This window comes from Pinus tabuliformis, chromosome X (assembly GCF_031772625.1).
Source record: "Pinus tabuliformis cultivar Carrire ecotype Pingquan chromosome X, CPIR1, whole genome shotgun sequence".
Taxonomy (NCBI): domain Eukaryota; kingdom Viridiplantae; phylum Streptophyta; class Pinopsida; order Pinales; family Pinaceae; genus Pinus; species Pinus tabuliformis.
The window spans coordinates 989,383,635-989,527,813 of record NC_142308.1 but is presented as its reverse complement, the minus strand read 5'-3'; the positions used below and the strand labels follow the sequence as shown (position 1 = coordinate 989,527,813).

The following is a 144,179-nucleotide window of genomic DNA, read 5'->3' as shown; positions in this document are numbered from 1 at the left end:
ATAGTGGGCTTTGGGTTTAGATGGAAAATATTGATGGATTTTGCCTCTTCATGCAAAGTTTCATGCATTTCAATTAAAACGACTTGAAATAATGCCATAAGAGTACAAATTAACTAGCAAAATAATAAATAATACCATAACAAATGTAGATGGAAAGTATTGATTCATTTTTCCTCGTCACTCAAAGTTTCATGCATTTCCATTAAAATGGCTAGCAATAACGTTGTAAGAGTAAAAATTCACGACATAAATCAATGGATACCATAAGAAGCATAAGCAGTCGTCGTAGAAGCCACAATAACAGTACTTCCAAAAAATACTTCATAAACTTGGTCGCTTATCTCTCTTTATTCTAAAATCCACCACCATTGTCGTCACTTAGTTTCTATTCTCCTTCGTTGCTTACTTCTTGGTGAGGATTAGCTTTTGATAAGACAATGGAGAGTGTTCTCGGGTACAGTCCCATCTTTGAAGAGGATCATGGTGTGATGTATACGAAGCAGAAAGGTTGGCCACCAAAAACGTGTCTGCCATCCGCAATCAAGCAAGATGACTATAGAATTTCCTGCAAATTCTCTACAAATCTAACTCTGAGATCTATGTAGAAAATCTAATTGCGGATTAACTCGATAATGAAATATACCAAATTAAAATACTATAATCTACTGATACTGTCAAACTTGCGGAAGCTTAAAGATCGAGTTGAATCAGAGCTAAACACATATAACAATAAGAAGAAGAATCAATACGCATGAAACACAAAAAATACTCAGGGGAAAGCCTCAGCTAAAAACTCCACTATATGTATTATCATACAAGGTGGAAATACATCAGAATTATACAAAGCCTTAGCTCTCACAGCTAGCCAACTCTCAGTACAATCCTCCTGGATGCTCACAGGCAAACAAGGCTTCTCACAAACCTTCTCCTCTACCCTCCAAGCCTCCTATTTCCTTGCGCAGTTTATCTTGGGTGATCTAGTTGTTACCAAGTGTAACACTGATCACTCACACTAATATCACACCCTGTAAAACTGCGTAATCCTCAAAGAAACTTACCTTGACTACATGGATGAGTTTCTTTTATAGGAAAACACATGCAACTGATAGTACATTGTCCCTGTCTTTAATCTCAACTAGGTCTTTCTCTAAATAGACATGCATGAGTTATTTATGAGAGAATCTTCAGTTATCTGGAGTACACTAGTTTGATGCATGTATGCATTAACTCATTGAACTCACAATTAGTTCCTCAAACTGTTTGGAACTAATTTAACTAGACTTAACTCAGTTAATTGAGCTAACTAATTACAACTCAAATACAACTCATCCTTATCTCCTTAATTAAGGGATAATCTCCTTAATTTAAGGCATAACTGTTGCGTGACTTCACAAAGACTTCTAACTTGAATTTCTCCAAGTAATTAACTCAAGATGAATTAATTAATTATTTTTCAAGCAGCTAGTGAGACTAAATTCGAATTTTAATTCAAGGACAAATTAAAATTGGAATATTCTGAATGCTATTTTTAACATTTTTATTTTTAACATTTCTTGTTGCTATTCTCAACACTCCCTCTCAACAAGAAAGGAATTAAACTCGATCTCGATCCTGAACCTTTGGAATGTTCTGCATGCAACACTTCTCTCTAGTGTTGTTGCTCCAACAACTTAGAAACAAAAAATATCCAACCTGAATCAGTATGATTCATCTGTCATCAAAGTCTCTGACTAATATTGCTTTTGTCAACTAAAAAAATCTGTGCTTCTGTTGACTCAGCCTTTCTACACTGTTGTCAATCCTTCTCTGCGCTCTTTAGTATCTGACTGCTCCAGCCTTTGTCACTTTGATCTTTGACTACATCAATCCCACTAATTTCTCTAGCTGCATCTGTGTTGCCGCTGGTCCTTTCTCCCAACACCACATTTGCACTGCACCTCCTCTCATCATGTTGCATCGTGTTGCACACTGCTACATTGCAAGTCAGTTAGTGAGAAGTAAGTAACTGATTCCCAACTGACCTCCCTGTTGGGCTAGAAACACCCTCTGATGTTGAAGCTCCCTCTGTCGCTCCATCCGCATCCGTGTCTACCCACTCAACCATTCCTACTACTCCTTATCGGGGCTCCCATAGCAAGGTCTAATCAAGAGGCTGCGTACCTCAACGATCCTACCCCTATTTCAGCATTCTTAGGACTATCACTTCACATCTTCCCACCTCACACCTGGAGGTATGGATGCATGTGATCCCTCTGCTGACTTGGTTCAAAATGCCCCCTATTGGAGGTCTCTGCATGAGTGGATGCCTCCACTCGGTCTCCTCTCAGCATCTCCAATCGTGGCTCCTCCACATTGTTTGAGACTTCTTCTGAGGTTGTATGTTGAGCGGTAATTTACTCTCCCTCTCAACCACCAAGTATCTAACCTTAGCCTTTCTCCTTAAGGCTTTGCATGCATCTTGTACCTCAAGTGCATACAGGTTCTTGTCTAGCACACCAATCTATTTCATCTTTCCTGCCATCAAGCAATTTTCTGGAAAAAGAGTTGATTTTAAATGAGCGATATCTCCCTCATCCGAACTCCAATTCAGCCGTTTTTTTTTTTGAATTTGGGTATTTTTTCACAAGAAATCCAAATGTGCTATTTTTTATTTTTATTTATTTATTTATTTATTATTATTATTATTATTATTTTAATTTTTTTTTTCTCTGAAAATTTTGCACAATAAATTTGAGATCTGCTCTGCAAACTTGCGGCCCAATATATATATATATATATATATATATATATATATATACAGTTTGTTTGTTTGTTTTTGTTTTTTTGTTTTTTGTTTTTTGTTTTTTTTTGTTCGAATTCTCTTCTTCGTATACTGTTCATTGCTCCGATAAACTTGGCTCTAATACAATGTAGAATTTCCTGCAAATTCTCTACAAATCTACCTCTGAGATCTATGTAGAAAATGTGACAGTAGATTAACTCAATAATGCAATATATCAAAGCAAAATATTATAATATACTTCTACTATCAAACTTGTGGAAGCTTAAAGATCGAGTTGAATCAAAGCTAAACACATATAACCATAAGAAGAAGAATCAATACACATGAAACACAGAAAATACTCAAGGGAAAGCCTCAACTAAAAACCCCACTATCTGTATTATCATACAAGGTGAAAATACATCAGATATATACAAAGCCTTAGCTCTCACAGCTAGCCGGCCCTTAGTACAATCCTCCTGGATTCTCATAGGCAAACAAGGCTTCTCACAAATCTTCTCGTCTGCCCTCCAAGCCTCATATTTCCTTGCACAGTTTCTCCTGGGTGATCTAGTTGTTACCAAGTGTAACACTGATCACTCACACTGATCTCACACCCTGTAAAACTGAGCAATCCTCAAGGAACCTTACCTTGACTGCATGGATGAGTTTCCTTTATAGGAAAACACATGCAACTGATAGTACATTGTCCTTGTCTTTAATCTCAACTGGGTCTTTCTCTGAATAGACATGCATGAGTTATTTATGAAAGAATCTTTAGTTATCTGGAGTACACTAGTTTGATGCATGCATGCATTAACTGACTGAACTCATTATTAGTTCCTCAAACTGTTTGGAACTAATTTAACTAGACTTAACTCAGTTAACTTAGCTAACTAATTACAACTCAAATACAACTCATCCTTATCTCCTTAATTAAGGGATAATCTCCTTAATTTAAGGGATAATTGTTGCATGAATTCACAAAGACTTCTAACTTGAATTTCTCCAACTAATTAACCCAAGATGAATTAATTAATTATTTTTCAAGCAGCTGCTGAGACTAAATTTGAATTTTAATTCTCAATTTTAATTCAAGGACAAATTAAAATTGGAATATTCTGAATGCTATTTTTAGCATTTCTTGTTGCTATTCTCAACAACAACAAGCACAAAAAAATTTCCACACGTAAGTTTCTTACTCGACGAAGGAGGACAAAAATGCGGGATTCTTATTCTGATGAGGACACAAGATTCACAAGGCATAATTCCATAGTTAGAGCTCTAAATTCCCATGAACTTCTTTTTGGCATTGATATGTTGAGAAATTTTCTTATCATTTTCTTTGAGAGCCAAGCATCCAACTATATGAGAAGCAAAGACATTTAGTACCCTAGTTTGGTCCTTGAATTCAATAAATGGAAGCCAAACTCAACCATACTGTTTTATTAAAAGATAAGATATCTTTCCCCACTTGGATCTCTTATCTTTGAAAGCAAGAAAGAAATTTTTCATCCTTCTTAGAGGGCTTAGTTGGAAAATTTAGAGGTTTATAGCCTAATAAAAACTGTGTAGAAGCATGGGTGGTAGGGAATTGGTCCTCTAATATAAAAAGACATGTAAACCCATTTTCTTATGGTTGTGGTTATTCTGTTTTTCTTTTTTAAAATAGAAAGAGATGTGAGTTTCATGTATGGGTTCTTAAGGAATTTATCTTTCTATATAGACCCTTAGATGCCATAATTAATGGGTTCTTAAGGAATTTATCTCTCCCTATAGACCCTTGACTTTAAACATGAACTTGAGATTACAATATCCCTAGAGTGGGTTAGATTACCTCACCTTCCATTGGTTTTCTAGGATGATGACTCTCTAAACTTGGCCATTATTTAGACAAACCATAAAGCAAAGGGAATCAATATTCTTGTGCAAGAATATGCATTGTGGATGTGGAGAAGGGGCTCTCAGAAGCTTTTCAAATCAACCTAGATGGGAGGAGCCACCATCAAGTGCTAGACTATGAGTAGATTCCATCGGAGTACATAGTTTTCCATGCACAAAGGTATTTTGATAAAAGGTATCCAAAAAATCAAGAAGAGTAGCCTTCTTCCAAGTTGTAGTGAAGTGAGGAACCTAAGTTCAAGATAGTTCAAAGTAGGGGAAGTAATTTTCATCTATGGTTCTGCCTTCATCAAGCAACACAAGTTCAAGTTCTCGGGAATTTTGAGGAAACATAAATCCAAAAAATATGGAAAAGGGGTTGAAGAGGAATAGGTAGGATCAGGTCAAACTAGTAATAATGTAGACATGATCCTCAAAGATCCAATGACCAATGCCTAAGAAGAAGAGAAGGAAGTACATGTAGATGAAGAAGATGCAGAGGAGTCAAAGATAGAAAAGGAGGAAGTAGAGGAATTAGAGGGGGGACTAAATAATGCAACATAATACAAAAACAAACTAGAAATGCACGCTCACTTAAAGTATGCCAAATCCTTCTCTCTTTTTTAAGCCCTAAAAAAAATCCCCAAATCCCTCCCCTTCCATTACAAGGGGAAGGAAAATTAATTGGGGTCAAAATGCTAATGAAACATAACAATTGTTTGATTGGGACATCAAACAATTGTTGGCCTTCCCTAATTAAAAGAGGGATTATAGAAAACATGAGATAAAAATGTTTCTTTCTATATTTACCATTGTAATTAGTTTATTAGAATTTATTCTTGTACTCGGAAAATTATTGGAATAAGAAGCCCCTACAGGAAAAATCATCCTATCTACCCATTGATTTATGGAGAGAGGAAAGAAATTTCCAAAATATTCAAATTGTAGAAAGCTATAAACATTAGCACCATATAAAATATATTTTCGAATTTAATTTTTTTAACTAAATTAGATTTTTTAGAAAGTTCTTTTCATCACCAAATATATTTTAGAATTTTTTTAATTGTCATTTCTATTTAAAAAATAAATAAATTACACTGAAAAAAAATTGCCATGTCCACGTGGAAAACTCGGGGGTAGGGATGCATGGCATGCATGTAGCCACATGCCTTCGCTACTAATCCCTTAGCCGATAGTTGTAGCTGTTACTTCTCGTTTATTTTTGTACTTTAATGTGATTGGAGGACCTTTTATGCCTTTGCCTTTACTGCAACGATAGAGAAAGAAGCACCCAAGCAAGTAGTTTCCCTACCATCAACGTCCATCCCTGGTAGCTACTCACCATTTACATAACCATGGAGCACAACTGCTCTCCCATGCGAAGATGCAAACCATACCAAATCTGCACCTACAACTATCATTGCACCAGCTTATGGGATTGGTGATTATTTTCCTTGCATGCATTGCTACTTCAATGAGATGAACAGGCTCGTAGAAAATTGTGCCCTAGAAGAGAGTCTCGTATAGTTCTGAAGCTTAATGGTAATATATAGTTTTTTCAAGAAAATATATGGCTTGTTTACTGAGTCTGCCTGCTAATGAGAAACGTCGAGTCCTTTTTCTTACATGCCTGCTTAGATGCTGTGATAGTTGCAGATTAAGGTGGATGGATTACCTACACCCAAACCTAAACCTGAAACGAGGGAAACGAGGGATCTCCATTTCCAGCTCCGTAACGGGGGATTTTTATGGAGTTGTTTTTAGTATGATTTTTTGGAAGATTTTTCGATAGCTTTTTCTGGTTAAATTTTTCTAAAATTCGACAGCAATTTATTGGAATCATAAGTTTGATGGGTAATCCCTGAACAATCAAAGTGTCTTAAGGATTTTCCAGAGTGCTAAATCAAAGTGTCTTAGGGGTTTTCCAGGGTGCTAAATCCAAATATGCAGTTAAAAAACTAGTTTAAATAACACAAATCAAGATTTCACCTCAAATTTTTCTACCATATTTTCCACCAGAAAATCCAAAAAATCGAATCGCACTAAAGACAATTCCGATTTTTATTATTGAGTTGTTCTTGTTTCTTATTTTTTAATTGCGAATAGAAATGCTAGGTTGTTTTTGTTTCCTGTTTTTTTATTTATGAATACAAATTCTAGGCAATTCTTGCTTGTTAATTGTGAATGCAAATGCCAGGCAGTTGAGGGAGGAGAGGGGAAGAAACAAGTAATGGCGAAGGAGTTTCTAGTTGCATATAGAACCTTGCTGAGAGCCTGAAAGAAATCATTACGGACAATATTCCAATGTTAACTCAATCTGCAGAAGAAATCTGATCCAAGTTTGAAGAAAACCGAAGCAGTTTCTTCACCTCGGAGATCCAAAAACTCGAGCAAGATGCACAAGAAGCAACAGACTTCCTCATTAACATGGTGGTATAGGCCAAGGCAACTACGAAATAAGGCTTGATAAAGAACACGAGGGAGCTACATTGGATATTCCGTCTAAAGAGAATGTCTCAAATGCTACTTGAGTAACTTATTCAGGGTGATTTGAATTTTTAAATTTTGATGGGCAATTCTGCTAATGAAATCGAATCACTGTCGGAATGTATTCAAGCTTATGTTCTGAGGAGAGAAATATGTCGCGGTGTTGTTAGTGTAATTCTATTAATAATGTGTACAGATTAATAATGTGGCTACCCCAGGGCAGAGACACGTGGGAAACGGAAAACCCGATTTAGAATATTGATTCGACTTAAATTATTAGTTATAAAACAACTTATAAAACAAGAATTTTAATGTTTTCTAAGCCCCTTTATTAAACTCTAATTACAAATTTAGTGATAATTAAACTTAATTAATGTTAATCCAGGTCATAGAGCTTTTTCCAAGGTACAATTGTGTATCACTTTGAGAAAATGCCATGGCAAAACGATAAATATGCATGTTAATAAATGATAAATTTAAATTTTACTCCTCTAGTTTTGAACTTGTTACCTCTTAGTAAGAAACACATGCTCTTAACCATTAAGCCCGCTCATTACAAGTCTCAATCCCAAAAATTATTTAATAGTGTAAATAAATGGGATTGACAAAATTTGTAGCCTAACAGAAGACAAAAACTTTTCACATTATATTACGGGAAGGTTCATGTTTGGCCACGACATCATGTAAACTTTAAATTCTGTCAGTAACGTGCAAGGCGGGGTTGGTTCGGAACGGGTTGACATAAGTTTTTCTATGTGATTTTCGCCAAAAATTCTCCCAAAAAAACATTGATAAATAATCATAACATTTAACAAAGAATTGAACGACAGGCCGGGGTTTTTCAAACAATGTTCCATAGATTTGGAAAGTGAAAGACAAAGGCACGAAGATATAATTTACATTAGTTGTTGGGAAATTTTCATATGTTAAGCGTTATAGATGAAAGCTGCGGTGATAAAAAGCAATTTTCCTTTAGCAAAAATGTCTAAATTTAAATTTAAATATATTGATGAGCATATAATTTTTTTGGCAATGCTATGCATATTTTACTAAAAAGACAGGGATTATGCCGTAATGCAACTATCATCAATTTATTACATTATATATTAATTTAATATATAATCTTAAATTAATATGTAATTATATGTTATAGTTATTTTAATTTTATATATATTTTTTAATTTGATATTTAGTTTTTTTTTTTAAATTATAAAATTTGTCAAAAAATTTAAAAAGTAAATTCTAAAATTTTCAAGATGTAAAATTGTTTAATAATAAAGTTTGAAGTTATTATAACAATATATTTAAGAATTCAACACATCATTTTGTGTGAATTAAATTTATATGGGAGAAAATCATTCCTTCTAATCTCTCAAGATAAATTCAATTAATAATTTTATATAATTTATTTTTAATTAATTATAAAAAATATATATTATTAATAAATTATCCTTAAAGATAAACTCAATCGATTAATATCATTATTACCAAAATATTTTTTAAATCGCACATGCTATATATAAAATTCTACTTCAGTTCCGATAAAAATTTGTAATACCTTCTTTACATTGGGTGCCATCCTCATAGGGAGAAAAAGTACCCAGAAATTTATGAAGAAATTTTTTGAGGGACTAAAACATGTTGTCCCACGAAATGAATAAAATATAACTATAAATATTAAGCGATTATCAATTGGTCATTAATTTAATGAAGATCATAGAGATTGATATATAAGATTTTATATCATTGTATTAATGATGATTAACATAAAGGGTTGCAAATAGATAAGTATTTTTTTGTCTTCATTCCTATAATATTTTTAATCCTAAAAAATCCCCATATATAACTTGTTAGATGATGAAATATTCACTAATATGATGACATACCATTACAAATAATAATTGGAAAGTGGGAAGTAATTGATTTAAAGAAATTATTGGGGCGGTGGTTACTAAAAACATTATAAGGTGATAAGTTTCATATTTATGTTTCAATTCGATTATGGTATATATATATATATATATATATATTTTAATTATTTTATATTTGATTGTTTTTTTGTGTGGACAATTATAGATAATGTAGGGTACACTGATTTATTGTTGTAATGTAGGAGGATACAAGCAATATGAAAGCAAGTCCTATCACTAACTTTGGCCTTTGAAATTTTGGTGTTTGGAATCGATTTGTAGTAGTTTCACCCGTGTAATGAAATGTCAAGAGAGAAAAAACTATGTCTTCGTTAAACATTTGTTGTGAAAAGGTAATAGGAGTGGGAATGTGAGAAGTGAATTTAAATTTTCAAAGTATTTTTAATTTTTCATTTATGCAAAAAATAATTGTCACATTAAAGATTATAGTTCATGTATGGATTTGCCCTACCATATTACAAGAGGGTATTATTTTTTTTTTCTAAATTAAGACTACTGCTATATTAAGGAAAAGAAAATATGTACAGAGTTTTACTTTCTGCGAGGAGGCCGAAGCCAGTCCTCAAGCATAAGCAGCTTTAACCGTATCATGAGACAGAGTCCTTTATAGTTCTTGGACTTCATACAATCTAGACCCAAAATGACAAAGACTTCATATCCCCTGGCCAGACAGAGCTGGTTTACATTATGAACCATTAAACTGAAATAGCAAATTGCTGAAGCCTGCGGCTTGCAGCAAAGACCTGACCCAAAAACATGAAAAAGACCCCAAAAACACAGCATGAAATGCATTAACATGACGGTAAGAAAAACTAAAACAGAGCACCCGTGACTTAGACCGGCTGGTTGGATGTGGCCTCCTGCCTTCCAGTATCTGGGCTTGGCGGACCGAGCCAAATCACCGACTCGTCCTCGTTCTGGAGCGGGTGTCCCTGGGCTGGCGAAGCACGACCATTGAAGACCTCCACCTCCATATTTGAATTGGGCGGTGGCAGGACCTCGTATACAGAGGCGGCGTGAACGGTAATGCCCTGTCTCGGAGCACAGGAGCTGTAAACATTCTTCTCCACATTGGAAATGGGCAGCGGCTGGACCTCTTGCACAGAGGCTTCATGGCCCGAAGTTTCCTGAATTGCTTGCTGGGCAGCGTAACGACGAGTGCGATACACCAGACCTTCCATATCGGCCAGGAAGATGTCGCTGTCTTGGACAATTTCCACTGTAGGGGAGCTGGAAGTAGTCCGGCCAGGCTCCTCTTCAGAGATGAAGACTGTAAAGGTGACCACCACTTCAGGGCGAACAAGGCGGCTGGGAAAACGAAATCTGAAGGTCTGGTAGGTGCCCTGAGGAAGGAGACACTCCTGCTCCGAGCTAGAGGACGAAGGTGGCTCTACAGCAATTGGCGCAATTGGGTGTATATCGTCTATAATCACACGGGTGCCAGACCTTCCCCCACGCCTAGGAATCCCTCTACTGCGCGGCATGGCTTGAAGGAGAAGCACTACCAAACCCTCAGCGAGCCCTTGAGAAGTTGCAGACAGGATGCCTTCCCTCAGAGCCCTTAAAGTAACAATAGGATGGTTCTGCGTTGTAATTGGCATTTCCAGAGCCATATAATACTCAACCTGCAGTTTCAACACGGGGGAAAGGCTTTGGGCCTTTCTCCCCTTTCGCATCAGAGCTTGAATCGCCATGCTTGGCGTTAATGCTGCGTCCTCCCTTTTTTGCCGCAGACCAAGAACCATAAACCACTGCATTAACTCCCTGAGCCTTGTACAGGCTGCCTTGTACAGGCGCCGGCGTTCTCTTCCGCCTACAGGTGTCATGGCGCATGCCATGGTGAGGGGCTATTAAAGACACCCGCATCCGGGTATTACAAGAGGGTATTATTAATGTAAAATTAATTATTTTATTATTATTCTTTAACATATCTATATCTATATATATATATATATATATATATATATATATATATATAGATATATATACTATTACAAAAAAAAATGGATTACATAAATAGACATATGCACACGGAGGGAGTATCGAAACTCAGTTCTCAACCTATGTCACTTATACGATCTATTACTAATTACATACATACAAAAATCATTACATTTGGGTCTCTCTGGGCTTGGGATCCCTCCATACAAGAAATCATAAGGACCCAGATAGAAGCCTCACCCAATAATCTGAGGCAAACAACACCATAACTGCACCTTGGTCATCCACAAGATCTGACCTAAACGTGGCAGGAAAGATCCTTCATCGGCATCACTAAAGCCACCAATCCACTGAAAAGGTGACACCACCATCAATCCATGAACCAACAGACCACCATTACAAGACACCTCTGCCAAGTCAATGTTGACATTACGAGCCCCAAACATAATAAGATACACTAGAATTTGGAACAAAAATATACACACCTAACCCAAAAAACACGCAACCATGACTCTAATATGTCGTTGTAATCCAAGGAACGAAAGGCCATCCAAGGGCCTACTAGAACCAAAAAACAAGAGCTTAAGGAGAGAGTCATATGTTGTCACCCACCACCTTAGATCATTGATCATTGTTTGAAGATGATACGTTTGTCGGAACTTGAGTGCTTAATCCAGGAGAGTCTCTAGCGTCTCCGCCATCCGACTCAGAAGGAACGTGGCTCTCCACATGCATGAGGCGAACATCCATTCTATCCACATAGAACCTCAGATTTCTCAACATTCTTTTGACATCCTCCAAGGAGGCGAAGATGTTGTACTTATCTACTTGTTTATCCCTCAGTACCAAACCCAGCAATGCCTTCATTTTCTAATAAAGCACAATTGAGTTCATGAATTGCTTCTTTCTACCCCTGGTGTGCCTAGGGTTAGGAATTGAGCCTACCAGGTCCTCAAGCAATTCATAATCGGATATAGACTGCCTCTCCTCCCCAACTTTAATCTCCAAATCCCTTATCTCCTGGTGTGTTTTCGGCATAATTGCATTAAAATATGATGCCACAGAGTCATGGGAAAAGATCCCCGCCCCCCCATGACCAATCTGGGTTCTACCGCCACCACCCCTTCTACTCCTCCACCTTTGTCTTGGCAGCATCTCTGAGTCGCAAAGAAATAACTCCAGTTCCTTGTGGCTACAAATGGACACATAGACCGACCCAAACCCCCTCAACAAAGTCCAGACATCGGCACACAAACTCATTATAATAACAACAGATGAAGGACTGAAGCTTTGACGACAATCCACCAGAGAAGGTAGAAGGCAACGCTACTTCATCCACCAAATTAACTCCCTCAACCATTGGACAAAACAAACACCACCCCAAGACTACGGAAACACAACAAACCAATGAGTAGAGACCCAACTTCAAACCCCACCTATCAAACCAAACTCAATCTGCAAATAAAACCACCCAAGCCAATCCTTGCCACAAAGCCATCACCACCAATGGAAAACTGACACAAACCCAGACACCAAATCACCTTAGAATACTCGAGAAAAAATGAGACTTCAAAGGGCAATTGACGAGCTGCAACTTGGACACACGCCCCTTAGGACCCAGTGTACCCCAGAGGCACAACAAGATATCTACCAAGACCACACAGAGGACCAAAACAAACGAAATTGACTTACAAACTAAGCGTCTCAGCCCCTAATTAAAATGGTTCAAGCTCAATATGCTAATAGAGTATATACTAAATAAAATGATATTGACTATAATATATTTATGTTATTTGATACATATATTACATAAATATATTAATGTAAATATCATTTTATTTAGTATATTACTATGTCAAGATCTTAGATAATATGTTTATCACTATTTAAATTTTAATTTGCTAGAGATGATTCTTAAATATTAATTCTAGTGGCTACCTTTATAAATGTTTTATTAATATAATGAGTTTACAAAAAGACATTATACCTAAAAGTAAGGTTGGTGGTTGCAACAAAGTGGTTGCGCAATGTGCCTTTTATTTAGAAATTCATATCATTATTAGTAAAATGGATTACATACAAATTTGTAATAAGCACCAATGTTTTTTGAAATCGACACTAAAATTGATTAGACTTTAAAATGCATCTTCGTAATATTCACAGGTAGAAAAGGTAGAATCGTAATTCTGTTGAATGAATGACCTTGATCATTTTAGCATCAATACTGTGTTAGTGCACACTATGCAAGCACAACATTACGATGAGTGCAAGGAGTGTGGATAATTTGTCTGCAATAAAGGGTATGATGATTTAAGTGTTATAGTGAAAATGAAGAGGAAAAAAATGACATGTATATTGGTTACATGATGATTTAAGTGTTGTAGTGAAAATGAAGAGGAAAAAAATGACATGTATATTGGTTAAACGTGAATTATGAAATAGCGGGAGCCCTAAGAAGGTAGGTGTTAGGACTCCACTATGTATCATTTTTGCTATATATTTTGACACCACTCTACTCTTAAACCATGAACTTCAATGTCTTTTTCATCCACTTTATCCCAAGGTATATAGAAACCTCTTCTTTATTATATGTTTAATCTGTCTTACATTTAATTCCGCAATACTCTTATATTTTATCATTAATTGAAGTGCATTGTTGCTAACACAAGTCAAAGATCGCAGATAAGTTATATGCCTTGTTGGGAACGAGCGGCCGTTGCTGAGACAGCTGACTCCGTTGCTGAAACAGCTGACTCCATTGCTGAAACAGTTGACTCCGTTGCTGAAACAGCTGACTCAGTTGCTGAAACAGCCGTCAAGCACGCAAATCCCGTTATGCGTAATTTGCGATTCTGGAAGAACTTTTTGTGGAATAGTAGCAGCAGCACGAAGATACGGTTACCTGGATTATCCTGAAGATAGCACTTTTGTTGTCTCGGTTGTAACAATATCTCTTTTTGAAAGAACATAATAGTCCTGTTTTGGAAAAGAAAACAGAATCGAGATGATGAAGATTCGCTCTCATTGTAAAAGATGTCTCCTCTTTAAAAAGAGGGGACATCATCATTAGAGGGGGATTGAATTGTAAGTGACAGGAGAGTATTGTGGGAGAACTGGAGCTAGTCTCCTTCTGTAATGTATCAGTTACTTTGACAGATGAATAAAAACTTCTTTTGAGCGTTCTAATTTAATTCTTTCTCCTGGGGAATCTTGTGAGAAGGAAAGGGTCCGCCTTCCTCACAAGATTCACCCTTTTGGTTCCTGTAGGTTGTTTATTTCTTTATGTGTTTGCACTTCCCTTAATTGTGTTGTTGAAACACTAGTTACACGGTTTTCCAATACTCTGTTTCTTAGCGCTACACGTATCGAATGCACGAGTGAATGATGTTGAGAGCATGTGCTGAAGATTCCTGCATAAAGGAATAGGGTCTTGCTCCCATTGATTGCTTTCCTTTGCCTGCAGTGTGATTAGAAACAAGAGGACAAGTGCTGAAGGTTCCTGTTCCTGGAATAGGGTCTTGATCTCTTGAAGTTGCTTTTCTTACAGTGTGATTAAGTGCCAGGCAGCAGGTGCTGAAGTTCCTCACCAAGGAATAGGGTCCTGTTCCTGCTATGGTTGAATGATTTCTTTCCTTATAGATTGATTTTCTTTTGCTGTAACAGAGAAATCGTTTCTGCTATAATTTAATTGACTTCAGCTCTGATTAAGTAGAGTGTGAATTAGTAGATTGATGAATTTAACAAGTGTGTATTTCTCTTTTACTACAACATCGATTCCGCTTTTGAAATTGAGCATATCCAGTGCGTTATTATCTTTGAAATAAAAAGACCTTCTCGGGTTGACAATTTATGAGGAGCTCGAATTGTGAAAGCAATTAGAGCGACCAACATTTTGGCGCCGTTGCCGGGGAAGGTAATTATAGATTTCAAAAGCATTCATCTTTTTGTTTAATGTGCAGATTGTATGAGAGGACGAGGAAACCAGAAGAAAAATAACCGCACAGGTGGCAAGGGCTGGGGAGGACGAAAAACTTTTATTGACGAGATTGTATCGAAGGCTGAATCATCACAAAGATTAAGTTCTCGGAAATCAAAATTTCAGCGTTCCCCTCAATCAGATTACAGAACAGAGGAAGTTGTGGGTCCTGAAAATACAGAAGAACCAGCAGTCAGTGCTGAGGAGTCTGAGGAAAGTATTAGCAGATCAGTAGAACACATTGAGGAAATAGTAGAAAGTGTTGGACGACCGGTAGAAAACATTGAAGAACCAATAGAGGATTCTGACGATCGAGAAAGTGCAGTAGGAGGGCCAACAATGGAAGATAATAATGATGCATTCCTCTTTGGAGGAGGACGTGCAGGTCCTGAAGAAGAAATAAGGGATGAAAATTCCCTTTCTACCTTGGGATTTCCCATCAGTGATCTCCCTGCAGGAACAATGAAAAATATTCCATTGTCTGCTCTACCTAACTTTCATGGTTTATCCACTGAAGATCCTGACGAATTTCTTTTTGAATTTGATATATTATGCAGAAGTTATGATTATGTTACTAATGCTCAAAAGTTGAAGCTGTTTCCAGCCACCTTAAAAGGGAATGCTTTAAGGTGGTTCATGAGCCTTGGAAGTCAGGTAATCACAACATGGGAGCAGATGAAACAAAAATTTCTGCTTAAATATCAAGACTACTGCCGGACGAGAGAGAAGAAGGATAAACTATTCAATATGGCACAAAAGTCGGATGAAAGTATGGAGGACTACATAGAAAGGCTGCAGTACAACATACAGAGATCCGATCATCCGGATATAAGTAAGGAAATTCGTAAAACAATATTACTTAGAGGTTTAAGGGATGATTGTTTAAATATGTTAAATATGCTTGCTAAAGGAGATATATCTAAAGAAACATATGATGAGATTTGTGAACTTGCTAAAAGGTGCTCTAGGGGAGCTGCAAGAAACAGAATAAGAGATTCCACCTATTCAAGGGTGCAGAAATCAGCCAATGGAGGAGCAACAAGAGCGGAAATAGGTAATTTACTTGAAGAATTTAAAACCGAAATGTTAAGTTCTTTTGCTTCGCAGATTGACACTTTGCAGGTTAAGAAGAAGCAGGCCGAAGCAGAAGCAACTCTGGCTGTCTTTTGCCCGAAATGTAGAGACAAACATCCACTAAGGGAATGCCCAAGAGATAAAATACCAATTTGCACCCTTTGTGAGAAAGATCATGAGACAGAACAGTGTCCATCTCTACCAGGAATAAAAGCAGCGTTGCAGCCAACGGAAGAAGAAGCTGAAGCAGTTTACCTGCTAACTCAAAGAAGACAATGGCAACCTAAAGGACAAGGTACGAACTCTGGTATGCCATTTAATCGTTGGAACAATTATTCTGCTTTTGGCCAAACAAGTTACCCCCCCTTCAACCAAATGCAATACCCACTTTTCAATCAAATGAATTTCCCACCCATGCAAATGCAAAACCCTCCCTTTGTTGACCCTTCAATGTGGACTCCTTGGCCTCCACAGCAACCACCTCCTTTCAATCCTTGGAACCCAAATTGGAATAGTCAATCACTCCCGTACCCAAATCAATTGCCTCAATTCCAACAATCACTCCCTCTGCCATCAAATGCTCCGCCAAACAACCAAATGAGACCCCAACTACCTGTGCAACCAAATCCTAACCCTAATAATAAAGTTGTGCAAGTCATTGATATTCAGAATCAGTCTATATTTCCTACTATGCAATGTAATGATATTCATCTGAGATCTGGAAGAATAGTAGAGCCTATTATTGATGACATAACTGATGCAGATAAAAATGAAACCGAGAAACAAAAAGAAGCTCAAACACCTAACAAAAATGTTGAATTAACAGAACCACCATTCCCCGAGCGTTTGGTTTTAACCAAAACAGCTGAAACACCTGCTTTTAATTTTATGGGGGAATTGCAAAATTTGTATATTAAAATTCCATTTTTACAAGCATTAAGAGATGTACCAATTTATGCCAGAACATTAAGGGATATTTGTGTTAAGAAACCTGGTAGGAAAACCAAGGATCCCCTTACAGTACATGTGATGGGAGACTTGTCTGCATTAATGTCCGGAAAAGCCCCTCGTGTAAAATATGGTGATCCTGGCCATCCTACTGTCACAGTTCAGATTGGTAAAACAATGATTCCCCGAGTTCTGGTAGACTTAGGTGCAGCAATTAATATAATGACTCTGGAAACTTCACAATTGTTACAGCTGAATAACACAATCAGGGATACACCCACCATCTTAGAGTTAGCTGACCGTTCCACAATTAAACCAGAAGGGATTGTTGAAGACCTACTCATTTCAGTTGAATCCTAGAAATATCCAGCTGATTTTGTTGTATTGCAGACTAAAACAAAGCTGGGGGGACATCCCTTAATTCTAGGAAGGCCATGGTTGGCCACAGCTGATGCATTTATTAGTTGCAGATCTGGTTCAATGACAATTTCTAATGGTTATGAAACAAAACAATTAACTCTTTATCCTCACGCTACGCCAGTAGTCAATAATGAAGATTCTATATGGATGGATTATGATGATAGTGCTGTTCAGCCTATTCTAACTATAGGACAAGCTTTAACTCTTAAAGACAATACAGAGGATGAGATAATCAATAATTTTATTTGTGAACCTTCTTCTGTCATTGCTGAAACACACAATCAATTAACTGCAATTTTTGAAACTGATGCACAAGAAAAGATTGAACCTGAAGATTCATCTCAAACTTTAACCACGATCTCATCTAAAAGCATAACAGTTGAAATTGAACCCGGCAAGACATTAAACATAAATCCTGATCTAACAGATGCTGAAACACAACAACTAATGAAGTTATTACATGAATATAAGGAGGCATTTGCCTGGGATTACACGGACATGAAAGGTATTTCTTCTGAATTATGTACTCACCGAATTTACATTAAAGAGGGATGCCGACCTGTTTGTCAACCCCAAAGACGAATGAATCCTAATTTACGAGAAATTGTTAAAGAAGAACTTCAAAAATTGCTTAACGCGGGATTTATATACCCCATATCTGACAGTGAATGGGTTTCCCCGTTAGTAATTGTTCCTAAGAAAAACGGGAAATGGAGGGTATGTGTCGACTATAGAGCTTTAAACAAAGCTACTCAAAAGGATCACTTTCCCTTACCTTTCATTGATCAGGTGTTGGACAGTCTTGCAGGGAAGAAATTCTTTTCTTTTCTAGATGGATTCAGTGGGTATAATCAGATAAGAATTGCACCCCAAGATCAAGACAAGACCACTTTCACCAGCCCCTGGGGAACTTTCGCCTATAGAGTTCTTCCATTTGGGTTGTGCAATGCACCAGCAACTTTTCAAAGAGCTGTTATAGGAATTTTTTCCGATATGCTGAATGATTGTATGGAAATATTTATGGATGATTTTACCCCTTATGGTGTGTCTTTCGAAGAGGCATTACAAAACCTTGAGAAAGTACTTAAAAGATGTATACAAGCTCACCTCTCCTTAAGTACCGAAAAATGCCATATGATGATGAGTGAGGGAATAGTGCTTGGACATTTTATTTCATCTCAAGGTATTCAGGTAGATCCATCTAAAATATTGGTCATTCAGAATCTTTCCGTTCCTAAAACTCAAACTGATGTGAGAAGTTTTCTAGGACATGCTGGTTATTACAGGAGATTTATTAAAGATTTCTCTAAGATAGCTTCTCCATTATTTGTATTGCTTATGAAAAATGCTGAATTCAAGTGGACTAATTCTTGTCAGAAAGCTTTTGAAGAGCTGAAGCATCAGTTGTCTACTGCTCCTATTTTGAGGGGGCCTGACTGGAATCTCCCGTTTCACATATCTTCTGATGCTTCAGACATTGCTATTGGAGCGGTTTTGGGACAAGAGGAAAATCATCTTCCTTATGCTATATACTTTATCAGTAAGAATATGACCCATGCTGAGCTTAACTATACAGTTACCGAGAAAGAGTTCCTTGCAGTAATCTATGCCATTAATAAATTCCGACACTATATCACTGGTTATCCTACTTTTGTGCACACTGATCATTCAGCTATTAAATACTTAATGAACAAATCTGTCACAAATGCTAGAGTTACCAGATGGCTATTACTATTGCAGGAATTTGATATTACAATTGTAGATCGGCCTGGTAAAGAAAACGTGGTGGCTGATTTTCTTTCACGGTTAAAAACTGACAATGATATTCCAGTAGATGATAGTTTTCCTGACGAATATTTGTTTGCAGTTTCTGCTCATTCTCCATGGTATGCAGATATTGCTAATTATTTGGTTGCAGGAAAACTACCAGCACACCTGTCATATAGAGAAAAGAGAAGAATTGTTCAACAAAGTGCCAGGTACAGCTGGATAAGCGGGTGTCTCTTCTATACTGGGCTTGATCAGGAGATCCGAAGATGCATTAGAGAAGATGAAGTGTATGACATATTGAAAGCTTGTCATGATGGCCCTTGTGGAGGCCATTTTGCTGATAAAAGAACAACACATAAAATTCTGAGGATGGGTTACTATTGGCCCTCATTATTCAAGGATGCAAAGAAGTATGTAAGGGCTTGTGACAGCTGCCAGAGAATGGGTCAACCCAATCATAGAGACCAAATGCCATTAAACCCCCAGGTAGTTTCTGAACCATTTGAAAGATGGGCCTTGGACTTCATAGGACCCATTAACCCTCCATCCAATCAAAGAACCTATATATTAGTCTGCACAGACTATATGACTAAGTGGGTGGAGGCCAAAGCACTTATTAGAGCCAATGAAGAGGTTGTTCTAGCCTTTTTATTTGAAGATATTTTCACTAGATTTGGAATTCCCAGAGAGCTAGTTACTGATGGAGGACCTCCATTCAATTCTCATGGTTTTAAATCTACCCTTCACAAATATCATATTCAACATAGAATGACTACACCATACCACCCCCAGGCCAATGGGCAGGTGGAAAGCACAAACAAAGTTTTAGAGGCCATTCTAACTAAAACAGTGAAGGACAACCGAAAGGATTGGTCCCAAAGGCTCCCTGAGGCATTATGGGCTTACAGGACTACTTGGAGAAACACTACAGGTTTTTCTCCCTATGAATTGGTTTATGGTAAAAATGTTGTTTTTCCTGTGGAATTTGAAATTAAAACTTTAAGGACTGCTTTAGCTGTTAATCTTGATTTGAATGATGTGCAGACAGCTAGATTGCAGCAGCTTTTGGAGTTGGATGAAAAGAGATTAGATGCCATTCATCAAACAAACATGATTCAGCAACAAAGGATGAAGTGGCATGACAAAATTATCAAACACAAGCAGTTCCAAAAAGGTAATTGGGCCTTGTTGTATGACTCTCGGTTTGAAAATTTTCAGGGAAAGCTACGTACACGTTGGCTTGGACCATATGAAGTAGATGATGTTTTTCCAAACGGAACGGTAAGGCTTGTAACAATTGATGATGCTAAAACACCTCTACTAGTCAATGGCCATAGGCTCCGTCTATATAAGCGCCCTGTTTCTAAAGAGGATTTCAAGACTGCTTGCATGACTGATATTCATTATCTTTTTCTAGGGGAGTCTTCTGCTCCTCACAGCACTTAATTTTCTGCACTATATTTTTAGTATTAGATTAGATTTAGCACTAATAATCCCTGTCAAGGATTGGCATATTACAATTGAATTTTGCAGATTCTGGAAAAGCAATAAGGAGGACAGATTCATCATGAGAAGATCTGAAGCTTTAAATCAAGAAGCTTCTTCCCATCATTTTACCCTCTTTCCTAAAGCAATATCCCTCCATATCCACATTATTTCTATTATTCCCACTCCCACCACCCCTGAAATATCCTCCTTCAGTCAGTATTTCCCACCCCTTACTGCTGAAATAATCCCTTATCAAATATTTTCTCCATTCACAGACCTAAGTCATTTATCCCATTTCTCTGATTTTTCCCGTTGCTGAAACACCTGTTTCAGCAACGTATCATTGATTTTTCCCGTTGCTGAAACACCTGTTTCAGCAACGTATCATTGATTTTCCCCGTTGCTGAAACACCTGTTTCAGCAACGTATTATCGATTTCTCCCGTTGCTGAAACACCTGTTTCAGCAACGTATCGTTCATTCTTCAGATTGCTCAAACACCAGTTTCAGCAACTTGTTATCATCAAAACAGTATCCCTCTTTGCTGTCATATGAGCTTTCTGGTTCTCCACGATTATACTTCAGATCCTTTTGGTGAAAATTGTTCAGCACGTACCAGATTCAATTACACTCCCGTTCTAAAAATCTACAAATTCTTCCATGTACATTAAAGCTATTTTGAAGCAACCGACACTTCGAATTATTAAATCAAAGGTAAAATGTAAGGTATAAGGTTTTAATGTAATTCGGTTAAATCATATTAAAGAGAGGATTTCATTTCATAATGATTGCATACCTTTACACGTCTAATCATTATTACACCATACGTAGGGGGGGGAATTCCAAAAATAGAATAATCATTTCGCATGAACCAAGCTGCCGCCCGTTGTCATATCTATTTCTGCCGTCATTTAGACTATGCAGCCTCTGTTGCAACAACTAGCGCGATCAAGGTCTGTGTTTACTGTGTCGGTGCCTCTGCGGAAAACTCAAAAGCTACAGCCATGGGAGGGTCGGCCGTTAGACATGAGCCCGGCTCCATAAGTCTTCTTCAATTGTTTCCTGAAGTTTATCAGATCTTCCAACAAGCGGGATGGACAGTATATTTTGAAAGGTTGGGGGAATTTAACCAGGAACAAGTCTTAGAATTTGCACAAAACCTTGAAGACAATTTTTCAGTGGTCCAAGGGGTTCGCATTTCAGTGACAGAGGATGACATAGTTCAGGTATCAGGGTTGCCAGCTGAGGGTACTCGCTGGTTTAGCAGGAAGCAGGTTGTTCTTAACGCGCAGCAAGAATTTCTACACTTGGACGAGCAAGTGGAACCCAGAGGCCGCAGGGTTAGTCTGCACTCACTTCCTCAACCATGGCCATCAGTGGCAGAGTTCATCAAACACTACTTAACATGTGAGGGGCGTTATCAGGTAGTGTACAATCATGATTTTGTTTTGATGAATCACTTGAGGAATGGACGACTGATTAATATCCCCTATTATCTGCTTGGTTGTATTAAAAACATGTCATATTATTGTAAACGAGCTAAATCTCCAATGTCATCCCTTACCCATCACCGTTTATGCCAGTTGCTGATACAGAGGGGTTTTGCTCAGCAAAATCCCCCTCTGCACGCCCCACCTGAAATTCCCCAGCCGCCCGAAATTCTTCAACAAGCACCTGAAATTCCCCAGCCGCCCGGAATTCCTCAACAAACCCCAACATCCCAACCACCCGAAAATTCTCAGGATATTCCGGAAATTCCTCAGCAGGACCAAACGCCCCAACCATCTGAGAGTCCTCATGACATTCCAGAAATTCCTCATGAAGAACAACAGGAAGAAATTCGACATCCCCCAGTAGACCCAACCCCGAGCTCGCCTCATTTAGCAGAGCCAACTGCCTCCACTATTTCGGTCCCTAGTGACGACTCTCTAACACCCCCTTCCTCACCCGTTAAGAAAAAGAAGAAAACCTCAACAGTCGCAGGCTCCAGACCACGGACAAGGTCCACATCTCAAATTCTTACCCCTCCGGAAAACCCTGTCCCCAGAAAGAAATCCTCCCTTTCAAAGAAAAGGAAGGGCAGTAATTTTGCTGCCTTCCTACCAAAAAGAAAAAGGAAAACGACTGTTGAAACAAATTCCACCTCCATTTTCCCTGACCCTGCCACTATTCTACTAAAACCTTTATCCCCATCCCAAACTTCCCAACCTGTCTCGTCCGAAGGCACTGCCCCACAAGAACCAGTGCCCCGGGATAATACGACATTGTTTATGGGTCAAGAAGTGACTGCTCCACAAGAACCAGTCACTTGCCCAGTGACTGAAACACAAGAACCAGTCACTGAGGCACAAGAATACACCAAGCAGGACGATAGTGGGAAATGCCCAGTGACTGAAACACAAGAACCAGTCACCTGCCCAGTGATTGAAACACAAGAACCAGCCACTGGAGCACAAGAACCCATTTCTAGCCCGGTGGATGAAACACAAGAACCACCCACTGTGGCTCAAGAACCAGCTACCACTGTGCATCAACAAAATATTCCAACAGAGCCAATCAGCACACAAGGTTCACATACTATGACATCTCTACTGGAGGAAAATGACTTCCTGAAGTCTGAATTAGAAGCTTACAAAACTGAACTAACCATGGCTCGAGAGGCTTTTGAAAGAGAACTAAATCTCCATACATTAGCACACGTAGCCTCGATGCAAAATAAGGAGCCATGTATGGAATATATGTGCAAGGAGTGTGGCAGCATTTACCAGGATGCAGGCTACAAAGTAGTTAAAATTCAGCTCCCTGAAACATCTACGACAGGTGGAATAAAAGAGGAATGCCCTACTGCTCCACAAGAACCAGTAGGACCCTCTATAAAGCAAGAAGAAGAAGAAATCAAACCACAGATATCCCATCCTTTGCAGGCTGATGCAGCCATCCAGACAGAGGAAACAACGCCCCAACACATTACTTCTGATGCAGCCATCCAGACAGAGGAAACAACGCCCCAACACATTACTTCTGATGCAGCCATCCAGACAGAGGAAACAACGCCCCAACCCATCACTTCTGATGCAGCCATCCAGACAGAGGAAACAGTGTCCCAACCCACTACTTCTGATGCAGCCATCCAGACAGAGGAAACAGTGTCCCAACCCACTACTTCTGATGCCAAGACACAGACTCTGCCATGGAATCAATTGGAACAGATGAACAAATGGAAGAAGCAATATGCTGAAGAACAAGATATAATATTACGACAGCATAAGTTGCAATGGCAGAACCATGTATATGCCAACTGGGATAGCTGGGACCAAATAATGCAAGAGCACAGGGAGTATAAAAAGGAAGCCAGACAGTCTAAGGCAAAGATAGCCTTGATGTTTTCATTAGTGCGGAAATTGATGGTTACGCGCAAACCCTCTGTAAACTACTCTCTCTTTCTTTCTGAACGATTAGTTTATTTCCAATTAAAAGCAATAGCAAATGGCAGACCCTATGAATTAATGACTTCAGAGAAATTTGTTGAGACCTTTAAGGAGGCCCCTGAAAGTGACCAGCATCTGCTGTGCGAACTCTACCTTCATAATGAGGCCATTCCTGAAGATAGGAGAGTTAATCTTATTCCAATTGCAGGAGATATACAAATCAGGGCATTTGCTTCGTTTTTGTCTAACCAGCTCACTTGGCAGACTGCGTTCACTGCAAGCAGTCATAATGAGGAGAATAAAATCCTGTGGATTAGACCAGAGCCTGTAGGCCCAGCCACGTTTATAGCACAATATTATGAATTCTTGCAGAAGCCAGGAATGAACGAGTACATGCAGCAATTACAGGCTTCAATACTTTTTAAGTGTCAACAACACATTAGAATGAAGGGTACTGCTGCATTGAAGGCCAATGATATCTTTTGGCAGCAGTCATGTAAGGAAAGACAGGATTATCATCCTTTTAACCCTCTCAATCTTCAAGCCGCATTATCCAGGGTCCCTAAGTACATTGATTGCATTCAACATTGTGGAGTAAACTGGATCGGGTATCATTTCCGTTTTCCAATTTTATGGCTGCCTTCAGACAAGTATCAATGTCATTACCAGTTGACTGACAGAGAGGAAGCCTTGGCATGGCAACATTTGCAGACCGACAGCGGGTTCCGAGCTCCTACAGATGCCACCTTCTCCAGCTACTGCTTGAGTAATTTGCATGCTCAGTCCCAGTACTCAGACTCTGATTCAGACTAGGGGTTGCCTGAGGACATGCAACATTTTTAGCTGGGGGGGATGTTAGGACTCCACTATGTATCATTTTTGCTATATATTTTGACACCACTCTACTCTTAAACCATGAACTTCAATGTCTTTTTCATCCACTTTATCCCAAGGTATATAGAAACCTCTTCTTTATTATATGTTTAATCTGTCTTACATTTAATTCCGCAATACTCTTATATTTTATCATTAATTGAAGTGCATTGTTGCTAACACAAGTCAAAGATCGCAGATAAGTTATATGCCTTGTTGGTAACGAGCGGCCGTTGCTGAGACAGCTAACTCCGTTGCTGAAATAGCTGACTCCATTGCTGAAACAGCTGACTCCGTTGCTGAAACAGCTGACTCAGTTGCTGAAACAGTCGTCAAGCACGCAAATCCCGTTATGCGTAATTTGCGATTCTGGAAGAACTTTTTGTGGAATAGTAGCAGCAGCACGAAGATACGGTTACCTGGATTATCCTGAAGATAGCACTTTTGTTGTCTCGGTTGTAACAGTATCTCTTTTTGAAAGAACAGAATAGTCCTGTTTTGGAAAAGAAAACAGAATCGAGATGATGAAGATTCGCTCTCATTGTAAAAGATGTCTCCTCTTTAAAAAGAGGAGACATCATCATTAGAGGGGGATTGAATTGTAAGTGACAGGAGAGTATTGTGGGAGAACTGGAGCTAGTCTCCTTCTGTAATGTATCAGTTACTTTGACAGATGAATAAAAACTTCTTTTGAGCGTTCTAATTTAATTCTTTCTCCTGGGGAATCTTGTGAGAAGGAAAGGGCCCGCCTTCCTCACAAGATTCACCCTTTTGGTTCCTGTAGGTTGTTTATTTCTTTGTGTTTGCACTTCCCTTAATTCTGTTGTTGAAACACTAGTTACACGGTTTTCCAATACTCTGTTTCTTAGCGCTACACGTATCGAATGCACGAGTGAATGATGTTGAGAGCATGTGCTGAAGATTCCTGCATAAAGGAATAGGGTCTTGCTCCCATTGATTGCTTTCCTTTGCCTGCAGTGTGATTAGAAACAAGAGGACAAGTGCTGAAGGTTCCTGTTCCTGGAATAGGGTCTTGATCTCTTGAAGTTGCTTTTCTTACAGTGTGATTAAGTGCCAGGCAGCAGGTGCTGAAGTTCCTCACCAAGGAATAGGGTCCTGTTCCTGCTATGGTTGAATGATTTCTTTCCTTATAGATTGATTTTCTTTTGCTGTAACAGAGAAATCGTTTCTGCTATAATTTAATTGACTTCAGCTCTGATTAAGTAGAGTGTGAATTAGTAGATTGATGAATTTAACAAGTGTGTATTTCTCTTTTACTACAACATCGATTCCGCTTTTGAAATTGAGCATATCCAGTGCGTTATTATCTTTGAAATAAAAAGACCTTCTCGGGTTGACAATTTATGAGGAGCTCGAATTGTGAAAGCAATTAGAGCGACCAACAGTAGGAAGTGAATTAATTTTCTAAATATGTTTATTATGCAATTTTTTATTTGAGCATTGAATTAATAAATATATCTCTTTGAAATATTGAGTATAAGAGAAATGAACTAAATTCTTAACTAAGGTTAATTATACATTGTGGATGTCCAAAAGTGTGAGATCAATTCAAGTATTGAAATAATTTTGATAAAATGGCTAATTAGAAGTTAATATTTGTTAATATATTTATTGATATTTCCATGCTCAATACATCCTATAAGTATGTGGCGCACTAGTCAAATTTGATTTTTCTTCATTGATGTTTTAGTTGATTCATGAAGAATCAAAGCTTGCACAAGTCTTTCTTTATGAACATCTGCAAAATTCTTTGTTACTAAAAGAACTCCACAAAATATGCTTTGCATTTCTTCTTTAATTTTGAAGCCTAACCTTCTTCGTAAGCTATTATGGAATTGGATAACTTATAAGTCATACATTGGTGCTCCAATTACAGAATGTGGTGATGAAGTTCATGAATATTTAAAAAAATAAAATGGTTCATTTTCAACCTCCATTTCATCATTAATTTTACAATTTCTTTGATTCTAATGGAGTTCTTCGGTTAGTGCGACTAGTTTCAATATGGAAATCATTGGAACACTTGACCTAATTTTAGTAATAGTAATCTTTTTAAAGCTCATAATGTTGGGAAAAAGTTTTGATCAACTAAATTAGGATTAATAATATCTTTAATAATATCTTTGTACTAATAATGATTTTATTGTCATTCCATGTCTTATGTTCATAGTTCATAGGGTGTAAGCATTAATATTGTCAATACTATTAATTTGATTGTCTCTTTTGTGTGCCAATAATTTTACAAGTCTCAGAATATCTAGTTCAACTTCTTTTGACCTTGCAATGGTTATAGCTCATGCTAGAAGCAATAATAAGGAGTCTATTCTTGTTTACCTTCAATAATTTATATTTAATTCTAAGTATCTAATTATGGCTTTAGACTCAATAGGAGTACAATCTGCTTCAATCGAGAAAATGGGTAAGGAGTGTTGAATTTAATTTTAAAGTTATAGGTTATTTTTTTTTTGAATTTTCTCAATTTCATTCTAGTCCCATGATAGATGTTGTAAGCCTAAACTTTACATCCCTATATAACAATCGGGATAATTAAGTGTTGAAAATGATGATTTTTTTTTCAAGTTTTAAGTTCAACATTTCTACACTTATTTTGAAGACCATAATAAGTTTGCCGCTGATACTCTTTTTAACATTTTAGTTCCAATTTAAATGGTAGCTGAAATCAATGCCAAACTATTTGTGAGATTACACCTCTTCAAGGATGTCATCCTTATTCAAAATGTAAGATAGATTATATTGTTAGATTTAGTTATTATAATGTTCTTTTGTCAATACTAATAACAAGTTAGGATAATTTTTACAAATTTGTTAGAGAACTTCGCTTGTGAATATCATCAATAGTTTAAGCCAGAAATATACCATAGACATATAAGAGAAGGATGACAACAAGACTGATCATATCAATTCCAATGCAACCCTCCACTTCTAAACAATGCAACCCTCCACTTCTAAACATTGGTCAAAAGCATCTATATTGATGCTAGAAAAGGAGAAAGAGTGCGATATAGGTAGATAGGATGCAAGTATGACCTTTTAAAAGGTAAAATGTAGGCAACTAGAGAATGGTGTACAGAGCTTTCATTTCAATTTAATTGATTTTGTGGTGAGATTTACAGGACCCTCTTACTAAAATAGTATATTCTTATGTTGAGATTTCTTTCTGCATTAATATTTAACAATTGTGAGATGGAGACCGTTTATAAGACATTATTCACACAAAGATGCATTATCAATTTGGAAGTTGGTTTTAAGATGCAAGTCTCCGAGTTGGTGTGATACATCCTCCCTCACTCCACTTCTGATTTGGGAAGGAATTGAGCGCCTTCAGTAACGTGAACTGTGTTTTATGTTCAATGGTAGGGAACCAGCTGAATTGACTGGTTCCAGTACGATTCAAGGCCTGGTTTGATGAGTGTGAGGATTGAACTGGCCAACCGGTTGACTCTGGTTCTGGTTTGACCAGCACCACATTCTTCTGGAAACCAACAATGAAATCTCAGCCCCTTAAACAGAGGCCAGGTTGTTGTTGAAGCCTGTCATAATGCATGTCTTCATAGCTTGCTTCACATAGCATCAACAAAATTGACCAGCACCACATTCTTCTGGAAACCAACAATGAAATCTCAGCCCCTTAAACAGAGGCCAGGTTGTTGTTGAAGCCTGTCATAATGCATGTCTTCATAGCTTGCTTCACATAGCATCAACAAAATTTCACCGGAGACATGGTATCCTGGCAATTTTAATTGTTGCCATTGACAACATGTTGAAGCTTGTCATAATGAAAGCATGCGTTCATAGATTGCTTCACATAGCAAAATTTCACCGGGCATAGGATATCCTTGTGATTTTAATTGTTGGCATCCTTCACAACCATACCCCATAGGTTATCCTGGTGATGAAAATAGTTGTTATCCTTCACAACCCTGTCTCATGCAATAACTTTTGAGATGAATTTGGTTGCAGAGTTGGAAGCCACTGAATATTCGGAAGTTCTTGACCAATTAGTTTCGTTCCAGTGGATGTATAATAGTCAGCTGAGTTCCTCACTATGTTGTGAGGAATATTTTCCTTCTCCATATAGTTCAGTATGATGACTCTTGTATCGAGAACATACCTGTCCAGCTTCATCTCCAAAGAAAATATGTCAAAGTTTTGTGTAGATTTTCTGTCTGTGTATGATCTGTCTCCTACAAGGAAAGCACAAAAACATGCACCTCTTTATCTATCTCAATCCAACTGCATCCAGGTACCTTTCTTAGGCCTCTATCTTTAATTATTTTCCGTACTTTTTGAATATCGCTCCACTTGCCAGCTGCAGCATAAATATTTGACAGAAGCACATAAGGTGCAGCACTTTCAGGCTCCAACTCTAGAAGGTGGTCTGCCACACGTTCCCCAAGTTCAATATTGTTATGTATTCGACAGGCAGCAAGCAAACAGTTCCACACACCAGCATCGGGCTTTAATGGCATTTTATTGATAAAGTCTCGTGCTTCATCGAAATAGCCAGCTCGGCCAAGAAGGTCAACCATGCACATATGGTGTTCCTTTGAAGGCATTAAGTGAAAACGCTCAATCATAGAGTTGAAGTAATGATAACCCTCATCCACTAGACCGGCATGGCTGCAAGCAGACAAAACACTAACAAAGGTGGCATGATTTGGGCTCATGCCAGAGTGTTTCATTTCTTCAAAGAGTTTAAGAGCCTCCTTGCCATGGCCGTGCATGGCATATCCTTCAATCATTGCATTCCACGAGACCTCGTCTTGATAATACATTTTGTCAAATAGCTTCCGTGATCTCTTTATGCTTCCACATTTTGCATACATATGTATCAAGCAATTCACCACCATGACATCAGGCTGAAATCCACTTCTAATTATGTTCCCATGCATCTCCATAGCGTGTTTCAAAGTTCCCAAGTTGGCACACACAGGGAGAGTGATGGCAAAAGTTTTTGAGATGGGTATTATTCCTGCCACTTGCATTTGTTGAAAGAGCTCCAGGGCCTTATCACCATGCCCATTCTGTGAATATGCGGCAATCATTGCATTCCATGATACCACATTTCTTTGAGGCATTTCCTTAAAGAGTTTTAAAGCCTCCTCAACAAGCCCGTTCTGCGCATATCCTATAATCATAACATTCCATGAGACCAGATCTCGCTCATGCATTTTACCAAATAATTCCAGTGACTTCTCTATCCTTTTGCACTGTGCATACATGTCTAAAAGGGCAGTGATGACAAAGACATCCGATTGAAATCCACTCCTAATTATGTTTTCATGGATCTCCATACCTTGCTTCAGAGCTGCCATCCGTGCACATGCTGGTAGAATACTGGCAAAGGTCTTCAAGTCTGGCCTTTCACCTGTCAATTGCATTTGTTGAAAGAGCTCCAGGGCTTTCTCAGCATGTCCATTTTGTGTAAGCCCTGCAAGAATTGCATTCCAGGAACTCACATTCCGTTGAGGCATTGTGTCAAATAGTTTTAGTGCCTTATAAACAAACCCATTTTGTGCATATCCAACAATCATTGTTGTCCAGGAAATAACATCTCGTTTAGGCATTCTGTCAAACAACTCACACGCCTTCTCCATTCTCCCACATTTTGCATACATGTCTATGAGGGCATTCATCACCATGACGTCTGACTGGAAATTCGTTCTAACTATTTTCCCATGGATTTCCATACCCTCGTCCAAAGCTTCCAAATTGGCACAAGCTTGGAGTATACTACCGAAGGTGTTGGAGTTCGGCCTCGAACCTGACAATTGCATTTCTCTGATTAACCTCAGGGCTTCCTTGCCAAACCCATTCTGTGCAAACCCCGCAATCATCGCATTCCACGAGACCATGTTTCGCTGAGGCATTTCAATGAAGAGTCTCAGCGCCTCAAAAACAAAACCATTCTGTGCATATCCTGCAACCATGGCTGTCCATGAGACGACATCTCGTTGACGCATTTTGTCAAACAAATCGCGTGCCTGGTTTATACTCCCGCATTTTGTATACATGTGTATCAGGGCATTTGCCACCACAACGTCATACCCGAACCCACTTCTAATTATTTGTTTGTGGATCTCCATACCCTGTTCTAGAGAAGCCATGCTGGCACACGCTGGAAGAACACTGGCAAAGGTGAATTGATTCGGTTCGATGCTTGACTCTCTCATCTGGTTAAAGAGTGCCAATGCCTCTTCAGCAGGACCATGCCTTGCATAAGCTGCAATCATGACAGTCCATGAGCACACATCCTGTTCAAACATTTGATCGAAAATTTTGCGAGCATCGGCTAGAATATCGCACTTGACATACATGTTCATAAGACTATTCTGGAAAAGCTTGTCTTCTATAAATCCAGTTTGGTTGATGTGAGCATGTATTAGTTTACCATCTGATAAGGCCTTATTCTGAATGCAGTCCTGCAAGAGAGGTAGGCATGTACGAGGGTTAAGAGGCCTGTTCCTCGTATGCAAAACATTCAGCGCCTCCTTCAAACACCCCGATTTACCCGGCATTCTAGCATCTGAATGACCACAAAATGTAGGGTTCTGTATCGACTGTGCTATAAAAGTAGCTACCGAAGCCACCCTCCGATGAATGTGAAACCTTGATCCGAGATACAATCCTCTGACTCTTTTCTTATTCACTATCATTCTCAGTCTCTCTGCTCTGCCTTACAGTTTTCCAAATCCAGTTAAAACCTGCAGCAATAGTAGCTCCATTGCACGTGCAGGGAAGGATTCGAACCTCCTTCCTGGATAAACAAAAAAGGAACCATTTATATGAGATCAACATACATAGACATTTACAAAATTGGGCGATTCTTATAATCTGGTTCGAGAATTCGACGCATCCATAACACAGAATCCAACTTATCAAACTTATCATTGTTACGCCATGTAAATTGGTTTACAAAATTGGGCAACCCTTTAGTATGGTTCGGGAACTGGACGCATCCATGTGACACAAAATGCAACTTATCAATATTACCTTCTGTATACCGTTCTGCAAAATATGGCTCTTTTCATGGCATGGTGCAAGAATTCGACGAGTCCATGACACAGAAAATCCAACTTATCAGTATTAGCATTAGCTCATCTGACCTTTTAGTAGCGCTATTACAAATAACAAATGCTACTTACAAGCGTTTGAGATCCATGAGAGTTTGTTGGTGAAGCAATAGTTGGAAAATACTATCATGATTCAGAATAGATTGAGCTTGAGAGCCATGTTGAGATTCCCATGGTTAGCTGCAAGGTGCGAATTGATTTTGGAACAACAGAATTAGATATTGGAGAATGATTGAAACCACATGGCTATAAGCATTAACGTTGTCAACTATTGCGTGATCTCTTACTTGAACAGTTGCATACGGTTGTTTAAACTTCATGCTTAGAAGCGTGACTAGAGATGGTGATAGGGATGCTCCTAACCAACTAAGGCAATGATTAAAGTCCATACTCTTTACAACCCTTTGTCGCAATGAAAGGTGTATGTGTGAAGGGGGAGACGAATGCACTATTAAAGTCCGGTCTGTTTACAGCCCTTTGTCCCAATGAAAGGTGTATGTGTGATGGGAAAGACCATTGGGTATTATTGATATGAAATTTGTAGAGAACAAGACAACATACTATTTTCCCTTAATAATCAGCATTCTTAAGGTGAATAAATTGCACATCTAAGAGTAATGTGAGCTAGCATCGCAGCCACTCAATGTTATGCTGGTTAATGGGATAGGTTAAATTGTGGGAGACATATCTTCTACATATAAACTTTGATTGAGTTGTTGTCCACATCATTGCAAAGCTCTCGATGTGTAGGAAATGGTATTGAGAGGTTGAAAACTTCGTGTACAAAATTTTGACTTTGAAAATGGTTGTTTGAGAGCTTAAATAGGCTTTTGATATCTTTGGATCCCAGATCACCAAACTAGGACCTACCACCTCCCTGCAAACCAATAACTCAAGTTTGTAGGCTTTAACCCTGTACAAAAATTACCTGCAAACAAATTCTTCAAACAAAAAAAATATACAATGCGAGAATATAAAACAAATATACACAAATATTTTCCCCTGGATCCCAAAACTGGGACTACCAGATTGATTTTTCATTATATTCCTTTCAATGTTACAATGCATATATATACACATCGAAGCATTCATAAACCCCAATCCATTAACCCTGGATTAGAACATAACAGTAGTTCCCTTGATCGGATCTACAAAATACCATGGGAAGAAAACCATCATGCCTAAAACCATGCGCAACATTGCCCATAAAATTTATTCTGGGGCCAATCATGGAAAGAATATAACACATACTCAACATTCTTCCACTGGTTGTTTTCTTTCCACACAGGGGGTTGCAGGAGTGCATAGTCATTGATCCAAGGTTGCAATGCCTATTGTTTCTCTACACCAAGAAAACTTCTTAGTGCTCACAGACTTTGCCAATGCATCTGCAACATTCTTCAAGGTGTCCACCTTTACCAACAACACCTTTTTGTCCTCAACCATATCCCTTATAAAGTGATACTGAACATCAACATGCTTTGTCTTTGAATGATAAGTGAGATTTTTTGCCAAGAAAATTGCACCTTGGCTGTCACAGCCTATCCTTATAGCTTGTCGTACTAACCTCATACTTGAAAACATCTCTGCAACCAAATGGTTTCCTTGCTTGCATGAGTGGATGTCATGTATTCAGCCTTTGTAACTGAAAGTTCCACTGCAAACTGTCTCTTGCTCATCCAACTGACTACTCCTCCAAATAGATTAAACATATACCCACTTGTATATTTTCTATGATCCAATCTCCAACCCAGTCTGCATCAACAAAGCTGCCATGGATGTCCATAACTTTGTCCAATCCTGGTCTTTCTTCGTAGCACAAACCATAATCACGAGTGGCACACAAATACCTGAAAACCCGCTTCACTATTGTCCAATGCTCCTTCCCTGGTTTTGACATAAACCTGTTCAATACTCCCACTGCATGTGCAATGTCTGGTCTAGTAGAGACCATTGCTTGGGCTACCAACTGCACTTGCATATGGAACACGAGACATGTCCTCTTCCTCCTCTCGTGTCTTGGGACATTGTTCAACAGATAACTTTACACCTACAGGAATAGGAACCTTCATCAGTTTACTATCCTGCATATTAAACCTCTGCAATATTTTCTTGACGTACTTCCTCTAGTTTAACCAGAGCTTCCTCTTTGCTCGATCTTGTTTAATTTCCATGCCCAAAATATAGTTTACAACACCAAGATCCTTCATGTCGAATTTGCAGGACAATTGAGTCTTCAAATCTTGGATAAGTTATTTATCATTTCCAATCAACAACATATCATCCACATACAATGACCAAATAAATAACACAAGCACCAATTAAGTCAAAATACACATAGTGATCCGTTTTTTTCCTTGTGAAGCCAAGTCCCCGTATATATGTATCAAATTTCTAATACCACATCTTTGGTGACTGTTTTAACCCATACAAAGACTTTTTTAACCTGCATACTAATTCTTTCTTACCCTTCACTGCAAATCCTTCAAGTTGCTTCATGTAGATCTCTTCTTTCAGATCCCTGTGAAGAAATGTTGTATTCACATCCATATGTTCTACTTCAAAATAAAAAGCAACAACAACAAATAAAAATAATCTAATAGAATCTAACTTGGCAACAGGAGAAAAAGTATCACCAAAATCAATTCCCAACACCTAGGAATAATCTTTTTCTACCAATCAAGCCTTGTATTTCACCACCTTGCCTTCTACATTCATCGTCTTCTCAAACACCCATTTGTTGCCAATGGGTTTCCTTCCATCCGGTAACTCCACCAGATTCCAAGCGTTATTTTTGTCCAAAGATGCAATTTCTTCAACCGTGGCTTATTTCTTTAGTTTTCCATCCTTTGAATCCACTGCCTCCCTAACATTCTGGGATCATTATCACTAATAAATAAAGCAAAATTTGAACAGAAAGTAGATGGACTATACCTCTCTTGTTTCCTTCTCTCTCAAACTGATCTTCTCAAAACTGGAGTGTGTGGATCTTTCTCTTCTGATTCTTGTTCTGTTGTACATTATGATTCTTCCTCCTTCGATTCAAACTCTATATTTTCAGGTTCTTTTGGTAGGATTTAATGTTTAATAACATCCTTCACCTCTCTAAACACCACATCTTGGTTGTACACAACCTTCCTTTTTTTTGGGTTCCAAAGCCTATAACCTTTTAAACCATCCTTATACCCAACAAAGATGCGCCTTTCACATTTACTAACTTGGTTTTTTTCTCCTTCGAAACATGTACATATGCATCATAGCCAAATACCCTAAGATGTAAAAGAGATGGCTTCTTACCAGTCCATAACTCATGTGGAGTCTTATCTTCCAACGTCGATGAAGGTGATCTATTAAACAAGTAACATGCAGTATTCACTGCCTCTGCCCAACATTCTTATCCTAACCCGACACCACTGAGCATGTTTATTACCTTTTCCATCAAGATACTATTCATTATTTCTACAACTCCATTTTGCTTAGGTGTGTATGGAGTAGTCTTTTTCCATGCTATACCAATCTTCTTACAGAACTCTTCAAATTCCTTCTTGCAAAACTCTCGACCATTATCTGTCCTCAACTCCTTAATCTTTTTCTCTATCTGATTTTCCACCAGAACCTTAAATTATTTAAACCTATCAAAGACTATAGATTTCTTTTTGAGAAAGTATATCCATGTATTCCTTGAGAAGTCATTTATAAATGGGACATAGTACACATACTTATCCAGTGATGGAACTGACACAGGTCCAAACACATCATTGCACAAGCTCTAATATCCCTTTTGCCCTCTTAGCACCTAAGGGGAAGCTCACCTGATTCTGCTTCCCATATAAACAATTTTCACAGAAATTGAAATCTAGATAGAAATTAGACATACCTTCTACCATACCATTACCATGCAGTATTCGAAGACCCTCCTCTCCACTATGTCCAGAAAGCACTAGATTTTCTGCTCCACTTTCAGGAACCATAGAACTGTTGCACCCATCAATAACAGTGCTACCCAGAAGCTTGTACATAGTTCCAATACGAACTCCCTCATTAATACCAGTGCTCCCCAAACCATCTTACAAGTATTTTTCTCGAACACTATTTTTACACTTGCATCATCCATCTTTCTTATAGAAATCAGATTTATGACCGATGCAGGAATATGCAGAACACTAGGAAGTGTTATACTCCTTCCACCTTGCAACTTCAACTTGAATTTTCCCCGTTTGATGATTATGGCTTTCCTGTCATCCCCTAAGAAGACATCACCACCATCATATTTCTTGTACTCACAAAATCACTCCCTATGGGGAGTGAAGTGAAAGGATGCACCTGATTCAATCAACCATGCCTCATGATATACATGTGTGCATGAAGAAGAATCCAAGTACACATCCTCACCTTTATCTGAGGTGGTTTTGACCTCTGTAGAATGAGTATCATCAGATCCTTTTCCTTTCTTAGGAGTTTTAGATTTACAATCATTTTTGTAGTGCCCTTCTTTTTCGCATGTCCAACATGCTTTCACAGTGTTTCTTGGAGATTTAGATTTCCTTCTAGATTTAGATCTCCAACTTGAGGACTTATTTCTATTTCTATTCGGGGACCGTCCTCTTATAGACAAGGCATTTCCATTTTGTCTCTCCATATTTTTCCGCATCATCTCCTTTGACAACAAGGATGAGACTATTTTGTCAAACTTTAAGGTAGTTGTATTGCTACATATAGAAACAACCAGACTATCCCATGAATGTGGTAGAGAACATAGCAAACTGATGCACTTATCTTCATCTAAAATTTTTATATCAACATATAATAATTAGCTTACCACAATATTAAAAGCATTCAGATTCTTTGTCACCGAGTCTCCATCCTTCATCCTTAGGTTTACAACTTTTTTCGCGGGAACACTTTGTTCATGAGAGACTTAGATTGGTACAAAGTCTCTAACTTTTCCCACAAATCCTTCATCATAGTTTCCCCTGATACACTCAACAATACCGAATTTGAGAGACATAATTGTATTGTGTTCTTCGCCTTCCGATCTAACTTCACCCAGTCTCCTGCTAACATTCATGTCGGTGTTGTACTTGGATCTACAACAATCTGTTGATCTCGGTTCACCAACAACTCCTTCATCTTGAGCTTCCACAACTCAAAACTTTGACCATTAAATTTCTCGGTCTCTATCTTTCAATTGTTCGCCATCTTCTTTCACAGAAAGAATCAATTCCATAGATCTCTCACAGTAATGGTTGGGATGGGGTCCATAGGTTAATTTTTTGTCAAATTTTGGGTTAAATTTTGTATAAAATGTAAAGTATCCATGAAATGTGGAAGTAGAGCGCGAAGATAGTATGTGTCAAAGGGGCTTTAGTCCCTTAGGGAGGTAAGTGATAGGGAAGTCTTTAAGATCTTGATGTAGGAGCATTCAACCCAAGAGAAAAATTCATTGTAATTAAGTAGACATAGGGGTTCATGTATTTTTAGGAAGTTGGATTCCTACGTGATAAATTGATGTAATATTAGGCTTTGAGTGATTAAAATAGGAATCAAATTAGATGTGTGAGATATCTTATAAATGCTCTCGAATAAGGAGGACATTAGTGGCTAGTAATGGCAAAGAGTTAGAAGTCAAATCCAACTCTTAAAGTAGTTCATGATTCGAGGAACAAGAGAGAGATTTTAGGAATTTAATGAGTTAGAAGTGGACATAGAGGATAGAGTACATCTAGGAGTCGGTTCAATAGATTTAGGAGTCGAACCAGGATGAGTTGAACAGAACTTCCTGGCATATATGTAAGCCTACGGGCAGAAGGAGGAGGAGGCCAGTGATAGTAGAAGATCAGGCCATTAGACAGAGAGTCTCGTTATGTAATCAACTATTTATATGTTTATATATAGAGGAATTCGATTCTGACTGTGGAGATGTGTTAATCGTGTGTCTATTGATTGATTACTGTGTGAACTCATAGGTTCTGTAATAAAGGTTGCAGGCAGAGTACAGAGGAGAAGAACGAGCCAAGCGGTTCATGATGAATCTTTGAATCCATTGAGAGATTAAATGGAGTCCATAGTTGGTGATAAAAATCACAGAAATCAAGCTCAGGAGGGAGTCGCAATGGAAACAGTGAAGGAATTGAAACCTTTGAAGAGGAGCTAAATCATGGAAGAACTAAAGACTTAGCGTAAAAAATAAGTAAAAAGAAGGAGTGAGAAGTGAAGCATCGGCGCTCAGCAGTCGCTGGATTTGGAAGATAAACGGTCCAGATGATGTCGCTGAGGAGAAAAGCAAAATATCGCATCGGCAGAGTTTGTTACTCAGTTTAAGTCCCGCAATTATAAAACCCAACTTACACTAAAAATGAGTGCAAAACATAGTCGGATTTAGAATCTGAACTTGAAATGTTATAAAGAGTGGCTTATATCCTTATCAGGTTCGGAAGTTTGATTGGATCGACGCTTTGAAGTGGTAAGAGTCTGACCATCGAAAAGAGCGATTACAATAATGTGATGGATCCTGGACCGTCGGATCAAGAGTCCAGATCAACGGTCTGTAAGTGATCACTTATCGCATATCGGAGAGGCCAAAGGACTAGCGACAGGGCAATAGCTAAGGGCTGATACACCGATAGTGATAAAATCAGCAATCGGAGGGATCAGAGGTCAGGCAATCGAAGCAGTGGAAGAGTTAATACGGAGGAGCGGACCCGATGAGTTGATGAATGCGGGTATATAGTTTTTGAAATCCAAATAAAGGGTTCGGAGAAGAGTTTCCTTTATATTCCGTGGAAGTGTTGTATGAGTCATTTAACGTAAAAAGGTGGTGTAAGTGGTCCAATAGTGCATATCGGAGTCGGAGAGGTGATGATATATATATATATATGTGTGTGTGTGTGTGTGTGTGTGTGTGTTTGTGTGTGTGTCGTGTGCATGCAAAGGAGCCGATTGCAATCAACGATAAGGGTGGTGTCTCAGAATATGTGCAGAAGTCGTACGAAAGGAGGAAAAAGGTGTGTTATGCACATAATTCCTTTATAAAAGGGTTTAGAAGGAAAATAGCACCGATAGAGCATTTCATGCGATATAACATATATGAACCAAGGTTTTGAAAGGGAAAGGTTATATATGTGTGGTTTAAGGGTTTATAAAGGTTTCTACGGGGTGATAGAGTCCCGATAAGAAGGATATAATGGAAGACTTTAATAAATGGATAAATGAAGGCTTGAGGATTAATTTAACTCCTAATAGGAGGTTTAAGTGGGGTGATTGGTTCCAATATAAAAGGAATTGTGGCTAAAAGGGCCTTAACCATGTATGGTTGAAGATTTGACTCCTTTGTGAGTCAAATACATGGGACAAATGTTTTTATGCATATTTATGCTTACTGTGAGTATGTGCGGGGGTAACCCTGCAATGTAGTGGTATCAGAGCAGAATTGTAATTAGAGTAGATTGTAGTAGTTCCAAAAGAGGCTTGGAGTAGACAGGAACAGAGGATTCCTTGAAGAAAAGTGAGAGTAATATTGCTTAGTACAAGTTCTGAAGGAAAGAGGACTTAGAGACCGAACAGAGGACAATCCATTTAAAGTACAGAAGAATTGGAGAACAAGATCATACATAGATCTTGGAGGGAAGATAGTGTGTTTTGTTTCAAATTGAAATCGAAGATTGTGGTTGCAGATGAAGCATCTCAGCAAAGGATAGCAAGAGAAGCTGTGAGAGGAGAACTAGATGTGTTCTTGAAGACAGAGTAAGGAAAACACTCTGAAAGAGAAGTGGTAGTGAACTTGAAGAATCCAACAAGAGGTTGGACAGAGAGAGGACAGTTGAAGTGTTCTCAAAAGAAAGTGAGAGATTGTAGAAGCCTAGAAGGAGAAAAGGTGTTGCCCAAGAGGAGGTTCTAGATAGAGGACCGATGCTTACCAAAAGACTGAGTGAGGAGAGCTTAGTGAGGTAAGATTGCAGCAAGGAGGACTAGCTGTTGTAGAGGCTTATTGCAGATGAGTGAGGAGCTCATGAAGAAAGAGGAGAAGAAGATGACTACTGATAGTCATAACAGAGGTTCAGAGAGAAGCCACAACATAAGAAAGATGAAGAAATAGGATGCCAAGGCAAATGGCAAGAGGATGAGTCAAGAGGAAATTCACAAAGAGATTGTAGAGTTAAGAAAACAACTCAATGCATTAAGGAGAATACTTGAAGAAAGCCAGAGACTAGGTTGGGTCTTGAGGAAGAAGCCAGTGGAGTGGCATAAGATGCATAGAAGGCTACAACAAAAGCAAGTAAGGTGGCTGAGGGAAAAACTCAAGGAAGCTGAGTTGGAAATGGAAATGGAAGAGTCCATTTGTGAACTAGAATAGGAAGAAATTCTGGGAGAAAGTGAAGATGAAGACTTGAGGACTGAAACTTCAAGTGAGGCCAAAGGGTCACATGGTTTTAAATCTGACAATTTGAGTATGTTTGCAGGTGAAACATGTAAGGGAGGACAATTTGCTGATATTGTCATGAAGAAGGAAGAAGACAAACAGAATCTAAATTTTGTTCTGGAAGAAGATGAGATAGATAGGTCTCATATACAGTTGGGGAAAGATATCAAGCAACCAAGTGAAGGGCTTGAAGAGATTGAAGAGGAGACCATCGAAGAATTTGTGAATTATATGAAGGATTTAGAACAATAAGGAGATATGATGGCTGAACTATCAAGTGAGACCACAGAGTCTTATATTTTTGAAACTGATAGTTTGTGTGTGATGACAAATATTGCAGGAGAAAAGTAGCCTTTTAAAGATATCTTCAGAGGAGATGAAGATCTAGAAATAAAAGGTGACAAAGAAAAATTCTCAGAAGAAAAGGAATTTGACTGCATATAGAAGGAAAAGTCTATGGATGAGTCTATAGAAGCTTTCATGGAGATGAGGAATCAGGATCTTATTTTGATGAAGAATGAAGAAATATTGTCTCAGAAAGGTAATCAAATGAGTTTTATTAATGTTATTGATGAAAACCAAATGCAGGAGAATATTAATGCAGATGGTGAGACAAGGATAACTCTGGGAGAAGAGTCACAGAGAGACAACAAGACAAAATGTACTGAGAAAGAAGGACATCTACTGAAAGATGTTAAGGAAGAAGAAGTCTATGCAAAAGACTTAGCAAAGGAAAAAAGGACATCTGATGATTTATCAATAACAAAGGAAGGTATGGAAAATTGTGTGAAATTTCCAAAATCTACTCCAATTGAAATTATTGAGTTATATAGAAAATTAGACTTTCAAAGAAGGGAGTTAGAAAAACAGAGAATAGATGTTCAAGAGAGATTGCTAAAAAAGGAGAGCAAAAACATTGTCATGAATGACAATCATAAGAAAAAGGAGATGGATATGAAACTTCAACAGATTAACACTGCAAAGGAAGGAGTTCACTACGGTGGACAAAAGCAGGAAGACATCATTAGAGTAAATGATGTGGAAGAGAGACTAGTTGACAGTCTCATGAGTTCTTTTGAGAATTAAAATCAGCATACTGATGTGTTGACAAAGGAGAAAGAAATAGAGCAGCAAACTAAATTGTTGCCAAAGGAAGATAAGGCATTGAAGCCTTATGTTTTTTATTTTAACAATTGTTTTGTGAATGCAGGTTTAGTTGCAAGTACTGAAGGAGATTTGGCACGGATGAGCAGCCAAATAAAGATGAGAGAAGAAAATTTTGTGGATGAATTCAATCCATGGAACGGAGATGCTAAATTGCTAGAAAGAATGTTGGACAGTCATGATTCAGTGCAGACAGAACAATCATGAAAGAGGGTAAGGATGATAGGGAGGCAGGCATCATAAGAGTCAACATAGAAGCCATAATAGCAAGCAAAGCAAAAGTTGGAGTAAGCAAAGAAAAAGTTGGAATAATAGAACAAGAAGAAGAAGAACAGATTGAAGAACTAGTGGACAGTAGCAACAACTTGAAGCAAAGAGAAAGAGGAAGAAGTAAGAAGAAGAATATGGACCAATCCAAGATGTATTGGAATTTTTTTTTGAAGAAATATGGCAACTAATGATGAAGCAGTCCAAATGGGGGAAAATGGTAGCAACATGAAGCATGATCAATCAGAGTTTGAATAACTGGTTGACAAGAAGAAGAAGATGGAGCAAAAGACAACAGAAGTACAACAGCAGCAAAGGAGCAAAACATTTGAGCAATTGCAAAACAAAGTATGGGATCCAAGAAGACAAAGATCAGAAGACACATGATCAGGAGATTATGCATATTTTCTACTTTGGGAGTTTGCTGCAGGAGCTTCAACCCAAGAGAAAATCATTGCAATTAAGTAGACATAGGGGGTCATGTATTTTTAGGAAGTTGGACTCCTAAGTGATAAATTGATGTAATATTAGGCTTTGAGTGATTAAAATAGGAATCAAATTAGATGTGTGAGATATCTTGTAAATGCTCTCGAATAAGGAGGACATGAGTGGCTAGTAATGAAAAAGAGTTAGAAGTCAAATCCAACTCTTTAAGTAGTTCATGATTCGAGGAACAAGAGATATATTTTAGGAATTTAATGAGTTAGAAGTGGACATAGAGGATAGAGTACATCTAAGAGTCAGTTCAATAGATTTAGGAGTCGAACCAGGATGAGTTGAACATAACTTCCTGGCATATATGTAAGCCTACGGGCAGAAGGAGGAGGAGGCCACTAATAGCAGAAGATCAGGCCACGAGACAGAGAGTCTTGTTATGTAATCAATTATTTATATGTTTATATACAAAGGAATTCGATTTTGAGTGTGGAAATGTGTTAATCATGTGTCTATTGATTGATTACTGTGTGAACTCGTAGGTTTTGTAGCAGAGGTTACAAGCAGAGTCAAGGCAGAGTACAGAGGAGAAGAACGATCTAGGCGGTTCATGATGGGTCTTTGAATCCATTGAGAGATTAAATAGAGTCCATATTCAGTGATAAAAATCACAGAAATCAAGCTCAGGAGGGAGTCACAGCGGAAACAATGAAGGAATCGAAACCTTTGAAGAGGACCTAAAGCATGGAAGAAATGAAGACTTAGCATAAAAACTAAGTAAAAAGAAGAAGCGAGAAGTGAAGCATCAACGCTCAGTCGCCATTGGATCTGGAAGATCAATGGTCTAGATGATGTCGCTGAGGAGCAAAGAAAAAGATCGCATCGATGGAGTTTATTACTCAGTTTAAGTCCTGCAAGTATAAAACCCGACTTACACTAAAAATGAGCACAAAACATAGTCGGATTTAGAATCCGAACTTGAAATGTTATAAAGAGTGGCTTATATCCTTATCAGGTCCGAAAGTTTGATCGGATCGGCACTTTGAAGTGGTAAGAGTCCGATCATCGAGAAGAGTGATTGCAATAATGTGATGGATCCTGGACCGTCAGATCGAGAGTCTAGATCAACGGTCCAGAAGTGATCGCTTATCACATATCGGAGAGGCCAAAGGACTAGCAACAATGGAATAGCTAACGACCGATACGACGATAGTGATAAACTCAGTGATCGAAGGGATCGGAGGTCGGGAAATCGAAGTAGCGGAAGAGTTAATACGGAGGAGTGAACCCGATGAGTTGATGAATGCGGGTATATAGTTTTTGAAATCCGAATAAAGGGTTCGGAGCAGAATTTCCTTTGTATTTCGTGAAAGTGTTGTGCGAGTCATTTAACGTAAAAGGGTGGTGTAAGCGGTCTGATAGTCACATATCGGAGTCAGAGAGGTGATGATATCTATATATATATGTATATATATATATGGTGTGCATGCGAAGGAGCCAATTGTGATCATCGATAAGGGTGGTGTCTCGGGATCTGTGTAGAAGTCGTACGAAAGGCAGAAAAAGGTGTGTTATGCACATAATTCCTTTATAAAAGGGTTTAGAAGGAAAATAGTGCCGATAGAGAATTTCATGCGATATAACATATATGAACCAAGGTTTTGAAAGGGAAAGGTTATATATGTTTGATTTAAGGGTTTATAAAGGTTAATGAAGGTTTATAAGGGGTGATAGAGTCTCAATAAGAAGGATATAACGAAAGACTTTAATAAATGGATAAATGAAGGCTTGAGGATTAATTTAACTCCTGATAGGAGGTTTAAGCGGGGTGATTGGTTCTGATATAAAAGGAATTGTGGCTAAAAGGGCCTTAACCATGTATGGTTGAATATTTGACTCCTTTGTGAGTTAAATACCTGGGACAGATGTATTTATGCATGTTTATGCTTACTGTGGGTATGTGCGGGGGTAACCTTGCATAAGATCCACCCATGGTTTGTGGACCATGGTATTGTAAGCGAAATTATATATATAGATGAGTCATAGCGAGTCTAAGAGGGGTCTAATTGATAAGAATTTGTGTAAGGGAAAGTAAGCTAAGGCGGGAAATGTCGGTTTCATGTACTTAGGCGAAGGGGAAGGCTCATGTAACTAAGTGCGCAGAGACCTTGGTAAGTTTGTAGGCTGAGTGCACGGGCCCCTACAGCTGGGTGCGCAGGGAAAGGAAGTCTGCACTGAATTGATTATACTTAATAAAGATAGTTTTGAGCCAATTTTGATGCATCGATGTCTTCTTTCTTACTTCTGCAAGTTTCTGTATTTCCACTTTGTGTTATAATTTATATGAATTAATGCTTATCGGGTGTGCAAAAATAGTAGATCAGTAATATTTATGTGTGTTATGAATGATTAAAATCTTTCACGAAGATCTAGAAGTTGCTTAAGTGAATTTACAGTTCTTGTATGTTCGGAGGGGTTAAAAGTTCACGAATGTAGCTATAAGCACTAGGACTGCAGAAACATATCACACAGGCCTCTGGATATAGAAACCTAGTTCTCTCATCCCCCAATACTTCTTTGGGTGAGACTGTAGCCTGCGCTACGCAGGTTGTTGCCGAAAGGTCCAGCAGTTAGGGTTTCGTTGGTTGGCACAAATAACATTGAACCTGGGTCAAGCCTCATCAACCCAACAAATGGTTCCATTGTCGGGACCGAGATCCGTCTGAGGAATGTGTGATGTCGAATAAGTGGTTCCCCACTAAGAAAGAAATTGAGAAGTGGATCGATCAGAAGCACATGCATTTGCATCTTAGGAGAACAGAAACCCTCGGTTATCAAAGGAAGAGAGGATGAATAGATACTTGTACACAGACAAGCTTGATATCTTCTTCTGCTCTTTTCCTAGCGAATTATACGAGTGGTTGTCCAAATTGGCAGATAGTCAGGGTACGTGGAAGCTTGACGAACTTGTTGTGTGGACCCCAGAATTGGTGAAGTGCTTGGAGGCTTCAGAAAACAACATCGTGCAGGTCATCGACCACTGGATCGATCCTATTTTGGGAGGATTCATCACTGAAACTACAACAAAACCTTGTGATTAGCATCCCTTTTTGCTTCCCTTTTTGTTTCTAGAGCTCATTTTTTGTGCTATTTGTGTCTATCTATCAAGTATGGTGCAAAACGTGATGCAAAGTTTGCACCAAGTCTTACACCAAGCTTAGCACTAGGTATTGTAATAGGTTTTGCACTAGATTTTACACCAAGTTTTATGCCATCCTTTGCATCAAGTTTGGCACCTAATTTTGTTTCACCAACTTTTGCATCCTCTATTGCATCCACTTTTTTCGCCTACACTTGCATCAACTTTTGCATCATCTCTTGCATCCTCTTTTGCATCATTTTTTAATCATTTTTTGCATCTAGTTTTGCATCATTTTCTGCATCCCCTTTGCGCCAAGTTTTGCATCGAGTTTTGTGTCTAGTTTTTCATCTATTTCTGTTTCATCCACTTTTACATCTTTTTTTGCATCCATATTTACATCCTCTTTTTCATCTGTTATCGTTTCCACTGTTGCATCCAAATTTCTTGTGCCATAATTTGCACCTAGATTCGCACCTCCCTTTGCACCAATTTTTGCTTCTAAATTTTCATCCATGATTGCATCCTCATACATCTAGGTTTTCATCAAATTTTACATATATTTTTGCATCTCTTTTTGTATCTACTTTTGCGTCAATATTTGCATCAAGTTTTGTGTCTCATATTGCATCTTTTTTTGCATCGAATTTTGTTGCGTCAACTTTTGCATCCTATTCTGCATCCATTGTTACACCGATGTTTACATCCAAATTTTCATCCCTTTTTGCACCTTATTTTTCATCTTCATTTGCTTCTTTTTTTGCATCTATCATTACATCCACTTTTGTTGTGACACAATTTGTGCCATGTTTTGTACTTACTGTTGTACCCACGTTTGCTTCGAATTTTGCATCCTCTTTTGCATCAGATATTGCATGTATTTTTGCATCCACTTTTGTGTTGGGTTTTGCGTCTCATTTTGTATCTTCTTTTGCATCTAATTCCATTGCATCCATATTTTTCATCCAATTTTGTTTTTCCTATTGCACCCATGTTTGCATCCACTTCTACATCCCTTATTGCATCTTGTCTTGCATCTAAATTTGCATATTTTTTGTGTCTATTATTACATCCACTTTCTCATCCAATTTTGTTGTGCCATATCTTGTGCCTATCATTGTAACCCACATTTTATTCCACATTTGCATCCTCTTTTGTGTCCAAGTTTGCATCTTATATTGTTTATGTTTTTTGCATCCCATTTTCATCTACTTTTACATCCACTTTTGATGCGTCCAATTTTGCATCTAATTTTGTGTCCACTATTGCACCCATGTTTGGTCCATGTTTACATCCCTTTTTACATCCAAGTTTTCCTCCTTTTTGCATCCAAGTTTATGTCATTTTTTTTCGTTTGTTGTTGTATCCACATTTGTTTCACCACAATTCATGCTAAGTTTTATGCCTACTATTGCACCCATGTTTTCTTCCACTTTTTCATCCATGTTTGCATCCTATTTTGTGTCCAAGTTTGCATCAACTATTGCATCTACTTTTTCATCCACTTTTGTGTCAATTTTTCTGTCTTCTTTTGCATCTACTTATGTTGTGTCCACTCCTCATCCAATTTTACGTCTATTGTTGCCTCCATTTTTTTGTTCACTTTTGCATCCATTTTCCAACACTCATCATATTTTTTGCATTGATGATATTTGTTTAGACATTGACAATTATGAACAACTGATGACAATGTCAATAACTATGACGATGATGATAATGAAGATGATGACGATGACATGAATTTTGACTTATGATAATGAAAATGATGATAAAGAAAATGGGGGTTACAATGACAATGATGATGATGACAATGCTAATGACCTTGGTGAATCTTCCCAATTTTAAATGTTGTCATGGTCATAATTATAATCATTATCTTTGGTGTCGTCTTCCAAGTCATCATCCTCTGGTCATCATTATTATTATTTTCATGTTGGTCATCATCAACAATAATAATGGAATGAATGATGATTATGATGTTCATGACGAAGATGACAACAATGATGATAGAAATTACATTAATTATGATGATGGGGATGATGAAAATTATAATGATGATGATAATGGTAGTGATGATGATGATCATTGATCATCTCTCAAAAATAAAGTTGTTATTTCTCTTGCATATATCATGTGTCCTAACAACCCTTTTCGAGCACTCATAACATTTTTTGGGTTGATGATATTTCTTACGACACCTATAATTATGAATAATTGACGACAATGTCCATAATGATGATGATGATGATGACATGAATGGTAATTATGACGATAATGCAATGATGACAATAATGATGACGATAATGAAGATGATGACACTCCCTATAAACTAGGGAGGTACTCATAATGAAACGAAAAAGTACTCTCAAGTTGAAATATTCATATAAGAAGGGATCTGGAATGATAAGCATCAACAATGATTTACAACATCATAGAAAACAATGTCAAAATAGAAAGGCCTTGAATAACAATTTCTATCTCTCTATTAGATCAGACCACAGCGTTGGGAGGCATAAATTTGGACACCACTTCCTCTCTAGGCACTCACCCCACCACGATGTTCACTAGGTATGTCCTCACATGATCATTTCCTAATCCATTGTCATAATATTTGACACCAAGAAACGTTGATCCTCATTATTATTCTTATCTTGGATTAATGTATTGGACTTATGGTGGTTAGTCCTAGTCAAAGTACAAATTCTCAAAAAATATTGGTCCCATATGTTTATCCAATCCACCATTCTCCCTACTAATGTCTTTACTAGGCTTACGACTGTTAGTCTTGGCCATAGTACATGACACATGGATAATATGGTGTCCACCCTCACTCCATCTCAATAAGGGAGGACACATCCACAAACATAATATTTTCTCAAGAATACCCATCATTTTCATAGAGAATAAAATCATTAATTTGTTTTCATCGCATGATGCCTTTATGATTAGCATTCATAGATTTGTAGAAAAATGTTTTCCCTTTATCCATTTGTGATGAAAGAAAATAAAAAAGTGAAAGCCAAAATCATTAAAGACACACTATAATGATTTATCTACGACTAAACTCTAAGGTTGAAGTGAAAATTCATGTAAATGTTATATCTATGAGTTGTGCCAAACTTATGAAAACCTTATTCCACAAGTCCTATATATAAGAAAAAGAAAAATAAGGCACAATTAATGGTAACTCATGTATTCACTCCCTATTTGGAAAACATATGAATATGTACACTCTCAGTCACACTTGATCACATGTTTGTGATAGTTAAATCATGAAGTCCTCTTTTCCCCTTGCATTCTCACTTCATCATTTAAGCACCTAATTGAGGATCTAGGGAATGTCCGTTGCCTAAGGGTTTCATGTCTACTCTTGGTGTACTTATGTCACACTATGATCAATTTATGTGACAGAGTGAAATACTTAAGTTTGTGGAGTTATTAGAATAATGTATTAAGTTAGTCACCACACACACATGTATTACATGTCATTGATCCACACGTGTGGACTGGAGATCATTGCTTGAGAACTGTAATGGAGACTACTTTTGGGATTTGATCGTATAACTTAAAAAATCTCTTGGTCATTGTGATTCATTCTTTCTTTTCCTCGAGACACTTGATAATATTGAAGTCACTCCCAATAATCCATGGAGATGGGGAGTATAAATTACTTGTGCTGGAAATAGAATTGAGAAATAGAGGTTTTCCATTTGCGATATTGGAGTCGTAGACATTGGATACATGGTAGTAGTCCTCGACGTCAATTAACTAAAATTGTATTGTCATAATGTGAAAAGAGGTAAACATATTGGTAACCTTGATTTCCTTATCATTCCAAATATTAGTCATTCCACCCAAGTATATCTAAGCATCAATCGCTACTACTTGGCAATTCCTCCCCCATTTGCTAATTATATGAGGCAGAATCTCACTTAATATTTTTGTTTCTTATATCAACATTATTAATGGGTGCTATGCATACCATTTTTCTTTTAGGATTCTTTGTTTTCCTTTACTTTTGAGGCCCCTCATGTTCCATGAGACTATTTTCATGGAGAATTTACACACAAAGGAAGTATAATGTGACTAAAAAAACATGTGTTCAATATTTAGGTGCTTGGAAAATTCTACTTCATGACTCCTATATTTCCTTAACCTAGGACTGAATGGTGAAATTGATGGCCTTAAGGGAAATTGACCAATGAAAATCTCAAAAAGAGGTGACTTTTGACTTTATCACATACAAGTTAATATACTGAAAAATATCCATAATAATTTCATCAATCAATGAATCATTAACAAAAATATCCAAAACAATTTCATCAAGGAATGAATCATTACATTATAAAATACAATCTATAAACCTTTTGGGAATTTTTTTTCTAAACCATGCTCAAAACCAACATACTTAATATTAATATTTAACAGTAATATGGACAATAACGTATTTTCATAAATCAAATAACATGTTATCAAGCCTAAGAAATGTCACTAATAAAAAACTAAAAAACATGCAACTACTAGGAGTGACCAGTCAAGGCCACCATAAGAAAATTAATCTATTAAGACCAAGATTAATGGGGACAAAGATCTAGAAAGGACAAAGGCAAACATATTTCAATGTTATTGTTTTATTAGGTGCAAGTTGAACATCTCAAGATATAATGAAGTGCAGAATTAATTTTATTGCATTAAGAAAACCCAAGCATATTCTTTAACTTAGCAAGGAAGAGATTTATAATACCCATATGAGCAATACAACACATGGCATTAAGTTACTTTTTTATATATAATCTAAACTTCTATCATAAAATCAAAAATTTAACATCAATCGAATGATTAAAATCCATTTTTATTAAAACAAAATATGATTTTTGTTATAAAAAAAAAATACCAAAAACTAAATATTTTTTTTAGAAAATAAAAAATACTAAAACTAAATATATATTAAAAAAACAAACTAAAACATAAGATTTTTTTTTTAAATAATTTTTAGAATTTTTTTGAACACTTCCCTCTATTCTAAGAAGCAAAAATAATAATAGAAATAAGGACTGACCAAAAATCTTTCTTTCCCTTATAAGTGTTTCCCACCATTCATTCCACTCACTCAAGTTATTTCATAAAACATAGATAAGTGTTATTTTACACTCTTCTGGCAAAGCCTATTACGCTTCACTTGTGATATATTTATTCCTTGGTGGAGTCTTTGATATATTGATCAAGTTTTGATTCCTTGGAGATTAATTAGAGCAAAGAAAACATGAGTACTCTTAATTCCAAGTTCAATGCCTCTGATTGGGGACACGAGGCAAGGGAGGGGTTGTTATCTTGGTCATAACTCCAATTTCATTGTCTCTGATGGTGGACGAGGCAAGGGAGGGGGTTGTGGTCATGGTCATGTTCGTGGAGTTTTCTCTTTTACATTATATTTAGGGAGTTCAAAGCAATTTGAATGGAATCATTATTGTCACTAGGTATAATGGATTAACTGTGATAATGGATAAAATGAAGTAATTATTTGTGAGCATTTGTTCTTGAACAAACGTTAGGATCCATTTTATCATACAGAAAAGTACATGCATTAAAAACAACTCAATATTTCATGTGAAATTCATATTGTATGCGACTTATTTTTCATTAAAAACAATTTTCTTTTTCATGTGACATTCTTTTTTTGTTAAAATTTCTTCTATTTCATATCTGAATTACAATTTTAATTTGAAATAAAGCTTCCAGTAACTCTTAATTTACCAATCATGCATGAACATCATAAGAAACATTCACAATATAATATGAAGAACAAATGGGTACCTACTTCATATGCATCAAGGAAAAATTCTACTAATTAATGTGAATTACAAGTGTAATTTTAATTGGATCTCCAATATATCTTAAACCAAATTTTCATTTTATTTTTTAGTACTATTAAATGTTATTATGTCCTACCTCATTTTATTGTTAGAATTGCAATAAAAATATGCATTGTGCTATAGAATTAGTACTAACATGTAATATTTATTTTTTTCCAGAATGTTATAGGTAATGACCACGAAGATGATGATACAAAATATGTTTTGATTACATCATATATCAGACACGATGATGAGGAGGATGGAAATGGATTTGGTGATGATTATGTGGATGATATTATCAGAATGGTCAGGATGATGATCATGGAAATGATCGTGAGGATGATCTTGACTATGATTTTCGTGGTGCTAGCTAGCCCTGCATTATTTTTTATATTTAGTTGGGATGTCTTAATATGGTAATCACACATTTGAATTTTAGTTGATTCAAATAATGATGATGATACTATCAGTACTATATTGTTACCTTATGAATATGTTGAAAATTGTTTACATTTTTTTTATGAAGAATTATTGTGTATGATGAGATTCCTATTTTTTATGGATGTTGTGAATTTAGCTTAGAATAATGATATCTATGAAACATTTTTATTTGGTAATCATATATTGACTTTTAGTTGATTTGATTAAATATGATAATGATATTATCGTTTTTATCTTGTTATTTTATGTATATATTGAAACATTATTTTGATGGAGAATTATTATGTATGATGATATTACTATCTTTTGATGGATGTTGTGAATTTAACTTAGAATAATGGTGTTCAGGAAAGATTTTGATCCGATTATCACACGTTTGAATCTTAGTTGATTTGATTAAAGATGATGAGGATATTATTAATCTTATCTTGTTACTTTATATATGTGTTGAAAATTGTCAATGATTTTTGATGGAGAATCATTATGTATGATGATATTACTATTTTTGGATGTAATGTTGTGAATTTACCTTGGAATAATGATATCTGTGATAAGTGTTGATTTAGTAGTCATATATGTATATTGAAAATTGCCAATGATTTTTTGATGGAAAATTGTTATATATGGAGATGCTGCTATCTTTTTTATGAATGTTGTCAATTGCCCTTAAATTTGTTTACAAATGTTAGGTTATAAATTTGAATTGTGATATCTTCTTAAATGTGTTATACATGAAAATACCTCCTCCTCATCTTGGAGGAGAATACTATGTTGTTGGTTGAAATACCCTTTTCTCCTAGACTATATAAGACTATAATACAAGTTATTTACCATGAGGACCATGTTATCCTAGTATATAACAAGTTGTCCCCTTCATATAACTTTTTTTACCAAAATCACAAGGAAAAAAACTCGAGTTAACTAGAACTTGACACTCTTGATCACTTTTTGAAACTCATATGGTGGAATGGGATCTCTTTATCCTCATCTTTAGCTTTTTCCTAAAAATGAAAAGCATACAAAAGCGGGAAAGTGCCATAAAGCATGTGAAAGATTTTTCCTAAGCACAAAAGCATCTAAAAAGTGGAAAAGGACATTTTTATATGAGGAAACATTATTCACCCAAAATATTTTTTCCAAATTGAACTAATGAGGAATTTGGGAAATCTTCATAGCCTTCACTTTCCTATATATTGGAGGCTTCGCCATTGAGAAAAGAATGTGAATTCTTGTAAAGAATTTGAATTCTTGTATTGTCACACTGTTGAGATCTATCTTGAGAAGGAGTGTTTTGGATCTAGGAGTTGGGGGAGGTGCTACTGAAACTGAATCTAATGGTTGTAACTTTCCTCCAACTCCTTTATTAATATAGATCGGTTATTCTTCCTTCCATATGCTGCTATTCATTCTTTACTTATTCTATTTAACTAATGAATGTATGTGATTTTGGTATATATTTATTTATTTAGTAATATTTATATGTTTCTAATAGTTTTGATTATCAAGATATTATGGTGTGAAGGTTTCTTTGTTCTTTATCTTATGTGTAGGAACAAGCTTTGGAGCTAGCTAGGAGCACTTCCTAGCTACACTAAAAACTCCAACAAGACCTGCATGTGAGGAATCACAGGGATTCCTTCTCTTTTTCTTAATCAATACTCTACATCTTGATCTACTAAGAATCTTGAGCCTTAGAACAACCTTTCTCTTAATCCGTTTGTCCTAGGTTTCCAGGATAAACTGAGAGGGTTTTATGTTCATCTAACCATGCTTTAAACCCTGCAACAACATGATATTTATAAATTGTAATATATTTCACTATGTAATTGAAATTAGTAAAATGAACCAATAAAGGGGGTCATAAATGGAAAAAAAGGTAAAACTCTAAACAAGAAGCCAAAAGTGGATGTAACCATGGATGCAAAATTGGGAGTAGAATTGGATATTAAACTATCCATCAAAACAAGATGCAAACAATGACACAAAAAGGGTTTTGAAGTAGAATTAAAAAAGGGTGCAACACTAGACACAAAGAAGGGAACAAAATAGGGCATACAAAAGGATACGAAATTGGGTGCAAACAAGGATACAAAAATGGACACCAAAATGTTGATGCAAAGAATGGTGTAAAATTAAGATGCAAAATTGGTAGCAAAAATGATGTAAGAAAAGACACAAAACCAGATGCAAAACGAGACTAAAAAAGGGTGAAACCAAGGATGAAAAATATTATGCATATCTAGATGAAAATTCAAACTAAAATATATGTGAAAAATGAGATGCAAATGTGGACACAAAATGTGGCAGAAAAAAGGGATGCAGAAAAGGATGCAAAATTAGACACCAAAAAGGATGTAAAATTGGACATAAAAAAACGGTGCAAATCTGGACACAAAAATAGACAAAATGGTGAAAAAATGGGCATAAAAATGCCTCAAATTTGGATGCAAATGGGCATAAAAATGGCTCAAAATGAGGTGTAACAAATGATTCAAAACTTAGTGTAAAAACAAATGCAAAAGTAGTCGAAAAAGAGGGCTCAAAATTGAATGTAACATTAGATACAAAACAGGATGCAAAGTTTGACGCACCACATGGTTCAACATAGGATGCAAATTTAGATGCTCAAAAGGATGCAAAATTGGATGCAAGAAATGGTGTTAAAAATGATTCTAAATTGGATGCAACAAATGATGCAAAATTAGATGCAAAATAGAATGCAAAAAAGGGAGACAAATAAAATGCAAAAGTGGATGCAAAAAATGGTGCAAAACTTGACATTAAATCAGATTCAACATATGGTGCAAAATTGGATGCAAAAAATGGTGTTAAAAAAGGCAGAAAAACTGGTACAAAAATAGATGTAAAAATAAGCACAAAATTAGAAGAAAAAAATGGCGTAAGACTAGATACAAAAACTGGCACAAACTAGTTGCAAAAAAAGGCACTAAATCAGATGCAAAATATGGTGTAAAACTTGATTCAAATTATGAAAAAAAATAGAGGCAAAGAATGGAATAAAACAGGGAGAAAAAAGTGGCACAAAACTAGAAACAAAAATTGTTGTAAAACCAAATGCAAATCTTGGTGAAAAATATGATGCAAAATTGGGCGTAAAAAAAGATACAAAATTTGGCGCAAAAAATGACGCTTTAAAAATTATACAATAGAGCCAGATGTAGCACCATGCTGCTCGTCCCAATTGAGAAAAAATGCACTAAAATCTGGTGCTAAATCTGGTGCAAATTTCCTGTTTTGTTGTAGAGTTCACAATCGATTCGTCTTCTAACTATAGTGAAGCAGAGTGCAGGTTCTTCAAGAGACAAAGAGGTAAGTACTTAAAATCTATGAAAACCTAGATTAAGATGTTATTATGTGAAAAATGGGTTATGCCATTACATTGATGTTTGGGACTACGTGAAGCAGAAAACCCTTCAGAAGAAACGAAGAATCAGGCTCTGAATATAGTTCATTGTTAGGATCTTCTGATAGCGACGATGAAGGAACTATTATGAAAACACCGTGAAGTGTGCTGCAGATAGTAAGCCAGGGCATCCTGGGGATACCCCTTCCATCCACTCCACCTCCACCTCCACATCAACCATTCAACATCAGGAACACGATGAATATGTCGATCTTTAAAGGGGTGGGAAGTGAGGACCCCGAACAATTCTGGTTCATCGCAGATGCTATGTGGAAGGTACGAGAGATTACTAATGATAATATGAAGAAAGCACAGTTGATCACAGCGCTGCAGGATAGGGCGTTGAATTGGTATATCAAGTTCTGTATGGATCAACCTGATGTGACGATGGAAGAGACTCAAAAGGCATTGAATAGTGAGTTTAAAAATCTTAAGTCTCAAGTGCAGTATGTAACAGAGTTTAAGGAGATACAACAAAGGGTAAATGAGTCCACATAGGACTTCAATAAGAGACTAAAGTTCCTGATCCGATTGGCTAATATGTCTATCATGGATTTTCAGCATAGGGACTGGTACATCGCTTCTCTCCTTCCCCATCTAAGATTACCATTATCACAGCAGAAGATAGGAACGCAAGCAGAAGCTGTGGAAATCATGATGGGGTTGGAAGCCTCACTAGTATAGGATACAAACATTGGAGTACAATAGATTTAGTCACAGCTGGCAAGCCTGCACATGGAGTTGTAGAGCTTGAAGAAATGAAAGGAAGCTCAGCCTGAGGTGCGTGCAAAAGTTTGGTGCATAAAGTGTAAAGACAAAGGACATGATAAGGACCACTGTCTCATTTATTAGAATTACCTGATTGGAGGAGGTCTTGTTCCTTTGAAGCCTGAAAACATTGCGGGACCAAGCACAGGAGTACCCTTATGGTGCGTGATCTATCAGATAGTTGGAAAGCATGCTATTGACCATTACCAACTCTTACAAAAGTTTTTACTGACTCCACAACAGTTTTTTTGTACCTTCTATAAATTGGTTGGGAATGATGAGAGAAATTGTCGAAGTTACGAATTAATGATGGATCGGATGCCTACATATCGAATGAAAGTAGAAACTCAGCCTCAAGATTAGGGCGTGGGTGCAGTGCGTGGAGGATTCCAGGGTCGTGGAAGAGGAAGAGGAGGAGGGGTTGGCAGAGGTCATGGAAAAATAATTTGTTATAATTGTGGAGAGGCTAACCATTTTGCATGCTACTGTCAGAACCCAACACATCAATCCTGCCAATATTACTTACAATTTGATCATGTAATAGAAGCTTGCTTGGTGCTAATACCCAAAATGTAGGAAAAGAAAACGTAGACACCTACATAAAACATTCATATGATGAGAGCAGAGCCTCGTGAAGAAGAGCCTAGCATTAATATCATAACACAAAGTGGTGTGTCCACAGGAGATGATAATGGAAAGAAGCCCGAAACTAAAGGATGGGTATGCAAGGCTACTGAGAAGGAAGTTGGATTTGATCTAAACCAGGTTAAAGAAACCTTTATGGAAGCTAAAAAGAGCTTCGTTGAGGCCTCTACATCAGGAAGTCAGGAGAATAATGATGGAAACAAGGAAGCACAAGACGTAGATCCATCGCTATAAGCTACCTGTATGAAAATGTGTATGAAGCTATTACGGGATAGAAAGTCGATAGAAGGGATTCAAGAATTAATTAATAATTGTATAGGGAAGGTCAAGCCTCCTCTATAACAACGCGCTATACAAAAAGTGGTTAAAAACAAGAAAAAAACAGGCCACGAGATGAGGCTAACATCGCAAATCGGAGAGTACGAAATGGAGCAGGTAAATCTCGATATAAGATCGGATGCGAATGTAATGCCAAAGAAAATGTGGAAAAAAATGGGGAGGCCTACGCTGCAGTGGTCTCCTATCCAGCTTTGCATGGCTAATCAACAAAATATCATTCCTATGGGGTGCTTGTATGGGGTAATAGTAGATATTGAGGGGGCAAGCACCTTGGTTCATTTTGAAGTGATTGAGATAATATATGATAGTAATCCTTACCCTACGCTATTGGGAATTGATTGGGCCTTCGACATGGATGTAGTCATTAATCTTAAGAAGCATCGAATGGTGTTTGAAAGAAATGACCTTCAGGTAATTGTTCCACTGGACCCATCTTGAGGTGCTTCATACACAGAACCAGTCCGCGATTATGAAGAAGAAGATGATCTAGATTAGAGATATAAGATCACTATGCGTAATGAGGACTGGATCAATCCTATAGCAGATGGGTAGATCACATGGGATAGAGATAATTCTTTCACGTCGGATTCAGATGAAGAACTCGAGCATTGGAAGAATAGGTTGCACGAAGTCTCAATGATATGTTGCAATATGATGATAGAATCGCTTTGGTGCATATCCAAGGAGGTAAGAAATATTCCTCATTATGATGGCTTAGATGATGTTAGTTTTTTTCTAGATAAGTTTGAACAGGAGGTACCAGAAGAGCATCGGTTCCAGGCTCTCAATTTGGCGCTGCGTGCTACACCTGCCCGTTGGTGGGGTATGCATAAGGATAACTTTATAGATTGGAAATAATACATGTGAATGATGAAGCTAAGGTTTGGGTATGCTCATACCCATATGCTGGAGAAATACACCAGAAAATACGATCCGCTTGAGTATCTAGCGCGATGGACTAAAACATGGGGAGAGAACCCTCAACCTGAATGGGTACACATCTTCTGTCACACGTTGGATACCATTCTAATGAACTAGTATTTGGAGATAGAGCTACGCCATGGAACAACCGAATGGGATATCCTCAAGGAAAGATTTTTGTTCACCTTCAGCTTTGATGATGGATTTGAATGCATTGATGAAGTGCTCCAAGAAATTAAGACTGCGACATTTAGAATGCTTGAGGATTATGTGGAATGAGTTCAACCAGATTGGAATATGTAGTTGCGCCTCACACTGGAATGCTATAATGTGACTGCAGAAGAAGAAGAAGATGACCCTTGAAATATCAACATTCCAGAGTCTGAAGGATAGCGCGAAGTTGAAGGACCTAAATTAGAGATCCCTAACATCATATAACCTTTGAAGACTAGATAGGTAAACAGTGGGTTGGATGAGTACAGGGGACTACCGGGACGAATATACTGTTGATAAGGTAGTGGAGTTGCTATGCGAATACTAGGACTTGTTTCCCACTAAGTTTTCAGATCTAAAGGGGATCATAGGGGATCTAGGTGTAATGAAGATCACCTTAAAGACTAATGTGAATCCCGTGAAACAGATACCCTACTGCCTAAATCTCAAGTATAACGAGAAGGTACACAAAGGGCTGGACAAAATTCTGGAGGCTGGAATCATTGAGCCAGTGGAAGAGTCTGATCCGGATTTAAACAGGAACGCAACAAATTACAGAGATAACCATATACACAAAGATGCAGCGGAAATAATACTTCATTTCATTAATGGAAAATACTCAAATATGCTTACAACAGAAATGGAAATAAACTAGCTAGGGCGATGGTAGCTTATCTCTGAGAAGAGATGTGATGGCTACATGCCTCTGAACTGTCTTACAATGAGGCTCGGAGGCCTATTTATTGTTGAGAAACAATAGAAAACCCTTCACATTCCAAAACCTAACCCTAGAAGATGAAACGCCAAATTGTGGGCCCCGTTTTTGGGTAAGTTGGTACATCAACTTCCCGGGGTCGCGAATTGGTCATACTATCTCCGTTTGACGTGCATGATAGCCCGTTGGAAAGATCTCTCCGAGGAGTACGACGGAAAAGACGATTTTTATCAAAAAAATCGCTGGCGATAGATTTCCCAAAAAACGTCGTTTAGGGCCTCAAAACGGCTCCGGAAGTTCAGGACCCGAAAAACTGCTAAAAATAGTAAGTTGTGCTACAATTAAGGAAACTGAAAATGCTAAGAAAGACAATGGTGGGGGTCCAGGTGGACTTGGCAGGTGGCCACCAATATCCACCTGGATCATTCCTCCCCCCTTAGGAAGCAATGGTCCCCATTGCGTTGAGATCCTCCATGAGATGAGGAAACTTCTACTGAACTTGTTCCCTGGTGAGCCACTTGCCCTGCTGAAGGAGTTGGCCTGCTTTGACAACTCGATACAGTTGGATATTCTGTTGGCGAGTGTTCTTGATCTGTGTGTCCATGATCCGATCAGTTGCAGCTTGTTCCATGCAATCTGGATTTAATTATGTGGGTTTGAGCTGTTCTGCAATGTCGGATGTGTCTAGCAATGGTGGAAAGTATGGCCGAAGGCGGTCCACATTGAACACTGGGTGCAGGCCAAGGAATGGGGGAATGCTGAGCTCAAATGCATTGTCTCCCATAGCCTTAGTAATGGTGTAAGGAGCATATCGGAGTGGTCTCAATTTCCGATAGGCTCCAGTAAGGCGTTCCTTTTGCAAATGCAACCAGACTTTGTCGCCCACCTGAAACTGGTGTGGCACCTGATGTTGATCATGTCGCTGCTTGTACTTGGCATTTGATTTCTCAAGAATTTCATGGACCTGCTGGCGAATATGTTGGATGCGCTCAATGAAGCTGGTGGCCTTATCTGTTTCGGACTGGACATGAGCTGAATTCATGTGAGTAGCTGCAAGTGGCATGGCCACATCAATGGGGCATAGTGGCTGGAATCCCAAACCCACCTGAAAAGGGCTATGGCCAGTGGAGCTGTGAAGAGCTCGGTTGTAGCTATGCTGAACATAGGGGAGGCTCTCGTCCCATGTGCGTGGATGCTTTGAGTTATACATGCGCAGAATGTGCACAATCATCCTATTGACAACCTCTGTCTGGCCATCAGTTTGAGGATGGAAGGCTGTGGACTTCGTGAGTTTGGTGTCCATCATTGACCAGAGACTGGACCAAAATGTGCTGAGAAACCGACTGTCCCGATCTGAGATGATAGACTGTGGGATCCCAAAGTGCACCCACACTCGTTCAAAGAAGAGTTTAGCAGTGGCTTCTGCTGTGATATTCTTCTTGCAGGCCATCATAATGGCCATCTTTGAGAACCTGTCGACGACCACAAAAACACAGTCATTTCCATGCTTAGTGGAAGGAAGGCCTGACATGTAATCCATGGAGATGGATTCCCAAGGTCGACTAGGGGTAGGCAACGGGGTGTAGAGGCCTTGCTTCTTAATGGTCGGTTTGGCAATGGCACAGGCAGTACATGATCGGATGTACTTCCCAACATCCTGTCGAAGATTCGGCCAATAGAAATAATTTTGCAGTACTGCCACTGTTTTCTCGACCCCGAAATGCCCAGCAGCCCGACTGTAGTGTGCTTCCCAAATCATCTTGGCACGCTCGCTTGAAGGAACACAAAGGTGACCGAGGTGGCATAATAGGGCATCCTGGAGGTGAAAATCTGCAACCTGCCGACCCTCCAAGAGTGTCTGGTATGTCTGGCCGAATTCTGGGTCGCTTTTGTAGAGAAGTGGCCAATCAGAAGTCTCGTGCCCGCAGGAGTTGAGCACGGTGGTTAGAGCCATTATCGGTGGTCGACTGAGGCAATCTGCAACATTATTGGTGCTGCCCTTTTTGTACTTGATATTCAAGTGAAACTGTTGCAGGTATGTAGACCACTTCTGATGGCGATCATTTTGCAATTTCCCTTGGGTCTGTATGAACTGCAGAGGTCGGTGGTCTGTGTGGATGACCGTTTCCTTCCCCAAAATGTAATGCTTCCATTGTCGGCAGGCCTGTACAATGGAATACATCTCTTTATCATAAGTGGGGTACTTCCGGACTGTGTCTGAAAGTGTTTCACTGTGATATGCCACTGGATGTCCATGTTGAGTAAGGACTGCCCCAATAGCATAGTCAGAGGCATCTGTCTCGACCTCAAATGGTTGTTGTAAATCTGGTAACGCGAGCACTGGTGCCGTGCAGAGGCGATCCTTCAACTCCCTGAATGCCTTCTGTTGAGATTCAGACCAAAAGAATTTTGCTTTCGCCCCGCCCTTGGTGACTTGACTCAAGGGCCAAGAAATATGAGAAAACCCCAACACAAACCTGCGGTAGAAGTTGGCAAGACCTAGAAAGCTGCGTAGCTCTGTTAGAGTGGTTGGAGAGGGCCAATCCCAAATGACTTGGACCTTGGCTGGATCGACATGCACCCCCTGTTCATCAATGATGTATCCCAGATACTGAACCTCGGTCATGCCAAAAGTGCATTTCTCCAAATTGGCACATAGCTTGTGTTGCCGCAGTGTTTGGAGAACCTGTCGGATGTGGTGGAGGTGCTCTTCCCAACTCTGGCTGAAGATCAGAATGTCATCCAAGTATACTACTACAAAGGAGTTGGTGAATGGCCGCAAGATGTCATCCATTAGCCTCATAAAGGTTGCAGGAGCATTCGTCAATCCGAAAGGCATGACCAACCATTCGAAGAGGCCCTCCTTGGATTTGAAGGCAGTCTTCCACACATCTGAGGGTTCGATTGGTACCTGGTGATATCCTGACTTCAGATCGATCTTGCTGAAATATTTTGCCCCCTTTAGTTGGTCTAGGAGGTCATCGATCCGTGGGATCGGGTACCTATTACGGACAGTGATTTTGTTCAGCGCCCGATAGTCAATACAGAGTCTCCACGTCCCATCCTTCTTCTGTACCAACACGATCGGGCTCCCACAGGGCGATGAACTCGGACGGATGTGACCTTTCTGCAGGAGCTCCTGAATCTGCCTCTTGATTTCATCGTTCTCCAGAACGGAGCGCCGATAAATTGGTCCATTGGGTAGTGGTGCACCTGGGGTCAGATCGATGGAGTGCTTGACTTGACAGTGCAGAGGAACCCCTGCCGGGGAGGTGAAGATGTCCTCGTACTCCTCCACAATCTTGTCCATCTGTAGTTGTCGTGCAGAGGGGCCCCGTTTGGAGGCCGCGGCCACTGTCTTGTTCTTTCCTTGAGGGCGTATCATCAGGAAAACAAATTTCCTGGTTTTGGAAATGATCTTACTGCATTGTTTTGCAGTAATCAAAGAGAGGGCGGCAGGTGGTGCTACCTCTGGTATCCTGAACAACTTATTTCCCAATGTAATAATAACTGCACGGGGCCTCGATTCATACACAGCATGTCGCTTCCACAAGTATGGTTGTCCTAGTAATACATCACAAACTTCAAGGGGAGCAATGTCACACAATACCTCATCCGTGAAGGGCTTGATGTTGTATGGAAGGCGACACTGCTGGCTCACGCGAAGATCTCGTCCTTGGTGAAGCCACCCAATGGTGTATGGTTGTGGATGTGATGTGGTCGGTAAGCCCAACCGCTTCACGACCTCTGCCGAAATGAGGTTCTTTTGACTCCCACTATCAACAATGAACTGTATCGGGGAGCCCTTTACCCACATCTGGGAGTGGAAGAGACGCTCCTCCTCCTCTGGATCTTCGGGTTCATTTTTCTGGATCTTTGCGGTAGCAACAGTGGCGCTGGGGTCCGCATCAATGATCTGCTTCCCTTTTTCATACCCCTTATCGGGTTCTGACTCCGTGTCGGAACATGCATCTGATTCTGAAACCTTTAGCTCAGCCACCAGTGACTGCTTGGCCCGACACTCACTTGTGTTGTGAGTGGAGCTCTTATGGAACTCGCACCATTTTCCAGTGTCCTTTCTCGGCTTCGCGGCGATGTTCTTTGCTTGCAGCTTTGGCTGGTTGTCTTGGGCTGTCCCGCCTTGGATTTGTCCTTTGTTCTGTGGTTTAGGGGCACCTTTCCCCTGCTTTGGATTCGCAGATCCAAAGTCTCGCTTCTTTTGTTTAAACTTCTGCTCGACCTTGACGGCATACCGGTATGCTGCGCCGAGCGAGGGGATGTTTAGGAATTGTATTTCTTCCTGGATGTACTTGTGCAGGCAGCCACGGTATTTGAGTATCAAATGTTGCTCCGAATCCTTGAGGGCTTCTTCGAGCAAGATTTTGATGGGATCTCCTACCCCCTCGTCTTTCTTCTCGTCCGCCATGGGAGGCCGTCGGGATTTGCGAGGCTGGTCTTGCAAAGGTTCAACTAGTTCAAGCCCTAACTCCTTATATCCCAACCTTGTTGGGGACATGCAAAGAAAAACAGAGAAAAAGCAGACCGCTCTGATACCACTGATCCAGATTTAAACAGGAACGCAACAAATTACAGAGATAACCATATACACAAAGATGCAGCGGAAATAATACTTCATTTCATTAATGGAAAATACTCAAATATGCTTACAACAGAAATGGAAATAAACTAGCTAGGGCGATGGTAGCTTATCTCTGAGAAGAGATGTGATGGCTACATGCCTCTGAACTGTCTTACAATGAGGCTCGGAGGCCTATTTATTGTTGAGAAACAATAGAAAACCCTTCACATTCCAAAACCTAACCCTAGAAGATGAAACGCCAAATTGTGGGCCCCGTTTTTGGGTAAGTTGGTACATCAACTTCCCGGGGTCGCGAATTGGTCATACTATCTCCGTTTGACGTGCATGATAGCCCGTTAGAAAGATCTCTCCGAGGACTACGACGGAAAAGACGATTTTTATCAAAAAAATCGTAGGAGGTAGATTTCCCAAAAAACGTCGTTTAGGGCCTCAAAACGGCTCCGGAAGTTCAGGACCCGAAAAACTGCTAAAAATAGTAAGTTGTGCTACAATTAAGGAAACTGAAAATGCTAAGAAAGACAATGGTGGGGGTCCAGGTGGACTTGGCAGGTGGCCACCAATATCCACCTGGATCAGAGTCTGATTAGGTGATCCCTATGATTGTTTAAGAGAAGAAGAAACAAGACGAAATTAGGATATGTGTAGATTTGTGAAATGTCAATGATGCATGCGTTCATGACCCATTTCCAACACCATTTATAAATGAAGTCCTGAATAATGTTGGAGGGTAGGAATCATATTCGTTCATTGATGGGTTCTCATGGTACCATTAGATTAAGATCAAGCCAGAGGATCGTAGCAAGACCGCCTTCGTGATGGAGTGCGGATGTTTTCAATATATGGTAATGCCATTCAGGCTGAAGAATGCACCCGCCATCTTCTCAAGGGTCGTAATTGCAGCTTTTAAGGTGTTCAACCATAAATTCTTAGAAGTTTATTTTGATGACTGGACTGTGTTTGCGTTGGTAAAGGGCCACGTCACAAGTCTGTGCCTTATGTTGGATACCTGTCGCAGACATCAGATTGCCTTGAATTTAAAGAAATGCATTTTTTGTGTCCCGTATGGGATACTGTTAGGTCATGTGGTTTGCAAGCAGGGATTAATGGTAGACCCTGCAAAGATAGAAGTTATTGTCAATTTGGAGGCTCCAAAGAATGTAAAATAGTTGTGTGCGACATTGGGCCATATGGGGTATTATAGAAAGTTTATTAAGGCATATGCACAAATCACTGCGCCAATGGAGAAGTTATTGAAGAAAGACACAAATTTTTGTACAGAAGAACGATACATTATTACTGCAACTGAGTATTTGACAAGATGGGCGGAAACACAACCGATCAAAGACTGTAGCACTGCTATAGCGGCGAAGTTCCTTTTTGAGTGTCTTAAATTAGTTTAGGTGTCCTAAGATATTAATGAGCGGTAGGGGTATGCATTTCTTAAATGAAACTATTGTTGTGATGCTTGAAGAATTCAGAGTTTATCATCAGAAAAGCACACCCTATCATACTCAAGCTGTCGGTACGGTTGAAGTGTTCAATAAGATCCTGGAGAGTGCGTTAATGAAGGTCTATAATGTGAAAAGGAATGATTTTGATGTACACATACGAGTAGTCTTATGTGCATATAGTACAATGTGTAAAAATTTGACAGCCCAAAATCCATTCAGGTTGGTCTATGGTATATAGGTTGTGATGCCCATGGAGTATATGTACAGAGTTTGTGGATTGTAGCACTGAATGATATGACAGATCGCGAGACTATGCAGGAGCGCCTCACGTAGTTGATGGAGTTGGAAGAGGATCGGTTTTTAGCGGGATTTCACCAACAAGTGCAAAAGGAGTGCGAGAAGGCATGGCACGATCGACACATAAAGTAGCACACCTTTCAGGTGAACGATTTGGTCTTATTATATGACAGCAAGTTTACGAAATTTCCTGGAAAGTTTCAAATGCATTGTATGGGACCCTATGTAGTCAGGGAAATTTCAGATGGTGGCATAGTTCAGCTCGCGAAGCTGAATGGGGAATTGTTTCTGGGAAGAGTTAATGGTAGTCTATTGAAGTTGTACAAGGGTGATCCCACCCTTGCACAATGACTATATGATGGCAGGATAGTCTTAGTGCTCCAGGCAGTTGCAAGGAGGTACGAGACTATAAACTACACTACCCAAGAATTGGAAAGACGAAGTAAGGGGTCTGCGCGAAGGAAGACAAAAGGGTACCAACAGGAGCTACGCCAAGATGGTTGCACCACAGAGGATGGTGTCGCACAGCTAGGACCAAAATTAGCTATTGGGTGCACTATAGATGATTGGATCGAAAAATTTCCATTAGAAGGAGCTAGGAGGCCACATTTATGGGGAAAATCTTTGGAAATTTGCCACCAGAGATGCAATAATGATCGAAAGTTGGAGGGAACAACCGGATTCGAATTTGAAATCAACTATAAATCTGGCATACCACCCTACATTAGAACACTTTTCTCTCTAAAAATTGATTGTGAGCTTTCTCACCTTGTGTTGCGCTAAGAGATGAATACTATGTCCGAGCCATATTGGGAAATTTTTTCTCACAACTAGGGTTAGATAACATGTCCGAAACGTTTTGTAAGGCCTTCTTGGATAGAATGGTTGAAACTCACCCCACAGAAGCCGCAAGTTTTGAAGTTACAGCCCCTGAAGTCACTTCGAAAATGGAAGTAACACCCTCTGTACCTATGGTGCTGAGGTCGCTTAGGCCTAAGCCATCTTCCTCTGTGAAGAAACAAAAGAAGCCCCAAAAGTTCCGGTGAGACAGAAACCATAGGAAAACCCCACTGAGATTCGCTAAAATGGGAAAATGGATAAGTCACATCAATCGCATGAGCCCCTTGATCTTGATGAAGAAGAGCTTCACAGAGGAATTGAGGAGATGGAGGCTGAAGAGGGTGAGCCCATGACTCAACTCCAAAAATATATCCCACCACAAAAAGGTAAATTTAAGGTGTCGAAAGATCCAAATACTGCCAAATTCATGGTTTCTACACCATTGTTGCCAGAAAAGGTGGTGCTTGAAGGCACGCTATTACGGCGCATTCCCTCGCTCAGGATGGAATATTTGGATCTGGAAGACCATGAGAAGTTCCCACAACTTGCACCCAATAAGTATATTGCGAAGATTTATTATGAGTAGACCGGAGTAATGCGATTGGAGCTAATGAAGTGCGAATCGGGGGTTGAGAAAGCAGGCTTGATGAACATGCTCTAGGTGCCACATTTTAGTAGAACCAACATCAACACAGTCTGCGTTCGAAAACTTCTCACCATGGTGCACGATGGGTGTCTTTGTTTGGGGGAACCCATCCCTATTACTGATATGTTGATCCATTGGATCACTATGTTGCCCCATCTAGGGGTGGATCTAGCAAAGGTGTTTGGAGGAAAAACTAAAGAAAATCAACTCACGGACCAAATGAAGAGCGAGTTCAGCTTGGTAAAGAAGTCACACAGATATTCCATTTGCTCTATTACAAATAAGGTAGTACAGTTTTTTGTGCAGATCTTGGCCTGTAAGATCATGAGGAAGTATCACGGAGACAAGGTTTCGGCGCCGGTAATTTCATTAGTTGCCCAATGTGCTAAAGGTGTCTAGTACAACTGGGTGCAATACCTTTGCAAGGCATTTTTGGCCAACTGTCATGAAGCACAAGCTGAGGGAAAGGCATTTCACTATGCTTGGTTGTTACTATTGATTGCACTAGTCACATGGAGTTTGCTACAAGACAATCGATTCTCTCCACAAGAATCTAATTTTCCAGAAGCCACAAAGTTCACTTCGGTATGGGTGACAAAGGACCCTATGTAGGTCATGGAGACTAAAATTTTTTGGTTGTTGGTCAAGATGGATCTCTGCATGGTGATCAACCTAATGCCGAAGTTGTCACTGACTCTATATGAACAACTAGAGACTTATGTAGAGTTCAAGGCATAATTTCACAGTGTGTCTATCCACGCGAGATAGGATCCGAAGAAAACATGGTTCTAATTACCCTACTTGGTGGGTGAGGCAGATGTGTAGGAGGTTGTTGGGAAATGGCTAGGGGAGTGGTTGCACCCCTCAGATCTTGGTGTGGGTACAAGCAAGGCTGGGGAAGTTCCTACGGAAATACCACAACAACACAAAAACAGAAGCTGGTTGAGTAGGTTTCAGCTCAATAGAAAGTTGCGCAACAGAAGAAGGAAGTTGCTGCCATGGAAGTTGCTGCTAAGGCAGCTGTTGAGAAAGAGCAGATGGCTAAGGAGACTACTATCAACATTGAGGAGTCTTCTTCTCAGCACACCGAGGACCAAGAGGAGTCTGATGTTGAAGAAGGCGGGGGCATGGAGCAGGGCACCCCCTTTAGAGTAATGGAGTGCTCTAAGGAGACAACTTCAAAACCTAGGAAGAAGCAAAAGTTTGTTAGGCATGTGCATGACGATCCAATGGTCCTCACTGAGGGGGCACTTGGAAGAAATTGGACATAAGGTCCATGAAACCACAATCAAATTGTGGATCAATTCGAGTAGCAGTACCAGTAGGTGTTGGGTAATGTGCAGAAGGATCTGCGGGCCTACAGGTTCAAAGGGGAAGGCTGCAAGTGAGTGTTGGTCTGGTGAGTAGGATTCAGGCAAGCCTAAAACAAGAGAGCATGACTGTGCTAGATAAAGATCAGACTTTGGACCTAAGAGTCATCTAGTTATCGGAGGGATCCCTGTGTGCACAGTCATAGGAAACGAACACCCAGTTGTCACAGCTTAAGGATTTGGGTGTCAATATCACAACACTCCCTATCCAGACCCTCCACGAATTGCACCAAGGATTATTCAATGAGCTAAGGGTTAGGGAGTAGCGCGCGCTCCTAGTGATCAATGAAGTTAAAACCAACAACCAGCAGATCTTCGTAGAAAAGGCGCAGGCACTGAAGGAACAAGAAGAAATGGCCATGCACAACCAGACTTTGGAAGAAACAATTGCACAGGCTTGCAATACGCTACCAAAGCTCAACATTCCCACACACACAAAGTCTGGAAAGAAAAGTCAGAAGTTGGCTATAGCGGTCAAGGAATTAAAGGATGAAATTGATAGAGTCCAATTTGAACTACAACTACAAATTTTGGAATTGCAATTGAAAGTATAGCTGACGACTCCGCTAGAAGTCCGTGAGCAGTGCAGAGTAGCAATCAAAGAAGGAATGGCCACATTAGACACAACAATCAAGGACTGCATATATTTATTCGAGCAGGCCATGGAAATCTGGACATCTCTGCAGGAGGACCCCACTCTGTAGAAGATTAGTACTGATATTAGGGAGAAGTAGTAGTAGTTTGATGAAATCAGGTTGACTATGTGCACTTTGTCGCCAGTCCAGCACTTCGCATGACTACAGGAAGGAAAAATATTGCAGATAGAAATTGAAGAGCTACGTCGTAAAGAGGCCATCTTGCGGGCCATAACACAACCATGGACATAGGAAGCAAACCAACTCACTCTATCAGTTCAAGACAAGTTGAAGACCATCCAACAGACACAAAGGACAATGGGCCTCACAGTGGAAGGCCCTACTACGGAGAAGTTGGTCGAAGAAGTACAACAGGTTGCGATGTAGGGTACTACTGATTTGTAGGTTCTGGAGATGGAGTTCCGCAAACTCTAAGATGAGATTGCAGTGATAGTTGAGTGAATCGAGGACGAGTCACCCAATTTGTGTTGGGGACCTGTGGGGATGGGGTCCTTGGGGTTAAGTTTTGGGTTAAATTTTGTATAAAATGTAAAGTCTCCGCGAAATGTGGAAGAGGAGCACGAAGATAGTATGAGTCAAAGGGGATTTAGTCCCTTAAGGGGGTAAGTGATAGGGAAGTTTTTCAGATCCACCCATGGTCCCCAGACCATGGTATTGTAAGCGAAATGTTATATATAAATGAGTCATAGTGAGTCTAAGAGGGGTCTAATTGATAAGAATTTGTGTAAGGGCAAGTAAGCTAAGGTAGGAAAGGTCTATTTCATGTACTTAAGTGAAGGGGAAGGCTCCTGTAGCTGAGTGCGCAGAGACCTTGGTAAGTCCGCAAGTTGAGTGCACGGGCCCCTGTAGCTAGGTGCATAGGGAAAGGAAGTCTGTAATGAATTGATTATACTTAATAAAGATAGTTTTGAGCTAATTTTGACGCATCAATGTCTTCTTTCTTACTTCTGCAAGTTTATGTATTTCCGCTCTGTGTTATAATTTATATGAATTAATGCTTATCGGGTGTGCGAAAATAGTAGATCGGTAATATTTATGCGTGTTATGAATGATTAAAATCTTTCGCGAAGATTTGGAAGTTTTTTAAGTGAATTTAAAGTTATTTTCTATTCAGAGAGGTTAAGGGTTTGTGAAGATAGATCTAAGTTCTAGGACTACAGAAACCTATCACAAAGGTCTTTGGATGCAAAAACCTGGTTACGTCATCCCCTAATACTGCTTCGAGTGAGATTGCAGCCTGCACTACACAGGTTGTTTATGAAAGGGCCAAAAATTAGGGTGTTTTTGGTTGGCGTAGATAACACTAAACCTGGGTCAGGCCCCATCAACCCAACAGTAATAGGGTCTACCACAGGCTCGAGAAAAACCCCTCAGCAGCAAAGGCATCCCCTTGAAACCTAAATTGCTTTGACACCAAATGTAGGTTTTAACCCTGTATAGAAATTACCTACAAACAAATTCTTCAGACAGAAAAATATAAAATGGAAAGAACATAAAACAAATATGCACAGAGATTTTCCCCTAGATCCCAACACTGGGACTACCAGATTGATTTTTCATTATATTCCTCTCAATGTTACAATATATATATATATATATATATATATATATATATATATATATATATATATATATATATATATATTGAAGCATTCATAAACCCCGATCCATTAGCCATATGTTAGAACATAACATTAGTTCCCTTGATTAGATTTACAAAATACCATGGGCATAAAACTATCATGCCCAAAACCATGCGCAAAACCACCCAGAAAATTTATTTCGGGGCTAGTCGTGGAAAGAGTATAACACATACCCAACAAACTTTTTCCACCTATAAAGTACCAAAATAAAATACAAATTATATAATCCATTTTGGATGATACCTCCCCATTTAGGGAAGATTTTGGTCCCCAAAATATTTAACTAAAGGAGGTGGAGGAATTTTTCCTCCACCTTCTCCCTAAAGTATCATTTGGTGTTGCTTGAAAGTTGTCCTAACCTACTAGAGTTCATGTTTACCCCATCTAGTTGTTATAAACTTTTGTTGCAAGATTATATCTTCTTTGAACTTTACTAGAGATTTTGGTGCTAATCCCTCTATGGTAGGTAGGATTTATTCATAATTTATTGGTCTAACATGGAAGGCTTATAAATTATCTGATTTTCCACATTCACTATTTGGTATATGCTCATATATGGGGGTAGAGTAAGTCTGTAGAAATTAGCAGCCACCTTCTCCAATACTTCAAAAGGACCATACAACAAATCCCTATTCTTCTTACTAGTACTCTATACCTTTTTTTTGTTTAGATACAACTAAACTCTATCTCCCACCTTGGATGTTCTCTCAATTCTATGCTTATCATGCTAGGCCTTGCACTTTTCTTATGACTTCTTCAATGTCTCGTGTACTTGTAAATTGATATGTTTGATCTTATGAATGGAATTTCCAACATTCAATGCTACTCTTGTGATCTCTTCCCTCACTACTCCTTGCTATCCATATACATCATTTAAGGGATAAGGTGGAAGATATCAAATGAGAGGTTTAAAAGAATACTTATGGGTATAAGTATGGATTGCTTTATTATAAGTGTGTTGAGTATAAATCAAATTTTCATCCCATGTCCTTGGAAGCTTCTCATTGAAGTTACCACTCAAAATTTGAACCAATATCTTATTTGCTACTTTGTCTACCCATCTATTTGTGGATGGAAACTTGTGGATCTCTTCAAGTTGAGGTGCATCATCACCTAAATTGTACTAGAAAAAGGTCATTGAAATATATAGTATCTCCATGTGAGATGATGCTCCTTGGTCTCCCAAAGTGCACCTAAACCTTTTCAAATAACATGGTTGTTACATCTTGTTCCTTGATATTATTTTTATAAGGCACGAGAATGCACATCTTGTTAAACTTGTCAACTACCACAAATAGATTTTCATGTCCCTTCCTTATTCTTGAGAAACCACACATGAAATCCATGGAGATTCTCTTCCTTCATCTAGTAGGTACAATAAGGGATGGTTCAAAGCTTGATTTTTATCGTTGGCATTGTTGGTTAATGGGCCACTAGGTAATGAAACTTTGAGGCATGTCTTATGGCTAATATCACGCACTTATTTGGACTAAACATTGCTATAATTATAAAAGAATATGATTAAAATGAACATCTTAGGCTACATGCATTGACTATTGTTTATGATTGAATTTTGATTTATGTGATATACCTTGGTTTCATTTATGATTTTGATGAAATATGCATTCCTAAGGTTATGTTAGTCATTTTCTAAAATAGGTTGGGGTAACTCCATCAACTTGCACTTGAGATAAAAGGGGATCATGCTCCTCTCCAACCTCCAAAGGATCCAAGCACTTAAAGACTCATGAAACTCAACTAGCAAGATCCTAATTCAATTTTCTAATTGAAGGAATTTAAGTGATGGAGATTTTGTCTTTGAAACAAGGATCCCTAATTCTATGGACCTTAGCGATAAGTTCTCTTCAATCAAGGACTAATTGAAGGGATGCTTTAGGACTTTTTACATATAAATAGGAGCTCAGATGAAGTATGAGGGAGCTAGTTTTTCTTTTCGCATAATAATTTCATAGGAGTTAGAGAATTAAAATTGTTGAGGAACCTTTTAAATTTTTTGTGATGAAGTCATTTTTTGAATAATAAGACGTGTTTTTTATATCTTAAGCACTTAATGGTATTTTTAAGGATTCCTATAGAGACCTTGAGTAGGTCCCACTCAATCATATAAAAGTAATCTCCTTTGTTATTGTGTCTTATTTATATAGTAGCTCATAATTCTTCTAACATTGTCAGGTTATGCTTTATTTCTGCAATAACTCATAAATTAAGTTCAACACTATCATGTTGTTATGCTTTATTTCTACAACAGCTCATAGTTTCTTCTAGCATTGTCATTATGTTATGTTTTATTTTTGTAGTAGTTGATAGTTTCTTGTAATTTTATCATGTTGTTATGTTTTAGTTCTGAAAATAGCTCACAATTTCATGTAGAGAATTCATGCAAGTTATTATAGAAAGTTCATTTTCTTCATGCCATTGTACTTTGAGGTAACTTAATTTTGTTGTTACAACAATTTCCTGTTATTTTTTTATAGTAAGTTCATTTCCTTTATGACATTTCATTCTCAACCAATTTAATAATGCAAATTCATTGTTTTTATCATTATATTGTAACCTTCTATTTTATGTTTAGTGCCTCATCCCATCTTATGAATTCTAAAATAGTCATTCATTGATATTCTTGGTAGATTGAATACTCTTATGTGTGATGTTTGCTTCTTCTCTAAAATAGTGGAAACCACTCTCATTACCCCTACTCTTGATGCTCTTGAATTGGGTTATAAAACCCACATATCACCATCCTTTGAGGGTGAATGGATAGGAGGAAAGAGGTTATGGTTGAACATCGTCCTTATTGTTATATTAGTTATTGCATATTTAATGTTAGCATCACTTCACTCTTAGCGTAGATATGCGACCTTGAAGAGAGGCTTGTGTCAAACTAAGGAACATGATGATAAAGAGGTTGTTAAGCTTATGACACATACACTAATCCATTTTCAATATCTTTATTTAATTAATCCTATAGCATCCAACATAGTAACTCTATAATATCTTGTGCTTTTCTTAAGCAAAGGAGTGAAGGTCATGTGCAAAATTACCCAAGGTAAGGGAGAACAAGATTCAATCTAGTCTTAGGATTCACGTTCATTATCAAATGTATAAATCTCATTGTACCAATGTATTTGCACATATAATGAACATAGCACATCAAATAAGCACTTTCATGGATGATAAATTGAATTCAAGTTGAGGAGTTCAATAATATTGTTGCAATTAGTTGACCCATCAATTTTTGGTGCTATTATCAGGGAGGTATTAAAAACTACATTTAAGTCCATTTGAATTACCAAAAAAAAAACACTACCAATATATCTCTAGGTCGATACATAGAATCTAATTTGTTTTTTTTTTAATCAAGAACTCATTTTTTTGAAACAAGTAGAATTGAATAAGGACAACAACAAGATTCTTTTGAAGCATACATCCAACTATGTATTGAAGAATTTGTTATGTTACCCCAAGAGGGAGTAGGGATTTTTGAAATTTTCTTTGCAAACGAAGGATAGTAATCTTCATCTCACCAAACCATGGCTAAATATAGAGAACACCATTTGAAATATTTAAGTTTCCTAATCAGGAAACCCATGGAGAAATAAAAATAAATAATATCAATCCTTATCCTCTTCCTCATTTTCATGGCCTTCTTAGAGAAAACCTTGACATTTTCCTTTTTCAATTTGAAGTTGTTTGTGGGAGTTATGATTATGCATTTACTGCTCAAAAGATCAATCTTCCCCCTCCCTGCATTGGAGGATTTATCCTTGAGGTGATTTATGAGTTTAGAAGGAAACAACATCAAAAGTTGGGAGGAAATGAAGGAAACCTTCAATGAAAAGTACATGGAATTTTGTAAGGCTAGGGATAATAGAGATGAAATCTTTAGAATTATCCAAGGAGAAAATGAATCCTTAGAAGAATATAAGGAAAGCCTCCAACTCAATTACGAGATGGTTCATAGTTGCACACTAGATGGTAACTTTGTCATGTTTATGTTTCTTAGAGGGGTAAAAGAAAATTCATGGAGAATTTGAATATCCTTGCAAATGGATACATCTTCAAGTTGTGGTATGAAGACATCAAGTAAGTATTCAAGAACTACTTCAGATTTGTGAGGAGGGAGAGTAGGAATGGAAAAAAACATTGTACCATAATCATATAATTCTACATCTATTACTAAAATAGAAATAGGAATATTCTTACAAGAGATTAAAACCAATAGTTTACATGAATTGGCCATGCAAATAGTAAAGAGAAAGAAGGGAGAAGTAGAAAAAAATCCTATTTTCTATCCAAATATGCACAAAAAAAATGTTAGGAATGAATGTCCACTTAACATTGTAGAAATTTGTGTACTTTGTGAATAATAATGTCCAACTAACAAAAATTATTTGTTTCTAGGTATCATGGCTAGTTATTAATGATTTAAGGAGAATGTGGAGTTTATATGCTTCATCAACCAAGGAAGGTGGGGATTAATCAACCATTCCAAACAGGTATGTATTACTCTCATTTTAAATATTTTGTTGGATATAATACATAAATGCATTCAACCTTGGTATTATCCTAATCAACCTAGTTGTCTAATGAAATCAGTGGTAATAAAAAACCATCCTCAACCATTCCACTCTTTCTTGCAATCATTATCATTTCAACTTCCAAGGAAAAAATACCATTGGAATAACCCTTCATAAGTATGGAGACCCTCAAATTAGTAGTAACAAGCATTGCTCCTACCTCTAACACAAAAACCAATACTCCAATAAGAAATAATCAACAAATTTAAAAAACAACCCTAGTCGCCTACCCAACTAGCACCAAATCAAATAATAGGCATGTGATCCAGGTGGATGTTGGTGGCCACCCACCTATCCCATTTGGACCCCCACAACTGTCTCTTTCAGTTTTTTGGGAAATCCACCGCCAACGATTTTTCTATCTAAAAATCGTCTTTTCCATCATAGTCCTCGGAGATCTCTTTCCAACGGGCTATCATGCACGTCAAACGAAGATAGTACGACCAATTCGCGACCCCGGGAAGTTGATGTACCAACTTACCAAAAAACGGGGCCCACAATTTGGTATTTCATCTTCTAGGGTTAGGTTTTGGAATGTGAAGGGTTTTCCATTGTTTCTCAACAATAAATAGGCCCTCGAGCCTCATTGTAACACAGTTTTTGGAGAACAGTTCAGAGGCATGTAGCGACACATCTCTTCTCAGAGATAAGCTACCATCGCCCTAGATGGTTTATTTCCATTTCTGGTTGTAAGCATATTTCAGTATTTTCCATTAATGAAATGAAGCATTATTTCCGCTGCATATTTGTCTTTATGGTTATCTCTGTATTTAATTGCGTTCCTGTTTAAATCCGGATCAGCATGTCCAATAAGTGTAAATTAATAAGATGACCATTGCCAAACCAACTCTATGGATCTTCAAGAGATCAATTTAAGATAAGGGAAATTACTAAAAACCCCACCTCTCATTATAAATACCATATAGGATAATGACTATGAGGAAGTACCTTATTCTAAATGTTTATAAATTAAGACAAAGAACACTTCCTCAAAGAATGACCTCCTAGGAGAAATCAAAAAATCATTTTTCAAAATTCCTCTCCTTTGGGCCATTAAGGATGTTCCTATCTACAACAAGTTCATAAAAAAATAATACATTAAGAAACTAGTAAGGATGAAATATTATCCCATGATAAATGTGATAGGTGAACTGACATATCTTATTCTAGGAAAATCTTTGTCCCTAAAATCCTAGATCTAGGAAACCTAGTTGTAGATGCCTACATTAACAAAAATATATTCTAGAATCCTTTGATAGACCTAGGGGTAGCCATCAATGTTATCACAAAAGTTGCACTATGATTAGACTAAGCCTTAAGGAACTACTTAGACACACACATGTTGTATTCCATCTAATTGATAGATCAACTATAAATATTGACTGAGTTTTAGACGATTTAATGGTGTCCATTGATTCATGGGAGTATCCATCATATTTTAGAGTACTTCAAGCCGAATCCAAATTGAACTAGTATCTTCTCATTTGTGGAAGAGCTTGGATGGTTAAAATTGATGCATATATCAATTATAGGGTAAGATATGACCATCACAAATGGTTAATCCCAATAGAAACTTGCCCTTTACACTTCCTTTTCCTCACTACCAAGCATCTTATTAAAATATAAATACCTATGTGGGTAGGAGATGAAGGGGAGGAAACATTTAAACAACAATACACCCTCCCCTTACAGTTGAAACAACCTTGGCCATGAAAAATATAGATGAGGAAACTTTTATTTCAAATTACATCCAAAATTTATATTCACGTTCTATAAAAATTAAAAAATATATTGATCAAGGGGATTAGTGACTGTTAGCCCTGAGATTCAGTGTTGACTTTTGGAAGGCCAAGGAAGGGCTCAATCTGCTCTGCTACTGTCAAAAGGGGCCCCACTTTGATCAGTTTCCCTTTCTCCCCCAACCCCGCTCACTTCCTACCCTTCCCGTTCCTTCATTCACCTTCTAAACCCGACAAAACCCCCTTTTCTGGACTTAGCCCCAAGCGCAAAGCTAAATTACCCATAAAACCTTACCCATGTGCCTTACACGCTTATAACTCATCGCACAGCATCTCCACCGTCGATTTTCTCCCGCCGATCCAACAACCCATATTGCACCCGATAAAGGCGACCTACCCGATCTTCCTCCACCGTCAGATCACCTCCGCCAGATCTAACGCTCCTCACACATATCACGAGGACAACTAGCATGGACAATACCCGCATGATATGGGCGATTTTTCTCTCTCATCCGCCACTACGTGTCAACCGCTGAATGGAATCATGCGACTTCTGACACTTACCATTTATCGCCCGATGTTTATGCGATGACAACCATCACCGCCCAAGCTAAACCACCCCACCCATTATTGCCTGCACATCTCTGCCGCCCGATAACTGTCCAATCTACTCGCTGAAGATCTAACGGCCCAGACACATCCCGCTCCCACCGCGATCGCTAGCCTCTTTAAAACAATCTTCGCCACTCATCTTCCTTGATCCAATGGCCACCATCCACGATCATCCCAGCCATTCATCTGCCCATGCACTCCATGTCCCACGTCGTGTCTATTACCCGAAGGAGAAGATGGTTGACTCCGTCAGTCAGGCAACAGTTTGACCATGAATCTGAATAAAATGGAGAGCATGGCCAAATGGAGAAAAGGACACAGCACGACTCATCAACCGAATTAAATAGTTATGGCACTCCTCTGCCATGATCAATCCAACCGCCTAAAGGAAAGCACAGTACCAGAGCTAATGGAGTTTTCGTAACAGAGAAAGCAACTGCATCTGAAGATGCTATCAGACAGTTAATAGTGATTGGTGGTCGATTAAGTCCCCTCCATCCCTAAAATGGCTAAGATCCATTATAATGAAAAATTATAAATAGCCACGAGAAAGATGTAATCTGGGTTGGCATTTGATGTAAGGTTCAACTTCTGGAGACTGAAGACACTATGTAACTTGCAGCGTCTCATCTTCATTTTCAGCAATGCAAGCTTCTTTTGTTGTTACATGCTCACTTTCCATTTCTTCTCTGTTCTAAGCTTGTGCCTATGGCGCTGTATTCATGATTGCTTCCATGTTTAATACTAGATAACTGTAATCTTATCTCTGTATTGAAACATTGAATGTATCAGTGAGTAGGACACTCAGGTTTCTTCTGTATCTGATGCAAAACAACTGTCATCTTATCTTTGCATCGATAGATTAGATATACAAGTTTCTTTACTGGTTGCAACCGGCCATCACATGGTTGTTTGCATCTGTTGGTGTGGTTATTATTCTCCATATTCACCTAATTCCCAAACTGTTGAGCATTGGTGGTCTAAAGCCTTATAGTCTGAGGGTATTCATGCATGTCTGGAGTGAAAACAGAGTAGAAGTGGTTATTCGGCTTGAACCAAACCATCATCCCTTCCAATAAACTTCCGCAAAAATAGTTTAAATTATATGTTACTAGGTATCTCCGAGCTACAACCTAGGAGAGTTTCCTGGAGAGCTAACATAATTGGCGTCGTTGCCGGGGAGAGGAGATTGAAGCTCAGCTTCCCTGGGAGACGACACAGATCCAGCTTTGATGATAGACAAAGTCTAGACACATTTTTGGTTGTAATCATCTATCTGGCGACTCTACTAGAGGCCGAACCTCTTGGCGACTCCACTTCACATTTTTGGCTCAATTTGTGAGGCATACTCATAGAAATCCTCAGAAATCACCAGCTAACCCAGTACCTGACCTTGAGAAGATTATCAAGGAAAGAAAGACATCACGAAAGGGAGCATCAGGATCAGGTAAGCCTAAACAATCTTATGCATCTCTGCAAGAAAGGCTTGTAACAGAGCACATACATATTGAGAATATAGCCTATAGCACTAGCAGTGAGGAAGAAGAGTGTGGAAATCAGACTGTGTGTTGACTTCAGAAACCCGAACAAATGCTCTAAAAAAGATAACTATCCCCTGCCCAAAATGGAACATCTGTTGCAGAAGGTTTCAAGGGCTAAAGTTATGTCTTTCCTGGATGGATTTTCAGGGTATAATCAAGTGGTTGTACATTCAGAGGACCAAGAAAAGACTGCTTTCACCACTCCTTGGGGAACTTTTATGTACTCCAACATTCCCTTTGGACTGATGAATGTTGGGGCCACCTTTCAAAGGGCCATGGATATAGCTTTTGTAGGTGAGAAGGACAATTTTGTCCTAGTTTACCTGGATGATATAACAGTTTACTCTAGTAGTCATCAGGTTCATTTGCAGCATCTGAAGAAAGTGTTTCTAAAGTGCAGAAGGTTTTGGATTTCAGTAAATCCTAAGAAGTCACAGTTTTCTTTAGAAGAAGGCAAACTTTTAGGACACATTGTTTCTGCTATAGGTGTCAAGATTGACCCAGAAAGAGTCAAAGTGATACAGACATTGTCTGTTTCAAGGTCAAAGAAGGACATTCAATCCTTTTTGGGTAAGATAAACTTTGTAAGGAGGTTTACTCCAAATTTTGCAGAACTAGTGAAGCATATCACCTCCATGCTGAAGAAGGGATCAGAGATCAAATGGACAGATGCAACAAGAAAATCCTTTGAAGACATCAAAAGAGCTATTATGGAAGCTCCCACTCTGATAGCCCAGACTATAACAAGGAGTTCCATATCTTCTCCTTTGCTTCCTGTGACACCCTTGTAGCAGTCTTGTTGCAGAAAGATGATGAAGGTATAGAGCACCCAGTGGCCTTTTTCAGCAAAACGCTAAGGGATGTTGAATTAAGGTATGAAATTATTGAGAAACAGGTTTATGCTCTTATTAAGTCTTTGAAGGCATTCCAAATTTACATTCGACACTCCAAGGTGATTACCTATGTACCCTCTACCTTAGTAAAGGATGTTCTAACACAACCAGATGTTGATGGAAGAAGGGCTAAATGGATTGTAAAGCTCATTGAGTTCAACATAGAATTGAAGCCCACCAAGCTTATCAAAGGCCAGGGCCTTGCTCAGCTGATAGTTGAGAAAAATTGTGGTTTGCTGGGCATAAATTGCATAGGTGCAGATTCAGAGGTTGAACAAGCAGAGGAGGCAACAATGGAACAAGGGCAGAACCAATATTTAATCGAGAATTTTGCTTCCTGTGATTGGTATTCTAGTATAGCTCACTTTCTGTTGAAGCTAGAAGTTCCTCCAGGCCTTATTTCAAGCCAAGTCAGGACCATTAAGCTCAAAGCAGCTAAGTTTTGCATCAACGAGAACCTACTTTATTGGAGAGATCTAACTGGAATCCTCTTAAGGTGTTTAGACAAAGAGCAATTTGTGGAAGTCACACATCATTTCCATTCTAGCATCTATGGAGGACATCATTATTGGAAAACCATAGCCCACAAGATTCTGAGAGCTGGGTATTATTGGCCCACTCTATTCTCTAATGTTTTTTCATTTGTGAGATCTTGTGATAAGTGCCAGAGGTTTGCAGGAAGACAACAGCTGAAATCTTTGCCCCTGAAGCCAATACATGCCAGTGGCCCTTTCCAGCAGTGGGGTTTTGATTTCATATGGGAGGTTAATCCACATTCCAGTGGCCAACGTAGATGGATTTTAGTAGCCACTGATTATTTTACCAAATGGATTGAGGCCATCCCCACTAAGAAAGCTGATCACCAATTTGTCATGAAATTCTTGACAGAAAACAATTTCACCAGGTTTGGTTGCCCAACCAAATTTCTTACAGAAAATGTAGCATATTTTAGGGCAAAAGAGTTGGTGGACATGTGTGAGTCAGTGGGCATTAAATTAGTGCATTCCACCTCATATTATCCTCAAGGTAATGGCCTAGCAGAGTCATCCAATAAAAGCCTAGTAAGGATAATCAAAAAGTTGTTGGAAGACAACAAGCGGCACTAGGATTCCAAACTAAAGTTTGCATTGTGGGCTAACAGAGTTACCACCAATAAGTCCATAGGGAATTCTCCATTCAAGTTGGTATATGGCACTGAGGCTGTATTCCCAATCCAATTGACTCTCCCTGTGGCCAAATTCTTTCAAGAAGAGCAGAGTGAGGAAAATGACATGGCAAGGAGGATGAGTGACTTGGCTGAAGTTCATGAGATCAGAGATAAATTGATTGAAAGGTATGTAGAACATCAAAGGAAAATCAAGGAACCTTTTGACAGAAAAGAAAGGATGGACAATTTTTAGGTTAGTGACTGGGTTCTCAAATGGGATGCACTAAAGGAAAAGAAAGGCAATCATGGTAAATTTGATGCTCTATGGACAGGACCTTTTGTCATTTCTCAGGTCCAAGGGAACAATACTTTCATGCTACAAAGTTTGGAAGGAGAAACAGTTTTTGATGGCCCAGTAAATGGGCAGTTTTTGAAAGTTTATTTTGTATAAGGCTTTCAGGCCTCCGCATTGTAAATATGTTCTTTTGAAGTTTTAGTGTAGGCTTAAATAGACTCCATGCCCAATGGAATACTACGCAATGTTTTTGATCTTGTTTTTATGTAGAAGGCAGTGGTCTACGGTTCTTGAAACCTCACATAGAGGATTTCATCCCCAGAAGGAACCAGTGTTAGCCCTGAGGTTCAGTGCTGACTTTTGGAAGGCCAAGGAATGGCTCATCTACTCTGCTGCTATCAAAAGGGGCCCCACCTGGGTCATTTTCCCTTTCTCCCCCAACCCCGCTCACTTCCTACCCTTCCCGTTCCTTCATTCACCTTCTAAAACCGATAAAACCCCCTTTTCTAGCCTTAGCCCCAAGCGCAAAGCTAAATTACGCATAAAACCTTACCCATGTGCCTTATGTGCTCATAACTCATCGCACAACATCTCTGCTGTCGATTTTCTCCAGCCGATCCAACGACCCATATTGCACCCGATAAAGGCGACCTACCCAATCATCCTCCACCGTCAGATCACCTCCGCCAAATCTAGCGCTTCTCGCACATATCGCGATGACAACTAGCACGGACAATACCCGCGCGATATGGGTAGTTTTTCTCTCTCATCCGCCGCTACGTGTCAGCCGCTGAATGGAATCGCGCGACTTCTGACACTTACCATTTACTGCCCGACGTTCGCGCGATGAAAACCATTAGTCCCCAAGCTAAACCACCCCGCCCGTTATCTCCCGCACATCTCCGCTGCCCGATAAACGTCCGATCTACCCGCTGAAGATCTAACGGCCCGGACACATCCTGTTCCCACCGCGATCGCTAGCCTCTGTAAAATGATCTCCGCCACTCATCTCCCTTGATCCGATGGCCACCATCCACGATCATCCCAGTCGTTCATCTGCCCATGCACTCCATGTCACACATCCTGTCTATTACCCGAAGGAGAACATGGCCGACTCCGTCAGTCTGGCAACAGTTTGACCATGAATCTAAATTAAATTGAGAGCATGGCCAAATGGAGAAAATAACTCGACACAACTCAGCAAACAAATTAAATAGTTATGGCATTCCTCTGCCATGATCAATCCAACCACCTGAAGGACAGCACAGTACCAGAGCTAATGGAGTTTTCGTAACAAAGAAAGCAACTGCATCCAAAGATGCTATCAGACAGTTAATAGTGGTTGGTGGTCGATTAAGACCCTCCCATCCCTAAAATGGATAAGAGCCATTGTAATGAAAAATTATAAATAGCCACCAGAAAGATGTAATCGGGGTTGGCATTTGATGTAAGGTTCAACCTCTGGAGACTGTAGACACTCTGTAACTTGCAGCGTCTCATCTTCATTTTCAGCAATGCAAGCTTCTTTCGCTGTTACATGCTCACTGTCCATTTCTTCTCTGTTCTAATCTTGTGCCTGTGGCGCTGTATTCATGATTGCTTCCATGTTTAATACTAGATAACTGTCATCTTATCTCTGTATTGAAACATTGAATGTATCAGTGAGTATGCCACTTAGGTTTCTTCTATATCTGATGCAAAACAGTTGTCACCTTGTCTTTGCATCGATAGATTAGATGTACAAGTTTCTTTACTAGTTGTAGCCGGCCATCACATGGTTGTGTGTATCTGCTGGTGTGGTCAGTATTCTCCATATTCACCTAATTCCCAATCTGTTGAGCATTGGTGGTCTAAAGCCTTGTAGTCTGAGGGTGTTCGTGCATGTCTAGAGTGAAAACAGAGTAGAAGTGGTTATCTGGCTTGAACCAAACCATCATCCCTTCCAATAAACTTCTGCAAAAATAGTTTAATTTATATGTTACCAGGCATCTCCGAGCTACAACCTAGGAGAGTATCCTGGAGAGCTAACAGTGACAACCTAATTTTTTTTCTAATTTAAAATACTTTTATTAGCAAGATTTACTCATTGTTGATATTGATCAAGCTACAACTAAATATTGGCAATGTGCCCCACGAAAACTCTAAAAAAATGGCACTAATTTGATTATTGTCCAAGAGCAAAAAATACTATTTTTTCTCAACAACCACAAAAAAAAATTTGGATTTCATTATAGGGATATGGAATGAATTCATATAGACATATGTACATACCACAATTACATCAAGGATGAATCTAGCCATTAGGAAACCTCAAGAAATCATATGAAACTTTCCTTAAAATATATAGTTAATGGAGAATTACAAAAACTTTTATAGCAAGATTAATTTACCTAGTATTGGATAATTATTTTTTTCACCCCTAATTATAGTTCCCAAGAAGAATGGAAAATGGAGGGTGTGTTTCGATTATTAAGAGCTCAAGAAATTCACAAGAAAGGACCACTTCCCCTTACTTTTTATTGACAAAGTATTAGATGCCTTAGAAGGTAAAAAATAATTTTCATTTTTGGATGGTTTTAATGGATACAACCAAATATATATCATCTTGAAGGATTAAGATAAACTACTTGTACTATTTCCTATGGGGAACATTTTCCTACGAGGTCCTTCCCTCTGGCCCTTGCAATGCTATTGCAACTTTCCAATGAGTTGTTCTAAGCATATTCTCAAGTCTAGTCAATGGTATTGTAGAAATCTACATGGATGATTTAATCTCATATGGAAATTCATTCCAAGAAGCCTTAACCAATATTGGAAATGTGTTAAAAATATTATGAGGAAATGAACCTATTACTACGTCATGAAAAATGCAACATGCTCATTAGTGAAAGAATTATCATAGGTCACTGTGTCTCCTACAAAGAGACTAAAAAAAATGAAGATAATATGAACATAGTCAATATCTACCTAAACCCTTATATATATCTATGTGTGTGTGTGTGTGTGAGAGAGAGAGAGAGAGGAGTTTTTGGGCCATGTACAATACTATAGGAGGTTCATCAAATATTTTAGAAAATTAACCTCTCCCTTCTCAACACTAGTATATAAGGACATTGACTTCTATTGAATTGAAAATGCTAAATAATCTTTATGAATATCAATGAAAAACTTATCTCAACCCTTGTGTTGGAAGGTCCAAGTGGAATATGCCATTCCGCATTCATATGGTTGCATTTGCTAACGCATTAGTGGTAGTTATAAGCCAAAAAGGATAAAAGAACCACTTTTCAATCTATTTTATCAACACAAACTTATTCATAACTAAATTAAATTATATTGTTAATAAGAAAGAATTTCTTGCAATTATGTATGCCATTAACAAATTTAGATATTATATCACCAAATATCCAGTTATTTTTTATATATACCATGCTACCATAAACTATTTAATGAATAAAGTTCACATCAATAACCAAATAATTAGGTGGATTTTACTACCACAAGAATTTTATTTGACAAACCTTGATAAGCTAGGTAAACAAAATGTTATTGCAGATCTCCTATCCAAACTAACAACTATTTTAGATATGTTATAGATGATAACTTTCCTAATAAGCATATCTTTGCAATCTCTATTGAGACTCCCTAGTTTTCTAGCATAACCAACTACTTAGCTATAGGGAGGTTTCCTTAACACTTCTCTTACAAAGAGCATTACAAAACACTAGGGAAATATGCCACCTATACATGGATCAAGGATTACTTGATTAAGCTTGGACCATATCAAGTTCTTAGAATATGTATGAAATAGGATAATGTACACGAAATTCTCCACACATGCCATGATGAGCCCTATGGAGGCCATTATCTTGTAAAGAGAGAAATCTATAAAATCCTGCAAGTAGGATACTATTAATCTACTTTGCATTAGGATGTTGAATAATATGTCTCCCATTGTGATTGTTATGATCTAAATACATAAAAAGCGTAAGTACACACCATGTACACTAATTTGAGCATGGATCACAATTCCATTATAGATAAGAGATATAATTTACACAAGAACTCCTTAAAGAATAGGAGAACCCACTCTAAATAAATATAATAAGACATCAAAATTCATGTCCTCAATAATGACTACATGATCTCTATATATACATATTCAAACATTTCACTTGTGGTCCCTTCCTTATTAGACTAGCATTATTACATGTACATTTACACATTACATGTACATTTGACCCCATATATGTTGGCCCAAGGTCATATTTAACCCCATATATGCCCCCCTTGGGGTTATATCATAGTACGCTCCTTCAAAAAGTTTTTTTCTCGAAGCTTGAAATTAACAGTGGTACATATGATGAAAATGAACAATAGGATTTCCTTATATTCTTGCATTCTTCTTGTTATTGATGATGATCCATTCATCCAAACTTAATTATTTTTTGTCCTAATCCTCGATAGTTGTTTTTTGCTTAATTTTCTTTCCTTTGATTCCATGTATTCATTTTGTGACTTCTCCAATTTGTATTAGTTGATGATATTTAATAATATAATGTTAAATAATGATTTTTTGATGCCTTATTCCATGAATATTGATGAGTATTCCAACTTCTCTTTTGATAATGCTAATATTGATCTTCTTGTCTTCTATGAAATATTTCCTTGTATTGAGGATGTAGATATGGTTTCACGTTTGATCGCTTTCCTTCACACTTCATACATGTTATTCATTTATTTAATAGTCCTAGAAAGGTACTTCGAGGCGCTAAGGTGGTACCACATAGGAGAAGTTTCCATTATCTTCTCGACACAAGTCCCCAGTGTTTAAGCCCAAATCCTACCAAAAGGCTATGGAAGGATTCTTTAACACACACAAGTAACTTCACCCAAATGTAGTAGACCAATGCCTACAATTTACTTCTAATGTGAACACAGGAGTTAATTATTTAATAAGTTTCTAATCTAGAAATGAAATTTACTACAAAAGTAATGTAGAGGATATGGTCCAATGGTTAGGTGGGAGGGTTTTCTCCCATAGGTCTTGTGGTCTAATATGAGGTAGGACTATGTAAGCCTGAGATTTTCTCTAGGCATAATTTCCATAGTTGAAAAAATATATATGATATTTATTGAAATGAAAGAAATACTAGCAAAATAAAATCACTCAAAACTTTAATTAGCTACCTCTAAAATTAACAAAAAAATGAGTGATAAATACCCTTACCAATTATGAGATATTTTCCTTATTTTTACCTTATATAAGTGGTTGTAAGTAGGAAAATTATTTCTTTTTCTATGCCTTTAGACTCACAAAACAATAAAAACTACAAAAAATTACCAAGGTAATATGCATAATGAGGCCACCCACTAGTGTGAAATCACACAACATCAATAAATATGTGGGTGGTAAGTTTATGAAACAAGTTAATCACAAATAATGTAGCTAAAAGCTTCAATTTCTGTAAGTGAAATTAGAGTTTCCAACAATTTGGAAACTACTTTTAGGAAATAGGGGCCAAATTTCCCTAGATTTAAAACCCTAAAATTTTTCCAGCAAGCAAATTTAACTTGTAATGGATAGAAAATGTATGCTTATACACCAAAAAACTAATGATATGCTATGATATTATATCTAGAAGTAAACAAAAGGTATACGTGATATTAACTTAATTAATGCCCATTGATGATTTTTTTTACCAAATCTATTGTATATTTTGTTGTAATAAAGTGAAAATCTACGAATTCTCACAATACCCTTGTGAAATATAAAATATGAATCCAAAAAACTAAAGGGTAAAATATCCCAAGGTATAAAATACATATAAATGGCAAAATCCCTAATGCATACTAGCTAGTAAGATAAAATTTCAAGCACAAGCTAGGATTTTTTTTTTTTTTTGGGTATTTTGTATTTTTTATGAGACATAAAAGAAAATAGAAATTTTGTAAATTTTAAAGAATTATTATTGTAATCAGGCTTACCTTGGCCTTGCTTACCTTCCAAATTGTTGGATTGCAATCACAATTTCTCTAAGTTAGTTATGCACCTTGGACTAGAGAGTGGGATTGGATTCTAGCAACAATCGCACCCAATCTCAACTATAATAATTATTCAATCCTTCAGATCCTACTAGAAAGGTATCCCTTGAGGATATATCACCAACCCCTAGGTCAACTATAGCACCCAATGAAATCTAACCCTCACTGAAGGAACCCCCTATACGTGTTTTTCTAGCACTTGAGTTCAATTAACACAATACCAAAAAGGTGAGATTACATTGAGTGCATTGATATCCCCCTCTATGTGACTCATTTCCCCTCAATGGATCAAACCAAAAGCCTTGTAGTAATCTACAAATATCTATGCCTATTCTATGAAGTACAATTACAACATAAAGCTAAGAAAAAAAAGTATAGAAAATCCATACACACAAAGTTTCGCGCTTGGAAAATAATTTTATTAATATGGCATGAATGATCTCACATTTCAACAAATATTGATCGGAAGAGGAGCTAGCCTTGTATAATTTTTCTTGTAATGGTTATAAACTAGTTTGACTTCCCCCCCAAATAATACTATTTGACTTGTCATCCATATGTTGGAGACTAAGTCATTCCATGAAAATAATTTTTTGCATTAAAATAATTAGTTAACACATAAAGAGGCTTGATTTGGCTTGGAAACACAACAATGGGACCTTGAATTCCCATATGCGGCTTGATTTGACTTTGAATGAGATAAATGAGAGGAATAGTAACCCAATGACTAGCTTAGGTAGCTCCAACAACTAATTTAACCCTTCTCTGACTCCCATGTGTTATTTTGCATGCATTATAATGAGTTCCAAAATTTCCTTGAGGAGAAAATACCCCAAAATATTAGTCAAGTGTTTTTCTTTAGGAAGACGAGTCACATCACAAAGAATCCAATGAGATATCATTTTACCAATTTGGACCTAAGATGTTATTTCCGTCCTCACTTAAACCTTTCCATGTGTGAGCTAGAAATGAGATCGATTTTTGCTTGCATGGGTAATTTCGTACTTAATTGATGGATTCTAACATCTAGGATTTTTTTAGAGCATGGTTTACTTCAACTTTGACATAAATTATGTTCATGCATGTAAAATAATGACCTTCTTTGGTTATTTTTACCCCCCACATGGCTAGGAGAGAAAGTACAGCCACATTGGAGGAGTGATTTTTCTTGATGCCTTCCCCATTTTCCAAAATTTTGACATGGCATGTAAAGTATGCACCGTGTTGATCTCTTTGAGGCCTTGTTGAATTTTTGTAGTCTAGACCCTATGCATTGGGATTTGTGCAGTGCCTTATAAAACATGGAATGTTGTTAATTTTTAGATTGCCATGTGGAGAACAAGTATATTATACGACAACCAAGAAGATGGATACAAACTTTATGACACATGAACATGTGGGAAAGACATAGGTGAACTTAATACATAGGCTAGACAATCCCTACACAATGTAATAAACCTTACAAAACCAATGGATCCCCTATAAAATGTTTCCTAGTATATCTATCCCAAGGTCTCTAATCCTATCTTGGTTAAAAGGAACTGATAGTAAAACTAACAGGATTGAGAATGGATGACCATCAAAGGCTTGGGATACCATATACACAATCATCACATGGTATGCAAGGCTTTTGACTTACATTTATTTGATCTAACAATGGTGTTATCATGGAAAGTACTAGGGTACTTAGCTTGGAGGTAATACCCATTTCAAGAGTCTTATTTTCAAAGAAAATGGCCTCCTTTATCCTCTTTTCCTAGTCTTTGATTTCTCTAGATTTGGATAGAATACCATCATATATGACATGCACATCTTCTAGATGGAGTTCAACTTCAAGTATCCTCTGGTGACCTTCTTGAAACTTGCCTTCTTTTTCCTTTTGACACTACAATATGACCCCATTTGTCAAATTTTGATCTCTTTCTTATAATGCATTTATGATTTTACCTAATCCATTTCTATGCATTCTTATATCTTCTTGTAAATTTCCTCTGCAAGTGTTAAGATCCTTGTTCCTTCTTGATTTTGACAATTCTTCTATCTTCTTTCAATCTCTTGACATTATATTCCAATAGTTTTCTATTACGATTTCATAATCTACATATTGCTCCATTTTTCTTTCTCAGATATTCCCTTGAATCATCCTTTTTCCAATTCTCCTTGCTACTTTTTCTCTCTTTTAATTGTTGAATCTCTTTAATGAGTGCTTCATTATGGTTTTGTATCTTAGATAGTTCATCATCCTTTTTATTGATCTCTTATTTATCTTGTTTTAATTCATCTTGAATTTCATGCATCACTTCCATTTTTTAGTTTGTGATCCATTCTTTTGAGAACACATCATCAAAATTTTCCTATGTGAAATCTATTATGTTCATCAAATATTTCCACCACTTGGAATTTTTACCCTCAAAATAAAATGTTGCAATATAAGAACTTAAAAAAGCTTCCTTTTTCAACCTCAACCATTCCTCATGACCAGTTTCATCTTTATCTTCATCTCCACGAAAGTGAGGTATTATTTTTTATTGTAAGTGATGTATAAGCCAAACCCTCAACTTACAACCTCAATATTTAACAATAATGACCTCAAATAGCTATGATATTTTTTCAAGTATATTATTCTCTCTCCAACATTTTAAATCACATCAATCAAACAACCTAATCAAAAGTTATGATAGTTTGAAGTTAACATATCTTTTGAAACCTTGTTCTGGAATATGTTCATCTACCTTTTCTTCTAGTGTAGTTATGAAATTTTAGTCCTTTTGAGTCTAAACATTTGGCTTGTAGTAATATGCTATGTCTTCTTTACAATTCTAGATGTCTCAAAACTTTATTTTCCATGTCAAAGTTATAGTAACTTTCTTCAAAGTTGTTAATTTGTGTCCCTTTCCTAAGAGTGAACTTGTACAATGTTCCACATATCCAATTGTTCAAAGATGATTCTAAAATTTTTACTTGAGGTACTTTAGTATGTTTTCTCACACCCATGAAAATTTCACAGTTTGAAACTTCTCTGGAAAAAAATTAAAACAAACATGCTAAGATGAATCGTCTGAAATTTATTTATGGATTAGTCAGAACCCTAAATTACGTAGAGTATATATATGAAATTATAGTGAATCAAACCCTAAAATTTGTACCACTTGTACCCTAATATGTGTGCTCAGTCTACAAAATTTCACTATTTGAAGCTTCCGAGAATAAACAAGTTATAATGAAATGTCTAAGATGTCTCATTTGACATTGATTTTAGAGCTATTTACAAATCATAACTTCCGTAGGGTATATCTCTAAAAGTATAATGAACAAAACCATGACATTTGTATCATTTATAATCTGATATGTCTCATTAGTGTATCTAATTTTGTTCTATCTGAAGCTTCCTGAAAAAAAAAATTATAGTGAAATGTCCAAGAAGACTCATTTGAATCAAAACATATTTCCACATGGTATATCTTAGAAATTATAATGAATCAAAACATAAAATTTTGATCACATGTAATTTGAAATTTAAGTATAGTTTCATAAATAAAAAAATTGTTCGAATCATCCCTAGGAAAAAAATATAGTGAAAATAAAAAGGTGACTTGTTTGAAAATAATTTAAGGATTATTTGCAAATTCTAAATTCCATAAGCTATATTTATGAAATTGTAATGAATAAGAATATGAAATTTTGACAACTTGTATTCACTATTTTTCCTAAATAACATCAAAACTTCATAGTTTGGAACTTCCCTAGAAAACAAGTTATAACAAAAATTTCGATATGACTTGTTTGAAGTAGTAAAACCCTAGGATCATATGCTCTGAGACCAATTGTTATGAATCAAATACATTGAAAAATAGAATTACACGCCATGTACACCAATGTGAGCATGGAGCATGACTCAAATATATATAAGAGACATAAGTTACATAATAACTCCTTAAAGAATAGGAGAACCTCCTCCAAATACCCGAATACATTAATACATCAAAATCCATGTTCTATATATATATATATATATATATATATTCACACATTTCATATGTGTCACTTCTTTATTAAGTTTACCATATTACATATATATTTACACATTAGATCTACATTTAACCCCATATATGCCTCACCTTTGGATCATATTATATATATTTAACCCCATAGATGCCCTCCTTGGGGTCATATTGGTGATGAATTCTAAAGAATAGGCAAGCCCACTAATCTGATTTAGAATATTAGATTGTTGTGCTAAGATCCTCCTCAGGTTATAAATAAAATGCTTTCATTGTGCTTAAGGATTCATGAATTTTGCAAGTAAAATGAAGATTTTTTATGTTAGTTTTATGAGAAATTTAACATAAATAAGAGACTAAACAACAACATAAACATAAACATAACATCATTAAAAACTCATTACAACAATCACATGATAAAGGAGTTCACCCCTCCTGGGCTACGTCTCCTTGGTCCAGCTTCCAATGGCTTGAGCCTTTCTATTATGCTCAAAAGTGTAAAAATATATGTTTGCAATGCTCAAATTCTTCTGAAACTTGCTCCAATCAGTCCAGAATATTAAAAAATGGTACCCAAGCCTCTTTTTCCTCCTTATTTGGTCTAAAACTGCCTTATTTATGACTTCTTTCAGTCTTTCCACAATTTCCTCCTCCAAATCTGGTTAACTGCCAATTAAATTCATTATCTGAAGCTATTTCTGGAAGTTCCTCCGAAATTGGCAGTCCCGCCAACTTTCGTGCCTATCTCGCGATTAAGGCCGAGTGGTCACACAGTGGTTAGGTTCGGAGGTTAAGGCGACGGTTCCGACAGCTCCATCGTAAATCGCAATCGGCAAGAACCAACGATCTTGTGGTCTGTGCATGCGACAGGGCGATTTGCGATTGTGATATGCCAAACCCGACGATACTATTAATGTAACCCTTAGTCACATTGCATGCGGGATCCTTTTGCAAATCGCAATCAGCAGAGAACCGACGGGTAACATAATGCGGGACTCTACCTTCTGTGGTGTGCGATTGTGATATCGCATCGCAACCCAGGTACGTTGGGGGTTGATTTCTGCAATGCCTTCTCTGTTGCGAAGTGAGATTGTGATTTATCAAAATGCGAGGGCTAATGGCGGCCTTCCACTTAGTGTTTCCCCATTCGCTGAAGGACCTTGCCACATCATATTTTCTTGCCATTTTTCCAAGTCAAACCTGAATTTTGACTTGCTCTAACTTCTTCATACGAGCTTAGATTCAAGTGTTGTTCACATTGTTAGAAACAAAATGACGAGCTCTTTGATATAAAGCTAAGTTTATCAAGATTTTGACACTTTGATTTTTGAGCCCAATTTTGAGCACCTGATCACCTACAAAAAGGAATGAGGTCCCATTACAACCCATATATATATATATATATATATATATATATATATATATATATATATATATATATATTCACACAATGCATATGTGCCCCTTCTTTATTAAGTTGACCGTATTACATATACATTTACACATTATATCTACATTTAACCCCATATATGCCTCATCTTTGGGTCATATTATATATATTTAACCCCATAGATGCCCTCCTTGGGGTCATATTAGTGATGAATGCTAAAGAATGGGAAAGCCTACAAAGAGGAATGAGATCCCATTACAACCTTGAGTTTCATTTCAAGATTTTGACAAATGGGGATTGGATTTTATAGGGACAATTGGCATTCCAGACCAATGTCATCATACCCTAGTATGCACTAATTATTTTGCCAAGTGGACAAGGGTAAATTCCATGAAGAGTGCAAGTGAATAAAAAGTAGCACAATTCCTACATGAAAGCATAACTTTTAGGTTTGGAATGTGAAATTTCCATGAATCACAACAAGTGGAAATATATCTCCTAACTTATGTAGTTTATCTATCTTCTATTAATTATTAACTACAAATATTGATATATCACATTGCAATCCATCACAAATAAAATACGCCACAGAAAATAAAATATTCGAACTTGGAAAATAATGCACACACACACACACAATAATTTTGACACAGTTATTTTTGGACTAATTGTCCATGGAAAAACCCTGAAGGGAAAAAAAAATGCAACACATGAAGGTTTTATTATTCTTCAACAAAATAGAGAATACAATTTGCTTTAGGAAGTCACTTTTCCCTCCAACAAATAAACATGGCCTCTTTTCTGCAACTTAAACTCCTACCCACAACTTGCAATGGCTAACTGGATTACAAAGTTTTGTTTTTGGGGAACTCGCACTACCTCCGAAAACCCTCTCTAGAACTCACACTACATGTTGTTGCTCACTGAGACAACTCACACTTCCTCTGGATCACCTCCCTGGACTGGAAATGGAATTGTTTCCTTTGAAATACGCATTGGAAACTTACACTGTCTCCCTCGTCCTATTCTTTTATAAATCTCGGCCTCCCTTCCTAACACTGGAATGTTGGAAGCCTCCTGAGAACTTATATGGAAATTCTCATTGTTATAAAACCCTATGCTAGAGTCTCTCTGGCTGGAAATGCACCTTTCACTCTGCAATTGGCCAATTCACACTACTTCCATCTGAACTCTCGTGTCTCAAATGTTGCCTCTTCCAACACCATTGAACCTATTCTTATAATCTTATGTTGGGCAACCAATGATAATGATCACATCTCAATCAATGGCTATGATCATCTTGATTCCGTCAATTAAATTTTTCAGAAGTATCTAGAGCAAAATCGACCTCCCTCAATTAATTTGATTTAATTGTCTAGTTTTCCTAAGTTAAACTTAGGAAAAAAATTAATTATTGGTCAATTAATCTAATTGAGGTGTTTCTAAGGCTCTTCTCGTGAAATATTTTCTGGGTTTTGTATATCTTGTGTTCCTTAGCTTATTAGACACCATAGAGACTAGAATACCTATCCACTACCACAAAAATCTAACACTCCCTCTTAGCGAGGAAGGTGTTCTCCACTACTCCCATTCGCTCTCTGGAGAAGACAAACTTTGCCTTACCCAAGGCCTTTGTGAGTATATTTTCTACCTATTGATCTATGGGAACATGTTGTAGCTGAGCTGATCCATATTGTTAATGTCTGACGTTTGTGATACAACTGGTTGCCATAAATTAGCAGACCTCTGGTAAATTATTCCTTCACTTCTATTAGCTAATTTGACCTCCTAGAAGCTACTTAGCCACTCCAAATCAATGAAACCTCCCTTTGATACCATGAATCGACCTCTCTAACTATGTACTAGAAAATTACTGCGTCTTATCTGGAAAACTCACACTACTAGAAATAACCACGACCTCTAATGGAAAATCGATCCATAACTTGGGAACTGCTTCTCTTCTACAAATCGATCTGACTCGCAAAGTATCGCGTTGCCCTGACAACTCCCTCTGAATCAATAAACTCGCACAACTAGATATATTACATCCCTTGTGGAGTAATTCACACTCCTCTTCTATAGGTAGATTCGATCTCCCTCTACCACTAAGAAACTAGAAATATTGTGAAGAAAATCCTCCAACAATCACTATCCACCATGTTATCACTGTGCTCCTTTGTTTCTCTTGTTAGATGTTGTAGCTAAACCAATTTTTGTTTCCACTACACTAATTTGATCTCACATTGTTGATTCCCCTGCTTTGGAGTCTCTCTGGCTAGAATTGCACCTTGCTCTCTATAACTAGCCAATTCACATTGCCTCCCTCCTGTCTTTGCGTTGTTTCTATCACTACAAAAATGTGTGTCAATCTCACTGCTACTTTAATACTTGGGCTCCCATAGCAAGGGTAATGGTCTAACTGAGGAATCATATGCTTGGTAATGGGATCTAATCTATTGATCATACCCTCATTGGATATGATCTATATCTCCTTGTTTTTCCTTCCTCGGACCCTGCCCGATCTAGCATACTAGAGTGTCACGCTCCTCCTCCTCCAAAGGATACTGCTACTATAAGAGCGAACTCATCCTTCGACCTGGAAGATAAATCCTCTATCTCTACTGAAGCAGCTTCCTACTTCCCCTTCTTGTCCTTCTTCCTCTTAGTACATTGGCTGACATAGTGACCAAATTCACTACAACCAAAACAATTTACCTTTGATAGGCCTTTCTTCTTATTTTCTCCTTTCGAGTCCTGCCCCTAGTTGGGACCCTTCTTTGTTTTGCCTTTCCCTATAAGAGTGACATTATCTTGATCATCCTTCACCTTCATTGCCTTGTCACTACTGCTAGTAGTGCCCCCGACTAAGATAAGCTTCAGCTCTTCCCAAGTGAAGTCACTCCATAGGAGTTCCCATCCTGGAAGTGTTTCTTGCCCAAAAATCAGATGGAAAATTTTTATGTACCTAGGGGGGATAATATGGGGTACCAAGGGAGGTACCCAAGGTAATAATGTAATAATGGGATGGGCCATAGTAATAAATAAGGTGGTTAACCCATGTCATGTAAGGGACCACAAGTAATTAATAATAATGTAAGGGGCCCATGGTATTAGTTGATGGTATGAGGAAACCATGGTAATGATACATGGTATTATATGTATGAGGCCTATATAAAGGCTAGAGACTCCACATGAAGATGAAGAGAAGTATTATTGTATGAACAGGCATATGGCTTGTGGAGTGTTCTCCTTCCTTAAGGAGTGAATATATGGTGTTTCCCTACCTTAAGGGTTTTGATCAATAAAGTGAATCATTTCTATATTTGATCTTGTTATTCTTGGGTTATTTCTATTATCATAATATCTTTGGATCAGATTTACAACAAGTGGTATCAGAGCTACAACAATTGGTATCAGAGCTATAACAATTGGTATCAGAGCTATAATATTCTGGGTTAGATCTACAACAAAAAATGTACGCCACTCCTTAGTAAACCCATTGAGTGTTATACACACTAGGTCATCATTTGTTAGCTTCTCTCCTACTGCAACAAGTTCATCTCTGACATACTATATCCTGGTGAGATTGGTGGTCACATTTTTTCCCTTGTTCATATTGACTGCCATCATCTTCTCTTTGAGGATCATTTTCCAGTTTTCCGATGAATCTTGGTAAAACTTGACGATGGAATCCCACATCTCCTTTGTTGTTCCCTCCTCTGCAATATGTAGGACGACGTGACCCCTAACTCCATCAAGGATCGTCATCTTGGATTTGGTGTTATCCCTCCTATATTCATGAAAATGGATATGTTGGCACAATAATAATTTTTGTAGCAAATTCCTTCAGACTATGCTCATCCAATAGAAATAACATCCTGGCCTTCCTGATACCAAAGTTGGAGGCTCCATCCAACCTGATCTCTTAATCCTATTGCGACCATATCTAGAAAATCTGTGAACTCAAATACACTGGAGAAATTAATAAACTAGGTAGAAACCATCGTGTGTTTTTTCTTCCTTGCCCTGCGTTGATTTTCTACTGCAAAACCATTATGATGCAAACCATTTGCGCTAGATATTCTCTGTGAAATTCGATCTACTTCTGAAAATGCTTTTCTGAAACCTAACTGCCTACTGCTACTCACTGAGACAATTGGAACTTCCTCTAGAAAATTTCCTTGGACTAGAAATCAAATTGTTGCCTTTAAAATACACATTGTTTGGTTGGCCTGCGCATATCTATTCTTTAGTAATTCATATATCCTTTTGATTTGCACCAACTTTTCTCTAGAGCTGCTCAGATTGAATCTGCTCGGATCCCATGTGAAATTTCTACGAATTACAAATATTGATAAACTCACACTGCAATTCTTCATAAACAAAATACACTGTGGAATATTAAATACCAGAACTAAGGAAATAATGCACACATGCACAATAATTTTGACACAGTTATTTTTGGAATAATTGTCCCTGGAAAAAACCCGAAAGTAAAACCAGTGTAATAGATGAGGATTTTATTATTCTTCAGCAAAATGTAGAATACAATTGCTTTCCAAATTACTAGAAAAGCTTCCAACAATTTTATTTCCACTAGAAAAATAACTGGGAAATCACTTTTCGATCCAACAAATCAACGCAACCTCTTTTCTGCAACTCACACTCCTTCCTGCACCTCACACTCTTTCCTGCACCTCACACTGGCTAATTGGACTATACAGTTCTTCTACTAGGGAACTCACTCTTCCTCCAGAAACCCTCTCCAGAACTCGTAGTTCTTGCTGTGCTCATTGATACAACTCACACTTCCTCTAGATCACCTCCTTGGACTGGAAATAAAACTGTTTCCTTTGAAACACGCATTGCCTCTCTCGATTTCTTCTGCTAGAAATATCGACCCCCATTCCTAAAACTAGAATGTTGGAAACCTCGTGAGAGTTTCTCTGAAAATTTTCATTGGTGAAATCCCCACTGCTAGAGTCTCTTTAGTTGGAACTACGCCTTTCTCTCTGCAACTGACCAATTTGCACTGCCTCCCTCTGAACTCTCATGTCCCAATTATTGTCTCTCTCCAACCCCATAGACGTTGTTCTTATAATATTATGTTGGGAAACTAACAACCATGATCACATCTCAATTGATGGCTATGATAATCTTGAGTCCATCAATTAATTTTTCTAGAAGCTTCTAGAGCAAAATTGACCTCCCTCAATTAATTTGATTTAGTTAACCAGTTTTCCTAAGTTATACTTATTAAATATTTAATTATTGGTCAATTAATATAATTGAGGTGTTTTTAAATTTCTTCTCACAAAACCTTTTATGGGTTTTGGGATCTCATTTTCCTTAGCCTCTTAGACACCATAGAGACTAGAACATCTATCTGCTACTACCAAAAACTAACATGGAGTCCCAATAGAAATAGTGATAGATCATGGACCCTATTTCAGCTCCAACTTGATGGAAAATATCATGCATTGAACAAAATATGCCACTGAAAATATACTACATACAACCCTCAAGAAATGGACAAGTAGAAGTTATCAACAGGGAGTTGGAAAAAATTATGACCAAGATAGTAAACCTACATAGAAAGATTAGAAAGATATTATGGTTTTAATTGTATGGCCATAAAATACAACCTAGAATACCACCACAAGGTTCACACCCTATACTTATAATAACCTCCATATTAAATATGGACCTATCATCAACCCAGTGAGAAAGGTTACATCAACCTAATGCCTTAGATGAGTATAGGAAATAGGCCAATTTCACATAAAAGTGGTACAACAATAGAGGAAAAGATAGCAAGATAGCATCATTAGGTCTAAGGCTTCAAGGAATAATATCGTGCCATTCTCTATGGTTCCATATTCAAGGATTTCAAGGGCAAGATAAAGACTAGATGGCTAGGGCCATACTAGATAGAAAAAATAATATGTTGATGGCTTAGTAGATATTAGAACCATATATAAAGAAAGGGTACCTCTACTAGTCAATGGGTAGATTCAACAATAATGTGGTTGGTAGGAGAAATGCCTACAACCTATTCTAATTTCCAAGGCCCATTGAAAAAGAAAAATGAAAATCAAAACACAAAAAAGAGGAATAAAATTCCTTGTGGCCAAATTTTCACCAAGGCATTAAGGATAGAGATCTAATCACAAAAATCCTAGTAGATAAGCTTATCTATGAAATAAAACATTTTCCCCATGTTGAAGAACTCTATAAGAATTATGGATCACAATATTGGTAAAAACTAGCAATGGCACCAGTGCCCTGAAAGAAAAGAGGAAACAAAAAATAAACAAAAGAGAGAAAAAACAAAATAACTACCTCTCATCTTGTGTGTTTACAAGTGTCCTAAATAAGAGAAACAACCAATGACCTATAGGACGAGGAAAAATTGCAAATACTCTTCCAATCAAAATTTTACAAAGTTTTGCACTATATAGCCTACATAGGTTGTCTAAGGTTCTACACTATATAGGATATGTGCAATGAAAATTTACAAATATTATAAGAAATCCTCGACTACATTCCTTTACTCCTAAGCAAATGAAAAAAATTATGAAGTAGCATAAACTCTAAAGTGATAAGGACACAACCTTATACATTACCATCCTCAACATAACTACCATCATCATCATTAGCACCAACATTGACACAAGTATCATCATCAAAATTAGCACTAGCATACCAACATTAGCACAAATTACATCACCAACATCATCATCAAAAATATCACTAGCATTACAAGCATCATCACGAGTATTATCATTAACATCATCATTAGCAAAAATATCAGCATTAGTATCTATCCCAAAATAACAAGAAGATATGGGGATTATAAAAAACAAAATTACTATTCAAAAACAAAAAAAAATGAGCTTAATGGTAGCCTATGATAGCCATCCAACAAAGCACAACATTCTTTTGTATCAATATATCTCATGTCATCATGCAATTACAACACTTTAAACTCATCATACTTAGCATATGTCACAATTTCCAACATAGAAAGATAAATTCAACAATTCCAATCTCGGTAATGCATCAATAAAATCTATCTCAATATGCTTCAAGAATTCTATCTCAACATGCAACAAATCATGCAATTTTAAATAGTCTCAACACAGTAGATTTAAAAAAAAATGGAAGAAGTTCAACTTGCGAAAACAATTTTGTTTACTAAGGCTTACATAAAAACTAAATTTAAGACCTCCATGAGAAAATAATTTCTTTGTATTATAACTCCTTCAGTGAAGAAGTTTTCAAAAACATCTCATAGACCATCACTTAGCAAAAACATTATTTCATCAACAAATCAAGCATTTCTCACCTGCTCATATCCACATCCATTATTAATGTACTTCATACATCTCCTTCCATTTGATAAAAGCTTTTATTACACTTCAAACCTCTCCATTCCACTCATAAAAACAACCCAACTAATCATCCACCTCCATATTTGACCATATCCATACATCCCCTTTAGTACACAGCTTCAAAATATTATTTTTTCCATTAAAACAATCTCCTACAAGAACCTATAGAATATGGTTATTTTACACTACTATAGGAAGCTACATGAAACTCTTTGTGTAGAGCGTTACAAGAAGCTATAGGAAACTATTCAAAACCATAATATTGCAAGTTGTTGCAAGAAACTATGGGGAGCTCACCTCCATCCACTGACAACAATTCATTTTCAAATTTTTCACCATGACTAATGGCTAAGCATATAAAGAATATTACATCCAAAATTAGTTATCATCCTACATCTAAAAGGGCCCACCATATCTCCATCACTATTGTTCATTTAAATGTAGCAAGAAACTCTATTTTTGGAGGTTGCAACTTATAGGATGCAACAAGAACCTTTGTTTCAACTCAAAACGACTATCCCTACAACACAAATACCTTTGTATCAACTCTCTAATGTGAAGATTCCTCCAAAGGATTTCTCTAGCACCCACACTATGTACACACAACAATTACACTTGTGTAGGTCATCAGAAAAAAAAAAAAAAAGGGGAACAAATGTACATCACTAGCTCCAGACTTCAATTATTTCACTAATAGTCAAAGTTAAGCCCAAGATATTGATTATAGCTCTAAAACTCCACATTACCTATCAAATTAGGCCTTAAATATCCACTTTCAAGGATGAAGAAGGGTTATCCAAAAGTTGTGGTGAGCTAATTGTTGGAAAAGTAACTAGGTTTGGTCTTCATATTAATTTGTATTTTAGGTAAATGAAGAAAAATAATTTTATTTGTTTCAAGAATGGGTTTCATGCTCAAGTATAGAGTAAGCATGTTCTTCATGATTTTAAGGATTAATTGAGTCAAAGTCCATCTTTATTCTTTGTAAGAAAAGGAAAATAAATTATTTTCGTAAAAAAAAGAGTCAAATAGTCATCCATAAAGAACAAGTCGACCCTCCAGTTAGTCAAGTCAGCGTATTGATCAGACATGACTCTTCATAGTGACGAACAACTATACATAGGCGTGAATCCTCCACCAAAATGACATAAGTTTGTTTGATGTTATGAAGAAGTATGCAAGTTGCAGTGGCAAGGATATGCAAAGTTTTGTATGGAAGGATGTGTGAGTTCTCTGAAGCTTTGTGACAAGGCCGAAAATATGAAGCAGTCTATAATTTTTGTGATAGAATTGAAAACATGAAGAAGTCTGCAATTAGTGACAGGGATAGAGTTTGATGAAGCTTGATTTGGTTGTAACTCGGAAGGAGGGTTGACTTGGGATCTTATGGAGGAGGTTGTCTTTGTCTTTGGGTCTTGAAGGTCTCATTTTGATATGATTATGGAAGAATAGGATTGTTTGGGTTTTCCCTAGTTGTGGGGCTTTTCCCTAGCATGGAGCATATACTTTGTGTTCTTTGTGTCTTTTTTATATTCATGTTTTGGTAATTACTTGATGAATAAGTAAAACTAAATAATAAAAAGCCAACAAATATCACAAGTAATTAACATGTAAGGAGAATCAATTAATAATCTACAAACTCATTGATTTTCCAACCTGGTATCAAAGCTAAGGTTGGAAAAAGGAGGTATGAGGATCACAACTTGCTGAATACCTAGAGTTTCTAATGCATCAGTTATCTCTTCCTCCATCGAAACAATAACAAGCAGGAAAGATATTATTGATGGTACACTACCAATTTTTTTGTAATACATCATCAATCTAAACTAAGGTTTATAATACAATTTGATATCTACTCTATCTTGTCATGCAAAGGTCTATAGCCAAGCCCTTGTAAAGTAAGAAACATGAAGTATGATGTAATCCTAAGGTAGAACTATAATAAATTTAAGAAGAGGTCAGCTATAGTACAAAATACAAAGGGAGCATAGACTTGTCTTACTATAGGAATTTGAAGAGAAGATCTAATTTTTCTACAAAGACCTGAAACATATTACAAAGGGATGAAATTGGAAGTATGAGATAAGTCATAATAGCCTAAGTCCTAGTAGAATGAAGCACATATTCTAATTCAAAGTTGTTTTATCAATGTTTGAGGACAATTGTCTTCAAGGTATTATGAGAGGTTTATCTTCTTGATGATCTTGGTAGGTTGAGCTTGAGGGCCAAATAGAGTCATAAGGGAGGCCAAGTTATACCACAAAGGAGGCATCTCTCAAGTGACATATTCCAAGGAAGGAAGTGTGCATACCTCAGAGGCGTGGCATCTAAATTAAACTGAAGTGAAGCATGAAGGTCAGTCTCAAGTATGAATAGAAGACCAAATTTGTGCCCATGTGAGAAGGCGTGTTAGTTTGGTTTTTGTGTGCCTTAAGTAGGTCAGATCTATGCAAGAATTGGAGGTATAACCTTGTGGTCTATGCCCTAGATTAGGGCTCTTTCTATGTGTGTTCAAGAAACCATCCAAGTTCCCTAGAGGTCTATCCAAGCCTTGGATTATTGCTGGAAATTCCTATGCACCAGAGGAGAGGGCCAAGACCCTAGATGAGCTAGATATTTTCTATATTTGTAAGGACACATGTGCCTAAGGGAGTATGCACAAGTCTGAGGAGATCTTATTTATGAAAGAAGGGATAGAATACTCCTAAGTCTGCACAGAAATAGTACGATCAAGTGAACATAAGTTGGGCAATGTATGGGTGGTAGTTTAACTGTCATGAAGTGAAAGAGGAGGAGATTTAAGGAGATATTGCTATGGTGGAGGAACTGATCCTAAAGTAATCAGGACAAAAAAATTCAAGCCCGAGTTTAGGAAAACACACATCCAAGGAGTGACCCCTAGTCACATCCTTGGAAGGCCTACTGAAGGTGAGAAAGAGATATGGTTGGTTCATTATTTCTTGTAGCCATGTAGCTGTGTGAGGAGGCAGATTCTAGGCATGAGCAATGAAAGAACTGGTCAATATCTTGTGGGAATATTTTGGGCATTGAAACAGGTGTATTCTCTCTATCAAGAAGGTCTAGATTCTTTGTGTAAGTGAAGGTAGAAGGGAAGCTTAGTTTTGGAGGTTGAGTATCTAGTAGACCCTCCAAGACTAGGTTGCATTCATCTACAAGGACACATGAATAGGGGCTATTGGTATGGGAATTTGGTGGTTTAGTGCAGGTACAGGATGCCCTAGATAGGGCCAAAAATGTAGGCTCAAATCTGAAGTATTTGAGATGGTTGGAAATATGTCTTCTAGGAGAGAAAGATCTTGAAAGAATGAGCAGATGGGAAGTCAAGATGGACTTGAATAATGAAGGTAAAAAGGCAATCCACTGAAGAAAATTGGAAGTTTTCTCATAGGTAATGAGCAATAGTGTTATAAGGAGTCTATATCAGTCAAAGTATTGAATGTAAAAGGGTGAATCCTTTAGCCCTGGATCAATAAGTTTGTGAGAGAAAAATAATAAGGTCTAGTTATGTGATTTGGAGAAGCATATTAGAAATAAGAGAGCAATGAGTTGAAGAGCCTATGATTTGGAAATATTGGAGGAGTAGGATAACAGCTAGAGGGAACAATTATTTGGGTCTATGAAGTTATGTTGATTGATATAAACTGATTGGAAAGGTCAACCAAGTTGTATTCAAAACAATGGATTGGCTAACCTTATGATAATTAGTTTGTTGAAGAAACTATGTGATGGACTATATTCAAGGCATAAAGGATTGTAGGAAGTACTGGTGGACACAGTTGAGGATGTTGTAGGTAAAGACCTCAAGTATAGAATAATGATATATTAGGAGGAAAAATTGGAGCCCTAGGAGTTGCAAGACGTGCAATCTTAGTGATAAGAGGGTTAGTTGAAGAAGCTACAACTATCATAAGGCAATGATGAGTACTTCTAACACAAGTTGAGGCTTGTTGATGAATTCTCCCTGTTTGAGAGGAAGTGAGCATGGATTTCTCCTCTAAGGTTGAGAGGGAGTAAGGTTGGATAATGGTTCTCCATGTGTCATGTACTAGGTTAGGACTAACAATCGTAAGTCTAGTGCATGCACATGGATAAGGAGAATGATGATTTGAATTAGCATGGTTCTCCTTGTGTCAAATACTCTGATGAATTAGGATTGATATCCTAAGTTAAGTACATGGACATGGATAAGGAAAATGATGGATTGGATAAACATATTGGACAAACATTCTTGAGTCATGTACAATGATGGATTAAGATGGAGATCCTAATTCAAGTACATGGACTTGGATAAGAATGGTTCGATGGATAGGCATTCCCTTAAGGGAAATGGTCTGGTAAAAGATATACTGCAAGTATCCTAGGTGGAGTATGTACCTCAGTGAGGTGGTGTGGTCTCCCATGGAATACCTCCCAACATTGTGCTCTGATCTTGTGAGATATAGAGTGTACATGTCAAGGCCTTGGTAATGTGACAATGTTGGTTATGATGATACTTTGATTCTTATCAATCTGGATCCCTTCTTATGAGAATATTTCAACTTGAGATAGACCTGTTGAGTCATTATGAATACCTCTCTAGTTAATAGGGAGTGTTGGAAAAGTAACTAGGTTCAGTCTTCATATTAATTTGTATTTTATGTAAATGAAGGAAAAATAAATTACTTGTTTCAAGCATGGGTTTCATACTCAAGTCTAGAGTAAGAATGTTCTTCATACTTTTAGGGATTAATTGAGTCAAAGTCCATTTGGGTTCTTTGTAAGAAAAGGAAAATAATTATTTTAGTAAATAAAAAAAGTCAAATAGTCATCCATAAAGATCAATTCGGCCCTCCAGTTAGTCAAGTTGGCCTACTGATAAGACATGACCCTTTATAGTGACGAACAAATATATATAGGCGTGAATCCTCCATCAAAAGGACATAAGTTCAGTTGATGTTTTGAACAAGTATGTGAGTTACAGTGGCAAGGATGTGTGAAGTTTTCTATGGAAGGATGTGTAAGTCCCATGAAACTTTGTGATAAGGCCAAAAACTTGAAGCAGACTATAATTTTTTTGACAACTGAAAATCTAAAGAAGTTTGCAATTAGTGACAGGGATAGAGTTTGAAGAAGCTTGATTTTGAATGTAATTCAGAAGGAGGGTTGACTTCAGGATCTTATGGAGGAGGTTGTCTTGGTCTTTGGCTCTTGAAGGCCTCATTTTGATTTGATTCTAGAAGAAAAGGATTGTTTGGGTCTTCCCCAGTTGTGGGGTTTTGCCCTAGTGTGGAGCGTATATCTTGTGTATTTTGTGTCTTTGTGATATTCATGTTTTGGTAATTTCTTGATGAAGAAGTAAAACTAAATAATAAAAATCCAACAAATATCACAAGTAATTATTATGTAAGGAGAATCAACTAAATCTACGAACTCATTGATTTTCCAATAGTAATTAGTGTTTTGCTGCTGCTAAACATCACATTACAATAAGGTAGTGTGATCTATGATTTGAAAGAGCCATGAGAGGTGAAGATGTTCTAGGCTCTGACGTGGCCGCAAGCGGGCATGTGGTGCGCACGCATCCCTGCACCTGCACAGAGACAGAAATTAATTTAATCACATTTATTTGGGCATATGCGATCGCTGTTACCCTACCTCAACGACCTGTCGACATCCATATGCTATGCACGGTCAACTATCTCTGGCGGTTTTAGTGGCAGTTTCCGTTAATGGAAGCGATGGATATCAAAGAGGAGGCCCTTGATTATTCCCAGAATCCGTTCGAGGGACAAACCGTTTTTGGCAATCGAAGCCCTAACCCTAGCATTGATAGCTTTGCTCCTCCTCTCCCGGACATTTCGTCGATTGTTGCGCTTTCGGGATCCTCAGCCTCGGCGTTGTGCTTAGGATCTCTCTCTCTAGAAACCTCGGGTCTTGATTACCCCCTGCTTTCCCCTGGCACACTCGATCTCCTCACTGTCATTATGCCTCCCTCACCTGATTTAGATCTGATCCCCCTCCATAACCCGACGCCTCCTCGGAGCTTGCCCCCTCCAGTTTCTGCAAACCCTAACTCCCTCCCATTGGGTTGCTTCGACTCTCCGGTCATAAAATCTAAAGTGGCGACTCCCTTGAAGGATGCAGGATCAGATCCATTGACAGAACACCCATCGGCGTCGAGAATAGGGAAGAGAAAGGTCAAGTGCGTGAAGACGTCCGCAAAGGACCTTACCATCACATTCAGTGAAGATATACCAATGGGCAAGGTCGTGGGCAAGGCCAACATAGTACTTGTTGTACATGTGCGAGGAAGGGCTTACTCAGTGACCAGGCTCACAAATTAGGTAAAAGAGATCTGGGGTGGCATTCTTCAAGAACTCCCAGAGGTACAAAGCCTGGCTCGGGGTTGGTTTTCCCTACATTTTTCAAAGGCTGAATATACTGATATGATTCTTGCCAAACACTGGCACATAGAGATGGCACCGGTCCTCCTCAAGCGCTGGTCACCGCTATTCGATCTGGAACGGGAACAAATCGGAGCAGGACCTATCTGGGTGTGATTACCAGGTCTTCCTTTACAATTCTGGTCTGAAGCGGTGTTTATTAGGATTGGAAATGCCCTTGGGACATATTTGGAATATGATAAGACCTATGTTCAGACAAAAAACCGTGCGTTGGCAAGAATCCTGGTTCACTTGGACACAAGGGAGGGTCTGGAAGAGAAGATCACCCTGAAATGGAGGCATTACACCAGAATACAGATCTTGGATTACGAGGGTGTTCCTTTCTGCTGTAGAAGGTGTCATAAGGTAGGGCATATATTCAAGGAATGTCCTCTGCTCGCGAAACCTGCTGACTCCCTTAGCTCGCCATCGTCTCTAAAAGGAAAAGCTCTTGTGTCGGCATCTCGAGCTCCTGTGTCGGCATCACGCATCAGTACTCTGGTTCCAAAGCTTTTCAATTTGGGTGAATCCTCAAAGGAGGCGGAAGAAGCCAACAGGCCACCCTTGCCCCCTTTGACACAAGTAAGAGCTATAGCTGCTGCGGAGATGGCGCAGAAATTGGGTACTTCTCCTTCCTCTCCTCTAATCTCTCACTCATCTTCATTATCACTTTCCGTTGTTGCACCATTGGATGTAAATGCACCTCTGGTTACTTGTGCGATTTCCATCCCCCCGCCCATCATTGCCCCCTCCTCCCCTACTGTCCATCCGACTCCATCCTCAACAGGGGTTTCGGCCTCTTCCCACCCGGTATTGCCTCACTCCTACAACCTTCGATCCAGGCTCATATCAGGTCTTGACCCGCAAATTGGGTTGGGGATGGCCTACCCTGGACCCCTGCTCAATCTTCCTGCGGGCATAAATCTTACTTGACAAAGGCCATACAGAAAGCTGGTGCTGAGGTAGCATCGGGCAAACAATCCACCATGGAAGGGGTTCTTAGAGCATTGCAAACCCCAGAGGGGGTTCCGCCATGAAATGCCTCTCCTTTAATTGCAGAGGTCTGGCTAGTACCTCCAAAAAACTAGCCATGCAGAGGTTGATTGAGAATGAACCGACTGATATCATTATGCTGCAAGAGACTTTGGGCAATGCAGATTCTATTGAGCATACCCTTACTACCATCCGACCTGGATGGCACTTCCATGCACTGGATGCCATAGGTAGGGCTGGGGGCTTAGCCATCGGATACAATCCTCGGACCATAAATGTATCTGCCACCTAGGGAGGAGTGGGCTTTATAGGCATGGATTTCTTCTCGGCTGAGCTAGGGGAGACCTTGAGGATCATCAATGTATATGGCCCATGCCAGAGGAGAGAGGAATTCTGGCAGTATTTTCTTGGATTAAACTCAACATCTATGGATCAGATTATCATAGGGGGCGATCTTAATTTCTCCATGGGATATGGGGAATCCTGGGGATCACAAGCCCAAGTTGACCCCTTGTCTGATTTCTTTAAGGACATTCTGGACCAGCACCATCTTGCTGACATCCCCATGAACAAGCCTATGCCTACCTGGAGGAACCGGAGAGTAGGGGATGCAGCCCTGGCTAGAAGACTTGACAGATTCCTGATCAAAATCCCCCTGCTTCAGAGATTGACCAGATACAGACAATGGGTGGGGGCAGGGGGAAAATCTAATCATTCTCCTATTTATCTGGAGATTCTTGGACCTGATGCCAAGCCAAAGGCACCCTTCAAATTCAATCATGTCTGGCTCCAAGATGAGGAGTATACTAGTCTTGTCAAGGACTTTTGGGTCTCCCACCCTATATCTAATCACAGAACAACGGCGGAGGGATTTTGCCACAACCTTTCTCAGCTAAAACAACTAACCATGGCCTGGGCAAAGGAGAAGAAGGCTAAGGATGATCAGAAGATTTTGGCCATTGAAGCTGAGTTGGAATTATTGTTGGATGAAAAGAATCTTGGCTTTACCTCAGCAGAAGAGAAGATCAAGCTGATTGAGCTTGAGAAGCAGAAAGACAAGATTCTTAAGGAAAGGGAAGAATCATGGAGACTGAAGAGCAGGGCCATTTGGTTAAAGGCAGGAGATGATAACACCAAATTTTACCAAAATTTTGCCAAGGGAAGGAAGACTACAAACACGATCTGGAAAATGCCCCTTCCTGATGGAGAGCAAGCTGACAATTTCCGAAAACTCTCCAGACTGGGCACCTCCCACTTTCGAAATCTGTTTAGATCTCCCCATGAGGCCAATCTAGCAGATATCATACAAGTGGCTGGACTCTTCCCTCGCTTTGTAGGAGAGGAAGAAGCAAATGAATTGACTTCACCTGTCACTCTGGAGGAACTTGAGGGGGTATTAAAGTGGTTCAAAAAGGATAAAAGCCTGGGACCCAATGGGTGGACAATAGAATTCTATTTGGCTTTTTATGATCTATTGGCCTTGGATCTTCTACAGGTTGTGGAGGAATGCCGATCATCTGGTAGATTGTACAATGCTATCAACTCTACCTTCATCGCCCTCATCCCTAAAACTGATTCCCCTACCTCCTTTGATGATTTTCGGCCCATTTCCCTCTGCAATTGCCTTTATAAGATTATCTCCAAAATCATTGCTAATCGTATCAGGCCTATCCTTTCTCAGCATATCCTCCCTAAACAATTTGCTTTCCTTGAAGACTGCCAGATTCATGAAGCTATTGGCACTGCTCAAGAAGCCATTCATTCCATCCGAGCCCGCAGACTAAAAGGTATCATTCTCAAAATTGACCTGGCCAAGGCCTTTGATCGAGTGGACTGGACTTATATCAAAATGCTTCTTATTCACCTGGGCTTCCCCCTCTCATTTACCAATTGGATAATGGCTTGCATATCAACCCCCTCCTATAGTCTGCTCATTAATGGCTCTGCCTCTCCTTTTTTCCATGCTGAAAGGGGTCTCAGGCAAGGCTGCCCACTCTCACCGCTCCTCTTTCTGCTTGTTATGGAGTGTCTGAGCAGACTCATCTATCATGAAAAGCAGAATGGCAGATTGTCAGGTTTGAAGATTACTGATCAGTGTTACCTGACACATCTCCTGTTTGTGGATGATGTCCTCATTTTCTTGGACGGAAGTATACGAGATTCGATCACTCTTGATAAGATCCTTGCCTCTTTTTACAAATCCACTGGTATGTCGGCAAACCACACAAAATCAACTATTTCCCAGGCTTACACTTCTGCTCAAGAATCCAATCTTGCCTTGCATCGTTTCCCTTATAACCCTCGACCTCTGGATCAGGGATTCAAATATTTGGGTTACTGGATCAAGCCTTTGGGACACAAGATAGTAGATTGGACTTGGCTGATCTCCAAATTTGAGAAGAGGATCTCACACTGGAGCCATCGCTTTCTATCCAGAGCAGGAAGGCTGGTGCTCATTAAATCAGTCCTGGAGGCCACACCTGTATTCTGGATGGCTTTAGCCTGGATACCTAGAGGTATACTTGCCCGTCTCAAGAAAATTTGTTGCAGATACCTCTGGAATGGGGGATAGGATAAGCGAGTTTTTGCATGGATTAGATGGGATAATATTGCCATGCCTAAAAAGTGGGGAGGATGGGGTCTTAAAGATCTATCATCCTTTGCACATGCTCTGGCTGCGAAAATGGGATGGACATTGCTTACCAAGCAAAATCTCTGGACGTCTATCTCATACCATAAATACATCTGGCCCTTACAAGTCATGGATTGGATCTAACTGCCTAGCTGGAACAGAACATGCATTTCATCGGTGTGGAAAGCTCTATTGTACTCGCTCCCCCTCATTCGCAGTCATCTTACTTGGAGAATCAATGATGGAACCAAGGCTCACATTGGAATGGATCCATGGACAGGTGGAGGAGGGAGATGTTACCTCCCTCGTGAGCTTATTCGATTACTCGATCAACAGAACATTAAAGTAATAGCTCATATTGCGGACCATGAGAATTCATCCATTTTCACACAAGCATGGAAATCGGCAGCGCAGTTAAATTTGCCTCCTATCTGGCACCAAAATTGGGAGGATTACACAAGTGCTCTGAGTGAATCCCACATTCGCATCAAGGAAGGCCCAGACGAGCTCATGTGGAACAAGGCCGAATTTGGATACTACTCCCCCAAGGAAGGTTACCTGTGTCTGATTAATAACAAACAACCAGAAATCACTCAAAGTTGGTGGAAGCTCATCTGGCAATTAAAGACTCCACCCCGAACAAAACTCTTTTTCTGGTGCATTCTCCGAAATAAGGTCCCTACTGGGGACTCGCTTATGCACAGATCTGTGTATGGTCCCACCTGGTGCATACTCTGCAAACAACAATCCAAATCGACCATTCATCTTTTTCTTACTTGCGAAACCACAAAACAGATATGGAAGGATGTGGCTGAGGAAATTAAGTTCACGAGAGCATGGGAGGGTGAAAACATCACAGTAGCATGGGATGCCTGGAACCGAGCACACGCTGGAACAAACCTCACATGTCTTCCTCTCATCATTTGCTGGGCAATTTGGCTGGCAAGGAACAAATTGATCTTCGAAAATGGCTCGATTCGATGGCAATCCGTTATTGCCAAAATCATTGCAGCATATCATGAATTTCCTGAATATACTCCTCCTCGTTCTCGCAGACCAACTGCCCCCGACCCCATAGACCACTCCACACCATGGGAATTTTTCGATGGAGCTGCTCAACAACATGGATGTGGGGGGGGCTTCATACTATATCTATCAGATCAGCATTATTACAAAGTCAAGATGGGCTTAGGCGTAGGAACGAACAACTTTGCAGAACTCATAACTCTTCGTCATCTTATGCATTTTGCTTTAAATCATGAATGCATATACGAGGACTCAAATATTATCATAAATTGGATCAACCTGAAAATTAGATGTCACGCGCACACACTCTTAAATATTCTGGATGAAGTTATACATCTCAAAACAAAATTTAATAACATCATTGTTCGTCATATCTATTGGGAGCATAATCACAGTGCCGATGGATTATCCAAGGAAGCCACGCACCTGCCAGGAGGATAGTGGATAATCCAAGAACAGAGGGGCACCTCTCAGTACCAGTACTTCCACAGGCCTTATATAGACCAAATCTACCATCAGGTGGATGGTCACTGAATTTTTGAAGAACTATCGAGTATATACGATGATGTAGATAATCTAGTTTTATTTATGATCAGCATCCTGCGAGGTGCAATTATGTTTTTATATAGAATACCGTTACAGCATCATCCTGCGTGATGATTTTTTTATTTTTGATACAGCATCATCCTGCGTGATGATTTTTTGTTTTTGACACAAACATGTACAAGAATGGTTTGTAGATATTATAGACATGGATGCAATCCGCATATGCTGAACAACATATACTATATGTAATTTTTCACCATATAATGAAAGATTACGATTTTTCCGGTGGAAAAAAAGGTGGTATCATGTTTTGAAAAGCATTACCCATTTGAATTATCAAAATTAGGCACTTGAAACCAACACAACATATAATAACTAGAACAAACAGAGTGCATGCCCACTAAAAATACAAATCTCAAAGATGTCCTCCATTATAAGGTTGCACACTTACATAGTTGGGTTTACAAAGAAAACTTACACAACTATAGAATTTAATTTGTAAAGCATGCTTACACAACTATTACGACGGGGTTACAAAGTTGGAAACTCCACCAGCGTTTTATAGAGCCTCCTATGTAAAAAGGTCAGTCTTAGACATTAAAACCTCAAGTATTTTTCTTCATTATTATTGAAATTATAAAAGATTTTATTGGAAGTTGAAACCTCATGAAGGTTGCTCTCATAAATTTTAAGAAGTTGAAACCTCAGGAAACGTAGTCATTGTGATAAGAGTGATGGTGCACCACTAAATACTCTTTAGTGCAACTATGTAGTGATTTAGAGAGAGATAGAGAGAGTGCATGCATGCCTCCAATTTAGGCTTTAACCATGTACAAAAATTATTTGCATATGAATTCTAAAACCAAAAAATAAACAATGGCGAGAGCATAAAACATAAACAAGATATACATGAAGATTTTTCCCTGGATCCCAAAACCGGTACTACCAGATTATTTTTCATTATATCCCTTTCAATGTTACAATGCGTATATATACATGCCGAAGCATTCATAAACCCTAATCCATTAACCCTAGATTAGAACATAACCATAGTTCGCTTAACCGGATCTACAAAATACCATGGGTAGAAAACCATCATGCCCAAAACCATGTGTGAAGCGCATGCACAAAACCATAGGTAGGCCCGCCCACCTAATATAGGGTCCAAAAAAAATTTCCTAGGTCGTTGCCCCGAAACCCATGTAGGGGGGGCTATCGCCCCCCTGTTGCACCCGCGCAATGGGGGGGGGGCACCCTGCTTCATGCATGGGGCTATTCGGGGGGGGCGCCCTGCTTCGTGCATGGGGCTATTCGTGGAAAGAATATAACACACCCAACATCCAATATGCATGTGTCAAACTCAAAACACTTCTAGTATTTGTTGTTGTTCTAGATTTAGTATTTTGAATTTTAATTTAGATGCTTTTATATTTTTGGGTTTGTTTTTCTAGAATTTACTTGGCAATATCTCTAATGATAGTTTTGTTTTTAGCTAAGGCATGTTAGCAAGGGAAACTACTAGTTTCAAATAGGCACACTATCCTAGGTAGGAGGTGCATGCTTGCATGCATATCAATTTCTCTTAGTGAGCACATGTGATTGAGGTATTTAGCTTATGTAGGTAGGCACATTGTTCTAGGGAATTTTAGGGATAGGGTTATATCCTCAGCCTAGGGTGCTCCACAGAGATAAGGAGCATTGATTATAATCCTAGTTTCTCTTAGTTTGTAAAGGAGATGCATGGTACATGACTATGTTGGTTAGCGAGTTGTTTTGAGCCACTGCACTATATTTCTTCCTTTTAAATTTGAGTGGAAGATAGTCATGATTGAGAATCTAGATCTATGTAATTGTTGTTCTTATTTCCAACAACATGTGTGTGCATATTAGAATATTCAAAAGACATTGTGTTTATTGGAGGTGTTCGTGTTCTTAGCTACCTAATGGTTACTAGTTATTTTTTTGAGTGTAGAATCCACTAGCCATGGTCTAAAATTTAACATGATGAGCCCATTATGGTCCACTCCACTAAAATATGCCTATTGAGCCTAGTGTGCCATGGGAATGTCTAAATATCTCCAAAAAAATCCTTTTTTGGGCAAGAAACTTACTAGGAATGTTAGGGACACTGCCAAAGTTCCTAACGTTATTCCTATCAAAATAGAATGTTCCCTACAAGTTCTAATGTTCCTTAGTACATGAGAACTTGGAGAATGGGTCCTCTACTTTTGGGAGTGAGTTCCCATGTAATTGTGGTAAAAATCATTGTTGTTGACCATCGACATTGGAAAAAAACTGGCAAGGGTTTGAAAAAAAGTTAAAATTTGTAAAAAAATTGGAAAATATTGATAAAAATCAACAAACATTGACAAAGTTGGAAAATACAAAAATATTCATTTTTTCCCATTTTTTAAACATCTAAAGCAACAAGACATCAAATAAATGCATTGCACATAAATATGAAAACCAAACTAATATATAAGATGTATAAGATGCTTGTTGCTACATCACAAATCAACATTGAATCATGTCTTGAATCCTAAGTGTTGACCTAGTCTCAATATCTCAACAAGAAATATAATAAATATATCTCATCATCCTGAGTCATCTATAATGAAAGTACATACATAAAAACTAGTGATTTCCTCTACCCCTTTCACAGGTAGAGGCAATGGCTTTTCCTCTATATGAAGAAGGCCCTAGGAATGGTGTTGGAATCTGACATCTGCTAAAAGAAGTAGGAGGTAGACTCTAATGTCCTATACTAGTGCCCATGCCACTGCTAGGTCCAACTTGCTCTGTCTGAGTTCTTGAAGGTGATGGTTGTCACCCCATCCTCCTCTACCTCTCTCCCTGCTCAGTGCTACCTCCTTTGGTGTCTCCTCCTCTAACTAATCAGGGAGTGATTCCATGACAAACCTCTCAGTCTCAATCCTCCATGCAACAATGTTGTGAATCACGTCAATGAGATGGCATCCCCATGAAAAATCTTAAAAAAATCTGAAAAACAATAGTGGAAATTGATGCCTATACTTGCAAATGCATCCATAATTGAGGGAAATCAATCCCCACTCTAAAAAACATAGTGATGGCAAAGGAAAATGGTGTCCTCCTCCTTAGCTCAAGCAGAACTGGTCTCTTACTCTTTTGCTCTCCAAACCCTTTTTTTGTTTGCAAAATGAGTTAAAAACCCCCCAAAAAAAATGTTGAAGTGCCCATATCCAACATTTGGCAATCTTTTGGATCATGTTGCAATTTTTATGATATTGTCACAATTTTTTCTGACTAGTAAAAAATCACCAATTTTTACAAGTGGTAAAATCGATCAAGGGTAAAAATTGCCACCACACAATATTTGTAAAATAGTAAGAACAAAGACACATTCATTTTTTGTAATTAATCTATTAATTTGCATTAATACTATATGGTAATGTTTCAAAAATGAGGATTCAAGTATATTACATTTCCTTACAATATTTGGACATGGCCTTATTGTTAGTTTTTAAGGTTAATACAAAAGTGTTTACACCATGTCTGGGGTTGCTTGATGTGATTTGGGGTGCATGGTGTATGGATGACCCTTGGATGTGTCGTGACAGACATACATATGTGGAGTGAATTACTCGTTAATTCCTAGACCCCATTTTGATGCTTATGTAGCTCTCTTCATTGGAGCATTGAAGATCTACGGAGCTTGGTGGCTTCTTCATGATAGCCACAAAACGATTTGCTTTGGAGGAGCATTAAACATCTTGGAGGGATTTGAGCCTAGATGGTCTGGGCACACTCGATTGCTTGCATGGAGGCTTGTGTTTGACTTGATGATGCTTAGGTTGAGAAAGTGATCATGTATGTGTGGTGGACTTGGGGAAGCACATGACATAGAGTTGTTGGAGCTTTGGAGACTAGTGGAGTGGGGAACATTGTTTCTTCTTGAATAACGCTGATGCTTGGGAGCCTTTCTTGTTGGATGTCTTCAACTTGGAGCTTGACAAGCATCACTTGTAGTGGGAGTGCTTCACATGTATACCTATCTTGTTATGTATATGTTGCTTGTAGTGGATTAAGACCACCATTGTATTGTTGACCTCCCTTACCTCTCATACAAATAGAAAAAGGAGAGAATCATTTCATATTATCATCATCATCATTGTACTCATTGTTTGTACTTGTCTTGGAGAGATTTCTTGTAGGGGGCAAGATGTTAGGATTCATGAGGAAACCCTAAGGGAAGATAAGAAAGAAAGAGATGTTGGAGATTATACTTGATCTTGTGGATTCATTTATCACTCACTTGTATTAAAGACACCAATAGTTGAGCACACTAGTCTCTTTCACTCTTTGTACTTTTCATTGTATTATCACTCTTGTCTTGGAGCACTGAAGTGTTGAAGAAATTCAAGGGTAATTCTAGGGTTAGGGTTCACCTTAAAGAAGCAACGTAGCTAGGTATGTGACAAACCCTAGAGGATAAAGACACATTGCTCTTACAGAGAACATGAAAGAAGAAGAAGAATTGGAAACCCTAGTGCTATTTGTTATGCTCCATGAACTTAAAAGGAGGAGACACCTTGCATACTTGTAGGATGCAAGTGTAGGAACCAAGAAAGAGCTTTAACAAAGAGCCCAACATTTGGTTAGAGTAATTTCTACTCAGGAGGAGTTAGTTAGAGTTTTCATGGTTTCCATAGCTAGAATTTGAAAGGTTTGAGATTGTACCAACTTGTGATAGGTTATGGGCATGTACATGTACTTCATCCCTTATATATTAATGAAGTGTTTCAGTTGTCCAATTATTGTGTACATACAGATTTTATTCCAACTTGTATTGTCTTCTTGATGGGTAATTTCAGCTCTCATTATTCATGCCAATTTGACAACAGACAGCTGAAACTCTTAAGAGAGTGAACACATATCCAGAAGATAAGAGGCCAGATTTATTGTTGTAATAAATTTATTTCAAAGCTGTTATATGTATGGAAAACTGTGCCTTAATACCTGTGAATTAATGACATTGAAGTACTCTTGTTTTGTATTTTTCCTCTCAAGGTGCCTAGTGATTGGATTGAAATATATATTGTCGTTCACTACTGTGATTATATATTTCAGATCAGTCCTATGGCTGAAATATCTCAAGGGTCAGATCTGGGAAACCTCTACTACGAGGTGAAATTTCTGAATTTGCAATAAAGTCATATATCGAAATTTCTGCATTTATCTTTAATGCAGCTAATTTTATGGTTCATTTCTTTCATTGCTCAGAACAGGAACAATATTGATCCTACTGCTACATCAATGGATATAACCAAACTGGTCCCAAATTGGCACGTCCTATGCATAAGATCGATAACATAAGCATTTTGAACATTTGATGTATGCTGATGCATGTCTGCAAAACATTGCTTCCATTCTGCCAATAGTAAATACCACTGTAAGACCGAGCCAAAATGGCAGGAGATCATTTTCTGCCATTCATGACTGTTATCCTTTGCTATCATGTATTACTAACATGCAATTTCAAAAATCGCTGCCACCAGTTGTCTTTACTGTCTCCAGTTTGAGCTGAGCCCGTGGCTTCTGTGTGCGTATTTATTTAAATGCTGCATAAAAAATAATCATATAGCTATGACTAAGGCAAATATTTACCATTCTTCCCGTAACTTCTTTTATTTATTGTCCTGGATGACCAGTGGGTTCTTTCCCTTATTGCCCCTTGCCAGTGTTTGAGTCTTCATGAGCATTGTTTTTCCTTCTTTGATTTTTCAGAAATGCTGTTCAATTTTCCTTCCAGTTCTTATTTCCTTGGATTGTTTATGGATTGTCTTGCTCAAGACTTACAAGCATATCATTGTTTCACCAAGTTTAGAATCCATGTCCTCCCTCCAATCATCAATCTGATTGGTTGTTCCTAAAACCTTTTTTGCAGAGTCGAGAGTCAATTCCATCAATCTGATTGGTTGTTCCTAAAACCTTTTTTGCAGAGTCGAGAGTCAATTCCATCAATCTGATTGGTTGTTCCTAAAACCTTTTTTGCAGAGTCGAGAGTCAATTCCATCAATTTGATTTCGGCATCATCAAATATGTCCAACGTCTTGTCGTACAAACCCAAAAGTATATTCCAAATCTAAAAAATCTAACTCAAAAGGCAATTTGTAGAGAATTCTTCATCCAGTAGTGTATCCAGGGTCATTGGGAGGGCAAATGTTAGACTGTGCCAAAGGAATTTTAGTTCTTATAAACTTGGCCCCTGCTGACTCCCATTCTGGTAAAATCTGCTCCGAGCAAGGGAGCAAATGGCTGAGCTATCAGTTGCCTGATTGATTAAGACTCCTAGTGCACCACATTCCCCCCATCCCCCATTTTCTCTTAACAGAATCATCCTGTCGCTGGGAAGTAGACAACCCCACCTTGGATGAACCCGTTCTTCTTCCTTCTGCACAGGAACCCTCCTGAGGGAGATAGGCAGACTTATTTTCCATTATAATCCAAAAGCACTTGGCCAAACTTAAGAGGTGAGGAATTTGATCAGCAGGGGGATGTCACAAGGGACTGAAAATAAGGTCTGAAACCCCAACTTATAGAAACTGAAAAAAAAATGTGAACTGAAACTAGTGAATCCAAATTCAAGCAAATGGTAGCGTATGGATCTTAAAACCAGAACCACTAGCTCAGAAGCAAGCATCGAAAGATGAGATACCTCAATACCAGGTTCTGGGAGCTCCAATAGTGCCGGAATTGCACCATCTAGAAGCAGTCGAAGGCCAGTTGGGGTGTTGCGAGAACCCCTACAATCGTCTGCAGAAAGGGCATTTAGCCAAGATGCTAAGTAAAGAAAGGAAGCTACCGATGCTGAATATAAATGGTTAAATGAAATCCTCAGTCCTTAAACTGATTCTCAAAAGACTCTCGTAATGATACCAGCATATCCCCTTCTTGTCTGTGTTATTGAAGCCTTCTGTGATTGAGAGGATCAGCTGTTGTTGCAGTGATGTCTTATCCATCTGATTAGGAGTGATTTAGCACAACCTTCATGAAACCTTTGATAACGTCATCTATTCTTTCATCATGGTCAAGGATGCCTGAAGGCTGCAATAAATCTTGAGATACCTGATGGTATCACATGATCCCACTTGTTGAAACTTCTCTCCTTTACCCTCCTTCACTTTCCCGATGACTGCCATGGGCATCAGTGCCAAGAAGTGCAAAATTCATGTTACTTCCTGATTAAGTAAGTGATCCATATTAATCAGCATTAGATCAACAGGTCAATTCAGATAGAGTTTGTGGACCTGATATATCTCCTACGAGGAAAGTGTGCATCTGTTTATTGATCTCAATCCAACTACATCCAGGTGTCTTTTCTATGCCTCTATCTTTCATCATTCTTCTCACCTTTTCAGTGTCACCCCACCTGCCAACTGCTGCGTAAATGTTTGAGAGAGTCACATATGGTGTGCCATTTTTGGGGTCCAATTCAAAAAGGTGTTCTGCCACATATCTTCCTAAATCTAGATTGTTATGCATTCTGCAGGCACCAAGCAAACAATTCCACACAGCAGCGTCAGGTTTTATTGGCATCTTATTAATAAAATCTTTCGCTTCATCCAAATGCCCAGCACGGCCAAGAAGGTCCACCATACAAATGTAATGTTCCATTGTAGGCTTCTCATTATAATTTTCATTGATGCAATTGAAGTAGTGATAGCCCTCACCCACTAAACCTGCATGGCTACAAGCAGACAATACACTAACCAAGGTGACATGGTTTGCATTAATGCCAGAGAGTTTCATTTGCTCAAAGAGGTTTAGGGCTTCCTTGGCACAGCCATACATAGCATATCCTGCGATCATGGCATTCCACGAGATCAAGTCTCGTTGAAGCATATTGTCGAATAATTTACGTGCCTTTTCTATGCTCCCACATTGGGAATACATGTCTAGAAGGGCAGTCCTCACAACGACATCAGTCTGGAGTCCACATTTGATTAGCTTTCCATGGATCTTCATACCCTGTTCTAACGCTGCCAAGTTGGCGCATGCTGAGAGAATACTGGCAAAGGTTTTCGCGTCTGGCCTGATACCCGCTAATTGCATTTGTTCAAAAAGCTTCAAAGCCTCTTTGCCCTGACCATTCTGTGAAAACCCTGAAATCATTGCACTCCATGATATCACGTCTGGCTGACCTATTTCGTTAAAAACTTTCAGAGCCTCATCAAGCAACCCGTTTTGTGCATATCCTGTAATCATCGTATTCCATGACACAGTGTCTTTCCCATGCATTCTGTCAAATAATACATGTGCCTTTTGTATACAACCACATTTCGCATACATGTCAATCAGTGAATTCAACACAACGACATCAGACTGGAATCCACTACTAATTATTTTTTCATGGATCTCCATACCATAATCCAGGGCTGCCATATCGGCACATCCAGGAAGAACACTAACAAAGGTTTTTGCCTCAGGCTTCAAACCTGCCAATTGCAATTGTCTGAAAAGCTCCAGGGCTTTCTCCCCGTAACCATTTTGCGAAAGCCCTGAAATCATTACATTCCATGAAACCACATTTCGCTGAGGCATTTCCTCGAATAGTTTCAAGGCCACATCAACCAACCCACTCTGTGTATATCCTGCAATCAACGCTGTCCAGGAAACCACATCTCTTTGAAGCATTTTGTCAAACAATTCGCGCGCATTCTCTATGGTGTCACATTTTGCATACATGTCTATTAGAGCATTGGCAACAACCAGATCAGACTCAAAACCATATTTTATGATTTTCGCATGAATCTCTAGGCCCTTCCATAACGATGCCGTGTTGGCACATGCTGGAAGAACAGTCGCGAATGTGAAGTGATTGGGTTGGAGGTCTGTACTTGGCATTTGGTTAAAGAGTGCCAATGCCTCCTCAGGGAACCCATCCCTCGTGCAAGCAGCAATCATGACCGTCCATGAGCACGCGTTTCGTTCAGGCATTTGGTCGAATACTTTGCGAGCGTCCGCCATAGTGCCGCACTTGGCATACAGGTTGAGAAGTGCATTGTGCAAAACTGCGTCTCCCGTAAATCCGCTCTGCTTGATGTGGGCATGGATTGCCTTACCCTCTGCTAGGGCATTTTTTTGCATGCATCCCTGCAAAAGACAAACATATATAGAACACTCTAAACGTTTTCCTGTGATATCCAGAATGCCTAGCGCCTCGCTGAAGCGACCCCGTTTACGGAGTGTCGGGATTTGGTCAACAGATGTATTATCGAGATTGCTTTGCGATTTAGGACTGGTCTTGTGCATTTTACGTTGAAGGCCAGACATTGTTTCCTGCAACCATTCTACAATCATGTTACTCTTATTCTTGTGATGGCTCAAATGTTGTAACATTCCGTTTGCTCTGTGTGCTGTGCAGGTTGCTTCAAAAGAGATATTAAAACTTTAAATACATCTCCATTAATATACTTAATTTATTAATAAAATTTAAATTTATATTATTTAAAAATTAACTATCTCATATTTATCTCATATTTATCCAGTTGTATTTAGCCATAGTTTTTGGAAGTTTTTCCGCTCTAATTTTTCTAGTTTTTGGAAGTTTTTCTGTTTAATTTTCCTAAAATCTAGTAATAATTTATTGATAGTTAATCTCTGCGCAATAGAAGTGCCCTAAAAAATTTTCAATAAAATTCAAGCACTAAAAATCCAAAAGCTCGCACTATAAACAACTCCCATATTTATAATTTTATAAAAGAAATTATATAATTTTGTTTATAAAATTTTTTAAAAAATTAGATAATTTATTTTTTAATTAAAATTTCTTTCAATTATCCATATTTTGAGTATTTTAATAAAATAATAAAATACAATTTTGATGGAACAATATTTTGATCATTTTAATGGAGTATTAAAATACATCTCCAAATTTAAATAATCCTTTTTATTTGGAATTTCAACTTCGACCCAACATATATAATGGTTTGCTAATAAATGCATTTGTATGTTTTCCGCTATTTATGATTTTATCTTAATAAAGTATTTTTTATTTAATATATCTTAAATAAAAATTAAGATTACCAAAAATTATAAAATAATGAAAATTTATTAAAATTATTTTAAAAAATCTTAAATATTATCAATAAAAATATAATTTAATTAATATAATAATATAAAAAAAAATAAATTATTATTTTTTCAATATTAATATTAACATTTAGTATTTATAATTCTATAAATTAAAATTAATTTTAGCTACTTTAAAAATATAAATAAATAAACCTCTTTCTCACTTCTAAATTTCAACATGACTTTTATCCCATGCATATAATGGTTTGACAATAAATTTATATACGTTCTCCTCGATTTATGATATTTTTATAAATAATTCTAAAAAAATCAAAATTATGAAAATAAAAATGAATAAATACTTTTATATATATTAATATAATATTACTTCAAATGGGGTGACTATGAGGCGGGATGGTGTTGTCTTATCTGGCTAATTGAGGGGAATGTGGCACAACACTCCTAAAAAAAATGTGAAATATTATGACAAGTTATAACATCATGTAAGGAATTAAGATGGAGAGAAAATGATGTTGAACAAAAGGTGATTTGAGAATTTAGGTTTCTGTGATCATTATCAAGTGTTTGAGACATGGTTTTGGCAATAATCACATCGAAATTTATTTGTCGACGTGTTTCGAACCAGCAAGTGTGGTTTATCGTCAAGACAAGATGAAGAACCAGACCATGGCAACAGATTAAATAGAGAGACTGAGCATTCCAACGGCTAGAAAGAAACAACCAATTTGACCAAAGGTAACGGCTATAATTGACTAGGCAACAACTATATTTGACCCGACCTAGATTTAGGGAAGAATTAGATATTTAATTAATAAATTGGTTAATTTGTTAAATTTATTTTATATAAATCTATATGTAATTAAATAAAACTATTTATATTTAATTAAAATAATATGAACTAAGAACATTAAAGGTAAAATAATTTATTATTTTCTTAAGTTTTTATTTAAAAGTAATTAAGCATAATATTTTCAACTCAATGAATTCATATTGATGCTAATTACTAGGATAAAAATATAGATATTAATTCAAATAATGAGATAATGGATTAACTTGCTTATTTATCTTCATCTAACTACAACTAAAACCATAATTGGTTATCGTCGAAGCCATGTCTCAAACAAAGGGTGATTTGATCGAGCAACTCATTCATGCAATGGTAGCATTTGTTAATACCCCTCTCATGCTACAAAATCCATGGATATGTAATGCAGACACTCTTGTGGTTAGTAGCAAGCAACAAATGGAGGAGGAAACATTTGTAGCGTAGGAGACAAGGGTGGAACATTGGGGCGCATACATAGCAACCATGAAAGGACTTTCAGTGCATTGAAAAGGACCCCCTAGCTGGAACTCCATGAGGTTGTGGGGGGGTGTTTTCCTCTATGATTTGTGGCACTCTTTGGATACTAGTAATAATGTGTTTTTTTCAAAACTTGCATGGAATTGGTTATCTTGGTTAATTTATAGGGTGGTCAACACGATGTCTGGGCAGGGGCAAAAGTCTAAGTTGTTTCCTCTTTCGCTTTCCTTTACTTAGTATTTTTGGTCGGTCTTTCCCCTTTTCCTTGTCGATAACCCCTATTCTCATCCATGACATATCTTTGTGTTTAACAGTCCCATCTTTCATCCCCCTACAATGATTCTGGTTTCTTTCCTTTATCTTGACCTTCCTATATTGTAAGGGATGTTTTCTTGGTGGTATTTTTGCAACCATGTTAATTGGTGTTGGGTGTGGAATTGGTGGTTAGGGGGTTACACTGCTACACCTCCCTCTCCCTTGCTTCTAGTTGTCTTGGAGTCCCTTTGGGTTGTCCCTTTGGTACTTGACTCCTTTATTCCTTGTAGTTGTATAACATGGTGCCCCCTTGCTCCACTACACACCTGGGTTTGATTTGGTCATCGCTTGAATTTTTGTATTTAGTTGCTTTTATCCCATGCCATGTCAACGTGCACGCATTACAAGAGTGACCATTTAGTATCAAATGCATGCCCACAAAGGTCACACCCACATGCACCAATGGTTAGAGGAATTTTTGTTGCGATAACAGAATCTCACGCCAACCCACCTACATGAAGAACTCACCCAAGATGAGGGGGAAGCATACTCTCAAAGGAGTCCCCTTTCAGATATGAAGGTTCTAATAGAATGGGTTGATTAGATCCCATAAATAAGGCACACAAGGGGGCATTTCAATCAATACATGTAGATTGTGTTGGATGTGGAGCCCGATTATATTCCAAATTCAGAGGTCTTGATTTAGCTGCGTTTGGATCCCAATCCTCGACGGGGTGTGTGGGGGGGATTTACCCCACACTATTGTTGCCTGGGGGGTCCGGGGGGGCGACTGCATGTTTGGATCCCCCCGTCGGCGGGGTTTCAGGGGTAGTTCCCCCGAGGCTAAAAAAAGATGAAAACATGTCTTGTAAAATATTGTAATTTTGTAGTCAATCTGGGCCATTCATTGGGCAGATGATCTAACGGTAGTTATGTTTAATTTAGGGTTTTTTTCCCTAGAAGGAAACCCCTCAATTTATATAAGGTAATTGTATTGCGGATGTGTATTATTATTATGAGCGAGAAAGAGAGAGGAGACTGTGTGAGAGCAAAGAGGAAATTACAGTGGATTTGCTATAGGTTGTATCTCTTCATTTTGCTGGATAATATAAAAGGAAGGACTGGTTGTTTCTTTGTGGACGTAGCCCAAATTGGGTGAACCATGTATATTTGTGTCTCTCTTGTTGTATGCATTTATGCATTTGTGTTTCTGCAATATTTTGTATATTTCATTGTTCTATTAATTAATTTCTAACAATTGGTATCAAAGTCGAAGCTTTATTTGGATGATAAACTCGCAGGAGAGAAGGGTTCTTGGTTCGAGTGGGAGCAATGGCAGAAGATGGTAGGTTTAGGGTCAAGAAATTTAACAGCCAAAACTACCAGTTGTGGAAGATGTAGATGGAAGATTATTTGTATCAGAAAGATATGTACCTACCATTGAGTGGAAAATCAAAGAAGTCGACGAGTATGACAAATGCATAATGGGAGATTCTCGATAAAAAGGCACCAGGAACAATACGACTGTGTATGGCAACATTAATGGCATTAAAAATTTCAAAGGAAACGAAAATAGAAGGTTTAATGACGACATTGGCCAAACTATATGAAAAACACTTGGCCTCAAATAAGGTATTTATTATGAAGTGTTTATTTAATATGAAGATGTCAGAAGGTGGATCTATTGTTGATCATTTAAATGAATTTAACATGGTTACCAGTCAGTTAAGTTCTATAGGGGTAAATTTTGATGATGAAGTTAGGGCTCTGTTATTTCTGTGCTCATTGCCAGAAAGTTGGAATGGCCTGGTTATGGCTATTAGTAACTTTGTCTTTGGATCTAGTACTTTGAAGTTTGATGATGTTGTTTGTGCCATCCTTAGCAAGGAAATGCGACATAAAAGCTCCCGTGATACATTAGGTAATGTTTTAACTGCAAAGACTAGGGGAAGAAAAATGGAAAGAGGGAGGAGCCCAGGAAATCATGGTAAGTCAAGAAAAGGTAGATCCAAATCCAGATTAGGGATAGTGTGTTGGAAATGTGGGAAGAAAGGACACCTGAAGAAACACTATAAATCTCGGAAGGGAAAAGAAGGAGATGGGCAATAAGAGAACAATCATGAAGTAAATGTGACATGTGATGTGTTGAAAGATGCTTTTATTCTTTCATTAGAGAATATTATTGATGCCTGGGTGGTAGATTCAGGGGCCTCATTCCATGCCACACCTGATAGGAAACATTTCATGACTATGTTCAAGGAGATTTTGGACAAGATCGTTTAGGTGATGATAAACCCTGTAAAACCACTAGAATGGGTGAGGTTTTTATAAAGCAAAAGAATGGAAACGAATGGCTATTGAAGGAGGCAAGGCATGTTCTAGATCTGAAGAAAAATCTAATTTCAACAAGGCAGTTGTGAGGTGAAGGATGTGTAACTACTTTTATAGACAAAACCTGGAAGGTCACTAAAGGAGCCCTGGTAATAGAAAAAGGAGAAAATGTTGGTACATTGTATTTATGCAATAGTATTTCTAATTATGTTAATGCTTTAACCTCCATAGGAGTAGATATGACACTTTGGCATCATAGGATCAGGCACATGAGTGAGAAGGGGATGCAAATTCTTCACTCAAGAAATTTGTTGCCAGGTTTGAAGCATGTTGATTTGGATTTCTATGAAAATTGTGTTTATGGAAAACAAAAGAGAGTTAGATTTATCAGAGTTGGGAAGGAAAAGAAGAGCGAAAAATTAGAGCTTGTGCATACAGATGTATGGGGACCTGATCAGGTATCATCTCTTGGTGGATCTCGCTATTATGTTACTTTTTATCGATGATGCAACTAGGAAAACCTGGATTTATTGTATTCGAAATAAATATGATGTATTTGATACTTTCAAGAAATGGAAAGTTTTGGTTGAGAATGAGACATGAAAGAAGTTGAAGTGTCTCAGATTAAACAATGGAGGTGAATACTGCAGCAAAGAGTTTGATAACTATTGTTCATAGCATGGAATTTGCAGAGAGAAGACAGTTCCAGGAACACCACAAGAAAATGGTGTGTCAGAAAGGATGAACATGACAATTATGGAGCGTGCAAGGTGCATGAGATTGCATGCATGATTGCCCTTACAATTTTGGGCAGATGTTGTAGATATTGTTGTTTATCTAATCAATAGAGAGCCTTCAAGTTCCTTGGATGGTGGTATTCCAGAGGAGGCATAGACAAGTAAAAAGGTAAACTACTCATTTTTAAAAACGTTCAGTTGTGAAGCCTTTTTCCACAACAATAAAGAAAATAGAACAAAGCTTGAGGCAAAATCAAAGAAATGTACCTTTATTGGAAATGGTGTAAACGATTTCGGTTATCACTTATATGATTATGAAAATCACAAAATCATTAGGATCAAAGATGTCATATTCAATGAAAAGGTCTTGTATAAGGATCAGATGTAGAGAAAGAAATAAGAAAAGGAAAAAATAGAATACACAGTGATTGATGAGATCACAGAAAAAGTAAAGGTGCCTGAAAATCAGAATGATCATTAGCCACAAAAACAACAACCACAATAGCAACATACACCTCAAACACCTGAAACTAGTGTTAGAAGATTCACCAGGATAAGTAGACCCTTGAACGATACTCTCCTTCATTATTTTATGTGTTGTTGACTGATTATGGTGAACCAAAAGGATATGAAGAAGCAATGCAGGTAGAAACCAGGAAGAAGCGGGAGCAAGCAATGGAAGAAGAGATGGACTCCTTGATGCATAACCAGACTTGAGACTTAGTCAAGTTTCTTGCAGGTAAAACAACATTGTAGAATAAATGGGTTTACATGTTAAAGGAAGAAGATGGAGATAAACAGAGGTATAATGATAGACTTGTGATGAAGGGGTTTGCACAAAAGAAAGGTATAAACTTTGATGACAATTTTTCCCCTGTTGTTAAAATGACTTCAATCAGAACTATTTTAAGTCTACTGGCAGCAGAAGATTTGCATCTTGAGAAGTTAGATGTAAAGACAACCTTTCCCCATGGAGATTTGGAGGAAGAAATATATATGCAACAAACATAAGGGTATGAGGTCAAAGGGAAGGAGAAGTTAGTGTGCAAATTGAAGAAGAGCTTGTATGGCTTAAAATAGGCTCCAAGGCAGTGGTATATAAAATTTGACAGGTTTATGCCTGAACAAGGTTATAGTAGATGTCACTCTGACCATTGTGTTTATCTTAAAAACCAAAGTGATGGCAATTGTATTATATTGTTATTGTATGTAGATGACATGCTTGTTGCAGGGTCTAACATGCAGGAAATAAATGTGCTCAAAGGAAATTTGGAAAATTCATTTGCAATGAAGGATTTGGGTGCTATAAAACAAATACTTGGTATGAGAATAACTAGAGACAGGAAAAATCACAAGTGAGTACATAGAAAAGGTGTTGGCAAGATTTAATATGCAGTATGAAAAACCAGTTGGTACACCTTTGGCTTTCCATTTCAAACTAAGTAATGAGACGTGTCCCAAGACTGAGGAAGAGATGGATTATATGTGTAAAGTTCCATATGCATCAGTAATTGGAATTTAATATATGCAATGGTCTGCACAAGGCCTAATATTGCACATGTAGTGGGAGTTGTAAGCAAGTATATGAACAATCCAGGAAAAGAGCATTGGATGGCAGTAAAGTGGATTCTCGGTATTTGAGAGGTGCCACAAATTAAGGATTATGCTTTGGTGGTTCAAACATTTCTCTACTGATCTAGGTGGATATTGGTGGCCACCTGCTTATTCCACTTGGACCCCCAACACTGTCTCTTATAGTTTTTTGGTTTCCTTAATTGTAGCACAGTTTACTATTTTTGGCAGTTTTTTGAGTCCTAAACTTTCGAAGTCATTTTGAGGCCCTAAACGACATTTTTAGGGAAAACGGAGAGACTGAAAACATCCCAAACCAATTTGTTGGTTTCCTTTTAGCCTTCTCTTCGACATATTCGAAACTATGTATTATGATACCCAAACGGAGATCGTATCCCAAAGTTATGACCTCCGGAAATTGATGTACCAATTTACCCAAACAGGGCCCACAATTTTGGTGCTTCATCTCCTAGGGTTAGGTTTTTGGATGTTTAGGGTTTTCCATTGTTTCTCAATAATAAATAGGCCTTTGAGCCTCATTGTAATATAGTTTAGAGGAATGTAGCTGCCACATCTCTCCTCATAGATAAGCTACCATCCCCCGAGCTATCTTATTTCCATTTTGTTTGTAAGCATAGTTCAATATTTTTTTATTAATGAAATGAAGTGATTTTTGCCACATCTATGTGTTTATGATTATATATGTAAGTTGTTGCGATCCTATTTAAGTTCGAATTAGTGGTATCAGAGCGGTCTGCTCTTTCTATGTTTTTCTTTGCATGTCCCCAAGGAGGTCATGGTATAAGGAATTAGGGCTCGATCTTGTTGAACCATTGCAGGATCAGCCTTGCAAAACCCGACGACCTCCCATGGCGGAAGAAAAGAAAGACGAGGGGCTAGGAGATCCTTTCAAAATGTTGCTCGAAGAAGCTCTCCAGCGACAAAGGGACGTGATGATGGATAACTTTGCCCAGATCCTTCAACGGCTACCCATAGGCGATGCATCTTCATCCAGCATCCACTTTGGAGGTGCCACTCCTTTTAAGGTACAAGTTAACTTCGATATTCCCATATTCGAAGGCCTGATAGATGAAGATGTCATAGATAAATGGTTGAATCTATTGGAAGGATATTTTTAAGTTCATGACTTTTCCAATTGGGAAAAGATTACATTTGCACTTCTCAAAGCCGCCCCACACGTCAAGGACTGGTGGGAAACCTACTGTGAATAAAAGGACGAGAGTGAATCCTTGCTATTTTCAGCGACACCCACTTGGAATTCTTTCCGAGATGCCATCAAGGAACAATATTACCCTATCAGGAGCTATGAAGATAAATACATAAAGTGGACCACGCTACAACATGGAAGGGACCAAGATGTGCCAGAGTTCACAAATACTTTCCATACCCTTCGCACGAAACTGGGTATTAAGGATACTAAGCAACATTTGGTGCTAAATTACTGCGACTATCTACACAAGTACATCTAGGACGAGATGGAGATCCTGGAAATTTCCTCGCGCGGCACGACGTATCGGTACGCTGTAAAGATTGAGAAGAAGTTTAAACAGAAGAAGCGGAACTTTGGAGCTGTGAATCCAAAGTAAGGAAAAGGTGCCCCTAAACCACAAAACAAGGGACCAAGCCAAGGTGGGGCTACCTAGGACAACCCACCAAAGCCGCAAGCAAAGAACAACACCACAAAGATGAAGAAGGACACGGGAAAATGGTGTGAGTTCCATAAGAGCTCCACTCACAATACAAGTGAGTGTTGGGCCAAGTAGTCACTGGTGGCCAAGATGAAGGCCTCCGAATCAGACATAGGTTCCGACTCTGAATCAAAACCTGATAAGGGGACTGACAAAGGGAAGAAAATCATTGATGCGGAGCCGAGCGCCACTGTGGCCACCACAAAGATCCAGAAAATTGAGCCTGAAGATTGAGAGGAGGGGGAATGCCTCTTCCACTCACAGATCTGGGTGAAGGTCTCTCCGCTACAGTGCATTGTCGATAGCGAGAGCCAAACAAACCTCAATTTAGCAGAAGTCGTGAAGCGGTTGGGCCTAAAGACTACAGTACATCCACAATCGTACACCATTGGGTGGCTTCACCAGGGATGAGATCTTCGCGTCAACCAACAGTGTCGCCTTCCCTATAGCATCAAGCCCTTCAGGGATGAGGCATTGTGTGATGATTCTCCTCTTGAAGTTTTTGATGTATTGTTAGGACAACCATACTTGTGGAAGTGACATGATGTATATGAGTATAGACCTCGCTCTGTGATTATTACTTTGGCTAATAAGTTGTACAGGATACCAGAGGTAGCCCTACCTATCGCCATCTCTTTGATCACTACAAAGCAATGCAATAAGATCATTTCCTAGACCATAAAATTTGTTTTCCTTATGATTTTCCCCCAAGGAAAGAAGAAGGTTATGGCCACGGCTTCCAAGCAGGGCTCCTCTGCACAACAACAAAAGATGGACAAGGTCATGGAGGAGTACAGGGACATTTTCGCCTCACCCACAGGGGTACCTTTGCACTGTCAGGTCAAGCACTCCATCGATCTGACGTCGGGCACGCCGCTGCCCAATGGACTGATCTATCGATGCTCTGTTATGAAGAACGATGAGATCAAGGGGTAGATTCAGGAACTACTGCAGAAAGGGCACAGAAGAAGGATGGGACCTGGAGACTCTGTATTGACTATCAAGTGCTAAAAAAGATCACTACTCGGAATAGGTACCCAATCCCACATATTGATGACCTTCTGGACCAACTCAAGGGGCCAAATATTTCATAGAGATTGACTTGAAGTCAGGTTATCACTAGGTGCCTATCGAACCCTCCGATGTGTGGAAGACTGCCTTCAAATCCAAGGAGGGCCTCTTTGAATTGTTGGTCATGCCGTTCGGATTGATGAACGCCCCTGCAACCTTCATGAGACTGATGGATGACATCTTGCAGCCCTTCACCAATGCATTCGTGGTGGTTTATCTAGATGACATCTTGATCTTCAGCCAGAGTTTGGAAGAACACCTCCACCATATTCAATAGGTCCTTTAAACCCTTAGACAACACAAATTGTGTGCTAACTTGGAGAAATGCACCTTTAGCCTAATCCAGGTTCAATATCTGGGTTACATCATTGATGAGGAGGGTGTACATGTGGACCCATCCAAGATACAAGTCATTCAAGATTGGCTAGCCCCAACCACTCTAACGGAGCTCCGCATCTTTTTGGGTCTTGCCAATTTCTACTACAAGTTCGTGTTGGGGTTCTCTCATATCGCTTGGCCTTTAAGTCAAGTCACTAAGGGTGGAGCGAAAGCAAAGTTATTTTGGTCAGAAACCCAGTAGCGATCTTTCTCTGAGTTGAAGAATTGCCTTTGTTTTGCACCAATGCTCACATTACCAGACCTGCAACAACCATTTGAGATTAAGACAGATGCCTCTGACTATGCTATTGGGGCAGTTCTTACTCAACATGGGGATCTAGTGGCTTACCACAGTGAGACACTTTCAGACACAGTTCGAAAGTACCCCACTTACGACAAAGAAATGTATTCCATTGTGCAGACTTGTCTTCAATGGAAGCATTACATTCTAGGGAAGGAAACGGTCATCCACACAGACCACCGGCCTCTACAGTTCATACAGACACAAGGGAAGTTGCAGAACGATCACCATCAGAAATGGTCCACCTATCTGTAACAATTCCATTTGAACATTAAGTATAAGAAGGGAAGCACCAATAATGTCATTGATTGTCTTAACAGAGCATCGGTCATGGCGCTGATCACTGTGCTCGACTCCTATGGGCATGAGATATTGGGGTGGCTGCTTGATTACAAGAGCGATCTAGAATTCGACATTGTATACCAGACACTCCTAGAAGGGAAGAAAGTCCCAAAGTTTCACCTTCAGGATGTAATGTTATGCCACTTGGGACACATCCTTGTTCCTTCAAGTGAGCATGCCAAGATGATTTGGGAGGCACACTACAGTCGGGTCGTTGGACATTTTAGAGTAGAGAAAACAATGGCAGTATTGCAGAAGTATTTTTATTGGCTAAAACTTCGTCAAGATGTTGGGAAGTACATTAGATCCTTCACCGCTTGCGCCATTTCCAAACTAACCATCAAGAAGCAAGGCTTGTATACTCCTCTACCTACTCCTAGTCGTCCTTGGGAACCTATCTCCATGGATTATATGTTGAGCCTTCCTTCTACTAAGCACGTCAACGATTGTGTTTTTGTGGTCATCGACAGATTCTCTAAGATGGCCATCATAGCGACCTGAAAGAAGAATATCTCAGTAGAGGCCACTTCTAAGCTCTTTTCTGAATGAGTGTGGGTACACTTTGGGATCCCATAGTCCATTATCTCAAATCGGGACAACAGATTCCTGAGTGCATTTTGGTCAAGTCTATGGTTGATGTTGGATACAAAACTCACAAAGTCTACGACTTTCCATCCCAAAACTAATGTCCAAATAGAGGTTGTCAACAGAATGATCGTACACATTCTACGCATGTACAACTCGAAGCATGCATGCACATTGGATGAAATTCTCCCCTATCTCCAACACAGCTACAACAGAGCTCTCCACAGCTCAACAGACCATAACCCCTTTCAGGTAGGGCTGGGATTTCAGCTATTATACCCCATTGATGTGGCCATACCATTTATAGCCACTCAAGTAGATTCAGCTCACGTACATTCCGAAGTTGAAAGGGCTAACAACTTCATTGAGTGCATTTAACACATCTGCCAACAGGTCCATGATATATTGGACAGATCCAATGCTAAGTACAAGTAGTGCCATGATCAACATCGAGTGCCGCACAAGTTCGAGGTGGGCGACAAAGATTGGCTTCATTTGCAGAAAGAGCGCTTTGTTGGGCCCCACCGCAAGCTTCACCCGCTTCGATATGGGCCATACAGCATCACTAAGGCCGTCATTGACAATGCCTTCGAGCTCAGCATCCCACCGTACCTTGGCCTGCACCCAGTGTTCAATGTAGATCGCCTTCGACCATACTTTCCACCATTGTTGGACACATCTGACATTGTAGAACAACTTGCACCAATAGAGCTAAACCCAAACTGCATGGAACATGCCACCATTGATCGGCTCATGGACACATAGATCAAGAGTACTCTCCAGTGGAAGATCCAACTATATTGGGTTGTCAAAGCTGGCCAACTCCTTCTCCAAGGCAAGTGGCTCACTAGGGACCAAGTTCAACAGAAGCTTCCCCATCTCATGGAGGCAATCAACGCAATGGGGACCATTGCTTCCTAAGGGGGAAGGAATTATCCAGGTGGATATTGGTGGCCATCTTCTTATTCCACTAGGACCCCCAACACTATCTCTTTCAGTCTTTCAGTTTCCTTAATTGTAGCACAATTTACTATTTTTGGTAGTTTTTTAGCTCGTGAACTTCCGGAGCCATTTTGAGGTCGTAAACAACATTTATAGGGAAAACGGAGAGATCGAAAATATCCCATATAGGCTTTGCAATTTTTTTTGATGTTCTCTTCGAGATCTTCGAAACGAGGTATTATAATAGCTAAATGGAGATCATATGACAAAGTTACAACCCGAGAAATTGATGTACCAATTTACCCAAATGGGGCCCATAGTTTTGGCACTTCATCTCCTAGGGTTAGGTTTTTGGATGTTTAGGGCTTTCCATTGTTTCTCAATAATAAATAGGCCTTTGAGCCTGAATGTAACACAGTTCCGGGGCATGTTGCCACCATATCTCTCCTCAGAGATAAGCTACCATCGCCCGAGCTATCTTATCTCCATTCTGTTTGTAAGCATAGTTTAGTATTTTTCCATTAATGAAATGAAGTGTTTTTCTGCCGCATCTCTGTGTTTATGATTATATGTGTAAGTTGTTGCGTTCCTGTTTAAGTTCGGATTATTGGTATCAGAGCGGTCTGCTCTTTCTCTATTTTTCTTTGCATGTCCCTAATGAGGTCAGGGTATAAGGAATTAGGGCTTGATTTGGTTGAACCATTGCAGTATCAGCTTCGCAAAACCCAATGACCTCGCATGGTGGAAGAAAAGAAAGACGAGGGGGTAGGATAACCTTTCAAAATGTTGCTAGAATAAGCTCTCGAGTGACAGGGGGATGCGATGATCGATAACTTTGCCCAGATCCTTTGATGGCTACCCACAAGTGATGCATCTTCATCTAGGATCCACTCTGGAGGTGCCACTCCTTTTAAGGTACAAGTTAAATTCGATATTCCCATATTCGAAGGCCTGATAGATGCAAATGTCGTAGATAAATGGTTGAATCTATTGGAAGGATATTTTTTAGTTCATGACTTTTCCAATCGGGAAAAGATTACGTTTGCACTTCTCAAAGTTGCCCCACACATCAAGGATTGGTGGGAAAGCTACTGTGAACAAAAGGACGAGATTGAACCCTCGCTATTTTCAGCTGCACCCACTTGGAATTCTTTCCGAGACGCCATCAAGGCATAGTATTACCCTATCAGGAGCTATGAAGATAAATATAGAAAGTGGACCACATGATGGCAGGGAAGGGACCAAGATGTGCTAGAGTTCACAAATACTTTCCATACCCTTTGCACGAAGCTGGGTATCAAGGGTACTGAGTGGCATATGATGCTCAAGTACCGTGGCTGTCTACACAAGTACATCTAGGATGAGATGGAGTTCATGGAAATTTCCTTGCTCGACATGGCGTATCAGTACACTGTAAAGATTGAGAAGCAGTTTAAACAGAAGAAGTAGAACTTTGGAGCTACGAATCCAGAGCAAGACGCCCCCAAGCTACAAAACAAGTGATCAAGTCAAGGCAGGGCTACCCAAGGCAACCCGCCAAAGCCACAAGCAAAGAAAAACACCACAAAGATGAAGAAGGACATGGGAAAATGGTGTGAGTTCCATAAGAGCTCCACTCACAATACAAGTAAGTGTTGGGTGAAGCAATCACTGGTCGCCGAGCTGAAGGCTTCCGAATCAGACGCAAGTTCCGAGTCTGAATCAAAACCCAAGAAGGAGACTGAAAAAGGGAAGCAGATCATTAATGCGGAGCCCAGTGCCACTGTGGCCACCACAAAGATCTAAAAAATTGAGCCTGAAGATCTAGAGGAGGGAGAACACCTCTTCCACTCACAGATGTGGGTGAAGGGCTCTCCGCTGCAGTTCATTGTCGACAACGGGAGCCAAAAGAACCTCATTTCAGCAGAAGTCGTGAAGCATTTGGGCCTAAAGACTACAACACATCCACAACCATACACCATTGGGTGGCTTCACCAAGGACGAGATCTTTGCGTCAGCTAGTAGTGTCGCCTTCCCTATAGCATCAAGCCCTTTACGGATGAGGTATTGTGTGAGTTTCCCCTCTTGAAGTTTCTAATGTATTTTTAGGACAACTATACTTGTGGAAGTGACATTCTGTATATGAGTCTAGACCTCACTATGTGATTAATAAGTTGTATAGGATAACAGAGGTAGCCCCGCCTACTGCCATCTCTTTGATCACTGCAAAGCAATGCAGTAAGATCATTTCCCAGACCAAGAAATTCGTTTTCCTTATGATTCACCCCTAAGGCAAGAAGAAGGTTGTGGCCATAGCTTCCAGTTAGGGCTCCTCTGCACAACAGAAATAGATGGACAATGTCGTGGAGGAGTACAGGGACATTTTCGCGTCACCCATAGGGGTACCTCTACACTATCAAGTCAAGCACTCCATCGATCTGACCCTGGGAGTGTCGTTGCCCAATGGACAGATCTATCGACGCTCTTTTCTAAAGAACAATGAGATCAAGAGGCAGATTCAGGAACTACTGCAGAAAGGGCACATCAGACCAAGTTCATCACCCTGTGGGAGCCTGATTATATTGGTACAAAAGAAGGAGGGGACCTCGAGACTCTGTATTGACTATCGAGTGCTAAACAAGATCACTGTCTGGAATAGGTACCCAATCACCTGGATCGATGACCTTTTGGACCAGCTCAAGGAGGCCAAATATTTCATAGAGATTGACTTGCACTCAGGTTATCACCAAGTGCTTATCGAACGCTCCGATGTATGGAAGACTGCCTTCAAATCCAAGGAGGGCCTTTTCGAATGGTTGGTCATGCTTTTCGGATTGACGAACGCCCCTGCAACCTTCATAAAACTGATGGATGACAACTTGCGGCCTTTCACCAATGAATTTGTGGTGGTTTATCTAGATGACATCTTGATCTTCAGCCAGAGTTGGGAAGAACACCTCCACCATATTCGTCAGGTCCTTCAAACCCTTCGACAACTCAATCTGTGTGCTAACTTGGAGAAATGCACCTTTGGCCTGACCTAGGTTCAATATATGGGGTACATCATTGATGAGGAGGGTGTACATGTGGACCCATCCAAGATACAAGTCATTCAAGATTGGCTAGCCCCAACCACTCTAACAGAGCTCCGCATATTTTTGGGTCTTGCCAATTTCTACCGCAGGTTCGTGTTGGGGTTCTCTCATATCGCTTGGCCTTTAAGTCAAGTCAGCAAGGGTGAAGCAAAAAAAAAGTTCTTTTGGTCAGAAACCCAACAACAAGCATTCTCTGAGTTGAAGAATTGCCTTTGTTCTGCACCATTGCTCACATTACCAGACCTGCAACAACCATTTGAGATTGAGACAGATGCCTCTGACTATGATATTGGGGCAGTTCTTACTCAACATGGGCATCCAGTGGCTTACCACAGTGAGACACTTTCAGACACAGTCTGAAAGTACCCCACTTTCAATAATGAAATGTATTCCATTGTGTAGGTCTATCGTCAATGGAAGCATTACATTCTGGGGAAGGAAACAGTCATCCACACAGATCACTGACCTCTATAGTTCATATAGACATAAGGGAAGTTGTAGAATGATCGCCATCAAAAATGGTCCACCTATTTGCAACAGTTCCATTTGAACATTAAGTATAAGAAGGGAAGCACCAATAATGTCGTTGATTGCCTCAGCAGACCACTAGTCATGGCACTGATCACTGTGATCGACTCCTGTGGGCACGAAACATCGGGGTGGCCACATGCTTGTAAGAGCGTTCCAAAATTCACCAGCATATACCAGACACTCCTAGAAGGGAAGAAAGTTCCAAATTTTCACCTTGAGGATGCACTATTATGCCACTTGGGACACATCTGTGTTCCGTGAAGTGAGCGTGCCAAGATGATTTGGGATGCGCACTATGGTCGGGTAGCTGGAGATTTCGGAGTAGAGAAAACAATGGTGGTATTGCAGAAGTATTTTTATTGGCTGAAACTTTGTCACGATGTTGGGAAGTACATTAGATCCTACACCGCCTGCGTTATTTCCAAACTAACCATAAAGAAGCAAGGCATGTATACTCGTCTACCTACTACTAGCTAGCCTTGGGAATCTATCTCCATGGATTATATGTCGGGCCTTCCTTCTACTAAGCATAAAAATGATTGCGTTTTCATGGTCATTAACAGATTCTCTAAGATGGCCATCATGGCGCCTTGCAAGAAGAGTATCTCAGCAGAGGCCACTGCTAAGCTCTTCTTTTAACGAGTGTGGGTACACTTTGGGATCCCATAGTACATTATATTAGATCGAGACAGTAGATTCCTAAGTGCATTTTGGCAAATTCTCTGGTCGATGCTGGATACAAAACTCACCAAGTCCACGACTTTCCATCCCCAAAGTGATGGCCAAAGAAAGGTTGTCAACAGAATGATCATACACATTCTTCGCATGTACAACTCAAAGCATCCACGCACATGGGATGAAAGTCTCCCCTATGCCCAACACAACTACAACAAAGCTCTCCACATCTCAACAGACCACAACCCCTTTCAGGTAGGGCTGGGATTTCATTCATTATGCCCCATTAATAGGGCCATACCATTCACAGCCACTCAGGTAGATTTGGCTCACATACAGTCTGAAGCTGAAAGGGCTAACAACTTCATTGAGCACATTCAACACATCTGCCAACAAGTCCATGATATATTGGACAAATCCAATTCTAAGTACAAGCAGCGCCATGATCAACATCGAGTTCCGCACAAGTTCTAGGTGGGCGACAAAGTTTGGCTACATTTGCAGAAGAGCGCCTTGTTGGGCCCCACCGTAAGCTTCAACCACTCCTATATGGGCCATACACCATCACCAAGGCCATTGGTGACAATGCCTTCAAGCTCAACATCCCACCGTTCCTTGGTATGCACCCAGTGTTCAATGTAGATCGTCTTTGACCATACTTCCCACTATTGTTGGACACATCTAACATTGCAGAACAACTCACACTAACAGAGCTAAACTGAGACTGCATAGAACAGGCCACCACTAGTCGGCTCATGGACACACATATCAAGAGCACTTGCCAGCAGAAGTTCCAACTATATCGGGTTGTCAAAGCTGGCCAACTCCTTCACCAAGGCAAGTGGCTCACTAGGGACAAAGTTCATTAGAAGTTTCCCCATCTCATGGAGGCACTCAACGCAATGGGGACCATTGCTTCCTAAGGGGGAAGGAATGATCCAGGTGGATATTGGTGGCCACCTACCTATTCCACTTGGACCCCCAAGGCTGTCTCTTTCAGTTTTTCAGTTTCCTTAATGGTAGCACAATTTACTATTTTTGGCAGTTTTTCGGGTCCAGTACTTCTGGAGTCGTTTTAGAGGCCCTAAAAGGCATTTTTAGGGAAAACAGAGAGACCAAAATCATTCCAATCTATCTTAATAGTTTGTTTTTGGCCTTCTCTTCGAGATCTTCGAAACGAGGTATTATGATAGCCAAACAGAGATTGTATGCCAAAGTTACGACCCCGGGAAATTGATGTACCAATTTACCCAAACGGGGCCCATAGTTTTGGCGCTTCATCTCCTAGGGTTAATTTTTTGGATGTTTAGGGTTTTCCATTGTTTCTCAATAATAAATAGGCCTTTGAGCCTCATTGTAACACAATTCAGAGGCATGTAGCCACCACATCTCTCCTCATAGATAAGCTACCATCGCCTGAGCTATCTTATTTCCATTCTGTTTGTAAGCATAGTTCAATATTTTTCGTTTAATGAAATGAAGTGTTTTTCTGCCGCATCTATGTGTTTATGATTATATTCATAAGTTGTTGCATTCCTGTTTAAGTTCAGATCAGTGGTATCAAAGCGGTCTGCTCTTTCTCTATTTTTCTTTGCATGTCCCCATTGAGGTCAGGGTATAAGGAATTAGGGATTGATCTTGTTGAATCATTGCAGGATCAACCTCGCAAAATGCAACGACCTCCAATGGTGGAAGAAAAGAAAGATGAGGGGCCAGAGGATCCTTTCAAAATGTTGCTTGAAGAAGCTCTCGACCGACATAGGGACACGATGATGGATAAATTTTTCTAGATCCTTCGATGGCTACCCACAGGGGATGCATCTTCATCCAACATCCACTCTGGAGGCGCCACTCCTTTTAAGGTACAAGTTAACTTCAATATTCCCATATTCAAAGGCCTGATAGATGCAGACGTCGTAGATAAATGGTTAAATTTATTGGAAGGATATTTTTAAGTTCATGACTTTTCCAATTGGGAAAAGATTACATTTTGCACTTCTCAAAGCCGCCCCACATGTCAAGGATTGGTGGGAAACCTACTGTGAACAAAAGGATGAGAGTGAACCCTCATTTTTTTCAGCTGCACCCACTTGGAATTCTTTCTGAGATGCCATCAAGGAATAGTATTACCCTATCGGGAGCTATGAAGATAAATACATAAAGTGGACCACGCTACGGCAGGGAAGGGACCAAGATGTGCCAGAGTTCACAAATACTTTCCATACCCTTCACATGAAGCTGGGTATCAAGGATACTGAGCGGCATTTGGTGCTCAAGTACTGCGGTTGTCTACACAAGTACATCCAGGACGAGATGGAGTTCCTAGACATTTCCTCGCTCGTCATGACGTATTAGTATGCTATAATGATTGAGAAAAAGTTTAAACAAAAGAAGCGGGACTTTGGAGTTACCAATCCAAAGCAAGGAAAAGGCCCCCCCAAACCACAAAACAAGGGACCAAGCCAAGGCGGGGCTACCTAAGACAACCCACCAAAGCCGCAAGCAAAGAACGACACCACGAATACGAAGAAGGACATGGGAAAATGGTGTGAGTTCTATAAGAGCTCCACTCACAATACAAGTGAGTGTCGGGCCAAGCAGTCATTGGTGGCCGAGCTAAAGGCTTCTGAATCATATGCAGGTTCCGACTTTGAATTGGAGCTCGAGAAGGGGACTGACAAAGGGAAGAAGATCATTGATGCGGAGCCCAGTGCCACCGTGGCCACCACAAAGATCCAGAAAATTGAGCCTGAAGATGCAAGGAGGGGGTGTGGTGTAGGTAAATTCTCAGTGTAGACACAAACAATTCCTCTAGCCCGAGAGAGTGGGTCTAGCCACAAACAAACAATCTATAGAAAATCTCCTTAAGTTAGAATCAATTAAGAGGGCATACCTCTTAGAGCACTATTCCACTTGATGATGATCCTGCTTCCTCACTCCAACTATCTCCCATTTCCTTCCTTCGAATACCTGAAACAAGCAAACAACAACAACAACAAACGTGATAGCATACAATATTGTATTCAACCTACTTAACAGGTCAAGGAACATTAAGCCATAAAGATGTAAAATGACACTTCATGTAGGAAGTCAATCAATAGTTGCATTTATATAAATCAGAAAGAGATTACAATTGGTGCCTTGACGTTTTTGGTATCCTTCGACATATCCGGGTTCCCACACTTCTGCTAACACTTCATGGATAGCCCCAACAATGGAATTTTTGAGGCCTCTTTCCCTCTAGTCTCAAACCAAACCAAAATCACACTATTCTCCTTCAAGCATACACTAGAAAGCTACAAGCTATAGATGACTTGCTGATTATTCAAACTTACTCCAAAAACTCCAACTAGCTTTTGCTTGGGAAAAAGAGAGGTTTATATAGCTTGGATGGATGGGAGATGGTTCCTCTCATCATGGGAGAAGGTCTTATCTCTTGAGGTTGTTCCATCCTAATAGGGGAAAGGAGCCCAAACTGACTTCCTCGACTCTATCAGACCCAACCATCTACCAGACTTCTGTTACAAAGCTTTGACTCCTTATTTAAAAAACCTTCCAATAGAGGATCAGCGCAACTAAGTTGCTTCGTACGGTGTGAGGGCTAGTTTTAATATCTGTAAATTGGCACGAGGAGGAAACTGATCAGTAGTGTCGGTCTTGTAAACTGGGATAGAAGGAAGATTCTTGGGAAATGATACAAAGGGGAATTATTCTGCTAATGAAGAGGGACATACTGGGAGTTTCTTCATGATGGGAAAGCATATCGGGTAGATTGTATAGGTCCTACAGGATCGTAGACGGGGAGTACAGGGACAGTGAAAAAATGTTGTGTAACAGATTCCCCCTAAAGCATGAAGGCCGAACTAGAGTGAGGGGTGAAATGCTTTACAAGTGGAAGTGGGGAACCAGAGTCCATCATCGAAAAACCTGCAAGCAAGCATAGATACATATACATCACTGAAAACTCTAAATAATGATACATGAATCATGGTATGGATGCAGCCATCCAGAGAATGATCATGTAAATGGATCCAAGGCATGGGCACAACCATCCAATAGAAAGGATCATAATGAAACCAAGGTATGGTCGCAACCATCCAATAATGAGAAGGATCACATATAACAACTCATGGTATGGTCGCAACCATCCATCTGAAAGAGACATGTATATCAACATGATCATGTCACATCGCCTCGCAACCTGGACTTGTGTAATCTTAGCCCAGGGTCTTGCGCTCCAAACGACCCGATCAAAGTACAAATCCTAACATGTGAATGAATGTGTTGAAGTCGAACATGCTAGGAAGTCGCTTGATTACCGGTCAATGATGTGAACTGTTAACAAGCGTGAGAGAAACCACCAATAATGACAATGGCTCTCAAGGTACTGGTAAGACAGTTCATGGAATGTGAATAAAAGAACTGATGTCGAATACCCGTGAAATCACCCGATCACAAGCCAATGATGTGAGCTTGTCGTCGAGTGCGGAGAACTTGCCATTAGGGCATGCAAGCTCTACGATACTGGAAGGGAGTCTCTCGGTCAACTTCCTGGATGATGAGCTGAAGTTGATAGGAAGTGACCATGTCAAAGGAGGGCCATGATGTATCCCACATCATCGCCACGAGACAAAGGGATGAGAATGATTTCAGATGATACAGAGAATCAGTTGTAAGTGTAATTGTAGAAGGACTAACTCTTGAACATATCGACGACATAATTCCAGAGTTTGGCAGCTTTTGGATCCATAGGATTTTTGGTCATGATGATGTGGTAGAGATCAATTAGAAGGAAAAAATGAGCGGCCTAACCCAAGAAGGTCAAATGAAGAAAAGGAGGATATCCCAACCCGACACGAAGCAGAAAGTGACATGTTCAAGAGTGAGCTGCCGACACGACTTATAGAATTTCCAAATTTCCCCCCACCATTTCTGGCAGGCACCCCAATTATTTTTTATCGCAAGCATCACGGGGGCTTCACTCAATGAACCTTCGACATATCATGTGCGTTCATAGCATATTAAATAATACCCTTAATTTGACTACATATTGGAAAATGCCTCTAAAAATCACATAATTTAACTCCCCGCCAATATGTAACCAATACACTTTCCCAATTAAAAAAACCCCTACTTTCACTAAATATTGTAGGTATCCATTTTTTCATTAATATTTTTTATACCCTTTTATTTTTTTTCATTAAATTTGAGCTCCATTTTTTATACTTGCCAATATAAAAACCCTTTACCCCCTATATATCCCCTAGTATAATAAGTCATTTTTACCTCATAATATATCCCCCATTATGAACCCACATGCTATGATATTGCTCCTCTAGTGAAGCCCTCGTGGCAAGCGTGAAGGGGATAGCATGTGCTTGCATTGTAAATTCATCCTTTGGACAAATCCGACCTAGTAAGTTTAATGAGCCCTAGGACGGAGAAGCTCATGATCTTCATGGCAACGAATCCAATGTCGTTTTATATTTTAACAAGTCTAATAAAGGTGTAACTCAATATCTTTTTCATGTTTAGAGAGTTCGAAAAAGACACGGAAAAGAAAACTCCACATGGTCCCTTTTTGCACATTTGTGTCTCTCAAGCCCGTAAAGGTAGAAATCGATACTTGAGAGAACCTCTTGACCATTTCAGTCAAGGAGTACCTTTTTCATAAATAGCACATCCCAGCTCGAAAAAGGGGTAAACGTATACTGGGTGAACGACGTTTCATAGCCTTTAACGAGTTCAAAATGACAAGAGCTCGGCAATATTTTTGTGTTTAAAGAGTTGAAAAAGAGATTGAAAGTAGATCCCCCATTTTTATTCTCTTTAACAAGTCAAAAGGGAAAAATACTCGGTGATCTTTTTTATTTTTTACGAGTTAGAAAAGAGATTAAAGGTGACTCGTCCTAAAGGAATGAATGGTATAAGGGGTAGCAACTGGGTCCAAGAATGGTGGAACTGCTCAAAACATGTAATGGTCAAGAGGATGGCTAATAAAACCACTCATCACTATGGTCCCTCAGGAAAGGAAAACAACCAAGTGAAAGCATATGATTGGCCAAAGAGATGGTGGCGATGGAATGAAACAACCAAGGCTCATCTAGCAGAAACTAGCTGATAAAAATGACAATCACGAGATGTAAATTGGGCATGGGTTCATTTTTACACAAGCTTGAACCATGGAGAACTCTTCTTGGATTCGGTTTCATGTTTACACAAGATTGAAACGAAAAAATATGCTTGCTATAAGTTTGCATGCCCCCAGCATAATGACTCAATCAAGGTACATGCCCCCCAAGCTTCATTTCAGTCAACTAGGTGGGTGGAATGAAGGTTCACTTTTGAGATCTTAATCAAAGACTCGATTTGGAAAAGGGATTTGCTTCATTTTTTAATGAGGTTGACATAGTAAAAGAACTATCCTCGAGTCCCTTGTTTCATTTTTTAATGAGCTTGACACAAGACAAATAACTATGCTCACACCCTTTGTTTCATTTTTTAATGAGGTTGACACAAGACCAGGAACCATCCTCATGGCCTTTGTTTCATTTTTTAATGAGATTGACACAAGACAAGGAACTATCCTCACACATCTGTTCATAAACCATATGAGAACATGGCTCCCAAGAGGCCTTCACTAGATGGAAGAACAACACTT

The 144,179-nt window shown here is 38.6% G+C and overlaps 1 protein-coding gene and 1 long non-coding RNA gene across 2 annotated transcripts; both read right to left on the bottom strand.

The window, feature by feature from the left end:
- Window positions 1–28,030: 28,030 nt before the first annotated feature.
- On the bottom strand, window positions 28,031–121,026 carry LOC149143051 (pentatricopeptide repeat-containing protein At3g09040, mitochondrial-like). Its single transcript, XM_089451662.1, is given in 4 exon segments — window positions 28,031–29,222; window positions 29,225–31,697; window positions 118,743–118,809; window positions 118,898–121,026. Coding segments are annotated over 4 exon segments (4,950 nt in total). The 5' UTR covers window positions 121,017–121,026; the 3' UTR covers window positions 28,031–28,931.
- LOC149143052 (uncharacterized) lies at window positions 117,222–118,375 on the bottom strand. Its single transcript, XR_016264757.1, has 2 exons — window positions 117,661–118,375; window positions 117,222–117,550 (listed from the first exon to the last, which is right to left on the bottom strand). It is a non-coding gene; the product is annotated as an uncharacterized LOC149143052 (long non-coding RNA).
- Window positions 121,027–144,179: the final 23,153 nt, after the last annotated feature.